Genomic DNA, 113568 nt, shown 5'->3' on the forward strand with positions numbered 1-113568 from the left:
CGGACGGGCTGGACAGACGCTGGAGCCGCCATGGTGGAGATCACAGACAGGGGGCGCTAGCTCCGGCTGTCAGCCCCCAGCCCCCCAGATCTCAGATCCCCTCCCACCCCCCCGCTCCACTCCAGCTGGAAATTAAACACAGACAACAAGGTTTTGAGTCCTGGCTCCCAGCCCCCCCAGCCACTAGACCCCACTCCCCTCACAGAGCCGGAGAGAGGAGCCAGGAGTCCTGGCTCCGAGCCACCCTGCTCTAACCACTAGACCCCACTCCAAGTGAGGAATCTATGTACAAACGACACAAGTATTTTATTTCCATGCTTACACTGGGGAAGCCATGGGGCCTGGCATGCCCAGGGGGGTGAGGGGTTGGGTCCTGCTGCGCCCGCCTTCCTCCCCAGCTGGGCTGGGGGTCCGGATCCCGCTGCCCCTTTCTCACTCCCTCACCTGGCTAGCACTCCAGCCACCTGCCCCGTCCGGCCCAGGCCCTGTCCTCCAGCTACCTGCGGTGTCGGTAGCATACACAGTACCTAGGGGAGAGTGGCTGTCAGGGTCTGCGTTCTGCCCGCGCCCCCCCGGACTCCTGGGTTCTATCCCTGGCTCTGGAAGGGGAGTGGGGTCTAGTGGTTAGAGCAGGGGGGACTGGGAACCAGGACTCCTGGGTTCCATCCCCAATTCAGATTCCCCCCAAGTGCTGGGTGGGGGTCACCCCACTTTCAGTATCTGTGGTGAGCCCTGAGGGGTAGAGGCCCCCTGAATCTGCCTCAGTTGGGGGGCAATCCCAGGTTTTGGGGTGCGTGCAGATGGGGGCAGGATGCCGAGGGGGCAGAGGGGCGGAATATGGGAGTCGGGCATCAGAGGCAGGGAATGTGGGTACCCAGGGCAATCCCCCCATCCTGAGCCCCCAAGTCTGCCTCTCCATCCCAGCTCCCCAAGTCCAGGCAGGGCACTCACAGCAGGGCGGCCGAGGCCAGCAGCACAGATTGGCAGACCAGGAAGAGATAGAGGGTGATTTCCTTCCTCTCCGCGTCCCGCGGGTCCTCCTCTGGGGACAGAGAGGGGGTGAGCCCTGAGCATGCCCCAAAGCCCCCCACACCTCCACCCCACTGACCAGCAGCCCCCTGATTCACCCCACAGCCCCCAACCCCCAGTACCCCACACCACCTGCTAAGCCCCCCATTCACCCCACTGCCCATCAGCCCCCCCTGTCCCCCACATCCCTTGCTGCCCACCCCCACTGCCCAGCCCCCCGCCCCGAACTCCCGGCAGCAGCTACCTCCGCAGAGCTCCCCGTCGAAGCACTGGGCGCTGATGCGAAGGCAGGTCCAGCAGTCAAGAACTGGCCCCTCCGTAACCGCTGGGATGGGGAAAGGAGGGAGACCAGGTCAGGGACCCATGGGGAGACCCCGCCCTGCCCTCCAGGGGATGCCAGCTCCCACCCAGCCCCAGGGCAGGGCCTGGCTGGCTCAGGGGGCAGGGAATGGAGCCCAGGGCCTTTCCCCTCTAGGGGGTGCCAGCTCCCATCCGGCCCCAGGGGGGGCAGGGAAAGGGGCAGGGGGTGGCCACACTCACTGCAGTCCTCGGAGCAGGCTGTGGGGGAAGCACAGACAGACACAGCGTTAGAGCCCCACTCCCATGGGGCACTCCCTGCCCCCCACGCCCCTCAGAATTCTCCACCCACCCAGAGGGCCCTACCCTGATCTCAGGGACCCTGAACTGAGATCTCCCCGCTCCCCCCCAGTGCTACTTGCATCCCATGGGGCTGGAGACAGGGGGCCCCTGGCTGTCCCACGGGGTGCGGGGGGGGGCAGCCCATCTCCAGGGGCACTTACCCAAGTCAGCGAAGCTCTCCAGGGTCTCTCGGAGGCGGGTTCGCAGGGAGTCGCGGTGCTGGGCCAGTGTCAGCTGCAGCAGGTGAACTCCTGGGGAATAGATGGACATTTCTGGGGGGCAGCCGGCCCTGCACACACCAACACCAGCTGAGATGGGAGGCACCTGTGACGTGGTGCACACCTCAGCTCTGGAGACCCCCAGCCCCACTCCTGCCCCCCACCTCCCCGCCACTGCCGGCTCCTGCCCAGCGTCCCTGCCCCCTGGAACCTCCAGCCCTGCCCCTCCCCACAGCCTGGGCCCCTCTCAGCCCCCCAGATCTACCCCCCACACACACACGCTCACCTTTCCAGGGCGTCTCCTTGAGAGCCCTCAGCCAGCTGGTCAGAGCAGCTTTCACAGCCAGCACCCCACGGACATCTGTACAGGGAATCAGGGGGTTGGGGGGGGTGCTCTCTGCCCCCCAGCAGCTCCGCCGGTGCCCCTCACTCCCAACCCACACTCCCTGCTAGCCCGGCCCTGGGCTCCCCACCCAGCCCTGCCGGTGCCCCTCACTCCTGACCCACAGCCCCTGCTAGCCCGGCCCTGGGCTCCCCGCCCAGCCCTGCCAGTGCCCCTCACTCCTGACCCGCAGCCCCCTGCTGTCCCAGCCCAGGTGCCCCAGCGGGAGGGGCCGCGCACCCAGCACCCGGTGGTGTTTCTCTGGCAGGTGGGTGCTGTAGAGGCGCTCAAAGGCCTGGACGTGGCGCTGAATTAGGGCATCCCGGTCGGGCACCTCAGAGGGTACCACCTCCCGCAGCAGCACCCCCAGCCCCCGCAGGAAGGGCCGGTCGCAGTGCAGGCAACCGCCCGCCCCCCCGGGGGCGCAGCAGGAGGAAGAGGAGCAGGAGGGAGCAGGACATGCCCACGGATCCCCGGTCCCGTTGTGACCTCATTACCCAGGCAACATCACAGAGCCACAGGGGCAGAGTATTCCCTGGGCGGGGAGGAAATGATGTCAGAGGCAGAAGAAGGGGTTAAAAGGAGTTGGTGGCAGCACAGGAAATGATGTCACAAACAGATGTGGGATCTAATGAGGAGTGGGTGTAGAACAGGAAGTGATGTCAGAGGCAGAGAATAAGGCTGAAGAAGACTTGACAGCAATCAGGAAGTGATGTCGGAGGCAGAACAGGAAGTGGTGTTTGCAGCGGAAGAGGGGCTGCGAAAGGATTAGAGACAGAACAGGAAGTGATGTCGGAAGCAGGAAGGGGGCCCAGAGGTGGACTGAGGCAGAACGGGGAGTGAGGCAGGATTGCTGACCCTTGACCTTGATCACCATCCTGGGATTTTGGTCCCCCCGTGCGAGGAGTTGCCCCGTTCCCGCGGGCGCCGGACCCCAGCCCTGCCCCGGGGCCGCAGGAGGAAGGGCCGGGTTGAGACACAAGCCAGTGCCAGGGGGCTGGCTGGAGAAGTCGTTCGAACTCTCCCACGCTCGTCAACCCACCAGCAGCGGCGACGGGCCGGTCTTGGGGGGCCCCAGGGCGAAGCCCGGAGAGCTCAGCGCCTCCGTGAAAGGCTTGGCCAGCGGCGGCCCAGGCGGCTGGCTGAGCGCGACGGGGCAAGTGCGCCACTGAGCGCGTCGGGGAAACTGAGGCACGCGTGGGCTTCATAAAACCACTACCGAAAATGCCCCCCCCTTGGCCACGAGAGACCCGAGGCGACCTGGGATGTGACGTCAGCGACAGAAGAGGAAGTGATGTCAGGCGCCGAAGAGGCGCGGCCGAGGCCGTGCGGCAGAGCCGGAAGTGACGTCAGAGGCAGCCGCGGCCCGAGGCAGGCGCGGCGGTTGCCGGGGCGATGCTGGCGCTGGCGCTGCTGGCGCTGCCCCTGCTGGCCCCGGGCGCCGCCCCCTGCCTGCGCTGCTGGCCCGACGCCGCCCGCCACGTCCGCTACGACGTGCGGCTGCTGCTGGGGGCGGCGCGGCCCGGGGCGGCCGCGGGGCTGGAGGGGGGGCTCAGCGCGCTCCTCTTGGGGGGGGACCCCGGCGTCTGGATCATGGGTGAGGGGCGGGGCGTGGGACCCCCCCCGGAGCCGCCCCCGCCCGCCCGTCCCAGCGCCGCCCGCCCTGCGCCCCACGGAGACCCGCTGAGCCCCCCGGCTCCCCCCTAACAGCTTGTGGCGAGCCCCCCCCGCCCGGCTCCCCTAGCTCCTCCCCTTCCCCGGCGCCCTCCGTGCCCCCCCCCCGCCCCCGCTCCCCGCCGCCCAGCGCCCTCCGTGCCCCCCCCGCCCCCGCTGCCCGCAGCCCAGCGCCCTCCGTGCCCCCCCCCGCCCCCGCTGCCCGCAGCCCAGCGCCCCTCCGTGCCCCCCCCCCGCCCCCGCTCCCCGCAGCCCAGCGCCCTCGTGACCCCCCCGCCCCCGCTCCCCGCAGCCCACAGCGCCCTCCGTGCCCCCCCCCGCTCCCCGCCGCCCAGCGCCCTCCGTGACCCCCCCCGCCCCCGCTCCCCGCAGCCCAGCGCCCTCCGTGCCCGCCCCCGCTCCCCGCAGCCCAGCGGCCCCCGCAGCCCAGCGCCCTCCGTGCCCCCCCCCCGCCCCCGCTCCCCCGCAGCCCAGCGCCCTCCGTGCCCCCCCCGCCCCCGCTCCCCGCAGCCCAGCGCCCTCCGTGACCCCCCGCAGCCCAGCGCCCTCCGTGCCCGCCCCCGCTCCCCGCAGCCCAGCGGCCCCCGCTCCCCGCAGCCCAGCGCCCTCCGTGCCGCCCCCGCTCCCCGCAGCCCAGCGCCTCCTGTGCGCCCCCCCCCGCCCCCGCTCCCCGCAGCCCAGCGCCCTCCGTGCCGCCCCCGCTCCCCGCAGCCCAGCGCCCTCCGTGCCCCCCCCGCCCCCGCTCCCCGCAGCCCAGCGCCCCCAGTGGGCCCCCCCGCACCTGCACCCCAGCGCCCCCTGTGGGCCCCCCTGCCCCGCGCCCGCAGACCGGCGCCTCCTGTGCGCCCCCCACCGCCCCGCTCCCCGCAGCCCAGCGCCCCCAGTGGGCCCCCCCGCAGCTGCCCCCCCCCAGCGCCCCCTGTGGGCCCCCCTGCCCCGCTCCCGCAGACCTGCGCCTCCTGTGCGCCCCCCACCGCCCCGCTCCCCGCAGCCCAGCGCCCCCAGTGGGCCCCCCCGCAGCTGCCCCCCCCCAGCGCCCCCTGTGGGCCCCCCTGCCCCGCTTCCCGCAGCCCGGCGCCCCCCTCGCCCTGCTCCCTGCAGCACAGCGCCCCCTTGAGTCAGGACGAGGGACATGGTGGGTGCTGCGGGGGCTGACGGGCAGCAAACCTCTCCTCTGTCCGGCTACAGAGCGGGAGCGCCTGGAGCGAGAAGCCGGGAAGCTCTTCTATCGCCTGGACCAGATCATCACCCGCAACCGGCAGGGTGAGCGCGGGGGCCGCCAGCCAGGGGCCCAGCCCCTCCTCCGCCTGCCCTGGTTTGCCCCGGCCGGAGGGCTTGCCTTCCGCTCCCAGAGCTGGGGAGAGAACCCAGGAGTCCTGGCTCCCAGCGCCCCCCCCCCCCCCCCCCCCCCCCCCGTAACTAAGGGATGACAGAAGTTGGGACTTTTGCCCCTTTTGATCTGAGCCATTAGTCAAAATTCAGGGTCTTGTGGCCCGCTGCCAATCAGAGAAGATACTGAGCCCTAGAGTCTAAGGCCAGCGGGGACGGTCAGATCATCTGGCCGGTTCGCCCCACCGGCTAGCACAGGCCAGTGCCCTGCCCCCAAGCACTGAGTGCAGCAGCCTGGATTAGACCAAACCGGGGCTGGAAGTGCAGTCAGGTAACTTTGGGCCGATCCCCTTTCATCAGTCACATCCTGTCCCCCTTGCAACTCGAGCACCAGCCAGGGAGGGAGAAGGTCCCGTGGCCCCTGAACACCACAGGAGATGGGCTCTTTGCTCACAATCCCATGCCTCCTCCCTCACAGCCCTGAGCCCAAAAGCTCTCCCCGGTGATTTGTTCCCTCACGCTCCTGGGTCTCTGTCGGGGGCTTCGTTGTCACCTTCGCCTGCTTCTCTTTCCCACTCCCCTAACATATGACCCAGCCCAACCCCAGCAATGGCCTTCCCGGGGCCACGGGGCAGACCCCACCGCCAGGACGGGGGGGAGGGCTCCCATTACTGGAGGGACTCCACCTCCCTGTGGGACGTCGCCGGAGGCCATCTCCTAGCTGCATGTACCCCAGGGGCTAGGTCAGCCCAGCCTCAGCACACACGGGGGGTGGGGGGAGCGACGTCGCCCTGAGTTTTAACCGTGGCCTGCGCTCGAGTGGCCTCATACGAGTGGGTCAGCTCCGGGCCGAGCGCGGTGCTTCCTTCCCAGCTGTGCACAGGGGCCGGGCTTGGCTCAAATAAGGCGTGTGACACCCGGCACCCCCCACCTCCAACTCCTCCCCTCCCTCCCCTGCTCCTGCCTGCAGATCCAGGGCGCCTGATGAAGGAGGCAGCGCTTGAAAAGCAGAACTTCACCCACCGCCTGAGAGCAGCGTCGGCAGCCGTCCGGCAGCAAGGTACCCATCGCACCTGCCTGCTGCCCAAGCCGGTGTCCCTCGCTCCCGGCCCCGGGCTCCCCCCAGCTCCGCCGGTGCCCCTCGCTCCCGACCCGCAGCCCCGGCTAGCCCGGCCCCGGGCTCCCCCCAGCTCCGCTGGTGCCCCTCGCTCCCGACCCCCAGCCCCGGCTAGCCCGGCCCCAGGCTCCCCCCAGCTCTGCCGGTGCCCCTCACTCCCGACCCGCAGCCCTGGCTAGCCCAGCCCCGGGCTCCCCCCAGCTCCGCCGGTGCCCCTCACTCCCGACCCGCAGCCCTGGCTAGCCCGGCCCCGGGCTCCCCCCAGCTCCGCCGGTGCCCCTCACTCCTGGGTTCTCTGCCCGCTCTAGGAGGAGGGTGGGATCTAGTGGTTAGAGCAGGGAAGCTGGGAGCCAGGACTCCTGGGTTCTCTCCGTGGCTCCGGATACCTGGGTTCCATCCTGTGGGGGGCGGGGCAGAGGGCACGAGGGAGCTGGATTAGGGGGCGGGGCCGTTCTGCCTGCTCTGATCCGTGTCTCTCTCTCCGCAGTGTGCAGCGCGTCCTGTGGTGAGTCCGGCCTGCGGCTGCCTCCCGGGGGGGTGGGCAGCTGCAGCCCCCGGAGCCCGAACCCACCACTCGTGCCCTGGGCCAGCCGCCAAGTGGGGCCGGATCAACCCCCCAATGCTGGCCCCTGGGGAGGGGCCCCCAGGAATGTGGGGGGCTGGGCTGGCTCCTCTGAGGGCATCTCTCTAATGGGGTCCCCCCCCCCAACAGGCAGGCCTGAGCCCTTCGATTTGTCTGAGTGCAACAGCTGTCAACGCTTCCAAGCTCAGTGCAGGGACCAGAGGGTCTGCGCAGGTAACCCCCAACACCCCCACATACCCCAGCCCCTGAACCCTGACATTCCCCCATGCCCTGCACTCCCCACGGCCCCCAAACCCCTCACAGCAGCTCCCCCAAACCCCAACACCCCCCAGGCCCCCATACCCCTCACAGTTCCCCTGAACTCTGGAACCCCCCCAAATCCTCCCACAGCTCCCCCAAAACCCCAGCCCCCCTGCCCCAACCCTTCCCCACACCCCCAGCCCCAAACCCCAACACCCCCAAAATTCCCCTGAACTCCCCCAACCCTTTTTCCAGTCTCCCCCCCACACACACCCCGTTCACCCTCTAGTACCCCCCACAGCCTCTTATAGTTCAATCTCCCCACAACCCCCCAAACCTCAGCACCCCCCACGGCCTCCCAAACCCTTCAATCCCCTGTGCCCCCCTTCAAGACCCCCCAACACCGTTTTTGCCTCCAATTCCCACCCCACACCTGGCCAGGCACCCCAACTCCTGCCCCCTCTTTCCCCCCAGGTGCTGCTGTGATCCTGGCCGTGGGGCTGAGCCTGGTGGGACTGGTGCTGGGAGCCGCAGTGGGGTGAGTGGGGAGTGAGAGGCGGGGGGGCGGAGAGGGAAGTGGGACCCAGGTCTCCTGGGGGAAGGGAATGGAGATGGGCCCTGATCCAACCCTAGGGCTGGGGGCTGGTGGAGAGGGGGGTGGGGAATGGGGCCACTCCCCTCTAGGGGGCGCTGGCTCCAGTCTGGGTGGGGGCTGGCTGGCTGTGGGAGGTGGGATGGGGCCACTCCCCTCCAAGGGAGGCTGGCTCCGGTCTGGAGGGGAAGGGGGCTGGCTGGGAGGCACCAGCCTGAGACCCCTGGCCCCGGGACAGGGCCTTCCTTTGTTACAGGAGGCGAGCAAGGCTGGCGGGCGGCACAGAGGCCGAGAAGGGGCTGGCGGCAGGCAGGACAGAGCCCCCCGCGGAGCAGGGGAATGGGGCCCCTGCAGACTTGGGGAATGGGGCCCGCATGGTGCAGGGGGACGGGACTCATTAAATGTTGGTGTCTTTTCCCATCCCGGCTTTTCTGGAGAATGCGACTGAGCTGCTCCCCCAACTGAAATCCCCAGCTGACGGGCCCCTCTACTCCGGTATCCTGCCTCCCTCACCCCCACAGGTCCCTCTACCCTGTATCCTGCTTCCGCCAACCCCCCGAGCCCCTCTCCCCCAGTATCCAGCCTCCCCCAGCCCCCTCTACCCCACCTCCCTCAGCCCCACGGGCCCATCTACCCCAGTATCTGGCCTCCTCTAGCCCCCTCTACCCCAGTATCCTGCCCTCCTCAGCCCCACAGGTCCCACTACCCTGCCCCTCCTCCCCAAGCCCAATGGGCCCATCTACCCCGGTATCCCACCCCTGCTGGCAAACACCCTGCCTGACCGCAGGGCTCGCCCTGAACCCAGCTGTGAGATGAGATTAATCGAGACCCTCTCCCCAGCCCCTACCTCCCCCCACATACTCAGATATCTCATATGACCCCCCGATACATACCCATGCCCCAGCCCCTCCTGCCTGGCAAATGCCCTGGAACACCCCCCCCCCCCCCCCGCAGCCCTCCACAGATGCCCCATCGGTGCCTTAGAAGAATCTCACTTTATTATTAATTCATTTGAGCACGTTCTGCGTACACTGGGGGAGAGGGACACAAATGGGGCGGGGGGGGAGGCAGAAATCAGATGGGGGACCCCTCCCCACAGCAGGGGGTCAGGCTTAAGGATTAGCCCCCCCTTCTGACCCCCCCCCCGCACAACCACAGAAAAAGATCTGACATTGCTGGGGGCTGGCAAACTGGGGGGGGGAACAGTCCCCACCCCCCTGCAGTTGATTGGTGAAGGGTGGGGGGCACAACTGGGAGAATTCATACACAGGTTGTGATTGAGAGGGGAGCACGGGGGGCATTGGGGGACTCCCTGCTCCAGTAGGGGTTGGGGGGGGGGGGAGAGCTAGGTTCACAACATCACAGCCACTCACGCAAGCGAAGCCCCCCGCCCCCCCCGCCCCCCCCCAGGGCAGCGGGAGGGGGGATCATGCTGCTTGGGGCGGGGGGGGGGGATCAGGGATTACAACCACATGGCCAGAAGGGGGCGCTGTCAATGCTGCACATCTTGTGTGGGGCGGGGAGAGGATGTGTAGCTCAGACCTGTGCCCCCCAGCAGGCCAGCAGCAGAGGCCTGGCTGGGTCCAGTCCTGGGTTTAAATCCCAGTGCTGGCCGGCCTGACCCTGCTCCATGACACTGAGGGGGGGGATTAAGGCAGCTCCCCTCCCCTACCCTGACAGCAAGTCCCAGGGTGGAGGAGAGGGGTCCAGTGGCCCTGCCCAGGTGACTGCAGAGGAGACACTGGCATGGGGGCGGTCATGGCAGCCATCGCTGCCCCACCCCGGCGGCAGGGCCCCTCATGTCCCGGGGGTCATCTCTGGAGTTGCCGTTGGAGGTCGCTGCTCTGGTTCCCTGGAGCCACATCAGGGTGGGGGGGGTCGGGAAGCAGAGCCTGGGGCAGGTGAGGATGGATCCCACCCCTGGGATCTGGAGCAGACACGGTCACAGGCCAGGGGGCGTGGGGGGAATGTCCCATTAGCCCCTGGGGCAGGCAGGTGGGCCCTGGAGGGGGTGAGATGTCCAGGGGGGCAGTAGTGTGATAGATGGGGAACTCGGGGGGGGGGGGGCAGCTATAACTTAAAGGGGCAGCAGCACCCCCACTTCCAGGAGAGGGGGGCAGGGCTTGGAGGCAGAGCTTAGGGTGAGGTGTGGCCTCAATGGGGGTGGAGCTATGCAGGGGGAGGGGTTTAACACTGCCCCCCTGCCCCCACTTATGAATTCTCAGGTAAGTGGGGGGGTACTGCCCATGAAGGGGAGAATCTGACACCACACCCAGTGGCCCCTCCCACCTGCCCCCCCCCCCAGCATGGGCTGCCCCAGGGCTCCCTCCCCCGACAGCCTCACGGGGGCTCCCCTCTCTCATACCCCCCACCCCCGGGCCAGCCCCCTTATAGCAGGAAGGGGTTTGTGTTGCCCATGGACTGGGCAGAGGCGCTGGTGGGTACGATGGGCTGGGGGGGCATCATGGGGGGCATGGCCATGGGGGACAGGCCGGGGGGCTGGACCCCGACCATGGGGGAGACAGAGGCCAGGGGCACGACCGGCCCCAGGGGGGTGACTGAGACCATGGGGGGAGCGAAGGGGGCAGCGGGGGGGCCCAACCCCATGACGGGGCTGACGCGGAGCTGGTTGAGGGTCAGTGAGGCGGGCTGCGCCGGCTGGAATGGGTTGGTGGCCGAGGCGCCGGCGGCTGCTCCCGGTGCCGACGCCACGGGCGCAGGCGCTGTCCCTAGAACGGAGGGAGGGAGAGTGAGAGACCAGCCACACAGCTGGGAGAGAACCCAGGAGTCCTGGCTCCCAACCCCCTCCCCACAACTGCTAGGCCCCACTCCCCTCCCAGAGCCGGCAGAGAACCCAGGGGTCCTGGATCCCAGCCCCCCTGCTCTAACCACTAGGTCCCACCCCACTCCCAGAGCCAAGGAGAGAACCCAGGCGTCCTGCCTCCCAGCCCCCCTCCCCTCCAAGAGGCAGGGATAGAACCCAGGCAACCTGGCTTTCACCCCCCAACCCCCCCGTCACTAGACCCCACTCCCTTCTCCTCCCAAAGCAGGAGAAGCCAGGCGTCCGGCTGGGCGCTCACCTGTGGCCAGGAAGGGGTTGGAGGTCTTGGTGCTGGGGGGCGCATGGGGTTTGCTGAGCAGTGAGTCCAGGTCCACCAGGGCGGCATTGGGACCCAGGAAGGACTCGGGGGTCTTACGGGTGGGTTTGGAGGCCTCGGCCAGCGAGCCCCCGACAGCCGCCATGTCGAAGGTGCTGGGGCTCCGGGCGCCGGCCGAGCGTGACACTGGCACCTCCCCGGCCAGCAGGTCCAGCTCTCCTGGGGGGCAGAGACGGGGGGGGCTGAGACACCCACCCAGGCCCCCTGGGCAGGCAGAGCGCCGTGGGCTGGGAGGGGCGTCCTCGCCGTAAGCCCAGTCGCTGGGGAAAATACTGACTGGTCCTGGCCCTAGGACAGACCCGGCGGGACCCACTGCAGACACCCTCCTGGTGTAGCAGCGACCCACTGATAACCCCATAACCCGTCCTCCGGACAACAAGGGGTTAAACCCACCCCACATCCCCCAAGCACCAGCTCCCATCTGGCCCCAGGGTGGGGACTGGCTGGCTCAGGGGGGCGGGGAATGGGGCCCGGGGGCCTCTCCCCTCTAGGGGGTGCCGGCTCCCATCAGGGAGGATGTATTCAGTGCCCACCCACCCCCCAATTTCCCAGCAGCCCCAACACACATGCAGGGAAGGGAAGGCAATGCGGGGGGGAGGGGGAGGCAGCCAGGGTCCCCCCAACCCACCTGTGCTGCTCCCTGACTTGGGCAGCGCCGGGCGTAGGCTGTCGAAATCCGAGAACTCGTCCGGCTCGAAGGCACCACCAGCTGGGGGTGGGGGGAGGGAAGGAGTGAGTTATGGAGAGCAAGGGAGAGTCCCTGCCCCAACCCAGCCCCACACCCATCCCAGAGCAGGGGAGAGAACCCAGGCGTCCTGGCTCCCAGCCCCCCCCGCTCTAACCACTAGGTCCCACTCCCCTCCGAGAGGCAGGGAGAGAGCCCAGGCGTCCTGGCTCCCCGCGATCCGTGGCCGACCCACCTGCGGTGCCGTTGATGCTGGCTTTCGAGGGCGACCCTCCCCAGTGGTCAGGGAAGGTCTGCGTGGGGGCCCAGGGGTCGGCCGCGGGTTTCCCCTGGGGGGCTGCAGCTGGGCCCGACGACCACGGGTCACTGGCAGGGGGCGCTCCAGTCACTGCAACGCCCCCAGCTGGAGGAGAGAAAAGCAGTTAGCAGCCAAGGCCAGTGGCTCGTGTACCCTCCCTGCTCCCCCCCATACACCCACAATGCACTGCAGGCTGTGGGGCAGGGTGTCAGCAGGGGGTACTCTCCCTAGCAGGCAGTGCTGTCCCCGATGCCCCATGGTGGCGCTAGGGGGCACTGTGCTGCAGGGAGCACCGGGGGCACTCGGCAGGGGCACTCTCCCCAGCAGGCAGGGTTGTTTCACCACCTCTGCTCCAGGACTGGCATTGACAATCCCCAGGGACGGGCCAAGAAGGTGTCTTGGCCTGAGGGTCACCATCTCCCTGCTGTGGGGCCCTTGGGGCTGATCCGAGCCAGAGGGTTGTTTCCCCAGCGCCATGGCCCTGTGGGGAGAGTCAGGATCCAGCCGACCCGGGTTCTGTTTCCTGCCCTGCCACAGCCTCCCTCTGTGCCTCAGTTTCCCCATCAGGGACACAGATACCACCCTGCTGTGGCAAGGGCTTTGATAGCTCCCTTCACCCCTCCTGCCCCATTGATTTCAGTGGGGGATACAGATTTGCCCCCCTTGCACAGGGATGGGGCCACCCAACTCCCCCACCCCCGCGTGCTGGGTCCCAGCAGGAGCTGGGGTCTCCAGTCCGACGTGGATGCTGGGGGGATCGAGCATTTTTAGTGACAAAGGCAGGAGGGGGCTGGAGGGGCTGACGCCCAGGGACTGGAATGACGGGCACGACGTGGAGACATACCAGGGAGCGGGGAGGGGCCCGTCCCCTCCGGGTTCCAGGGGTCAGAGCTGGCAACAGCCGGGGGACCCCCCCAGGGGTCTCCTGGGGCTGTGACGGAGGCAGATGCCCCCCATGGGTCGCCAGTGGAAGCCACGCCTCCAGGGGTCCCTCCCCAGGGGTCAGGGGCAGGCGGCCCCGTGGGAGCAGGCACAGAGGCACCCCAGGGGTCAGTGGGGGCAGGGGGACCCCAGGGGTCCCCGGCGACAGGGGGGGCTGGCGCGGTGAAGACATCAGCCAGGTCCATCAGCGACGACTGCGGGAGAGAAACGTGGTGAGACACGGGGCAGCCGGTCACCCCAGATATACCCCGAGTCTGCCCCTAAATCTGGGCCCCCGCTAGACCCTGCCCCCTGCCACAGATCCCGCCCCCAAGCCAGACCCCAACCAGCTAGACAAGGGGAGGGCAAACTTTTTGGCCCAAGGGCCACATCTGGGTAGGTAAATTGTATGGCAGGCCATGAATGATCACGAAATTGGGGGTTGGGGTGCGGGAGGGGGTGAGGGCTCCGGGGTGGGGCTGGGGATGAGACATTGGGGATGCAGGAGGGTACTCCAGGCTGGGACCGAGGGGTTCGGAAGGCAGGAGGGGGTTCAGGGCTGGGGCGTGGGAGGGGGTCAGGGGTGCAGGCTCTGGGCGGCGCTTACCTCAAGCAGCTCCCGGAAGCAGCAGCACGTCCCCTCTCTGGCTCCTATGCAGAGGCACGGCCAAGCGGCTCTGCGCCCTGCCCCATCCACAGGCGCTGCCCCTGCAGCTCCCATTGGCCATGGTTCCCGGCCAATGGGAGCTGCGGGGGCGGTGTTTGGGGCAGGGGCACCATGCAGAGCCCCTTGGATGCCCCTGCACGTAGGAGCTGGAGGGGGGACATGCGGCTGCTTCTGGGACCCAAGCAGAGCCATGGCACATGTGGAGTGGGCAAGCCCCCAATCCCGCTCCCCAGCAAGAGCCAGATTAAAACATCTGAAAGGCCGGATGCAGCCCCCGGGTCGTAGTTTGCTCACCCGTGAGCTAGACATCACCCCAGGCTCTGCCTCTGAATCTAGGCCCGCTGCTAGACTCCACCCCCAAGTCAGACCCCCCCAACCCTAGATAGGCTCCACCCCCAAATCAGAGCCCCCTGCTAAACCCCACCCCGTCTCCACGTCCAACTCAGACCCCCCAACCTGAGCTAGACCCCACCCCAGCCTGCTAAACCATGCCCCCCTGCCCCTGGCTCCACCCCCATGTCAGCCCCTCCCCCAGCTAGCCCCAGAGGGAGGGGTTACCTCCTCGCCCTTGGCTGGCACCGCCTCCTTCTTGCTCTCCTCGATGGCCATCTGGAGGCGCAGGTCGTCCCCGCGCCGGATCCGCTCCTCCTGGGGGGAGGCAAGGGAAATGGGGGGGACATCAGCAGGGAGGGGCGGCCCAGCCCCGATCGAGGGCAGGGGAGGGGAGCTGGAGTACTCACCTACAGCTGGCCCGGCAGTGTTCCCAGCCGGGGCTCCCTATAGCCAGGGAGGTCGCTGCCTGCCCCCAGCCTGACTCCTATCCCATAATTCCCTGGCAACGCAGAGCAGGCTGTGGCATCACTACTGACTGGCATCTACAGTGTTAACAGATCCAGCCCCGCCCAGAGCTGGGGACTGAACCCAGGAGTCCTGGCTCCCAGCCCCCTCAGACCCCACTCCCCTCCCAGAGGGGAGGACAGAACCCAGGCGTCCTGGCTCTGCATGGCTGTGCCAGCAGAGGCTGCTACCGGCGCAGTGGGTTTCGCTCGCGGTGGGCCGCTTACGCCGTATCCCCGCCGGGGCCGTCGCTGGTCCAGGACCCCGGTCCAAGGAACGGCATGAGAAGAGCCAGCAGCGGGACTGCGCAAAGCAAATTGGGGAACTTGACCCCAAGCTCCCACAATTCCCAGCCGGCGCCGGGATCCCACCACCCGCCGTGGAAATGGACCGGAGGGCAGCGCAGGGTCGTTTACCCGCGGAGCACCCCGGTGTGTGCCAGGGCAGGGGGAGCCGGCAGAGGCAGCCTGTGCTCTCACGCCTGGCACAAACGCAACCGGCCAAACCGCCCAGTGCAGACACCAGCTGGGGCAACGCCGCTTTGGGAGGCGATTTGCGGGGGGGAGGGATAGCTCAGTGGTTTGAGCATTAGCCTGCTAATCCCAAGCTTGTGAGTTCAATCCTTGAGGGGGCCATTTAGGGATCTGGGGCAAAAATTGGGGATTGGTCCTGCTTTGAGCAGGGGGTTGGACTAGACACCTCCCGAGGTCCCTTCCAACCCTGATATTCTATGATTCTATGATTTGCTAACTCAGCCGGGCCGGCAACTCCCCTAGCCTCCAGGGAGTAACCCCTGCTAGGCAGCTCTCAGACCAGGGGACCGTGTTTTGCTCTGCTGGCCAAAAGACTCTGCGGGTAGAAACTCCACCAGGAGGGTTTGCCAGCACCGCTGTGAGCCAAGGCTTGAGCTCTGCTGGGAAAAGGGCAGCTTGGCCAGGGGGACTGGTGTCCACAACCATCGGCAAAGCCCGATCCGCCCCCTAGGGGCCCCGGTGGGCAGGGAACAGCCACAGCGCAGGGCGCACTGGGCACGCCCCGATCTGCATGCTGTGCCACCCGCCCATGCCCCTGCCCCACCCACCACAGGCTCCCTGCCCTGCCATCCTCTGCGGTCTGGCCCACACAGTGCGGCTCTCTGGGGACTAGAGAGGGGATGGAGTTTAACGTGGATCCTTTGGGGGCGGGGGGGGGTCCTCGATTCTCTCCCCTCAGCTGCAGTCAGGGACATGGCTCCCACCCCCAGTCAGTGCCCTACAGAGACTATAAAAACAGCCCCCCATTGAGGTCTGGACTCCTGAGCCTGCAGCAGCCCCTCCCCCCAAAACAGACACCCTCCCAAATCTGGTGCAGCCCCCATCCCCCCAGGCATGGCCCCCCCAGCTCCCCTCAATTTTTCAGCTGTGCCCCCATGCCCCCAGAAACCAGGTACAAACCCCCTACCCTCTGTGCCAGCTGCAGCTCCCGCTCCCCTCCCCACCCCCAACTTCAGGCATACGAAATTAAACATGGAGCCCAGACAAGATCCCCCCATGTCCCGCCAGGCTCCCCCATATCGGGACTGGCCTCCGCCCCGCCCCAAATCAGGGATCCCGAGGTGGCAATTAACCAGAGCGAAAGCTGGGTGGTGGAGGAAGGACAGACAGAGATTAGCGCTGGGTGTGAATCAGAGTGAGGATTAATGGGGGGGGGGCTGTTAGAGCACAGCGGCCGCAGAGAGACCCAAACGACCCAGAGAGACCCAGCCAGAACCTTTCAGAACCTTCCGCTGCCTCCGTTCGGGGGGGGGGGGGGGGAGAGAGATGACAGGATCTGGGTGCGACCGGGGGGGTCCTGGCATCATGCCTCAGAATTAAAGAAGGTTCAGAGAAGTGATGAGGGGCCCTGGGGGAGCCAAAGCGGCCCCCCCAGAGAGGCCAGAGATCGGGGACTTTTCAATCTGGATGGGGGGGGGGTCGAATTTGGGAGAAGGAGCTGGGTGGGCCAATTCGGCAACACTGCCCGGCAGGCCAGCCAGCACCCAGGGATCATGAGATAGAGGGGGATCAGGGGCCCAGAGCCAGGGAGAGAACCCAGGAGTTCTGGCTCCCAGCCCCCTTCTCTGTCCACTAGACCCCACTCCCCTCCCAGAGCTGGGGACAGAACCAAAGCTTGAAGCTCAAATTGCTCCATCCACCACTAAAATTCAGCTAGCTGCAGGTTGAGGTGAGGCAGCTATTTAAGGGCTGTTTGGGACAGGAAGTGATGGGGGAACTGGTGGAGAGCGTGTGGATTTAGAGAGGCACAAGGGGATGATCCAAGCTGGGATTGGGCCCAGCCACCAGGGTTCATGCCCCTGACAGCGGAAAGCTGGGGAGCTCACCTGCTAAGCACTTCCAAGTGCATGCAAGGGGGCCACACAACCAGGAGACCACCCAACAGCACCCAGGAGGTGCTACAGAGCAAGAGTGAAACTGACCCTGGCACCCAGTGCGAGTAAAACTGACCAGGAGCAAAACTGACCGGCCAAGTAGAGGGACTGAAACTGACCAGGAGCAAAATGACCCTGGCACCCCAGGGACTGAAACTGACCATGAGCAAAATTGATCCAGGTACCCAGAGGAACTGAAACTGACCAGGACAGAAACTGACCCTGGCACCCAGCGGGACTGAAACTGACCAGGAGGAAAACTGACTAGAAAGTTCACCCCCTTTTTAAAAGCATCTTTTCCCTGGAGGAGAGAAAAGCCCTTCGAGGCGATGGCGAGCAGTGAGTGGAGTTAGCGCTGATCTAGTCGGGGGTGGGGGTTAGTGCAGTGGGGGAGGGGGAAGGCCGGCCCACGCTCCCATCAGGGGGAGGGCGTTAGATCCTCCGGGGTCGGCTCTAACCTTGTCGTGCTCCTCTTTGCTCAAGCTAAGAGCGAGCTGGAGCTGCAGGTCCTCTTCGGCGACGGCGACGGGGGGCTGGCGGGGGCGGAGAGAGCAGAGAATGAAGGCGCAGCAGGGCACACACCCACACCGGGGGGGGGGGGGGGGGGGGAGGGAGGAGGAGGCTTGGTCCATGGATAGGAAAGCAGACAGGACCGGGTGGGCCCGTGACTCCCCAAAGTCCCCCTGGGGAGCTAGATGCACAAACAAGGGGGCAAACGTAGGGGAGGTGAAAAAGAAAGGGCAGATGATGCCGGGGGGCAGTGGATGGGAGAGGGAGCGCAGGGGCAAAGGAGGGGGGCAGCAGACAGGGAAGGGGCGCGGGGGGGCCCATGGTGCCCGTCCCAGGCAGAGGACGGGGCGCAGGGGGCCCGTGGAGTCGGGCCCAGGCAGGCTGGGCAGTGGGTGGGGGACAGAGGACAGGGGCGCAGGCAGACACGGCAGTGGAAGTGCAGGAAGGGGATGGCTGGTTCTATTCTTGTCTAAGCAGACAAGTTGTGGCCTGTTCCAGGGGAGCAAATAGTCTGGTAAGGGAAGGGGGAGCAGGCTGAGCTGGGATGAATGAGGGGGGGCTGTACAGGACCCCGGCTGCTGCAGAGAGGATCAGGGGGCCGACCTTCTCCATCTACAGCCCCTGCTGTGGGGGTGAACGCAGATCTGAACAGGCCCTGGTTCTTTGCCCCACAGCATTGTGGAGGTTTATTGGAGGGCCTGGGGACTGTAACCCCACTGTGTGCGGACGTCCCCCTGCCCTCCCGAGACCTGTGTACCCTAAAACAGCCCAGGATCTGAGACAACCCAGGCCAAAAAGACACCCTCAAACTGAGATGCTATGAACCCCGGCCCCCCCCCCATCAGCCAGCTTTCCCTGGCCCCCACCCCACTGTACCTGCCCTCCCCTGCCCCAACACCTGCGCAGGGGAAGGACCAGAATTCAGCCCCACCGATACACTGAGCAAACAAGCTTGCTCCTCTGAGGGGGACTGCCTGGCTTGGGGGACAGAGAATGGGGCATGGGGCCTTTTCCCTCTAGGGGGTGCCAGCCACGATCTGGCCCCAGGGCAGGGACTGGCTGGCTCAGGGGGACAAGAAATGGGGCACAGGGGCTCTCCCTACTAGGAGGTGCCAGACCCGCTCCGGTAGCGCTGAACCAATCCCTGCCTTCGCTGAGACGAGCTGGGCCGGTCCCAGCCTGGCACCCAGTGTCAGAGGCAGCCTGGCCACAATCGGGGGCTAACGGGCACCCCCCCAGGATGGCAGCAGGGAGGCCAAGGGCATGACGCCACCCTGGGAGCAGACGCCCTCGGGGTGGGGGACGATCACAGCTGGCTCCGGCCCGACCAACTCCCCAAGAGCCACCACGGGGGCCCCATCTCAACCGGCATCTCAGGACCCATCTCTCAGCCCCAGCCGTGCCCACCCTCCTCCCTCCTCCCCCCTGCGCCCCGCAGCCGCCGCTCCAGATTTACCTTGCTCCTTACCTGCTCCGCTTCTTCCTTGCTCATAGCCAGCGCCAGCTGCAGCTGCAGCTCCTCCTCGCCGCTGCTCTGCGGCCAGGCCTGCTCTGCCTCTGCCGGGGCACTAGCCGCGGAGGCTGAGGAGGCTGTGGGGGAGAAAGGGTTAAACTGTCAGCCAAGGGCCCAAAGCAACAGGCAATGTGGCCCCTCTGGTGCGGGGGCTGGGTACAGGGGGACCCCTCGCCCGGCGTTGGGACATGGCCCCTCTGGTGCGGGGGCTGAGTACAGGGGGACCCCTCGCCCGGCGTTGGGACATGGCCCCTCTGGTGCGGGGGCTGGGTACAGGGGGACCCCTCGCCCGGCGCTGGGACATGGCCCCTCTGGTGCGGGGGCTGGGTATCCGGGGACCCCTCGCCCGGCGCTGGGACGTGGCCTCTCTGGGGTGGGGGCTGGGTATCCAGGGACCCCTCGCCCAGCGCTGGGACATGGCCCCTCTGGTGCGGGGGCTGGGTACAGGGGGACCCCTCGCCCGGCGTTGGGACATGGCCCCTCTGGTGCGGGGGCTGAGTACAGGGGGACCCCTCGCCCGGCGTTGGGACATGGCCCCTCTGGTGCGGGGGCTGGGTACAGGGGGACCCCTCGCCCGGCGCTGGGACATGGCCCCTCTGGTGCGGGGGCTGGGTATCCGGGGACCCCTCGCCCGGCGCTGGGACGTGGCCTCTCTGGGGTGGGGGCTGGGTATCCAGGGACCCCTCGCCCAGCGCTGGGACATGGCCCCTCTGGTGCGGGGGCTGGGTACAGGGGGACCCCTCGCCCGGCGCTGGGACGTGGACCCTCTGGTGCAGGGGCTGGGTACAGGGGGACCCCTCGCCCGGCGCTGGGACGTGGCCCCTCTGGTGCTGGGGCTGGGTACAGGGGGACCCCTCGCCCGGCGCTGGGACGTGGCCCCTCTGGTGCAGGGGCTGGGTACAGGGGGACCCCTCGCCCGGCGCTGGGACGTGGCCCCTCTGGTGCAGGGGCTGGGTACAGGGGGACCCCTCGCCCGGCGCTGGGACGTGGCCCCTCTGGGGTGGGGGCTGGGTATCCAGGGACCCCTCGCCCGGCGCTGGGACGTGGCCCCTCTGGGGTGGCGGCTGGGTACAGAGGGACCCCTCGCCCGGCGCTGGGACGTGGCCCCTCTGGGGTGAGGCGCAGGAGCTGGGTATATGGGGACCCGGCCCCGGGAGGGAGGAGGAGGCCGGAGGGCATTTTAAGGGGCACCATGAAAACCAGCCTTGGGATTTTATTTTTATTCTCAGAGAGGAGCACGGACGCCCCCAGCCCTGCCCCAGGGCATCAGGTCCAGCCCTGCCGGCCAGGGGAGAGCACCCCCTTTTGATCTCCCTGCAGCACGGAGGCCCTGGCGAGCCTCTCTGCTCAGGCTCCAAGGAGTTTGTGACACCGTGGGGCTGGGGTAGGGCCGTGGGGCCCAGGGAGCAGATGGCCTGGCCTGTCTGGTAAACAAACAGCCAAGAGACCAGCTGGTGTCAGCCAAACAACCCACTGACAAGCAACGGTCCAGTGGGCAGGGAGGGGACGCTGGGTCAGGTGTACAATCCCCCTTGCCCCCCCCCCCGACTCCCACCCCCCCAGAACCCCCTCCCTCCCGTCCCCCCACACGCAGACCCCCACCTCCTGTCCTCCCACCCACTCCAATCAATAGGCCCCCCAACCACCACTATTATTCCAATCCCCTCCTCCCCACACACACTTCACCAACTTCCCCCCAGACTGTAGGCTGGGCTTGAGGGGCATCAGGAAAGCAGGGGGAGCCCAGGGCTGGGCTGGCAGGGGGCAGAAAGTCGGGAATGAGGGGCTTGACTCCAAATAAATGTTATTGTTATTGGCACCATGGAGCATGTGGGAGCAGGGTGAAGGAGAGTGAGTTGCGTGTGGGGGGGGGGGGGGTGTACGTGTGGAGGGGCCTGGGTTGTGTGAGGGGGGATACGGGGTGTGTGAGCCCATATGGGGTGTGGAGGGTGCAGGGTGTTTGTGGGGGGTGGGGCGCGTGCGAAGGGGGGGCTGTGGAGCTAAGCACCCGCTCTCTCACCCACAAACCCAGCTCACACTTCAGCTTGGCCCTCAGCCCCTGCCGGGGCTGGCTCCAGACCCCAGTGCCACCCCTCAGCCCCAACCCCAACCGGTGCTGGGGGCAGGTCGTCACGGTGCCAAGGGACAGGCGGGCTCCCCTCCCCCGCAGACACCGTGGCACCAGCTGTCAGCCCTGGTTAGCCGCCCTGCTGAACGGGACGCTCTCCCTCGCGTGAAGCCTGCATCCCCCGGGGAGAGGTGCCCATGTCTGCCCCGGGATCTGCCCCAATGAGCTGACTGCCCCCCAGGCCAGTGAACTGACCGGGGAGGGAGGACTGAGAGACAGAGAGGGGGCAGCTCTGCTGAGGGGGGCACAGAGCCATGTACCCCACAGAGGGAGGATGAGCGCAGAGGAGCCAACCCGGGGAAGGGGATGGGGATCCCTGGCTGTAGGGCTGGGCGGGGGAAGGGGTATTGAGCACCAGGAGCCATCCGGGCAGGCAGAATGGTGTTACTGTCTCTTTAAGGGCTGGCTGTTCCCCGTCCCGCCCTTATCAGCGCTGGTTGGCAGGGGGCACGAAGGTCGATTGCTGGCAGTTCAGTCCCGATAAGAGCCCGTGGGGCAGGGCGGGATCATCAGGCAAGGGACTGGGGGAAGGGACACGTGTTTTCACCCCTTCGCTGCTACCCACTGCGGGCTGGGTGAGCCCAGGGCAGGGCTGGCAGGGGGCTGCGGGGTCGGGAGCGGCTTACTCAGCAGCTGTGTTGGCTGGGAGGGGTGCCATGTGGGAAGCAGGGGGCGGAGCCAGCAGGGGTGAAAGGTCACACATTGGCAGATGCCAGGTGGGCAGAGGACTGGCTCAGCCTCTGACTGGCTCCAGACCCTGCCCGTCTGCACCCTACATGTCCCACCCCCCGTCAGGGTGGGTCACAGCTCCATCTCCTCCGGTTGGGGCAGGATCAGCCCCCCGCCGCCCCGGACAACCTGAATCACAGGCTCCGAGCACCCCTGGGGTCAACCCTGTGGGCAGCGGACAGGGCAGAGCTGGGGGGTTCAGAATTCACTGTCGTCAACAGCCACCAAGCAGAGAACCCGGATCTGCCTGGGCCAGGGAAGGGCAGAGGGGGCCCTACATATGGCCCCCCCAAACCGTACAGCGGGCACCTGTGCCCCACAGCCATCACCCAGTGCCCACAAGCCCCACAACTGTCATCCACCCCCCCCGGGCCACCGCCCAAGCCCCACAGCCATCACCCAGCCCTCCTGAACCTGACCCGACCCCCCAAACCTCAGAGCCACCCCGAGTCCCACAGCCTTCACCCGCCCCCCAAGAGTCACCAGCCCCCCTGAACCTCAGAGCCCCCCCCAGCCCCACAGCTGTCATTCGCCCCCCCCCATGAGTCACCAGCCACCCCGAGCCTCAGAGATGTCCCCTGAGCCCCCGAACCTCAGAGCTGAAGGACGAGCGGGGCCCTGGGGCAAGCAGGGCCTTGTTTAGGACAGGAAGTGAGGGAGGACCCCAGCTCCACCCAGGCTGGGATCTGAGTGAGCTCCTGGGGGAAAAGGCAGGGGAGGGAGCAGGGACCGCCCACCAGCCCCGGCTCACCCGTGGAGGTCTGCGCCAGCTTCTCCTTGGTCTTGAGGGCGTGGGCCCGCTCCTCCTTGAGCCGCTCATCGTCCCGGAGCAGGGCCACCAGCTGCTTGGCCTTCTCCCGCACGTTGACACCCTGGTCCTTGCCGTCGCGGTCAACGTACTGGAAATCCTTCAGCGTCTGGATGGCGTAGATGTTCTCCTTGCACTGCTGGGCCACGCGCTCCGAGCCCGTCTTGATGAGGTACTCCATCAGCGTCATGGCCTGGGGGGCAGGGCCCAGACACACCAGCCTCAGCCATGCAGCCCACACACTGCCCCCCGGACCCTGCCACTCAGGGCCCCTCTGCCCGCTTCCACCCAGCCCTCCCTTTCAACCGCAGCCCCCCAAATACCCCCTCCCCTTTCCCATACAGCTCCTGCACAGCCCACCCAAACACCCCACAGCCCACCTGCCTACCCACCCACAGAGCCACTCCTCATACCCCACCCCTTCCCAGGCATAGGGCAGGCAGGAGGGGAGCAGGGTCCAGTCGTTGGGCAGGGGCTGGGAGCCAGGACTCCTGGGTTCTATCCCCGTCTCTGGGAGTGGGGTCTAGTGGTTAGAGCAGGGGGGCTCAGTTCTATCCCCAGCTCTGGGAGGGGAGTGGGAGCTAGTGGTTAGAGCGCGGGGGGGGGGGGGGGGGGGGGGGCAGAACTCCTGGGATCTCTCCCCAGCTCTGGGGGTGGGGGCCAAGGATTAGAGCAGGGGGCTGGGAGCGAGGGCCCTGGGGGCGGCACCTTGTAGACGTGGCGCCAGTTCTTGCCGTGGTCGTTGAGCCGTTTCCAGATCATGCTCATGATCTCAGAGAAGGCCACCACGTTGTAGGTGAGGTCGGCGATCTCTGACATGAGCGAGCTGGACGGGCCCCAGGGATCATTGGACGTGGCCTCCCGCACCTTGATCTCCGCCTCCGAGTAGTTGTGGACGATGTTTTTCATCTGGCGCCGCAGCGATGAGGTTGACATGGCGGGGGTGGGACGCGGGGGCAGCCCGGCAGCGGGGCGGCTCCTGATACCAGTCCTGGGGGGTGTGAAAGCTCCCTGTGTCTGTGCAATGGGGGGGGAGGGGGCCGATCCCAGTCCGGGGAAGGGGCAGGAAAACCCCCTGGGTCTGTGCAGTGGGGGGCCCCAGATCCCAGTCGGGGGGGGGGGGGGAGTGGAGAGCAGGAAAGCCCCCCGGGTCCGTGCAATAGGGTGGAGCTGGCACCAGTGGGTGACAGGAAGGTGGTCAGGCTGCTATCTGTGCCCTGGACGGCATGGGTGATCCAGGCATGAGCCGCATCTGCAACACAGAGAGAGCGAGATCAGTGATTCAGTACATCCAGAGGAGGGCCTGAGGCCGGCATGAGATGCAGCAAGGGGGGCTGGGAGCCAGGACTCCTGGGTTCTCTCCCCAGCTCTGAGAGGGGTATGGAGTCTAGTGGTTAGAGCAGAGGAGCTTGGCGCCAGGACTCCTGGGTTCTGTCCCTGGCTCTGGGAAAGGTGTGGTGGCTGGCGATTAGAGCAGGGGGGCTGGGAGCCAGAATCCTGACATTCCCTCTGTGGGGGCAGGCCCCCCAGGCTCCATCGGTTCCTCCTTGCAGGGAGCATGCATGGGGGGAGGGCTGGTGGGAGGGCAGCACTAACCGGGCTAAACAGCACGGCATGGGGGAAAGCGCTGGCCGGGGAGGGGAGGGAACAGACTTAGGAGAGAACATGCCCAGCCCCCCGACGGGAGATGAGCCCCCCCGCCCCCCCAGACAGCAGGAAGAGCCAACTGCCAACCTCCAGCGCTCGCAGTGGAGGGGTGCCAAGCGCAGTGGGAATTCAGCCCCTTTGGGGACGGGCAATGGACCCCCATTTAAAGGCCCTGAGAAAGGAAGGGACACAGTGGCACCAGACTGCAGGGCTCCACCCTCCAGTCATGCTGACCCCAACGTCAGCCGCATCACAGCCTGGGGCATAAGAACATAACATAAGAACAGTCGGACCAAAGGTCCATCCAGCCCAGTGTCCTGTCTTCTGACAGTGGCCAGTGCCAGGTGCCCCAGAGGGAATGAACAAAAAAGGGAATCGTCAAGTGATCCATCCCCTGTCACCCATTCCCAGCTTCTGGCAAAAGAGGTCACCAGGTAACCAGCGCCCCACCTCCCACCCCAGAGGGGCCGTGTCACAGCCTGGGGCAGGGGGTGCCCAGATAACCAGCCCCACCCCAGAGGGGCCATGTCCCAGCACCAGGCGAGGTGTCGCCTTATAACCAGCCCCAGCCCCACCCCAGAGGGGCCACGTCTTTATGCCAGGAAAGGGGTCCCCAGACACCCAGCCCCTGCGCCCCACCCCAGAGGCAGCCGCATCTCCATGCCCTGCGGAGCGCATGGGGACCGTGGCCGCAGCACCGAGCAGTGTGTGGCTCGGCGCAGAAGGAAGGAAATCTCCGGGCGTCCTGGCGCCATGACTCACGGCTCAGAAATGCAGAAGGCCTCACTTCCTTCCCCTCTGGCTGCTCCCAGCTGGGACAAGGGCACCCGAGGGGCTGTAGACCACCAGGGGAAGGAATTCAGGTGACCCCCCTTCTCACCATCAGAGCCAGCACAATGACCCAGCGGCGCTCCTGGGACTGAGCTGAGGGGCCAATGAACCAGGAGACCCCTCCCCATGTTCCTGTGCAGCACCCTTACCCCACTGCCCCACCGCAGCCTGAAGCAGGGCAGCTCTCTGGGCTGGGGCTGCAGCCACTGATGCACCTGTCTGCATTGAGAGGCCAGGGATAGATCCTGGGAATCCTGTCTCCCGGCCCCCGCACCCTTGCTCTAAACACTAGACCCCACTCTCCTCCCAGAGTCGGGGAGGGAACCCAGGTGTCCTGGCTCCCTGCTCTAACCACTAGACTGCACAGCAAGATGCGTAAGGCAAGTAAAAGGCTGAGTGCTGAAGGTTGAACAGACAGGCAAGCACATCCCTGTGGCAGCTGAAGGGACAGGGTAGGCGGGGGGCAGTTCAAAGGACAGGAGCTCCCCATTTTAAGGTGATCCCAAGTGACATGCCAGGCCCTCCCTTACCAAGCCCCACAGGGTTCAGTTCAGAAACCACCCGCGCATCCCATTTCTAGAGTTTGTTGTTTACATTCTGGTAGTGACTTGAGGCCCTAATGAAGATCGGGGCCCCATCATGACCGGCGCTGCCCAGACACAGAGTCACCGAGATTGGGTCCCCATCGTGCCAGGCACTGCCCAGACACAAAATCACCAAGATTGGGTCCCCGTTGTGCTGGGCACTGTCGAGACACAGAGTCAGCGAGACCACCCCAGGTCTCCTATCCACTGGACCTCCCCAGCCTGAAAGCCCCTGTAATCACACACTGGAGGTGGGGCTTGTCTTAGCTTTTCCCCGACCTGTGCGCCACCATGCCAATCCCAGGGGTCTCCGGTGCCCTGGTGGATCCAACCCCCACCCAGCCCTGGGGAGCGGGAACCCCGCCTATTGCCCATCCAGGGTGCGCACAGAGAGACCCAGGAGCAGAACAGGCTCTGGTCAGTTTCATGGCAGCTGTGAAATTGACTGGGGTGGCAGGCAGGAGGACCGCTGATACAGGCTGTGGGGAGGCAGGGGAGACCTTTGCACTAGCCAACCTGGCTGCTCACATCAGACCCTCGCTAGCCAGAGGACCACAGGCCAGATGGGCGCCCCAGAGCTGCACCCGAGGGAACTCCCAGCACCAACTGGCAGGGCAAGTGCTGCGGCGACCAGGTGCCTGCTCAGATTTAAGGCCCTGACATCGGGTGTGTGGCTAGTTTAGAAGCCACCCCCCTCCCGGTTCTGCCATGACCCCTACAGAGGCAGCGACTGCCCCCGCCTCTCTGGGACAGGGGCAAGTACCTTGTGCCCCAGACACGGCGGGGTTGGGAGCAACAGAGACAGATGGAAAGGAGACAGCAGCAGATGACGACACGCTCGCTGGGATATGTACAGCCCTGCCCCAATCCCCTCTGTACCCCGCCAGCTGTCCCCGGCCCCCAGGTGGCTGCGGCCAGGAGATTGCTCTCTGAATGGGGTGGGAGCAGATGGGTACGCGCCAGCACAAAGGCACTTCCAGGATGCACACAGGGCTGGGGGATGCAATAAATCATCCAGGCCTTATCACGGGGCCGCTGCCCCCCCGCAGTGCCAGCAGCACAGATCGGGGCCACACACACACACACACCCCTACCCTGGGCTGTCAGCCGAGAGCCAGGCGAGGAGGATCTGCACAGAGCACGGACAGGGAACCACCTGAGGCACAGCGCTGGGCGGGGGGATTAGAACCACTCCCTATGCCGGTCAACACCATTGGCCAGCGGGCCCTCCACCTGCCCAGGGCACCCCCAGGCCAGCCCCACTTCTCCTTCCCCAGGGTGCCCCCGGGGGCCAGCCCCACTGCCTCCCAGCACTGTGTCTCCAGGGCACCCTGCAAGCCAATCCCTCCCGACTTCTGAGCCCTCCCTCGCCGGGCCCCCCGGACCAGCTGCCCCCAGTCACGCTCCAGGCCTGGAGCTGGTCTGAGCGAGTGACTCCCTCAGCCCCCCAAGGGGGTTGCAATGTCCCAGCAAGATGCCCTCGCACCCCAATCTGGGCACAAGACCGGCCTTTTCTGGATTACCCTCATGGCCTCCTCCTTCCCACTTTGCAGCGCTCCCACACCCTGCAAAGCTGGTGGGGGCGCGAGAGCCTGCCACTCAGCAACTCCTGGGGCCCAGATCCCCCAACGTCAGGTAGCATCAGCCTCTTCCCTGCCCTCAGCAGGCTGCCCCCCTGCCCTAAGCCAAAGACACCGTCCTTACCTCCCCTCCTAGCCCAGCCCTCCTGTGAACTCTGGCCAGCACTGTGCTCGCGGTGCGATGGGCCCATCAAAGGGGCGACAGGCACCAGGCTCGCAGCGCTGGCTCAGAGGGACAGGCTCCCTCCTCCTGCTCTCCCCTGCCTGAAAAAAGCAATCAGAGCACAGGGGCACCCTGTCCGCATCCCTGATTGCTGGCAGGGGGCAGTGCCCAGATCCAGAGCCTTCCACGGGAGGATCCCAAAGCACCTGGCCAACATGCGGGGGGGCGGGTAAAAGCCCTCTTTCACAGGTGGGGAAACTGAGGCAAAAAAGAGTAGTGACTTTCCTTTAAATTCACACCAACAAAGCCAGGAGTCGAACCCAGGAGTCTGGACTCCCAGCCCCGTCCGCTCTAACCACTAGACCCCACTCCCCTTCCAGAGCCAGGGACAGAACCCAGGAGTCCTGGCTCCCAGCCCCCCTGCTCCAACCGTTAGACCCCGCTCCCAGGAGAGCTGCCAGCAATGCCGGAGACTAGACGCACCCTGCAGGCTTCACCCCGTCGAGAACTCACCTCACGTCTCCCGTCGGAGGGTGGGGTGGAAGCCTCTCAGGTCACCCGGACTCCTGGGTCCGCTCCAAGCCAGTCTGCCCTGGGGCGGGGAGGCTGGCGTCCCCTCCTGGCACCTCTCCCCGTTGCCGGGGCCTGGGGCCGGCCTGAGCGTCTGTGGGCACCGCCTGTCGGGATTCAGGCCCCAGCGGGCGTCCGAGCCGGGCGGGCGGCGGAGCCCCCTGGAGGTGTCGAGCCCCCGCACTGCCCTGGGTGGGGGTCTCAGGGGCAGGGAGGGGGTCTCTCACCCACCTACCCACCCCCCCCCTTACTACCTCCGATCCGCCCCCTACAGCTGGGCTGAGCGAGGGCCCGGGGGGGGCATGTCCGGGACCCCTACGCCGGGGGGGGGAGAGGAAGGTGCCCCCCTGCCCCTGTGTTGGGGGGGCCTCTGGGGGCTGCTTCGCTCTCACTGGTGGGATTCCCCTTCCCTGTGGGTCCCTAACCCCTGGGCAGGGGAGGGGGGGCTCTGAGGTCTGCAGGGGGGGGGCTGGGCCCCTGCCTCAGGGGTCCCTGGGGGGTGGGGAGTTCTGGGCCAGTGGGGGGGGGTCTCTGGCCCCGCCCCGCCGGGGGTCCCCGCTGGCTAGCGCGTGCACGTGCGGGGAGGGGGGGGGCGCTCTAGCCCGTCTCTATGGGCCCCGGAGGCTCCGCGTCCCCGCTCGGCGCTGGGCTGGGGCGGCCGCGGCGGCTGGACCCTGCGCACCGGAAGCGGAAGCCGCCGCCCGCCCGGCCCCGCTTCCGCCCTCCGCCGCGCCGGGCTTCCGCCCTCGCCGTGGCGTCACTTCCGGCCGGTCCCATGGAGACGGGCCCCGGCGGGAGGGGCGGGGAAGTCGGCCGAGCAGAGAGACGGGGGGAGGCGGGAGGGGCAACGACGGGCCGCGTCCCGCCCCCCAGGCAGCGCTGGGGGGGGATGGTCCCCCCGTGGCCCGTCCCAGTGACCCCTTGACCCGCCCCGATGACCCGCCCATGCCCAGCGTGGTGACCCCTTGACCCCGCCGGCTGACCCCTTGACCCCGCTCGCTGACCCCTTGACCCCGCCTGCTGACCCCCCAGGCCCAGTACCTTGACCCAGTGCAATGGCCCCTTGACCTGGTGCAATAACCTGCCACGATGACCCTTGGACCCCGCCTGGTGACCCCTTTCACCCCACATGACGACACTCTGGAGCGCACATCGTGACCCACTGAGACGTCCCCTTGAGCTGACGCGACGGCCGCCTTGCCCCAGGACAAGGAGGCCTTGCCATGGCAGAGACTCCCAAGGCCAGAGGGCCCATTGTGATCTTCTCGTCTGACCTCCGGTCTAGCACAGGCCAGAGACCTCCCTCCACATAATTCCTAGAGCAGGTCTTTTAGGAAAACATCCAATCTGGATTTAAAAATTCTCAGTGATGGAGAATCCACCATGACCCTTGGCAATTTGTGCCAATGGTTAATTACTGTTAAAAATGTATGCCTCATTTCCAATCTGAATTGGTCTAGCTTTAATTTCCAGACATTGGATGGATCGTGTTAGACCTTTCTCTGCTAGATTGAAGAGCCCACTATTCAAAAATATTTATTCTCCATGTAGGCACTAGTCACCCCTTAACCTTCTCTTTTTTAAGCTAAATAGATTGAGCTCCTTGAGTCTATCACTATTAGGCAGGTTTTCTAATCCTTTAATCATTCTCATGGCTCTTCTCTGACCCCTCTCCACTTTATCAACATCCTTCTTGAACAGTGGGCACCAGAACTGGACACAGGATTCCAGCAGCAGTCGCACCAGGGCCAAATATAGAGGAAAAATAACCTCTCAAGAGTCCCAGGATCACATTAGCTCTTTTGGCTACAAGGTCACACTGGGAGCTCATGTTCAGCTGATTGGCCACCACGACCCCCAAATCTGTTTCAGAGTCACTACTGCCCAGGATAGAGTCCCCCATCCTGTATGTCAACATTTTGTGTTCCTAGACGGATATATTTACATTTAGCTGGATTAAAATGCAATTGTTTGCTTGTGCCCAGCTTACCAAGCAGTCTGGATCGCTCTGTATCAGTGACATGTCCTCTTCGTTATTTTCCACTCCACAATCTTTGTGTCATCTGCAAACTTGATCAATGACGACTTTATATTTTCTTCCAAGTCATCGATAGAAACATTAAATATCTTCTGGCCAAGAACTGCTCCCTGTGGGATCCCACTGGAAGCACAGCAATTCCGCATTTATATTTACATTTTGAGATCTATCAGTTCGCCAGTTTTTAATCGATTGAATGTGGGCAATGTTCATATTATATCGTTCTAGTTCTGTCATCAAGATACAGTGCGGTGCCAAGTCAAACACCTTCTGAGAAGTCTAAATATATTGCATCAATGCTACCACCTTCATGAACCAAACTAGTAATAAAGATATCAAGTTAGTTTGACAGGATCAATTTTCCATAAACCCTTGTTGACTGGCATTAATTACATTACTCTCCTTTAATTCTTTATTAATCAAGACCTGTATCAGCCACTGGATCAACATCAGGATGACAGGTCTATAATTACCCAGGTCATCTCATTTACCCTTTTTAAATATTGGCCCAAAATTAGCTTTCTTTCAGTCTTCTGGAACTTATCCCATGTTCCACAACTTATTGAAAAACGTTAACAGTTCAGAGAGCTCCTTGGCCAGCTCTTTTAAAACTCCTGGATGCACATTATCGAGACCTGCTGATTTTAAAGTGTCTAATTTTAGTAGCTTCTGTTTAACATCCTCTAGAGGTGGAATGGCAAGAGTGTTCTCATCACCATACGATGAGACGATATCATCTGTTTTTTCTCCCAAAACAGAACAGACTGTAATTCTGCCTTTTCTGCATTTCAACAGAAGCTAGCAGCTGAAGCACAGCATCCATTTAAGAAGCAAAACCAAGAACTTATTAATTAATGTTTGTTAACGATATATAATGTGCATTATTTTGTAATTGCTTTTAAAAAGCCCTCTCGCTCCTTCCTAAATAGATGTATAACCGTTCATTTTAACAACCCAGTCGTGCCAATCATCCCGCCAGGTTTCAGTGATACCAACTAGATTGGATTTATGCTCACAAATGAGCAATTCCAGTTCCTCTTCTTTGCTCCCTAGGCTGCCAGCATTGGTGCACAGGCAACTCAAGAATTTCTTCACACACACCCCAGCTACTCTAGCCAGCTTGTCCATAAGGAGATTGGTGCCCCTTCTCCTGAGTTGGAGGCCACGCAACCTGTACAGCCCCCTCTCTGCACAGAAGGCAGCCCAATGTTCAACCAGCCCCCACTCACCTAGCCAGCAGTTCACTTCCAGAATCTCCAGCCTTCTGTCTCCCTTTGCTTGTGGTATGGGAACGATCTTGGAGAACGTGGACGAGAAGCTGGATATGAGTCAGCAGTGTGCCCTTGTTGCCAAGAAGGCCAATGGCATTTTGGGATGTATAAGTAGGGGCATAGCGAGCAGATCGAGGGACGTGATCGTTCCCCTCTATTCGACACTGGTGAGGCCTCATCTGGAGTACTGTGTCCAGTTTTGGGCCCCACACTACAAGAAGGATGTGGATAAATTGGAGAGAGTCCAGCGAAGGGCAACAAAAATGATTAGGGGTCTAGAGCACATGACTTATGAGGAGAGGCTGAGGGAGCTGGGATTGTTTAGTCTGCAGAAGAGAAGAATGAGGGGGGATTTGATAGCTGCTTTCAACTACCTGAAAGGGGGTTCCAAAGAGGATGGCTCTAGACTGTTCTCAATGGTAGCAGATGACAGAACGAGGAGTAATGGTCTCAAGTTGCAATGGGGGAGGTTTAGATTGGATATTAGGAAAAACTTTTTCACTAAGAGGGTGGTGAAACACTGGAATGCGTTACCTAGGGAGGTGGTAGAATCTCCTTCCTTAGAGGTTTTTAAGGTCAGGCTTGACAAAGCCCTGGCTGGGATGATTTAACTGGGACTTGGTCCTGCTTCGAGCAGGGGGTTGGACTAGATGACCTTCTGGGGTCCCTTCCAACCCTGATATTCTATGATTCTATGATTCTAAGATTGCTCAGGTATTCTTCTGCTTCAGCACGCTCCCGCTTTCCCTGAAGTCCTCCACCACCTACAAGGTATCCCTCTAAACCAGCATCCATTGTGCCGCTAGGAAAAATCACCCATGCATCCATGCCTGATGGCCTCTTGACCCTGTCAGATGACTCTTTGGCCCAGTCCGATCTCCCTCAACCCGATGTGATGATCACTTGACCCAGTGAGATGATCCATTTGACCCATCCGTGCATCAGATTAATGTGTAATGACCCCTCCCCCCGCCAGCCCAAAAAGAGGGGCAAAACAGGTGACACTGGAAATAACTGCAAAAGCCCCCCACACACACACCAGGGTTGCATCCACTGGTTTGTTATTATAGGGTCTCTCAGGAGCAATAGGGCTGTGTACTTGTTTGTTATTATAGGGTCTCTCATGAACAATGGGGATGTACGTGCTGCTTCATTATTGTAGGGTCTCTCATGAGTTGCGGGATTGTGTATTGATTTGTTAGTGTTGGGTCTCTCGGGAGCAATGGACCCTGAGTCCTAGTTTTTTATTGTAGGGTCTTTTGGAGGTAATGGGGCTGCCGCCATCACTTTGTTATTGTAGGGTGTGGTGCAGCAGGGACTGAGTGGGGCGGATTGACCTAGGACTGTTGCAGGGGAGTTTACTGGGACTGTCTGCATCGGTGATGGGACAGCAGGGGGTGGCTTCACTGGCTGGGACAATACCTGAGCCTGTAACCTGAGCCAGGAGCGGGGTTGGGTCCAGGGGACATCTTCTGCCCCAGAAACTGGACAAAGGCTGGAGGAGGAGCTGGGTGAGTCAGCTGTAGGTGGTTTCATTTTTTGGAGTGGGCTGGGGAAGACGAGAGAGCCCCAAGAGCTGGAGACTAATCTCCCTGCCCCACAGAAGGACCTGACTAAGGTGTCCTGTTTGTGCCTACAAGCTCTGGTCTGGACTGTGTTCCTGTCATCTCTAATAAACCTTCTGTTTTACTGGCTAGCTGAGAGTCACGGTGAATTGCAGGAAGTGGGGGTGCAGGGCCCTGACTCCCCCAATCTCTGTGACAACAGGTGGTAGCAGTGGGATATACTGCACCCCGTGGACGGCACTTCCTGCAGTAAGTGACTGGGGAGCAGTAAAATAAAGGGGGATTGACGGGGACCAGGCGTGCTGAAGATTCAGAGAGGCGCGGTTTCAGGGGGCGGAGGAGCTATGCTTGACCCCTGGGAGTGTGTGACCAGCGAGAAGGACTGTTGCAATAACGGAATCCCCTTGGGCACTGCAGTGAGCAGTCTCAGGGGCGGAGGAGTCTGCGGCTCGACCCTGGGAGAGAGGTGGTGACCTGGAGAAGGGCTGGTACTGTAGGGGTTCCTCCTGGAAACTTTGGGGAGCTGCGAGCACACAGGCCTACGAGTGGCCAGCAGGAAGATGTATGCTAAGCGCCTTAAGAGCGACCTGGTGGAGCTGTGCAGGCAGAGGGGGCTGCACATTGGGAGGCTCACCAAAGAACAGCTGATTGCCCAGCTGGAGGAAAAGGATCACTCGGATGCACCGATCCCTGCCTCTGAGGGAAGCAGCCCAGGAGAAGCAATGCAGGCCCCGGTGCCTGACCCAGCTGGAAGAGGTCAGACTGCTGCCATGGGCATCCTGAGACCCCTCCTACCTATGCCTAGGGGAGGGGCTGGGAGGAGCCCAGCAAATTCCGAGGCCACCCTGACCCCGGCAGCCAGCAGGGGATCCTCCCGGCAGAGCTCCCCATCCCTGGAGCTGAGGCAGCTGGAATGGGAGAGAGAAATAAAATTGAGAGAGTTGGAAGATCGCGAAAAAGAGCGAGAGGACTGCAAAAGACAGCGTCAGCATGAGCTGGAGGACCGCAAAAGGCAGAGTCAGCATGAGCTGGAGTTGGCCGGGCTGAGGAGCAGCGAGGCCCCAGCTGTGGTGAGTGAGGGGCGACCCAGGACTGCACAGAGCTTTAATAAGTGCATCCTGGCCCAGCATAAGGAAGGGGAGGACATAGATGACTTCCTGAATGCCTTTGAGAATGCCTGCGAGATGCACAGGGTTGACCTGCAGACAGGCTCCAGTTTCCTCACCTCCTTACTGGACCCCAAAGCCGTGGAGGTGTACAGCTGAATGAAAGGGGCAGAGGCAGGGGACTATGAACTATTCAAAAAGGCCCTGCTATGCGAGTTTGGGCTGACTCCCGAGATGTACCGGAGAAGGTTCCCGAGTCAGCGTGAAGTCCCCGCAAATGGGCAGATGGGGCCCAAACTAAGGAGGACCTGCTCAATCTAATCATACTGGAGCAACTGTATGAACAGTGCCCATCTGTCCTGAAGCTATGGTTGGTTGACAAAAAGCCAGAGAACCTGCAGCATGCAGGGCAGCTGGCTGACAAGTTTGTTAACAGTCGGTCAGGGGATAGCAGGGAGGAGTCCCAAAGGAACAGGCCGGCCATGATGCAGAGAGAGAATCACTACAGGACTTCCCAGCGGGGAAATACGGAGAACCCCCTCCCAAGGGGAACGTCCAGCGTCAGGACCAACGGGACATGAGCTGCTATCATTGTGACCAGAGAGGCCACATACGGACCCAGTGCCCCAAGCTCAGGGATAGTCTAAGCGGACCAAACCCACACAGGGTTAACTGGGTAGGGACCAACCCGGATGAGGGGCAGGCTTCCCAGGCAAGGGGGGCTGGCAGCTTATCAACTGCTCAGGAGGGAGGAGTGCCCCAGGCCAGCTCCTCTGGGGGGCTGGATGCTTCAAATTCAAGGTTTGCAGTTTACAGGGTCGGCGTGGGGCTGTCCCTGTGGAGCGAGTGCCTCGTTCCCCTGGAGGTGGATGGGAGGAAGGTCAATAGATACTGGGATACGGGCGCTGAGGTGACGCTGGCCTGGCCCAAGGTGGTGGCCCCAGATTGGTTGGTGCCCAACACCTACCTGACCCTGACGGTGGTGGGCAGGACCCCATTCAAGGTGCCCATGGCGAGGGTACATCTGAAATGGGAGGCCAAGGAGGGCCCCAAGGACGTGGGGGTGCATCACCATTTGCCCAATGAAGTGTTGATGGGGGGTGACCTAGAGGACTGGCCAAGCAACCCCTGGAATGCCCTGGTCATGACCCGTAGCCAGAGCCAGCGAAGGGCCCTACGCCCTGACCTCGGAGAGGGTACCTCACCAGAGGCGCAGGACCCTGCCCCAGTGGGCAGGGAGTGCCCAGGGACAAGGCTCAGAGAGTTTGCGGCCTCAGACCCAGCCAGCAACAGAGAGCAGGACCCCATCTCCCAGTTGTCATGAAGATAGGGGAGTCAGGGCCCTGCACCCCCACTTCCTGCAATTCACCGTGACTCTCAGCCAGCCCGTAGAACAGAAGGTTTATTAGAGACGACAGGAACACAGTCCAGACCAGAGCTTGTAGGCACAAACAGGACGCCTTAGTCAGGTCCTTCCGGGGGGCAGGGAGATTAGTCCCCACCTCTGGGGGCTCCCTCCTCTTCCCCAGCCCACTCCAAAAAACGAAACCCCCTCCAGCTGACTCCCCCAGCCTCCCCCCAGCTCCTCCTCCAGCCTTTGTCCAGTTTCCGGGGCAGAAGGTGTCACCTGGACCAACCCCCCTCCCGGCTCAGGTATCATCCCAGCCAGTGAAGCCACCCCCTGCTGTCCCATCACCGATGCAGACAGTCCCAGTAAACTCCCCTGCAACATTCCTAGGTCAATCCGCCCCACTCAGTCCCTGCTGCGTCACATCGGGTCTCTCTGGCCCATACTGACTGCAGGGCATGGTGAAGGAGCGCCCATCCTATGGAGCTGAGGGCATGCATCAACTCATTGCAGGTCCCCAGTGAACTGGAGCATGGTGCATTCCAGCAAGCCCCCCAGGGCAGGGCCCCAGGATATCCACCCTAAGAGGGGCTGGGCCCCAAGCCTCATGGTCAGCAGCGCCCAGAACCCAACGACAGTGTGAGCCCCTTTCCCCACAGCCACCTCCCACCCTGGGAGACCCACCCCTAGGGGGCAGAGCAGGGCTCAGGCTCCATGGCCCATCCCACTAGTAATTGGGCTGAGACCAGTAAACCTATTTCAGGCAGGGGCCACAAAACAGCTGGAAACCACAGCTAGCCACGGCAGCCACCGAGGGGAAAGGCTCTGTGTCCCATTCCCCACCCCCCTGAGCCAATCAGTCCCTGCCCTGGGGCTGGATGGGAGCCAGTGCCTCCTACAGGGGAACAGCCCCATGCCCCATTCCCTGCCCCCCTGAGCCAGCCAGTCCCCACCCTGGGGCCAGATGGGAGCTGGTGCCCCCTAGAGGGGAAACACCCCATGCCTCATTCCCTGCCCCCTGGCCACACAATGAGTTCTGGAACATCTGTGACCCGCCCTAAAGATGGAATCCCCCTCTCCCCAGTGCCTGTTCTGAGCTGGGCAGGCCCCCAGCCCTGACCCTGTGTGGGGGCGGAGGTGCCCAGCTCTGTCACTGCCAGCCTTGGGGAAGGGACCCTGGTGGGAGGGGGATGGGCAGCTGGAACCCACCCACTCCCAGAGAGCAGGGCTCATCCCCTCCAGCAGGGGCCAGGACCCACCCCCTCACCCCCAAGACAGGGCTGTCCGGGAGTGAAGGGCTGACACCATGACTTCAAGGACGCTGGGTTACTGGAGTAACTGGGTTTATTCCTCCTAGTGCAGGAGCAGAGAGGAAGCAAACAGCAGGGCCGGGGGAGAGGGTCAAGCCGCCTCCAGGGCCACCCCCCACAAGCCATTACAGCATCAACCTGACGGTAAATCTCCACCCACAGAGCCCCCACCCCCACCACTGGCGCTGTCACTGCTGGAGAAGCCGGGTTTCCAGGGCACAATCTGTGGAGGGGGGTTGCCCCTGCTGCTAGCAGTAGTAGGCTCTGGTCCCTCTGGTGCAGTCCCGGTAGCTCCCCCAGAGGGCAGTGGTCCCTACGGTGCAGTCCCCGGTGGCTCCCCCAGGGAGCGCTGTCACTGCTGGAGAAGCCAGGTCTCCATGGCACAGTCCCTGATAGGGGGTTGCCCTTGCTGTTAACAGTAGTAGGTGCTGGTCCCTATGGTGCAGTCCCTGGCGCCTCCCCCAGGGGGCGCTCTCACTGCCGGGCCACGTGCGCCTGCACCACATCCAGCAGGCCCTGCGCCAGCCGCAGCACCTCCTGCTCCTCTCCGGCCGGAAAGGCCTCGCTGGGGATGGTGGGCGGGGGGTGGTAGCTGGGATACTGCGTGGTCTTGTCGTCCACGCCATGACGGCGCAGTTCAGCCACTTGTGCCGGCAGCCCCTCCAGCCTGGGCTCGCAGGCTGCCACCTTCTGCGCCAGCGAGGCCAGCGTCTGCTCCCGCTCGAAGCGCTCCCCCCGGTCGTACGCAGCAGCTGCCAGGGCCTTCTCCACGGCCCGGTGCACCTTGTAGAAGACCCAGTTGGTGCAGCGCCGCCCCACATCGTGGCCAGCCGCCCGCAGGTCGCTCTGGGCCTGCCGGAGCCAGCGCCCGGCCTCCTCGGCCTGGGGACGCCGGCCTGCCTTGGCCCGGTGGTAGGACCAGAAATCGTAGTGGAAACCACGGTCCCTTTGGCCGGTGAACTCCCTGCGGCTCTGCCGGTGGCACCTGGCCTCCCTGTCCCATTCGTGCCATGAGGCTGAGAAGCCCCGGTGGCTACTGGGGTGGTGCCTGTTGCCCGAGGCCTGGGGGCTGCTGGGATTGCCCGCTGCCCGGGGCTTCCTGCCCTCCTTCAGCTCCTCGATCCTCTCCCGCAGGTACTTGCAGACCTCGTTGGCCATTTCCTTCTGCCCCACGTTCTTGTCGGGGTGATAGCGTAAGTAGAGCCGCCGGACCGCCTTCCGCCGCTCCCCCTCGGGCAGCTCCCAGATCTTGGCCAGGCAGGTGTCCACCTCCTCCTTCACCTGCCCCAGCGACTGGCAGTACCAGGCTTCCCGCCTCTCCTGCTGCCGCTGCTGGCCCGGCACCAGCGCCCGGCCGCGGCCATCCACCTGGGTCCTCTTGAACTGATACAGGTCATTGGCACTCACCTCCTCCTGGTGCCCGGCTCCCAGGTCAATGCGGTAGAGGGGCACTGCTCTGTCCGACAGGACTTCCATCACCACGGCATACTGGTAGTGCTCCTCGGGTGCTGCTGGGTCCAGGTAACCCACGTAGTCACCCGGGGCAAAGGTGTTGAGGATACTCATGTCCAGGCTGTCATACCACTCCTGGGGGATCTCTGTACCGGGGCTGGGCAGGGCGTAGGCGTTGGGGTAGGTGCTGGGTTGCAAAGGCACCCCGTTCTTCTCCAGCACGCTGAGCACTTCGCCGGGGTCCCTGCAGGCCAACATCTGCATGAGGATTGGCATGTATTTCCAAAGCAGCACCCCTCCCGTAATGCTGTTCACTTCCTGGGCCAGGCTGCCCAGGATCTGGACTGACTGACCTAAAGCCATCCTCTCCTGATGCAGCAGGTAGACTTGGCGCCTCCCGTTGGCATGCGGGACCACATAGACAACCCGGGAGTCATGGCTCCCCTCCAGCCGCTCCCCACGGTGCATCATCACCGTCTGGATCTTCTCACAGCACACCACCTCCAGCCGCTCGGCGGAGAAAGCCACCTCCCGCTCCCTCCTGGCCATCTCCGCCTCTTCTTCCTTGTCCCGTCTCTGCCACCTCAGCAGCACCGCCAAGCCCTCCCAGAATTCGGGAGACACCAGGATGCCTTGGAGCTGGTTCCGGCTCTCGCAGAACTCGCCGTAAGGGCACAGCTCTAGAGAGTCCTCCTCCAGCTGCAGCTCCGTGATCTCTGACAGGAGCTGGGGCCTCAGGGGCTGGGGGAGCTGCCGCACCAGCTTCCAGGGGTCGTATTCTGGAGACAGCAGGTGGCATCTGGAGAGGTCCACCAGGAAACGGAAGGTGCTCCCCAAGGCTTGGCTAACGTCAGCAGGGGCACAGTCGTTGAAGACCAGGGTGTTGGAGCGGTAGAGTTTCCCATCGGTGCAAGGCAGATGAAGCTCTTCCACACCAGAGAAGTCCGCTTTCCCTTGGCTGAGCAGCTGGAAGAGATGCTGGGTGGCCCGCAGGACGGTCTTGGTGAGGTTGGGCTGCAGGGTTTCCTTGTCTTGGGTCTCCTGGTGCATCCGGCGCAGCACCCGGGCATAGTGCCGGACGGAGGGCTCCTGATCCACCCCCAGCTTCTGCAGCAGCTCGCTGTAGACAGCTATCAGTGGGGGCACGGTGTAGAGATAGGGCCGAAACTCCTGCTCATTCCTCAAGGAGAAGACCACCTCGCTGGCCTCCGCCACCTGCTCCTCCTTCACCAGCACCACCGGCAGCCCCGCCAGGCAGTCGGCGTCGAAGCCCCTCAAGTCGCGCTCCAGGTAGCCGTATGTCTTCATGAAGATGCGGGTCCGGGTTTTCCGCCCTTCCTTGGTCTCACACTGTGCCTGGCACACGTTCTTCAAGTTGTCCAGGACCATCGGGGCTGGCACGGCCTGCAGCACTCCCAGACGCTCCAGCACGGACTGGGTGTTCTTCGTACAAGGGACCCATGATGGCAGGGCCAGGATCACGGCGGACGTCCAAACCAGGGCCACATCCTCATCCGGGGGCACCACCAGAGCACCCTTGAGGGCCACGGGCTGTGTGTGAAGGACACAGGGCGGATGGAAGTTCCCCAGATTCTCCGGCACCCTCCATGGGGTGAGGAAGCGGATGGACGAGACTCTCTCCAGGAAGCAGTCCGACAGGGAGTCACTGGGCTGGGACAGCAGATGTGACAGAAGCTCCTTCCGCTGGGCGGGGAGGTCGCCGGCCGCCGCGCCCTCCTGCCCCGCCTGACGCTCGATCCGCGTGACAAAGTCCACGAAGTCGTCCTCCGAGATCTTCTGCTTCATGCCCACATCCCGCAGGAAGGGGTTCACTTTCAACTTCTCCACCCTCACCTTCTGGAAGAACGCGTCGGGCACAAACCTGGCGTCCAGCCGCAGCGTCTGGAAGAGCAGCACCTCTCCATCATAGAAGTAGGAAGCTGGGCGTAGGACCCCCTGCTTGTCCTGAATGAAGCTGATGGGCCCGAAGGCCGAGACGATGGTCTTCTTCTCTGCTGGGTACTCTTCCACGTAGTGGCTTTGGATGGTGACGAGCAGCCTCAAGGCCTCAAGCAGCTGGGATTCTGGGAGACGGGGCAGATGGGGCAGGAGATGGCGGATGAATTGCTGCAGATCGTTCAAGATGCCAATGTCAAGACTTTCGGAGAGCTCCCTGTGGAGAGGGTCATCACGGAGCAAGACAGTCTGCTGGTCCAGCTGGTACAAGACCTGGAAGTCCTTCGAGAGTTTGGGGATCCTGGTGTCTAGGATGTAGACATTGTGGTAAAAGGCCAGCGCCACCCACGTCCCCTGATGCGTCTGGAACAAGGGCAGGGACCGGAGCTGAGCCAGCAGGTTGTGCGCCAGCTCCTTCACCTTTTCTGTGAGGAACCTCAACAGCCTTCCAGTCTCATAGGTCTTCAGCTCGCACCAACGGAGACCCGTCCTAGTGGCCAGCTGCTTCAGCACCGAAACGGGGTCGTGTGTCTGCAGCAGGAGCGGGCGGATGCAGTGATAGCTGATCTCATGGGGGATCATCCGGATATCCAGCTTGGCAAAGCCAAGCTTGCCCAGGGATTTTTCCACGTCGCTGGAGTAACTATGGATGATGGTGGGCAGGGAGACCAGAGGAACCAGGCGCTCGTCTCCGGGTTGGTCGCCGCAGATGGGGAGGATGGCCGAGTACTCTAAGAGGGAGACCAACTCTCTGAAGGCCTTGCTCATGGCTTCTTCCTTGCGTTCATTGGCCTTATAGATCATGTGGTTGAAGAGCTCCCACACCTCCTTCAGCCACTTCCGGGCCTCTGCCGACTGGGCCTCCCAGTCCGGCTGCCCCAGCACCTCTTGGATGAACCTGGCTGCCTCCTGCAGGGTGAATGCCTTCAGGAAGCCGGCCTGGAGCAGCAGCAGCTTGTGGCTGATGTGGTAGGCGAGGAATTGGTGATGCTGCCGTGGGAAGAGGCAGTGGGCTCCTCTCTCGAACACCGGCTCCCGGGTACTGAACGGCCGCAGCATGCCATCGTGGGTCACGGAGAGTGGCAGCCCCTCCAGGTCCCCGACGTCCCCTTTCTGTAGCTCCGCCAGGCAGAACTCCACCAGGAGGGAGCAGCTGGACTGGTCTTTCAGGGGAGTCTCCAAGACCCGGCAGGGCGGGTCCAGAGGCAGCGCTTTGAGGAAGCAGCGGAGAGATCCAGGATTCAGGGTCAGGACCTTCACGCCCGCCCTGGCGAACTCGTTGCAGATTTCCCGGAGGCCCTGGAAGGCAGGGACGAGTTTCATCTCAAGTCTTTGGAGGACACAGCTCATGGAGTCACAGGCCTCCGACTGCAGGAAGAAGGGCTCCTGGAGCAGGCGGCCCTCACCGGTCGCAGTCCATGTGATTCTCACCCTCTCCACGCTGTGCGTATGGAGGCGGATGGCCTCTGTCTGGTAAATGGGTATCAGGGGCTGCTGCATCTCCACAATGAGCTTGTAGACCTGGCTGACCAGCTGGTGCCAGGGCGGGGGCACGCACTCCCTCACGGCTGGGAAGTAGCAGAGATACTTTGGCTCCAGCGTCTCCCAGCAGGCCTTCAGCGTCATGAAGCACAGCGCCTCCCCCAGCTTCTTCCGCAGCCAATCCAGCAGCCGGCAGTAGAGCGGGGCCAGCAGCCGCTGCATCAGGAAGCCGTTCCAGGCCGTGTTCCGCCTCCCCCCATCCTCTTTGCGCAGATCGCGGCGAGCCGAGTCCACCGAGAAGTTGCCGTTGATGTGGACAGGCAGGCCGGTCAGCAGCGGCAACGGCAGGGTGCAGAAGGCCCTGCCAGGCCGGACTGCGTCCAGACAGGCAGCCACGGCGCCGTACGGTAGGCACTCCGGGTCCGGAGACTCCTTCTTGGCGGTGTCGTCCACCCCGACCTGCCACACCACTCCCCAGCTGGTGGGAGGCTGAGAGCGGCCGTGACTGACTTTCATCGTGTAGACCACCCTCACCGGCATGGCCTCCTCACTGCCCGACAGAGCCATGTGGCTCAGCCGCTCCTGGAACGCCCTTCGCAGGGCCAGGCTGCCTTCCTCCATCTCCGTCTCCACCCGCAGCAGCTCCCGCGGCTGCGCCATGCCGTCGGTGATCTCGGAGAAGACGACGGTCCTCAGATGGCGAAGGAACAGCACCAGGGTCTCAGCCTCCTGCGCCAGCGCCTCCTGCATCTCCTCCAGGACCTCTTCGTGGATAGCCCGTGGGCACACCCGGGAGCCAGCCGCACCCTCCGCCGTCCGCAGCGGCAGCCGGAAGAGCACGCCCTGGCTCAGGTCGAAGAGGTCGGGCAGGAACGTGGCGTAGACGTCGGGGAAGGTCTTCTTGAAGTCCCCGTTGACGCTGAACATGGCGCCTGGGTACTGCTCGCTGGCCGTGGGCACATAGCGGAGATGGGGATCGAAGACGCCCAGGGCGCTGTCGCCCGTCAAGAAGGCGGGGCAGTCCGTCAGGTGGAAGACGGCGTTAAAACCCAGTCCGTACTTGCCCGTCTTGTCCTGCCGCCCACCTTTGCCCCCCACACCCAGCCGCTGGATGCCCTCAATGTCCTCCTGCGTCAGGGGCTTGTCATTGTAGACGCAGAGGGCAGGGCCTTGCAGGCTGCCCCACTCCTCGGAGATGACGCGCTGGGCGGGGTGGTGGCGCCGGTCCCAGATGAAGTGGATCCGGCTGGCGCCGGCGTCATCAGCATTCTGCAGCAGCTCCTTCAGCACGTCGCGGGAGGACGAGGAGTATTCCCGCAGAATGTTCTGCAGCCGCACGGTCAGCTCCTCCCGGGCGCCAAACTCTGATGCCCACGGCGCCAGCGCCAGCCCCCGGATCTTCGCCTGGGCCAGCGCCCGGTGCCTGGTGGTGGGCACGCCGTACTGCAGTGCCAACTCCCGGGGGATCCGGCCATGGCACAAGGGTGTCCCCTCCTCCCGGGGCAGCCAGGGTGTGTCATCGAAGTGCAGCTTGGCCACCGGGCGCAGGACACCCTGCTGATCCGGGAAGTAGATGCCCTGAGCTTCGTAAGCGCCCACTGGCTGCCGGTCTGGCAAGGCCTCCATCAGCCCGATGGTCACTAGCCTCAGGACCAAGTGCAGCTCCTCTGGGGACAGGATCTGCCCAGACGTCTTCCTGGCCAGGTCCTGGAGCACCCGCATGTAGTTCTCCAAGGCAAAGGTCTCCTGCAGCCCCACGCACCCCCACAGCGAATTGAACACCACGTACTCCTCTGGCAGCTGGTGGAGATATGGCTTGGCCTCGAATGCCAGCTTCCGGGCCACTGCCTTCACCGGGACAAAGTGCTCCCCCACCAGGACAAAGGAGAATGCCGTAGCCTCCTCAGCAACCTCTTTCTTGCATGTGGGCTGCTTGCTCAGCAGCTTGTCCAGGTAGGCGTAACACTGCCGCGCGGTCTCCTGGAGGTCCAGCTTGGGCAGGGCGTTGGAGCCCTGGCACGCCTCCGCCAGCTGCCGCACCACCATGCCGGCTGGCGGCTTGCGGCTCAGCCCCAGGAAGTCCTGGAGCGCCTTGGAGAACCTGAAGTCCCCTCCCAGGTCCTTGTCGGCCAGGATGGGTTGGATCAGCCCCACCAGGCTCCTGTACTTGTGGTGGTAGAGATCGGTGGGCCGGCAGAGCTCATGGCGGGCACCAGGCAAGGCAGCTGGCAGGAAGGGTATGGCACGGAAGGCCACCTGGGCAGTGTTGTCCGAACCCTGTTCCAACAGCTGCTCCAGCAGCTCCAGGATGCAGCAGGTTCTCCGGCATCCCTGCTGCCCGTCACGCTGCCAGAGAGCCTGCACGGTGCGGGCCCGCTCCATCAGCTCCTTCATCGGCACCATGTACTTGGCCATGCCCAGCCTCTCCAGCCGCAGCAGCCTCTCCGGCGCCAGGAAGCCAGTCCCGGTGGGGAAGCGCCCGTCCTGGGGGTCGTACAGCGGGGCGACTCTGCCCTGGGGGTGCACCAGCTTCCCAATGGGCTGCAGCTCCCCTCGGGGGGTGGTAGGGATGCAGGACACAGAGGCCAGCAGCTGGTCTACTGTGGCATCACTCATGTCCAGGGCGTGGAGAATCAAGGCGTCACGGTCAGGTGCGTCCAGCGTGCCCATGTTGGCAAACACAATCTCCTGGTAGAACCTCACCCAGTCATAGGTCTTGGGCAGCAGGGTGTCCTCCTGGCCACTGGCCTGGAACCCAGCTCTCACCCAGTTCGGCAGCTGCACGGCCAGAAGGGGTTCCGGCAGCAAGTTGGCAAAGACCCTGGCGGCCGTCTGCCCCACCCGCATGTTATGGGTGATGGTGAAGTCCAGGAAGCAGGCGTTGTTCATGGTGCACCATTGCTGGCCATCGGAGAACAGCGCCAGGTCCCGCCCATCGGCCAGCGCATGGTAGAAGGCCTTCACGGCCTCGGTGAAGGGATGCCTGGCTTTGCCAGCATCTGGCCAGAAGGTGTGGTATTCATAGTCCTCCAGCTCACCCTCCTGGTGCATGTCTCGGAGCAGGCTCAGCGCTTGGAGCCAGGCAGCCGGCACCGCATCGCGCAGCAGTGCCCAGTTCCACTCGCCCTTGGCTGTGGCATCCCAGAGTCCTTTGCGATTGGAGAGGACGGCGAAGGCCCCGTGGAGGTGAACCGGGAGCCCGGAGGCAATGGGCAGGGGCAGGAAGCAGAAGACGTGCCCTTCAAAGCCGTCCAGGTGTGGAGCCCACTTCCCCGGCTCAGTGGGGGCGAGTGGCAGAGCCACTCCAGCGCTGGGGGGCGAGGGCTGGGTCCCGTCCCGCATCCCCTGCTGAAACAGAACCAAGGACTCTCCGGTGCCCTGGCAGGTGTGTACCAGGTAGCGGCTGATGGTGATGTCCAACTCCCACTGTACCGTCAGTTGTTCGATGCTGGACTGGCCCATCCTGGAGTCTCCAGCATCCTCAAGGCTCTTGAGCCGCTCCCGGAACAGCGTGGCCAGAGGCTGGGTGGCTTCCGGAGAGGGGGCCTCATTCAAAAGGCGCTTCAGCGACACCTCCCGCACCCCACGTAGGAAGAGCAGCAAGAGGTGGCAAAAGTCCCGGAAGCCGCTCTGGAGCCTCTCGACCCGGTCGACGCCGAAAGCCACCTGGCAGATCCGCGACTCCCGGGCCTCCTCCTCGGTGCGGAAAGGCAGGCGGAAGAGCGTCCCCGGGAAGTCGAACGGCTCCTGCGTTTGGAACCCAAACAAGCCCTGGTAAGGCCGGAACTGCTCGGCAAAGGTGCTCAGCGTGGCCGGGCGCTGGCGCAAGTCCAGCCGGATGCCGGGGCAGGCCGGGTTGGGGATGTGCTTGCGCAGGTGGGTGACGTTGGGGTCGAAGATCAAGAGGCTCCTGCCGCTCAGCACTGAGGGCACATCGGTCACGTGGTAGACGGTGTTGAAGCCCAGACCGAACCTGCCAATCTTGCCCTCCTGCCCTTCCTTGGTGGCGGCTCCCACCCGGATGATGTTGACTAAGTCTTCCTGGGTGAAGGCTGCATCGTTGTAGGACCAGAGGGCCGGGCCATGGCAGGTGGCCATGCCGGGATCCAGCAGCCCGGCCGTGCCACCACCGTGGTGCCGAAGATCCAGCAGGAAAGAGCATGTCCTGGCACCAGCATCCTCCGCGTTCTGGATCAGCTCTTTGAAGAGGTCGGCCTCTTCCGTATACTCCCGCAGGATGTTCCAGATCCGCGTGGTGATGGGCTCCGAGGGCCCCCACGCCTCAAACAGCTGCGGCTGCAGCACCCGCGTGCTCAGCAGCGCCACCCCCAGGAAGGTGGCCGTAGCCGGCGCCACCGCCTCATGCACCACGGCCAACTCAGCGTCGTCACCTTCCAGATCCGCCAGGCTGGCCCGGTCGATGTCGCAATACAGGGCCGACGAGGCTGGACGCAGAGTGAAGCCGGATCCCCCCGGAGCCTGCACCGGCACTGGCAGGTCTCCGTTGCCCCGGTGCCCTCTGCTTTTCAGCCAGTCTAGGATGGCCACTGTCAGCCGCAGCTCCGCCTCGGTACCACCTCCGGCACGGCCCTCAATCTCCTTCCCCAGCCGGCACAGGGCCTGGCTCAGCTCCTCCTCGCCCACCGTGGCCCGCGCTCCCCAGGCCAGGAAGAGCCGGCGGTAAGGCAGCAACTCCTGGGGGACCCTCGGCACCAGGCAGCTCAAGTCCAGGCTGTCAGGGTAGGCCAGCACCACCTTGGCTGGGGCGGAGAATCCACTGCCGGTCCAGATGACAGCGTGGGACAACGCCACCCGAAACTGCCCCAGATTCTGCTGCATGTGCTGGTAGATGACGTGAAGCTTCGGCACCAGCGTCCTGATGTCTTTGGGCTGGTCCCCCTGTGCCAGGAGCAGCAGGTTCACTAGCACCTTCTCCAGGGGGGGCGGCCGGCTCAGCCGCAGCTTCTCCTCGGCCGGCTCCCTGAAGACATCAGTCAGTGGCATCGCCAGCCCTGCCAGGTCGGCGTAACGGGCCGATCGCAGCCTCTCCGGGGGAAGGAAAGGTCCATTCGGCTGGCGCTCGGTTGGGTCGGTGGCGGGCACCCAGGCCAGGTCCTTAAGCCGCTGCAGCTTCTTCTGGCAGAACCGGCCCAGCGCCTTAGTCTGGTTGCACAGCTCGATCAATGCTCGGGATTTGGCCATGGCCCCGGGGGTGTCTCTGGCCTGCTGGAGCCGGCCCACCTCCTGGGCAGCCTCTAGCATGTGGTCCGGGGTGATGGCTGTCTCGCTGGTTTTCAGCCCCAGGGCACGGAGGGACCGGAGCACGGCCGCCTCCTGGAAAGCCATGGGTGGGAAGCACCGGGGGCCCAGTAAGGCCTGGAAAATCGTGTTTTGGGGGTCGAAGAGCTCATTGGCACGTGCCAGGGTCCCGCCACGGTCCATGAAGGCCAGCTCCTCGCACAGAGTCTGCAGTTTTTTGCTGTACCCGAAGAGGGCATCCCCGTGCCGCAGCACCCACAGCATGAGCCGCTCAGCATCTGGCGCCCGCTTGGCGTACACCCCCTTCTTCACCGCCCTCACTGCCACCAACGCCAGCTCTGCCGCACCAAGCAGGCTCTCCCGGGTCTGGAGCAAAAGCCGGCGGTCCGCCTCGTCCCGGCACCGCAGCACCGGCTCCGGCAGCACCAGGTCTTCAGGCACCGCCGGCACCGTGCTCCTCTCCAAAGCTTGGTAGGTGCCAGATGGCACCAGCCCAGCCGGGCAAGGTGGCAAGACGGAGGGTACCTTCAGGAAGATGGGCAAGCTGCCCAGCACCATGGCCTCCCGGTCAGAGAGGGAAGAAGCAGGCGCCTGGGAGAGAAATTGGCAGAGGATCCTGCCGCGATCCGGGGGCAGGGAGCCCAGCCGGGCAGCCACGCCCACCACACCCAGGTGGTCGAAGGCCTTCAGCGCATTGCCAGCTGTGGGCGCCAGGACGTAGTCTATCAGCTGGCGGTGCCAGAGCGCTGGGTCCCAACTGTGGATCACCGTGCAGCCCAGAGCCTCCAGAATGCCAGTTTCATCCTCAGTGAGGCTGCGGCCCTCCCAGGTCCGGAACAGCAGCGTTGGCATGGGAGAGGGCCGCGCCAGCTGGAGGCTATGGGCGCCTTTGCCCGGGGGGGTGAGGGGGATGAGCGGGTGGCCCTCAAACGGCGCCAGGGAGCAGGCATGGTGCTGTAGGAAGTCCCAGAAGGCAGCCAGCCACGGGCGGGGAGGCTGGTGGGGGTGGTTGCCCGGGCACCAAGTGACGTGGGCAGAGCCGCCTTTGAACCAGTCCGCGGGGAGGGCGCCCTTCAGGTTCTGCTTAATGACAGCCGGGTCCAGAGAGACGAGGTTCCTGAACAGCCCTGCAAGAACCAGAGAGACCCGGGATCACAGCCGGACCGGAACCGCGTCGGCACCACATCCCACAGGCAAACCCAGAGCAGCGGAATATAGTCCACAGGAAGTGCAGCCACCTCTGGGGTGGGGTGCGGGCGGCTGGTTATACGGGGACCCCTCACCCGGGACTTGGATACAGCCCCTCTGGTGTGGGGCACGGGGGCTGGGTATATGGGGACCCCTCGCCAGACGCTGAGATACGGCTACCTCTCGGCTGGGGTGCGGGGGCTGGGTAACAGCAGCCAGAAACATCCTTGTTGCCCCAGGCACTCCGGGCAGAGACAGGCACCTGAGGACGGACGGTTTCCACTTACCCTGCTCCGCGATCCGGTGCAGGTGACTCAGCAGGGCGGGCGTCAGATCCTCCGGCAGAAAACTGTCAGCCAGGCCAGGGAGCAGGATCCTGGAAACCAGGAATTCAGAGAGTTAAGACAGTAGGGCTTGGGGGGAGGCGGCAGGGAATGGGGCCTGGGGCCTGTCCCCTCTAGGGGGCACCAGCTCCCATCTGGCCCCACAGCAGGGGACTGGCTGGTCGGGGGGCTGGGGCAATGGGTTCCCCGTTCCAGGGGCTGGTTGATGGCCCTGGCGTGAACCGGATCCCTGCGTCTCAGCCTGGCTCCCAACAGAACCTGCATTTCCCAGGCCTGCCGTGGGCTGGGAGAGCCGTGCTCACTGGGTGTCCTCTGGCCTGGGAGGCGGGTGGAGGGGCCGGGGGCTCTCTTACCTGGGGAAAGCCTTGCTGTCGGCATAGACTGTGCTGCTGGCACCCCCAAAGCAGGCAAAGCCTCCATCAGCACGTGGGAGCAGCTCCAGGCCTGCCAGCTCCCCGTAGCGCTTGTCTCCGGCCACGTACTCCAGCAGCAGCCGCTTGTTGGCCGGGTATCGGGCAGGACCCACGCGGCCCAGGACCTTCCGCACGTAGGCCGGCGTGGCCACCTTCACCGCTGGGCCGCCCACAGCCAGCGCCCGCCGCACGTGGGCTGGCACCATGGCCAGCGGCTCGCCCGCCTGCACCAGGGCGTCCTCCAGCACCCGGAGCGTGGCCTCACCGGCCCCGTTCTGTGGCAGGAACACGGCGTCCGAGGCTCGGAGCCGGCGTGTGCCGGGCTGGCCGGCCGGCACCAGGGCTTCCATGCCCCACAGCTGCTGGCAGATCCGTTCCGCCAGGCTCCGGTAGCGATGCTGGTGCTGGCTCAACGCCGGGTCAGGCCAGGCGCCATAGGGGTCGCCGGGACAAGCCGCCGCCATCACGACGGCCTGGCGGTAGGCAAGCGGCAGCACCTCCTCGGTCAGCAGCTGGTTCCACCGGGCGGCGTGGTCCCGGCCTTCTTCAGCCCACTGGACATGCCGCCGGTCGTCCGTCAGGTGGAAGGGGGCGTTGATGTGGAGAGGCAGCCCTGTGGCATTCTCCTCCGTGGCCGGCAGCGGCAGGAAGCAGCAGAGGTGCCCGGCACAGCCGCCCCGCAGCGGGTATGCCAAAGCCACGCCGGGCAAGCTCCCCAGCACACCCGCCAGCTCCGCCAGCTCTGGGAAGGCACCTTCGGTCGGCACGGCCGAGACCACCAGCCACTCACGCTCTGCGTCCCCCTCGGCGGCTGTGCCGCACGTAGCCACGGCCTTGATGCAGGCTGCCGTGGCCAGCGCTGCCGCAGCCACCTTGTCCTGGACCAAGCCCGGCCCGTTGAGCGGGCGCGGGGTGGCCGTGGTCTCCAACAGCTCCGTGGTGGCCCCCTGGCCATCCACCATCCTCAGGGCCAGGCGCCGGACGTGGCGGAGGAAGAGGAGGCAGGTGGGGGCGTCGTGGATGAAGGCCAGGAAGAGCTGGCGCACGCGCTCGGAGCTGTACAGGTTGTCCGAGACGCCGGAGGGTTCGTGGCGCAGTGGGAAGCGGAAGAGGGTGCCGGGGAAGTGGCCGGCCGCCGGGGCCCCCTTGCCACATCCCATGGCCTCCAGCGCCCCCCAGAAGGGAGCAAACTGGTCGGCCAGCTCCGCCGCCTCCTCCAGGTGCCACTGCTGCCCGCCGTCCGCCAGTGCCACCCGCTGCGGGTCCAGCACGCCCAGCCAGGGGCCGCTCAGCACCGCCGGCAGGTCTGCAGGGAGAGGGGAGTGAGACGGGGAGCCCCAGCACCCCCCGAGCTCCCCCAGAACCCCCCCCAGTTGTGACCCAGAACCCGCCAAGCTCCCGCAGAGACCCCCCCTGGACTGTGACTCAGACCCCCCCAAAATTCCTCAGAGACCCCCCCCGAGCTCCTGAAGAGACCCCCCGGATGTGACCCAGACCCCGCCCCCCCGCGAGTTCCCCCAGCAACACAGAGCCCCCCCAGAGACCTCCTCAGCTGTGACCCAGAACCCCCCTGAGCTTCCCCAGAGACCCCCCCAGCTGTGACCCAGACCCCCTGAGCTCCCCCAGGGACCCAGAACCCCCCCAGGGACCCACCCCCGGCGCTGGGCGCAGTGAGGTCCCTGTCCCCCGGGGCTCTCACCGGTCAGGTGGTAGACGGAGTTGAAGCCCAGGCCGAAGCGGCCGACGGTGCCGGGGTCGCGCAGCTTGTGGCTGTCGCCCGTGCTCTGGATCCCGTCCCAGTCGGCCTCCGAGAACAGCCCATCGTTGTAGGCCACCAGCGCCGGGCCTGGAGCAAGGGACAGCGTGTGAGGGCCAGGGCCCCGATCCCCCCAGACAACACGAGGGGCGGGGCTGGGGCCTTGATGCCCCCCGACCCCCCGAGACAGCTCATGAGGGGCGGGGCCCTGACCCCCCCCATCTCCCCTGACACCACGTGAGGGGCAGGGCCCCAACCCCCGCAGACACCACGTGAGGGGCAGGGCCCCAATCACCCCAGCTCCCCCTGAGACACCACGTGAGATGTGGGACCCTGATCCCCTAACTTGTCTCCCCAACATAGTGTGAGGGGCAGGACCCGCAGCCCCACTAGACATTCTATGAGAGGCAGGACCCTTGATTCCCTAGCTCCCACCCCCCCAAGGCCCTCTAGCCCCCCCATCCACTCCCATTTCCTCACACACGCCCCTCCGGTCCTGCCAGGCCCCCCAGGGCCCCCCACCATCACCTATCAGAAATCCCTTCCCCAGATCTGTCGCCCTCAGCCCCCTCGGCTGCTGCCCCCTCATACCCTGCGCTCGCTGCAGCCCCCCCCGCAGCCAGGCTCTGGGTCCCATAGCGGCGCTCATCGCACAGGAAGATCACCTCCGTGGCCCCCGCATCATCCGCGTTCTGGATCAGCTCCTGGGGGGGGAAGGGGCGGCGGTGCAGATCAGCACAGATCCCACCCAACCCCAGCTCATTACCAGCCCCGCAGCCTGGGCACATAGCTCCACTGAGTAGGGGACCCAGGACTCCTGGGTTCCATCTCCGGCTCTAGGAGGGGAGTGGGGTCTAGTGGTTGGAGCGGGACGGGGGGGTCCTGCTATGAACTCCCCAAGCCCAGGACTCACCTTCAGAATCTGCCCCCCGTCTGGGTACTTGCGCAGGATACTCTGCAGGTATTTGAGGAAGGGGGGGGGCCTCTGTTGGAACCCTCTCCTGTGGAGGGGGGAGAAAGACGCACGTCACTCACCAGGAGAAATCTCCCATCCATCCCCCAACACAGGCCTATCTACCCCAGTATCCCGCTCCCTCCCTGCCCCCTGGATCACCCCCATGGGCCCACCTACCCTGGTATCCATCCCCTGGATCACACCCACGGGCCAATCTGCCCCTGTATCCCGCCCCCTGCTGATGGGAGGGGTCACCGAGCCATCCTCAGAGGCTCCTGCTTCATCATAAACACACCCCACCGCCCCCAATTGCTGTCTGTCCTCCCACCAATGGGTGTCCCTGGGTCCATCAGCCCCCACCCCCGCCCCCCCTCCATGAGGTGCCCAGGTTCGGCTGCAATCTCCTCTCCGACCACCAGAGGGCAGCACTGCCTAAAGAACCAACCACCCCCTTCCCTGCCTCCAGACCCCTAACAGCCCATGGGGGACAGGGGTGGGGGTGGCCGAGCCCTGGGAAAGGTGGAGGGAAAGGGGGTGCTTTACCCCGCCAGCCTTTCCTAGGGGCTGGAGGGCCAGGCTCCAGGCCGGAGGGGGATGAGGAGGGGAACTACCTGCAGGGGTGAATGACAGCCCTGCATGGCTTGCGAGATGGGGTGGGTAGGACAAAGGGAACTGGGGGGCTGGGGCATGTGCCAGCCCTGCGGAGAGGGATTGGACTCCCTGCCACGCACAGCGGGACAATGACACCCATGTCTTAGCATAAGAATGGCCAGACTGAGTCGGACCAAAGGTTCATCCAGCCCAGTGTCCTGTCTGCCAACAGTGGCCAGTGCCAGGTGCCCCAGAGGGAGTGAACAGACCAGGAAATCAGCGAGTGATCCATCCCCTGTTGTTCACTCCCACCTTCTGGCAAACAGAGGCTCGGGACACCATCCCTGCCCATCCTGGCTAATAGCCATTGATGGACCTATCCTCCATGAATGTATCGAGTTCTTTTTTGAACCCTGTTATAGACTTGGTTTTCACAACATCCTGTGGCAAGGAGTTCCACAGGTTGACTGTGCGTTGGGTGAAGAAATACTTCCTCTTGTTTGTTTTAAACGAGGAGCCGGGGCGCTGCCAGGTGAGTAAAAATTAAAAAGAGCACCACTTGTGCTCAGAGGGGGAGCAGCCAACTCTACCTCCATGTGACGGGGCCTCAATTAGCTGTTCCCACGCAAGGGAGAGACCTGGGAACCAGCGCGGAGAGTTGTCCCAGATCATCTGCTCTGTGCGCGGCGGCAGCCAAAGAAGCCAGCAGAAGGCTGGGAATCATTAAGAAAGGGACCGATGATAAGACAGAAAATATCATCTCGCCTCTCTATAAATCCATGGTCCGTCCACACCTTGAATACTGGGTGCAGATGTGGTCGCCCCATCTCCAGAAAGAATTGGACTGGAATTGGAAAAGGTTCAGAAAAGGGCAACAAAAATGATCAGGGGTATGAAACGGCTTCTGTATGTGGAGAGATTAACAAGACGGGGACTTTTCAGCTTGGAAAAGAGACAACTCAGGGGGCTATGACTGAGGTCTGTAAAACCATGACTGGTGTGGAGAAAGTAAATCAGGAAGTGTTGTTTACTCCTTTTCATAATACAAGAGCTAGGGGTCACCCAATGAAATTAATAGTCAGCAGGTTTAAAACAAACAAGAGGAAGTATTTCTTCACCCAACGCACAGTCAACCTGTGGAACTCCTTGCCACAGGATGTTGTGAAGGCCTATACTATACCAAGACTATAACAGGGTTCAAAAAAGAACTCGATACATTCATGGAGGATAGGTCCATCAATGGCTATTAGCCAGGATGGGCAGGGATGGTGTCCCGAGCCTCTGTTTGCCAGAAGCTGGGAGTGAACAACAGGGGATGGATCACTCGCTGATTCCCTGGTCTGTTCATTCCCTCTGGGGCACCTGGCACTGGCCCCTGTCGGCAGACAGGACACTGGGCTAGACGGACCTTTGGTCCGACCCAGTCTGGCCGTTCTTATGAGCCCCAGGGGTTCTCCCTCAGGCAGCTGTTACCCTAGTCTGGTGCTACCCGCACAGACCTGATGGAGGTGCTGTCATCCTGGGGGAAAGGCACCATCCGCCTGGCTAGTTATCCCCCCTCCCACGCACGGCCAAGCCCTGCAGGCCAGGCCAGCTGCCCCCCTGCCCCCTCCAGGGATCCCAGCTTTCCCTGGCCTGAGTGAGAGCAGCCCCATCTGCTCCCCCCAACAATGCCCAGCTCCCCCGTACCCAAATGCCCAGCACTCCCCTACCCAAAAGCACCCGCCCCCAGCCAAAGGCCCAGCACCCGCCTCCCCAACCCAAACGCCCAGCACCCGCCAACAACACCCAGCACCCGCCCCCCAACCCAAACACCCAGTGCTCCCCTCCCCCCGATCACCCAGCACCCACCTCTTTGGCCCTGTCGCTGCCATGGAGAAATCTGCAGAACAGAAAACAGAACCGAGCATTAAACACATGGACGTAAACCCAACACCCTCCCCCCGCCCACTGGCATAGCCGGGTGCATATGAGACCCCAGCTGAACGCTGGTCTGGTCGCAGCAGGTGCTCCTCACCCATAGGGCGAGAGCTGGTCCCTGCCCCCAAAGCCCTCCCGATCGAAATAGACACTGGGTAGGAAAGGGAAACTGAGGCACGGAGGGGGACAGGGGGTTGTGTCATCCAGGAGGTCAGGGGGAAAGCCGGGGGAGGGAACGCAGGAGTCCTAGCTCCCACCCACCACTGTAAGCACCAGACCCCACCCGCCTCGCAGAGCCAGGAGAGAACCCAGGAGTCCTGACCCCCAGGTCCCGGCTGGTTCCCACCTCACTCGCCCTTGGGCTGGGGCCGGCGGGGGTCGGTGCTGCCGAGGGAGTCCAGAGGAGGCGCTGGGACCCCGGCGAAGGAAACCGAGCCCGGCCGCTTCTCTGGTTTTATAGCGCCCGCCGCATCCCCGAGGTCGCCCCGCCCCGTTTCGATTCCTGAGACACAATTCGGTTTCGATTCGGGCCCCGCCGGATGCGCTGCGGGGGGAGGGCACGGGGCAGCGGGGGGTGATGGGGCAGGTAAAGTGGGGTAGGGGCCGGGGGGGGGTGGGAGTCAGTGGGGAAAAGGGAAGGGTCGTGGGGGTCTCTAGGATGGGGTTATGGGGCTCAGTGGGGCAGTGTATGGGGAAGAGTCAGTGGGGGCTGGTGGGGTGGGGTGGGGGGTGAGTAGGGCAGGGGATGGGGGTATCAGTGGGGAGGTTGGGGGCTGGTGGGGTGGAGTCAGTGGGCGGATGAATGGGGCAGGGGGTGGGGATATCAGTGGGGAGGTTGGGGGCTGGTGAGGTGTGCGGCGGAGTCAATGGGCGGATGAGTGGGGCAGGGGATGGCGGTAACAATGGGGCTGGTGGGGTGTGGGGCAGTCAGTGGGGGTGAGTGGGGTAGGGGATGGGGGTATCAGTGGGGAAGTTGGGGGCTGGTGGGGTGCAGTCAGTGGGGGTGAGTGGGGCAGGGGATGGCGATATCAGTGGGGGCCCATGGGTGTGGTGGGGGATGGGGGACCACAATGACAATCTGCCCCCCACCCCCCTGACAAAAACTAAACCCAAGTGCTGCGTCCAGCCGGCTCCATCAGGGCAGGAAGGGGGGGGGTCGGTGTCTTGGGCAGGAATTGGGGCACCTGGGCCCCTCCCCTCAGCTTGTGGGCCCGAAGGGGGTGCTGGGGTCACAGGGAGCTTGTTCCCCTTACACTCCCCAATGTGCAACCCCCTGTGACCCCCCCAAATCTCCCCAGCCCGGCGACACCTCTGGCGCTGACCCACCGCCCCACTGCAGCCAGGCAAAGGACCCAGCGACGCCCCCCAGCCACAGGGCCACAGGCCAGCGAGCCCCTCGGCTGCTCAGAGCAGCTCCTGGGAGCCTTGTCGGGGCGGGGGGGGGGAGGGGTGGATGGACCCAGGAGTCCTGACGCCCAGATGGCCCTTGGCTCTATCCCACTGACCCCCACCTGGAGCCAGATGGGAGCCAGCGCCCCCTAGAGGTGAAAGGGCCTGTGCCCCATTCCCTGCCCCCTGAGCCAACCAGTCCCGGCTCTGGGGCTGGATGGGAGGTGGCGCCCCCTAGAGGGGAAAGGCCCTGTGTCCACCCCGCCCCCGCAAGCTGGCCAGACCCCTGGAGAGTCACATCCCATCCTAGGGTGGGTTGTGTGGGGCAGCGGGACATGGCCTGGGGCACTGGGGAAAGAGCAGACGAGCCCCCGACCCCCAGTGGCTCCAAACCCAGGACCTGACAGACAGCTGCTGCTGTTGCCCGTTTCGCTCCTGCACGTCTCCACACAGCGGGATGTCCCAGATGGGGGGGCGGGGGGGGGCTGTCCCCAGCTCCATGGGAGGGGTGCAGAGCAGGGGCAGCGAGTCAACAGGGGATGGGGCATGGGCCTAGGACTCCCGGGTTCTCTCTGCCGCTCTGGGAGGGGAGTGGGGTCTAGGGGTTAGAGCGGGGGGGTGGAGTCAGGAAAACTGAGCTTTCTCACCAACGCTGCCACTGACCTGCTGCATGATTTTTAGGAAGACGCAGCCCCTCTCTGTGCCTCAGTTTCCCCTCCCCCATTTTGTCTATTTAGACTGAGAGCCTCTGAGTCTGTCCAGGTGGCGCCCAGCCAGACGGGGCCCCGATCTCGGTGACTGTGTCTGGGCAGTGCCTGGCCCGACGGGGCCCTGATCTCGGTGACTATGTCTGGGTAGCACCCGGGGCCCCGATCTCAGTGACTCTGTGTCTGGGCAGTGCCCGGCGTGACGGGGCCCCGATCTCAGTGACTGTGTCTGGGTAGCGCCCAGCGCGACGGGGCCCCAATCTCGGTGACTGTGTCTGGGAACCGCCCGGCGCGACGGGGCCCCGATCGCGGTGACTCTGTGTCTGGGCAGTGCCCGGCCCCACAGGGCCCCGATCGCGGTGACTGTGTGTCTGCCCCCATATCTACTGCAGCCCATTGTTAAGCATTGGGGTCCCTGCCCTTCCCTGCAGGTGTCGTGATCCCTTTACATTCACGTCCAGGAATTGTTCCGAGGAGGGGGCTAGGAAACAGGGCAAGTCCTTCCGCCTGCAGCCACAGCACCTCTGAGCACCTTACGCCAGGCAAAGGGGAGGGGAGCAGCGGCCAGAACAGGAGACTGGGCCCCCGGAGTGCAGTGCCCAGGACCGCTGGGCTTTCCTGAGCCGCTGGGGTCATCGCGCCCAGGGCCAGGGGGACCACAGCGAGCATCGAGCCTGACCCTCTGGCTCTCACCCGCCAGAGAGCTGCCCTGAAATCAGCCTAGAGCGGATCCGCTCGTTTCCCAGATGGGCTGGGCCACAAGCCTGGGGAAAGAATTACTGTTAAAAATTGACACTGTGTTTCCTGGCCGGTTGGGGCTAGCTTCCCCCTTGCAGCCCGCGGCTCGGGGTAGCCCGTTAGCGAATACTGGTCGGTCAGGACGGTGCTGACGGGCCGGGATCAAGTCACCCCTGAACCGTCTCTCGGTTCCGCTAAACCAGGGTTGGGAAAACTACGGCCGGGGGGCCGGATCCTGACCCTCGGGGCTTTGGATTTGGCTCGCGGGATGGCCACCCTAGAGCCACTCCAGGTAAGTGGTGCCGGGCCAGAGCCTGCACCCCAACTCCCTACCTGAGCCCCCTCCTGCACTCCACACCCTGCAACCTGAGCTCCCTCCTGCATGCCACACCCTCCTGTACCCCAACCCCCTGCCCTGAGCCCCCTCCTGCATGCCTCACCCTCCTGCACCCCAACCCCCTGCCCTGTGTTAGGATATAGATATTCAGGCCTGTCGGTAAAGGCCTGTACTCGAAGAATTGAGGTGTATTCTTATCATTGGCTCATTATCGAGGTATAAAAGAAAGAATCAGAATCACTGTCTGCGGTGTAAGGGTCTTCTCTTACTGTGACAGTCTGAGCCCTGTTCTCAGGCTAAGGCCTTTGGCTAAGCAGCAGAGGCAGCCATAAGCTGGGAAGCGACTGGTCACATCCTCACATACCAAACTAGTCCCATTGAAAGAAAGTGCTATGGGGCTGTTAGGATACAATCCTGTCCTGATAATGCCCATCGCCTCCAGAGAAAGGGAAGTGCCTAGAAGATGTAAAAAGGAAACTTAGTATGATAGCATCCTGTCTGGCAAGAACTCACTTATCCATAGCTGGGATGTGAAAACCTCACTCCTGTATTGTTTTGTCATTATAGTTCCCACTTTGCTATTGTTTATTGGCATGGTCTCTGTCTGGTTCTGTGATTGTTCCTGTCTGCTGTACGATTAATTTTGCTGGGTGTAAACTAATTAAGGTGGTGGGATATAATTGGTTACATAATCATGTTACAATATGTTAGGATTGGTTAGTTAAATGTCAGGAAAATGATTGGTTAAGGTATAGCTAAGCAGAACTCAAGTTTTACTATATAATCTGCAGTCAATCAGGAAGTGGGGGGGGGGTGTGGGGAGGGGGGAATAGGAAGAGGGAATGGGAGTGGGGAAATTGGAATCATGTTTGGCTAAGGGCAGGAATGGGAACAGGGACACAGGTAAGGCTCTGTGGTGTCAGAGCTGGGAAGGGGGACACTAAGGAAGGAAACTGGAATCATGCTTGCTGGAAGTTCACCCCAATAAACATCAAATTGTTTGCACCTTTGGACTTCGGGTATTGTTGCTCTCTGGTCATGCGAGAAGGACCAGGGAAGTAAGTGGGTGAAGGAATAAGCCCCTAACACCCTGAGCCCCATCATACACCCCACACCCCTCCTCTGCCCCTCTTCCTGCACACAGCACCCCCCTCCTATACCCTACAACCCAAGCCCCTGCCCTGGCCCTAAATTCATGGCCCTGCATACAATTTCCCCACCCAGATGTGGCCCTCAGGCCAAAAAGTCTGCCCACCCCTGCACTAAACACAGGCAGCTACAGCAGGTTCTCCAGGCCTTTCATGGGGTCTGGGGCTGGTCTCCAACCCCTCACTTCGCAGCCCCTCCACAGGACCCGGACGCCATCATCACGGGCATGCCCCTGGCTGGGATTTCTAGGGCAGGCAGCCCCTGGGGCCTTTTACCCAGCTGCTGCCTCTTTCCCTTCCCCTCAGTTTCGTGACTCAGTTTCACTTCCCAGGGGCCGAGCACCCACCCGCCCTTCAGCCTCAAGCAACCACCAACCCCTGCCCTGCCCGGCTCCCTGGGAGGTTTCGAAGAACAAAGTCCTGCTGTGTGGGGCAGGGGCGGCACTCAGCAATGGCCACCCTGGAGCCGGCTGCAGGGTGAGGGCAGCGGGTGTGACGCACTGAGAATTGGGCGTGGTTCCAGCCAGCGCCTGCCTCAGTTTCCCCATGTGCTGCAGGATGCACAAAAGGGTTAATGAGGCCTGTGGGGCGGTGGGACCGAACTGGACCCCCACCTCTCTGCCAGGAAGCCTGCCTTAGCACCCCCACTTTGCCGCTGACTGGGAGCTGCTCGGGGTAAGTCCATGCCCCAACCCCCTGCCCCAGCCCTGAGCCTGCATCCCCAGCCCAGAGCCCCCTCCCACACCCTGAACCCCTCATTCCCAGCCCCACCACACAGGGCTCACCCCTGCTCCCCAACCCTCTGCCCCAGCTCTTTTGGGTCACAGGCATCAATTTTCTTCAATGGGGTCACCAGAAAAAAAGTTTGAAAACCACTGATCTAAGGGGCCGTCCTCTATAGCACCGTGCCTCAGTTTGCCCCCAGCTGTAACCAAAGGTACCAACTCGCCCTGTGTCTCTCTCAGCCATGGAGGTTGGGAGCTGGAATCTCTGCCATTATATGATGCCAGCCGGTGGGCCAGACAGCACCGAGCGGGTGCTCCGGGTGCGAGCCGCTGGCTAACGGAGCAGGGCCGAGAGCAGACAGCAGTGGCTCATACTTTGGTGTGTGGCTCAGTGACACCCCCTTCTGGTAGCTTCAGCCCCATGGCGATGACAACCTACTATAGCTACGCACATCCAGAACTGGCTCCCAAGGGGCTGTGCGGGGTGGTTAGAAGAGCACTTGCTCTTGATGGGGACAGACAGCCTGTCCCAGCGGGCACCTGGGTCCTCCTCCCACCCCAACACCTTCGGGTAAGGCACAGCCCCCCTGTGCCTCAGTTTCCCCTCCCCCATAGCCTGCCTTGTCTCTTGATTGTAAGTTCTTTCAGGCAGGGATTTCTCCCACTCTCTTCCTGGGCGTGGCCCCGACTTCAGCGCCTCTCTGCCTGGACAGCAGCTGGCAGGACGGGGCACCCCCCCGATCCCAGCCCCCGAGGGGTCCCCAGTCTGTTTCAGCAACGCAAACACCCCCCATTCCTGGGCATTCACACCCTCCGTTCCAGCTGCCCCGGAGAGCCGAGCCCTGGCTTGGCAGCGCCACGTGGAGACAGACACAGGCGGGCGGACCCCGGGGGATTGGAAAAAGTGTTTAATTACGATGGGAAATAAAGGGGGGGGGGGGGAGACACTCCATATGCACACTGAGGGCCGGGGGGAGAGGGGGAATAACAGAACAGGCAGGGTGGGTGGAACAAGGAGATCCTTCTCAGCCAATACGCAACGGCACAGAGAGAAAGGCGCGAGGAGACGTCTCTACTACGGAATAACCATTACTGGCAGCCGTCGGCTGGGGGAGCCCTCAGGGGCCGGGAGGGAATCGGGCGGGGGTGGGGGTGGGTCTTTCTTTTTGGGGAGGGGGGGGAGAAAACAATTGAAAAAAAAAAAACAAAAAAAACAAAAAACCATTTTGGCCATAAAATAGAAACCCGCTGCATGGCCGAAGGGCCGGCCCGGCCTGGCGGCTACCAGAAGTCACGGCGGTGGTAGGAGTCGGGGTCGCAGTACTTGGTGACCACCACTCTGTTGGCGAACTTGCGGCCGGTGAGACCCTGCATGGCCTTCTGGCAGTCGAAGACCGAGGTGAACTCCACGAAGATCTGGGGGGGGGGGGGGGCGGAGAGGGGAGGTGTTACGGTGCCAGCCAGACGTGGAGGTGAGGGTGCGGGGGCCGAGGTTGGCGCTGTCCCGCTGTCCCACCCCGGGAGCCCCCCCCATCCTCTGCTGTACCCACCGGACCCCACTCCCATCCCAGAGCCGGGGAGAGAACCCAGGAGTCCTGGCTCCCAGCCTCCCTTGCTCTAACCACTAGACCCCACTCCCCCCGCCCCCCGCAACCTGGATATACATGAACCCAGGCATCCTGACTCCCAGCGGCCCCCACAACCAACCACTCCCCTCCCAGAGCCAGGGATAGACCCCATGCGTTCTGGCTCTGAGCCCCCCCCCCGCCACTAGACCCCACTCCCCCCCCCCCCCCGGATATACATGGGTGGGTGGGTGGGTGGTAGGAGGGGGAAGGAGCGAACCCAGGCATCCTGACTCCCAGCGGCCCCCACAACCAACCACTCCCCTCCCAGAGCCAGGGACAGACCCCATGCGTTCTGGCTCCGAGCCCCGCCCCCCCCCGCCACTAGTCCCCACTTCCACGCACCTTGCCGCAGCCGGGCACCTCGACGCCGTCGACGGGCCGGGGGATCTCGATGGATTTGACCACCCCGTACTTGCTGCACTCATCCCGCACGTCCTCCACGATCTCCTCGTACTCCTCGTCGTCCAGCAGCTCCTCGGGCAGCACCATGTTCATGAGGCACAGCACCTCGGTGGGGTGCCCGCCCATCTGCACCTGCGAGCTCATCAGCCCGGGCACCTGCAGCGTCACCGGGGTCTGGTTTATCGTGCTCTGCCGAGACCGGAGGGGGAGGGTTACGCACTGGCCCCGAGAGCCCCTTCCCAGCCAGACTGCCACGTGCTCCAGCCTGCGGGTCCTGGCCCTGACCTCGCCCCCAGTGCTGGGATCGGAGGGAGGCCGCCACCCCACCCCTGGGGGCTCGGAGAACCTCAGCCCTGGCGGTCGAGGGCGGGACGCTGCCTGCGTCTGCCGGGAGCCTGAGCCCGTCGCCCTTTGGGGAGGATGAGCAGGGCTCCCCCATCCGAATCAACTTGGAAGCCTCAGGAGGCACCTGAAATCACCCCACCCGCGGCCTCTCCAGCAAGATACCCAGTGGGACCTCCCAAAGATGGCCCTGGCACCCCAAAATAACGCGGGGGGAAAAGCATCACGTTTTCTGTTTGGGGAGGGAAGGGGGAGGGGAAAGGAAAACTGCCCCACCCGTTCTAGGAGCCTGGGAATTGCTAGACTAGATCAGACCAAAGGACCCAGCTAGCCTGGGATACCAACCCCGCTTGCTCGAACTCACTCCCCTCCCTGACCCGGGGAGAGAACCCAGGAGTCCTGGCTCCCAGCCCCCCATTCTACCCACTAGACCCCACTCTCCTTCCCGAGCCGGGGAGAGAACCCAGGAGTCCCGGCTCCCACCCCCCCACTCACCAGCGTGGCATTCTTGGCTCCGACACTGGCTCTCTGCACCAGCAGTTTCTTGTCACCCAGTTGCATGCCGTTCAGCCCGGCGATGGCCTTCGAAATCAGAGGGGAAATGAATCTGGCTGCTCCCAGCGCCGGAGCGGGCTGCTCCTCCCCCCGGCCCCCCGCTGCAATCAGCACAGACGCAAAGGGCAACGGACAGACGGACGCGCGCGCACACACACTCACGCAGCTCTCCTCTGCCCCCGGGGCGCCTGGCCTACGCAGCGAGCTGGTGCTGGGAGGGCAGGAGCGGCTGGCTCCGAAGGCTCTCCTGTTCTCCCCCAGGGGGCGCTGCGTTACCTGCGTCTCTGAAGGCCTCCCAGGCCACGGGCACATGGCCAGTCCGGCCAGCGGGGGGCGCTTGGGCCAGGTGCCAGCCACGGACGCCCCCTCGCCAGGCCGGCAGGGGAACTCTTGACCGACTGCACAACCTTGCTGCATTTCCCCACGCAGCAGGGGGTGCCCGGCCCCCAAAAAGCTGGGTGCGGGGCAGGAGTACAGACCGCCTGGGGACAGGGATGCTCAAGACCAAGTGGAGGATGGGGAGGAGGGGGCTGTTGGGACCCAGACAGGCTGGAGACAAGAAGTGCAAGGCGGGGGGCGGCCACAGCACAGTGACCCAGACAGGCTCAAGTCAGGTTTGGGACAGGAAGTGGAGAGAGGGCACAGCCCCAAAAGACAGGCTGGGCACAGGGAGGCATGTGCCCAAAAGATGGGGTGGCACAGTCAGGCTTGGGACAGGCCCAAGTCAGGCTCCTGACAGGGCGGGGAGCGCATGGAGGTCCAAAACACAGGCTGAGGACAGAAGTGGGCGGCGCCGCAGGGGGGGCAAAGGACAGGAAATGGTGGGGGGGGGGCACAGGCCTAAAGGACAGGCCAGGGACAGGGGGCGCAGGTCCGAAAGACAGGCTGGGGACAGGAAGGGCCGGGTGTGGTGGGGGGGGGGAGCCACAGAGACCCAGGCAGGCTGGAGACAGACCCAAGTCAGGTTTGGGACAGGAAGTGGAAAGAAGGGTGCAGGGACAGAAGGGGTTGTGGGGCACAGACAGGCTGGGGGCAGGACAACACACACACACGCGCACCCTCTCGCAACTCACCCAAGCGCCGAGGTCTCGCGCCCAGCATGCACCATTAGACCAGCTCTTTCTAAGCCCTCCGGGGGTGGGGGGAGGGGGGGAGAGAGTTGGGGGAGGGGTTATGAAGTTACGCGCATCTAAGGACCCTCTCTGTGGCAGGATGCCCCTCTCCCGCCAGCGCCGGGGCTGACTTTTTGTGGGGGGCGATTTGAAGGGGCGCACGGGGGCGGGGTGGTTTGGTTGGTTGCTTGGTTTTTTGCTTTTTTTTTTCTTTTTTTTTAAATCCAAAAAAAAATACATTAAAAAAAATTATACATATACTTGCATTTGAACAACTATCGCTGGGAATGCAGCGCACAGAGGGCCCCTGCTGTTACGGTTCTCTTCCTCCTCCTCCCGCTATAACAAAAAGCACAGCGGGAGAAGAGAAAACACCGTTATATAGAAAGTCCGAAGAGATTTCTATAAGGCTGCAACCGACGCGGGCAAGTCAGGATCGGCGCTGGAGGCAGCTGCGGCTAAGGGAGGAGATTTCCCGGCCACAGCGGGATTTGATGGGGGTTTTTATTTGGAGAGGGGGGGATCTTACCGGCTTGCATGGGCAGAGCAGAGCTGGGGTCTTCGGATTGGTTTGTGGCCGCTGTTCGGGCTAAGATTGGGGAGAAGGGGGGAAAAAGGGGGTGGGGGAGAGAAAACGAGGCGATCACAGCGACGAGGCGCGGCCTATGGGGGCCCCCGGAGCTGTAAAGGAGAGAAAGGCTGGCGCTCCCTAGGGGTGGAGGAAAAAAAATTTCACCTGCTCAAGGAGGGGAGGAGGAAAAACCAAACAAAAGAAAACCAAAAAAAAAAGGAGAACGCACACACCCCCACGGCTGGCTGGGCTGGCGGACGCAGGCCCCTCGGAGGGCGGCAGAGCTGCGAGGAGAGGCGGGCGGAGGAGGGGGGAGTTGGGAAGTACCTGGTCTGTGACGTTGATGTCCACGTACTCGCAGAAGGCGTAGCCCTTGGACAGCCCGGTGGCGCTGTCCTTCACCAGGTTGAAGGCCTTCAGTGGCCCGAAGGAAGTCAGCAGCTCCTTCACCTGGGGCGGACGGGGAGGGCAGTTGGGGCGGGCAGGCAGCAAGGACTCCTGGGCACGCCCCCCTGCCTCAGTTTACCCTCCCACTCTTTGTCTGTGTAGCCCAGGAGCTCTTTGGGGCAGGGTGGGCTCTCACTGTGTGCCCGGGCAGCACCCAAAACAACGGGCTCCCCTGGGCTTTGGCTGCCAGGGGGCACCTGGCACAATGCTCCCCCCTCATCTCGGTCGTTGGATGCCCAGGCAGTGACTGGCACGGGTCTGTCTCGTGGCTAGGCGTGACGAGCGTTGAATGCCACCGCTGCAGCCTGCCGTAATTCAAAGCCCTCCCCAGCAAAGATTTCACATCGCCCCCACTCTCGGAGGGCAGCCCTGGCTCAAACCAGAGCAGATGGGTGTTGAGAGCTGGGATATGCGGGCGGAGAAGCCAGCGGGCTGGAGCCACTTGCGGGGAAAAGCCCATTCCCGGTGCCCCGTGGGGCTGACCCGGGCGTTGTCGGAGGGAGACCACCCGCTGCCCCGTGCTCACCTGATCGTCGTTTAGATAGTTGGGCAAACCCCCTATGAAGAGCTTGTGAGCTGAGTCCGGGACCACGGTGGACACGACACCTGCCGGGGGGAAGAGGGAGGGGAACCGATGGGTGTCCCACACTGTCCTGCACGCTCTGGGGCAGCTGCAAGGCAGTCACGCCCCACGAGACAGCACCGCAGCCCCCGCTCATCCCGCAGGGCCACCTTTGTGGTGGTCCCTGGAGTCACAGGCCCCGCACCCCAGCCCAGAGGGGCCACATCCCAGCACCAGACGAGGGGTCCCCCTCTAACCAGCCCCTGCACCCCAGCCCCGAAGGGCCATGTCCCTGTGCAGGGAGAAGGGTCCTGCATAACCAGCCCCCGGTGGACTCTTGGACTCAGCCTTATCAGGGGCACCTGGTCCCTCCCACCAATTTCTCCAGCCTCCCGCCCCACACCCAGACGGGCGTACGTGACAATGCCATGCAGAACGTGTCTAGGGAAGGGCTGGGCAGCTGGCTGACCTGGGTAAGCTGATCTCCCTTGCCCCCGTGCCCTCTGGAAGAACGTGCAGGCCCGCTCACCCCTGTTGGCCCCACACCAGGGCCGGGGGGCTACTCACCTGGCACGTAGACAGATGGGTTCTCAGACATGCCGGGCAGCGGCTGATAATCATGGGGGCGGCGGATCTTCAGTGACTGCCCCTGGAAGATGATGCCGTCGAATGCCATGGCCTGGGTGGTCTCATCCACGGAGCGGAACTGCAGGAGAACCAGGGAGGGGAGCCGATGAGGGACACGGACGAACTTAATGCGGATGCATGCCACAGCCCAGAGCCCCTGCGCTCACGTGATCCGCCAGCGATTCGGCCCAGATCTGGGGGGGGGGGCCCCCCGAGCAGGACCGCTGCCCAACTGCCCACCTAACCCAGTCTCCGAAAACAAGCCAAGCTATGCAGGACCCCTGTTGTGTCAACTGCCTTCTGCACAACGCCCCCTACTGGCCACATCCGAATAACCTGGCCCTGGAAGGAGCGCTGTCCCAGCCCATCGCTGCGGGGTGTCTTAATCCAGGCTCTGAGCAAAGTTTTGACCCAACACCCCCTTCCAGGCACACACAAAACCCTCTGACCTGGTGCTTGAAGTCTAAGCTTCGTGACCTAGCTGGGAAGGATGGGGGGGGGGGGGGAGGGGAGCGGGGGCTAGAAGCCAGGTGTGTGCAGGGTGTGTGTGGTTAGAACCCGGGCAGGAACTTGCCCACTTTGCAGTGAGGACGCGGGCTAAGTCAAGCGAGCGCTGATAACCCTCCAATGCCTTCCCACAATTCCCCTACAGACCAGACGAGTTCCAAATCCTAGAACATCTCCACACAAAGACCCCTGGAACCCGGGCCCAGCCACGCAGGGCAGCGCAGCACCACGGGTCCAGCCAAGCGGCCCGGTTGCTCACGCCCAGGCTAGCTGTCCCATGCAGACATATCCCTAGTGGTTGGCTGATGCCCCGGGACAGGGTGGGGTGTCCGCCACACTAGAGCGGGGGAAATGACTTCAACCCAACTGATTTTCCACGGAAAACAGGGATTTTGGCAAAACAAAGTTTTGCACAAGAAGCGCCTGCTTCCTGGGAAAAAACACATTTCTGAGACACAAAACCCAAATGCCCCAAAACCAAAATATTCCTATTTAACGCTGGTGTAGACTCCAGGCAAGCAAACTCTGCTCACCTCTACAAGCTGGACTTCATCTCCCAGGATGCACTGCCTTCCCGATCCAAGAGGATAGGGCATGATGCACCATGGGAGCTGTAGTTCCCTTGCCTCAAACCCTTATTTGTATTTACAGGCTTGGGTCCCTGCTGGCCAGACTACGTCACCCATGGAGCAACACAGCCAGGGACCCCCCTAATGCATGACCTCCCCTCTCCAAGAAGGCACCCAGGGTGTATTATGGAAGATGGAGTCCAAACAGGTGGCCCAGTCTATAGAGGGACTGGGAGCATGAATCACCCCCTGAACTACAACTCCCATGAGGCAAAGCAGTGGCCTTTCAGCATTGAAATATTTCAGTTTTCTGCCAAAATATTCGGGTACCCAAATTTTTGCTGAAAAACAGAAACTTTCCAGGAAAGAGGAAACATTTTCCCCTACTGGCTCTGGATCACACTCCTTCCCTTACACACGGCAAATGTTCCGTTATCCCCGCCAATGTCTCATCCTCCCTCCAAATGTTGAACGGATCCTGGCCTCAGTCCCATCATGTGGAAAGGAGTTCCACCGGCTACTGGTGGGGCCCAGCTTCCCGCTCCAGGCTCCTTCAGCCAGTAATCCCACTGCCATGCTGCCCCAGAGCAGACCACTAAGTCCAGTATGCTCCCCACCCTGCTAGGACAGACTAGATCCAGTCCTGCATCCCGCGCCGCATGGGCAACACCCACCCAGAACGCACTATGGGCCATGGTGCAATCTTCCTCCTGTCCCTGCTGCAATCAAACACCACCCTGGAGCATGGACTCTACATCCCCTTTCACAGACTCCCAAGTCCGGAAGGGACCACTGGGATCACCTAGGTCTGGCCTAAGCCCAGACAAACTCACCCAGTGATCCCAGAACTGATTCTACAAGCTATTATGAAACCAAATTATTAAACAGGCAATTTGTGAGCACCTGGAAGGTAACAGGGCTACAAGAAATCGCCAGTATGGACTTGGCGAGAACAAATCCTGTCAAACCAACCTAACTGCCTTCTTTGACAGGATTATTGGCCTACCAGACAGGGAGACACGGCAGACCTTGTATCTTGATTTAGCAAAGCCTGACAGTCCCAAATGACATTCTCACAAGCAAACTAGGGAAAGGAGCTCCACATGAAATTCCCGTATGGTGGGTGCACACCTGGTTCAAAGACCAGCACTCAGACTAGTCAGCAATGGGTCGCTGTCAAACTGGGAGGCTGGTCCGGCAGGGGTCAGTCCTGGGTCCGGTACTAGGCAATATTTTTGTTAGTGACTTGGATAACGAAGTGGAGCGTGCACCTATAAAATCTGCAGATGAGACTGGGCAGGGAGGGGTCACCAGCGCTTTGGAGGTTAGAATTCCAAACAACCGTGAACTGGGTCTGAGATCAACCAGACGAACTCCAACAAAGACAAGCGCAAAGTGCTTCCCTTCGGAGACGGGGAGCCAAAGCACAGCTGCAAAATGGGGACTAACTGGCCAGGGGGTCGCATTGGCTTCCAAGGGAGGTTTTTAAGAACAGGTTGGACAAACTCCCATCAGGGACGGTCTAGGGACACTTCGTCCTGCCTCAGCGCAGGGGGCTGGACTCGATCTCTCGAGGTCCCTTCCAGCCTGGTATTTCTGATTCTGTAACTTCGGGGGGGGGCCTCGAGAGGTGCTTTCAGAAGAAGAATCCAGTCTGAATTTCGACCAGCCGAGAGATGGCAAACCTACCCCGACCCTAGGTCAATTGCACCAATGGCTCATCCTCCTCCCGGCGCCCCGGAATTTGTCTCTTCATCTTCCTGGGCCTGCCTCTTTCTGCTGGAGTGAAGGGTCGTCTGCCAACAGAAATCTCCTCCCCAGGGAGGTGCTTGCAAGCTGAGGGCCAATCCACCTTTGAACCGTCTCCGGAGAGACTAAATCGACTAAGTTTCTGCCATCTCATTACAAGGCAGGTTCACAGATTCTATAGCCAGACAGGGACCACTGTGATCATCTAGTGCATAACACAGCCAGAGAACGTCCTCCAAATAATTCCTGTTTGAACCATGGCAGATCGGTTTGAAAAACAGCCAGCATGGATTTCCGGTGCCGGAAATTCCACCCTGACCTTTGGTAGTTTGCTCCAGTGGTGAATTCCCCTCACGGTTAAAAATGTATGCTTATTTCCAGTCTGAATCTGTCTAGCTTCAACCGGCAGACGTTGAAGCAGGTTAGACCTTGCTCTGCTAGGCTAAATAGCCCACGATCACATCTTTGCTCCCCATCTAGGTACTTAGAGACTGGACCAAGTGACCCATTATCCTCCTAACTAAGCAGATTGACCTCCTGGAGTCTCTCACTATACGGAATGTTTTTCAGTCCTTGAATTGTTCTCGTGGCTTTTCTTTGAATGCTCTCAAATTTAGCAACATCCTTCTGGACTTGTGGACACCGGAATCGGACAACTGGGTATGTCACAGGAGCGCTGAGGAGCCCCAGGGCCTCATTGTGCCAGGCGCTGTACAGACAGAACGAAAAGCTGACTCACCTCCAGGAAAGCAAAATTCTTGTCCTGATTGATCTGCACAGCCAAGACGGGGTTGCCAGGGGCCTGGGTCAGGCCGCCGAGACGCATCTGAGCATTAAAGAAATCCATCATGGCCTCCTGCAGAGAGAGAGAGAGGGGAAAGAAGCGATGTAGGGCAGCATACCAGTAGGCCCGGAATTTCAAATAGATAGCAAAGAGCAGGTGGGAAAACTGGAACAGCCTACTTGCCTTGCGTGATGGTAGCAAACTTTTGTGCTACGAGGGATTTCAGCCCCACAATTTTCACTTTAAAGAGAAATGGAAACAACTTTTTGATCTTGGTTTTTTGCTTGAGCGAGAGTCAAATTCAAATAATAAGAAAGAGAGCACTTCCCCGACTGCTATCTGGAAGGGGTGCTGGCCCCGGTTGTCACCAGGCAGGACAAATTAAAAGAAAGGGCTCGCAAGTCACTGGAGCGGAGGATGTTAAAACCACGCCAGCGTTACTGTTACCATGTCCAGGAGCGAAGAGGGCAAATAACTGAGACCCAAATTGCACTGCTCACCGGGTAAGTAGAGAGACCCGTCTGTATGTGTCACAGGGACAGAGACCTGAGCCTACTCGGGACACGTGCAGCTACCAATTGCCAACAGCATTCACGGACACAGTCCCGGTTCCCCACCCAGGTACCCCCAGGCCTCCTTGGCTTTCAGGACTGACCCCCCACCCCCCCCCGGACGCTATCATGCAGCTGAGGGAGCGGTATACCCTTCAGCCACCTAGCTCAGGCAGTCAGCCCCAGTGAGATGCTTCGGTTAGTGTTTGTCCCAAAGCCGCTTATGTGTTTAGCCGCATGGCATCAACTTCGCTCCATGAATTCTGCTCTCCTTTGCTGCTAGCGCTGCCCTGTTTTGGGGAGAAAAGTTATATCTTCCACCGCTCCTCGACGGGTCCCAGACAGAGAGAGAAAGAGTGCGGGCGACACACGGACAAGAGAGAGCAGCAGCCGGGCTGCCGAAGCCACCAGTACCTCAGTGATGCCGAAGGGGATATTTCCCACGTAGAGGCGGCGGGCCTGTCGGGTCATCTGGCTGCCGACCACCGGGACCGGGGTGGGGGTCACGGCCAATCCGTCGGGGGTCATGGTTGGGAGGAGAGCTGTGGCTGGAATCTGACCCGCGGCTAGGAGAGAGAAACACCAATCCACGCATTCAAAAGCCAATTTCCCCGCCCCGCCCCCGCGCCGATGGGGAGTGGGGGGCAATGGGGCAGAGAGAGAGAGAGGCCTGGGGCGGTCAGCAGAGGTCTGCTCCCTGCTCGGACAGAAGGCACCTAGGCAGGATAGATACCTTGCATGGCTTTGTACTGCATGGGAGTGATGTGCTCGAACCCGGGCGGTGGCACGTCCCAGTACTTGCGGATCTTCTTCTTCTTCTCATGCCGAGGGGAGCGGCTGCCAAGAGAGGAGAGACGCGTCACCGGACAGGAGGGGCAAGGTTTGGCCTGGGCTAGGATGACGGTTTCTACCCCACGAAATGCTTTGATCCAGCCCCACCCAGGGTCACCACTCAGGATTGGGGAGAGTTCCCAGCCCACTAGCCCTGCCCTCTTTTTTGGCCAATCCCAGCAGCAGCTTGAGGCAAGAGCCGAGCGCCTAGACCAGTAGGGGGCAGCATGGAGCAGCCATGCTCTACCGTTGCTGACACAGAATCCCTCCTCCCTGGGGGTAAGCCAGTCCCTCCCGTGCCTCAGTTTCCCTACCTGGGAGAACGGCACTCACCTCAAGGGGCCAGCAAGATTTAGGGGTGACCTGCAGAGGGGAGGGGGAAAAAAAAAGGTCAGGTTGGTGCCCTTTCCTGCTTCTTTACGGCCGCTGAAAGGATCGTTCAGAGATTTCATTCCTGCATTCGCCATTCAGAGACTCTGGGGGCGACTGGAGAACTGGTTGGGTCAGGGCATTATAGGACCACCAGGAGAGAGACCCGATTCACCAAACAGGGGAAGGAATCTTCCGCTGACTTCCCCCAAAAGCCTGACGCTTGGCTCAGAGATCCCTGTCAAAATTCCCCTTCCAATTAAGGGCAGAGCAAGTGTCGAATGCACTCTCCACGCAGCTCAACCAGGGGAGCTCCAGATGTGATAACCCCCACACCCCAAACAGGCTTACATGGATGTCCTGTCCCACCCCGAACCCCCAAAAATTTCAGACCATGTTACAGAGCCATTGCCATGTTTTACAGGCTTTATGAACAGCTGGAATGGCACTGGGAGGCAGAGGACAGCGCCGGCTAGCGGTAACGTAGGCGGGGGAGGGATCTGGCACACAGCTCCTGGGGCGTTAATATCGGCTGCGGGTAACCCAATCGGCTCCTTTCAGGTCTCGCTGGACCTGTGTCCTGGCCCCGGCCTGTCAGCCCACCAAAGGGAAAGGGCTCTGTGGCAGCACACGTGGGACTGCAGAACCCTTGGTCTGCGCCGCCTGGACTCCTAGTGCGCTGGGCCCCCCCCCAAAGCTCCTGGCAGGGGGGAGTTATGTCTGAGAATGTCCCCCAGAGAATGGCCAGTGGGGGATAGAGAGAGGTATCCTAACGGCAGGAGGATAGAGAGAGGTAAAGAGATTTATTCTCCCCCCACACGTATACAGGTAACAGAACAAGTTACTGCAGAGCCCGGAACAGAACCCAGGAGTCCTGGCTCCCAGCCCCCCTGCTCTAACCACTAGACCCCACACCTGTCTCAGAACTGGGGACAGAACCTGTGTTCCCTCCAAGCTGCGTAGCCGCCCAGGAATCAATCAAGTGCCGCACACTGATTAGCAGAGCCGTGCACATTCAGCGGTGTGTGCTCGCTGCGCCCCTCAACCCCCGGCTGCTCTGCAGCCATGTTGCTCCTGCCCTCTGCCTTGGAGCCCCTGGCCAGCTGCTCGCGGGACCCTCCTGCTAGCTGAGCAGAGCGGGGAGGGGCACTGATATCAGGGCGTCCCTCTCCCCCCTGCCCATGTACCCCATCTCCGCAGGGCAGGGGAGGGGGGACAGGGCTCAGGAGCAGGAGAGCTGCTGTGGTCTAAATAACCAGCTTTCTGGTGAGTGAGTGCCTTAAAGAGAGAGCACACGGATCTCTCAGAGACTTCCCCAGCAACACACACACACACACACACCCAGTCTCTGGGTCTCTCTCTCTCTCTCACACACCCAGTCTCTGGGTCTCTCTCACACACACAGTCTCTGTCTCTGACACACTCACCTCCCAACACATACTTGTGTTGTTGCTGTTGTTGTTAATTCTTGGTTCTTCCTGCAATGCACATATAGTCTCTGTAATTTGACTCTTTCAAAGTGTGTTATTTTTGTTTGTTGACTGGTCTATGCATTTCATCATTTTATTTCTCTCTTAGCCTTGCATTTAATTCTTTGAGAACAGTGAGTTCTAAAATGCCTAACCTGTCCTGGCTGGAGTAATTATCCCTATGGGAACTTTTTAAAAATATATTCTCTCTAGGTTTTTGTGTTTCTACTGGTGGTGCACATCCGCACATTACCTGCACATGGATGGAAAAAAATTAGAGGGAACACGGGATAGAACCCAGGAGTCCTGGCTCCCAGCCCCCACGGCTCTAACCCACTAGACCCCCTTCCCCCCTCCCAGGGCTAGGATAGAACCCAGGAGTCCTGGCTCCCAGTCCCTCTCCCCCACTCTAACCACTAGACCCCACTCCCCTCCCAGAGCTGGGGGGTAGAATCCAGGAGTCCTGGCTCCCAGCCCCCCAGATCTCTTCCCAAGACCAGCGCTTGGGGCCAGCCATTCCTCCTCCAGCCACTCCTCGAACCGGCCACAGCACCAGTGAGGAACGTTGGGGGGACAAAGGATTTCTGGGGCCCAGCCTGCCCCTCCCTACCTGCGTCGCCTGCGGTCCCGCGAGACGCTGCGCTGGTCTCTGTTGCGCCTCTCCCGGCTGCGGCTGCGGCGCTTCCGTTCGCGGCTCCGCGAGCGGCTATGGCTGCGCTTCCGGTGACGGTTCTCCTTGTCGCGCTCTGCGGGGGGGGAGGGCGGGCAGGTTAGCAGGGGACGCATAAGCCCCCGCCCCAATTCTCAGTGTCCCATCCATCCTGCAGCTACCAGTCTCCCCACACGGGGCCCTGGGCCTTGCTTGGCTCCACTGCAGGTCCCGTTGCAATGACAGGCTCCAGTTTGCCTGATGCAGCATGTGAGGGACTCCAGCTCCCAGCATGCAACACTCCCTCCATCTCAGAGGCGCGGCCAGCAAAGACTCTAGCTCCAACCATGCCACACGGCATGGCATGCTGGGAATCGTAGTTCTGGGGGCTGCACCTCTACACTTTGCCTTGTGATGGAGGTGGCGCAAGCCCCCTAGGGAAGCCATTCAGGCAGACAGCCACAAGGAACCACAAGGCCTTCTATCCAAGGAGCGTCCCCCCACACCCACAGAGCAGGGACAGACTGCCCTAGATGCCAGGACGCAACCTTGATGCCAACTACCATGCAGCCTCCCTGATCCATTGCTCCCCTTTTTGCCTTCCCCCAACCGTCCCCACCCGATCCATTGCTCCCCCTTCTGCCTTCCCCCCCGACCGTCCCCACCCAATCCATCGCCCCGTAGGAGCACCAGACTAAATCCTCACGCACCTGATGCCTGCTGGGCTGGATAAGACCAGCCACTCCCCACTGATCGCTGCTTTATTGCCCCCCAACTGGGAGGGTCTCCCCCTCCAATCCCAGCGAGAAGAACAAAGGCCACATTTAGATGGCAAAAGGGAAGGCAGCAGAGTCTAAGTGAATTAGGCACCGAACTAACTTTGTAAACCTGACCCAACAGGAAACAGAACCCACCAGTGCAGATGCCCAGTTCTCCTCCCCCACTCTAACCACTAGACTCCACTCTCCTCCCAGAGCCAGGAGAGAACCCAGGAGTCCTGATTCATACGCCGGTGATCTAACCACTGGACTTCGCTGCCTCATACACCCCAGGCTCTGCTGTTTGCCTTTGCTATTTGCCCTGTCAATGTGACACTGAACAGCGCCTCTACCCCAGAACCACAGACATATTCTCCCCCACCGTATCTTGCTCTCTAAGCCCCAGATTCAGCGCCCCCCAGCTGCTTTGTGGGTCCCCCCCAGAGCAAACCTCCTGCCTGATTTCAGGAAGTGCCGAGGAGCATCTGCCAACCCCATCTCAGCAGATGGGGGGGAAAAGGTCAGGTGTCCGGGTTTTTAATAGGCTCTGCTACTAGAGAAACTACGCTTCGAGGGGGGACTTTAAAAAGGTTTGAAGGTAAAAAATAAGACACTATTCAAATATACCAGCATACGGCTCCTGGGGCATCATGGGTGCCCCCCACCTGCCCCATAGCTTCCCAGTCACCCCCACAGCTCTCCTCTGGCCCCCTGCCTGCTCCATAGCCCATATTCTCCCAGCCATCCTCTTCCCTCCACGTGCCCCATAACTTCAGTCCCCCATAACACCCCTTCCTCCAGCCCCCCACCTGCCCCATAGCTTCCCAAGTCCCCAAAGTGCCCCCTCCACTCCCCCATAATTCTCCTTCCACAAGCCCCCACATCTGCCCATAGTTTCCCAGCCCCTCACCCCATAGCCCCCATTCCGCTAGACCCCCACCTGCCCCATTGGCCCCCTTCCCCAACCCCCCACCTCCTCCATACCTTCCCAACCCCTCTTTATCCCCCCCTGCCCCTTAGCTCCCCTTTGCCACCACCACCCCCCCCGACAGTGCCTCAATTTCCATCACCAAACTGGGAGTGGGAAGGACTAGACTTAACCACCAGGGCTGTGTTTCTCAGGTGCCCCTGCAACACCCCCAGGGCCCCAATCCCAGCTCCAGTGGTCTTGAACTCCACCTTCCCTCACGTCCCATAGGCTCTGCAGGGTTCAATTTTACAATGGAAATGGTCTGAGCCAGGAGGGAGCGGAAGGCCCAAGCTCCAGAACAGAGCAGGTGCCGGCCAGGGACCAGACCAAGAGCCCACAGCTGTGCTGGGAGGGAAAACAAAGGCTGGTGTCATGGGCCGGGCTGTACAAAGCCTCGTTTGTGAGGACTGATCTGTTGATCCAGCCATGTGCGTGGGAGAGGAGGGGGTTAGATTTCTCGGTGGTGGCAGGGGGGACAGGCTTGGCGAGCTCTGGAACTGTGCAGGACAGACGGCAGAGTGTGAACCACCCCATTCCTAGTCCTGGGAGCAGCGGGAGGGAGTGGTTTTGGCACCTGCTTGGGAGCCAGAGCAGGGGAGGGGTTTCAGCTCAGGGATAATCCACACTCCCAGATGTGGGTTTCCAGCCCGAGAGGGGAAGGCTGGCCCGGCAGCTAGGGCGCCAGTCAAGATCCCGGTTCAATTCCCTGCTCTGCCACAGACTGCCTGCATGTCCTTGGTTCAGTCACTTAATCAGTCTGTGCCTCCATTTCCCCACAGCGTTGCCACACAGGGGCGTTGGGAGCGTAAATACACTAAAGCGTGTGAAGTGCACTGAGATCTACCAACGAAAAGCTCTAGGTAAGAGCTAGGGATGATAGTGACCAAGTCTGGGAAGCAACCAGAACTGCTGGGTTTCCATCTTGTCTAGAAGAACAGGGGAGAGCCCCTGGCCCATTGACGCCTGTTTACAAAGCAGGGAGAACACCCACCCTTTTATCCGCTGACCCTGGGCAAAGTCAACGCTCCCTGGCGTCAATGACTCATCAGGCCACAGTTCAGGCTGGACGGTTTCAGAGCCAACGGGACGCGAAGGAGAGACCACCCTTGACTGCCCCAGAGGCCATTTTGGTCAGGGGGCAGTCAAGCGAGCCTCGAGCCCACGACCTCCAGGATTATTACCGAGCTCCCGAACTCTTCAGCCACCCCACCCTGGGTTCTCAACTGCACGAGTTTATTGATCCCGCTTGTTACCGCTGCACCTAGCAAGCTGGGCCCTGTTTCAATCACAACCGGATGTCCCAGAGACTAGGTTGCTCAGCTCAGCCCAGGGGGCATGACAGAGAGAGTTACCAGCGTGGCTTGATCTCAGGGAGATCAGCTGGTCTTGCGGTGAGGCAGTGAGGGGACATCTGGACTCCAGAGTTCTACTAACCCCCATGTCTAGTTACGGTAATTACCTGGCCCCCAGGACCTGTGGTAACTTAGCACCTCACAGTCCTTGATACATTGGTCTTCTCAGCTGCCCTGCACTATTGTCTCAACTTTCCAGATCACCCCCCAACTACCACTTCTCAGCTGGAGATCTCAAAGCACTTTAAAAAGAGAAGTCACTTGCATTAGCCCCATTTTAAGGATGGGGAAACTGAGGCATAGAGGTGACTTTTGCCAACACAGGGAATCTGTAGCCAAGCAGGGAATTGAATACGGATCCCCTAAGCACTGGACCATCTTTACAGGACTCAGCCGCCTTCCCCCAACCATGCCATGGCCCTACAGATGCCGACTGTCACTCTGAAAACCGGGCTCTAGGATCATGGCAGGACTGTGTTAGCCGGGGTTGATTTTCCATCACAGGCAGCTCCTAGCACCTGCAGGACAGGTACATACAGATTTTTATGAGTAAATGTCAGTACACGTCTATTTCACACACCCAAACTGAGAAAAAATTCTCTTCAATCATTGACATTTACAAACAAGCAAAGTAGGAAGAACGCTGCTTGAGAACAAGGTCCCACCTCAACACGTACCAAACACACGGTGGCGTTAGACCGTTGTTGTCTGACCCACCCAGAACTTGCCACGGCCGTGAAAATTCAAATTGATAAAAATCTAAAAAATATGCTTAAAAACCCCCTAATTTCATGCAACTGTGAAAATTTAAATTGATAAACAGAAAAAACATTTAATGCCCATCATTTTGCACAACTGCAAAATTGTAAATCAGCACTTCCTCCAATTCCACGCAACTGTGAACATTCAAATAGATAAGAAAAAAATTAAAATCCATAATTTTGAGCTACTGACCATTTAAAGAGAGAAAAGTTTAAATCCCATAACTTTGTGCAACTGAAAATTTAAATGGATAAAAAGAGGAAAAAAAATGCTTAAAACCCCATAAATTTTCACAGTTCCTCAAAATTAAGTCAGGAAACAGAAAAAGTGGTAAAACCCCATAATTTTTGCCCAACTGTGAAAATGTACATAAACATAAGGAAAAAATGCTTTGAAATAATCCATATTATCCATCCAAATTACAAAAAAAAGACAGACTCAAATTCTGCCAAGCCAAGGAATATAATACCCCACACCTCTGAGGGGTTATTTATAAAGGCTTTGTGCTTTTAATAGGATGCTGGCTCTATCGGCTTCAGAGCTACCCTCCACTTTGACATAAGCAAGCCCCCAAAACACGATCTTTTTGTTGTTTTTATACAGGGATGGACTTGGAATTGATTCCAGCTTCACCCCAGAGCAGGACGCCCCATGTGCTTCCTTCCTAACACAAGGGAGACGATCGTACAGTCACGCAAGGGGTTTTAAACCCTTCCAGGTCCTGGGCCAGAGAAACCCACCGACCCATGGAGGGGTTTTCCCGAAGAGACCAAGCCACAGCCCCCCCGCTTCCTACCCAATGCTGTAACAGACATGAGATTCACATCTGGCCCCTAAATTGCCCATGGATGCCATCACCCCAGCATCCAAGTGCTGGGCGGGGACAGTAGGCCTGCCCTGCCTCCCAAAATGCCCCCAATGGTGACGTGTACCCCTTCCTACTCCAATTGGACTTATTTGCCACGAGGGGATGTCAGTTTCCTGCCCCAAGGAGGAAAAGGGGGTGATTTGGACTTCCCGCTCTCCCCAGTCTGAGGGGCCTGAGTCTGCTGGGATTGATGGTGTTCCTGCCCTTCTCTCCCCCAACCCCTCCCCCAGTCCCAGGGGGGAGAAGGGAGCACACCCACGTGTTTTACCCTCTCCCCAAAGCATGCTAAGGTTAATAATGGAGCTCAGCGTCTCTGCTCAAGGGGATGCTACAGGGTGGAGAGGGTCAGGCAGGGGGGAGCAGGGGCTGGCTGGGGGGATGCCAGTGGGGGAGGGACTGACAGAAGGGGTGCAGAGGCCTGTGGGGTGCAGGCCATGGAGTGAGAGGGGCACAGGGAGTTCAGGGTCAGGCTGGTGGGTTGTGGCAAAAGGGTGCTGGTGGGAGGCTATGGGGCAGGCACTCAAGGAGTGGGCAGGGAGCTCTGGGGGGCAGGTAGGGGTGCTGCTGGAGGGTATGTGGAGCAAGAGTTTGGGGCCGGGCAATGCTATAGGGCAGGAAGGCGGACACTGGCAGAGGAAAGGGGAAGTGGAAGGGGATGGAGAAGTTGGGGGCAGATAGGAGAGCTGGCTGGAGGCCATGCGGCAGTGGGGGGCCATAAGACAGGCACTCAGAGGTTGGGGGCACAGACTGGAAGGGGGCTATAGGGCAGGCTGTAGAAGGGTGAGCTTGGAGGGGGGAAGGGACGCTGAAGGCATGGCCCTCAGGAAGGTGCTCGAACTAGGGGAACAGGAGCTATGGGGTAAGATGAGGAGCAGGCGGGGAGTGGTCTATGTGATGGGAGATATGGGGCTGGCTAGAGATCTATAGGTTGGGGGGCTATGGGGCAGGGAATCCATGGGGTTTGCTGGGAGAGGCTAGGTAGAAGGTGTATAGGGCAGGAGATCTATGGGGCTGGATATAGGGCTATAGGGTAGGCAGGGAACTGGCATCGGGAGGGTCTATGAAGCTAGCTCAGACGATCCATGGGGGTAGCGAGAGACCTAGCTGGGAAGCCTATATGACTAGCTAAAGAGGCTCAGGGTCGGGGAGAGAGCCCTGGGGCCGGCCCGGGGAGGGCGCTATGGGGCGGGGGGGGGAGGGAGAGAGCCCTGGGGCCGGCCCGGGGAGGGCGCTATGGGGCGGGGGGGGGGAGGGAGAGAGCCCTGGGGCCGGCCCGGGGAGGGCGCTATGGGGCGGGGGGGGGGAGGGGAGGGAGAGAGCCCTGGGGCCGGCCCGGGGAGGGCGCTATGGGGCGGGGGGGGGGGGGGGGAGGGGAGGGAGAGAGCCCGGGGGCCGGCCCGGGGAGGGCGCTATGGGGCGGGGGGGGGGGGGGGGGGGGGGGGGAGAGAGCCCTGGGGCCGGCCCGGGGAGGGCGCTATGGGGGGGGGGGGGGGAAAGAGAGAGGGAGAGAGCCCTGGGGCCGGCCCGGGGAGGGCGCTATGGGGCGGGGGGGGGAGGGGAGGGAGAGAGCCCTGGGACCGGCCCGGAGGGGCGCTATGGGGCGGGGGGGGGAGGGAGAGAGCCCTGGGACCGGCCCGGAGGGGCGCTATGGGGCGGGGGGGGGGGGAGGGAGAGAGCCCTGGGACCGGCCCGAGGAGGGCGCTATGGAGGGGAGCCGTGGGGGGCGCTATGGGGCGAGGGGGGGAGCCGTAGGACCCGCCCGAGGGGGGCGCTATGGGGGGGAAGCCGTGGGGGGCGCTATGGGGCGAGGGGGGGAGCCGTGGGACCGGCCCAAGGGGGGCGCTATGGGGAGGGGGAGCCGTGGGGGGCGCTATGGGGCGAGGGGGGGAGCCGTGGTATCGGCCCGGGGGGGCGCTACGGGGCGGGGGGGGAGCCGTGGGACCGGCCCGGGGGGGCGCTATGGGGCGGGAGCCGTGGGGCTGGCGGGAAGGGCCCCCCCAGCGCACGCCGCGGGCCGGGCCCAGTAGGCGTTGGGGGACCCCGGTCCTGCCCGCTCCCCCCGGCCCGGTCCCGGCCCGGCCCCGCCCCCACCTTGCTTGTTCTCGTTGAGCTGCCGCTCGAACTCGTCGAAGTCGGACATCGCGGCCTCTGCCTCGCTCCCGCACAGGCCGCGGCGCCTCCCGCTCGGCCACTTCCGCCCCACGCTCGGGGATTTCCGCCACCCCTCGGCCCCTTCCGCCCGGCGCTCGGGGATTTCCGCCGTCGCTCGGCCCCTTCCGCCCTGCACTCGGGGATTTCCGCCGTCGCTCGGCCCCTTCCGCCCCGCGCTCGAGGATCTCCGGGCACCGCTGCTCGGAGACTCCGCCCACGCCCGGATCGCGGCTTCGGGGAGTTCCGTCAGCTCTTCGGCTCCGTCCTGTCCTCCCAGCCCTTCTCGACGCGGCTTCGGCTGTTTCCGGAGACGGAGGGCGCAGGCTTCGGCTCTTTCCGCCTCCGCGAAGAAGGAGAGAGCGCAGAATGTGGGGGAGGGGCCAGCAATCGAGCACTTCCAGGTGGAGCCGGAAATGGCGTAAGAGGGCAAAGGGCAATAACTCCCAGCCCCAAAAATCCCCCCTGCGCCCCCCAACTGCCCTAGAGTCCTCCAGACCCCCAGAGAGACCCTCCACCCCACCCCCACATTGCTCCCCAGCCCCCCACGTGACCACACTCAGCTCCCCATAGCCACCACTGAGCTCCCCAGTGACCCCCAGCCTCCCCCACTGACACCCCCAGCCCCCATTGCCACCCCTGCCCCACAACCCCCCATTGCCATTGTTTCCCCCCCCAGCTGGGCCCCCAACACCCACCCCCACTAAATCCAGGTCCGCTCCTCCAGCCAGGCCCCCATTTGCATTGAAAGAGCTGGCCTACAGGACAAAGCCGTCTGCCCTCCAGTAAGCGGGTGCCTGTGATTCCAGCAGCAGGGTGCGCCCCAAAGGGGCTGTGGGCCTGGTTTTCGTGTGTTCCCTTTCCCACCAGAGTCACCAGGCAACTGATGCCCAGGGCACGGCCAGAAATGTGGGGGTAGATAGGATGCAGCGTTCTGAAGCTCCCCCCTTCACACCAGGCGCTGTCTGAATGTCACGGTGGAGGCAAACCCTGCCCCAAGTGTAGGGAAGAACAGGAGGACAACTGGTCCCAGGTGCCTGTAATTAATAAGCCCTGGGGCCACAAAATCATGACAAGCCCACTACACCCCATTCCTCTCCCAGAGCTGGGGAGAGAACCCAGGAGTCCTGACTCCCCAGCCCCCTACTCGACCCCGCTCCCCTGGTGAGAGAACGCAGAAGTCCTGGTTACCAGCCTGCCCTGCTCTAACCACTAGACACCACTCCCCTCCCAGAGCTGGGGAGAGAACCCAGGAGTCCTGGCTCCCAGCCCCTTCTGCTCTAACCAATAGCCCTCACTCCCAGAGCTGGGGAGAGAACCCAGGATCTCTGTTCAGTATGACCCCGCCCTTCCTCCTTCCATATAGGATGGATTCAGCCACCCACTCCGAAATACCAGCGTCTCACCCTAGGGACACAATCCAAGGGGCTGGAGAACTCCCCTGGAATAGGTGGGGGGTTCCTGAGCTCCAGAGGGGATTCTGGGCCATGGCAGAGAAAGGGGAAGGTGGGTGTAGGGCATCCCTGGTCAGGGATGGTCTGGGCCCAGCCATGCCCTGCGTGTTCACAGCCTCGGTTAATCTTTGCTCCAGCCCCTTTCAGTGGGCCTCTCTCCCCCCTACTCCACTGGCCCCACAAGGGGAGGGTGGGCCGATAGTGCCCCTTAGGGACAGAGGATCAGACCGATGCGCCCATCTAGCCTGGTATTGCGTCAGCTTTGCACAAGATCACACCCATGGGCTCTCTCTGTGCCAGGCATGGGCTCCCTGTAAAAACAGCCCTGCACCTGACCCCAGAGGGGCCACATCTCAGTGCCAGGTGAGGGGTCCCCATCTTAACAGCTCCTGCCCCGGAGAGGCCATGTCTAGCACCAGGTGAGGGATCCCTGTATAAACAGCCCCCGTCCCCCACCTGAGAGGGGCCACATCTCAGCCCCATGTGAGGGGTTCCTGTATAGAGCCCCCTACCCCAGAGGTGGTTGCATTTCCGCACAGGGCAAGGGGTTCCTGTATAAACAGCCCCCGCACCCCATCCTACCCCAGAGGCAGCTATTCTTAGGCCCAAGGGAAACGAAAGGTTTTGATAATTAAATGAGACTCAGGCCTTGATTTATTCCAAATTTTCATCTTTTTTTAATTTAAATTCTATTAATAAATTGATTTTTTTTGTAGATTTTTTTTCTTTTCTCTTTTTTTTTTAAACATAGAGAGGGCATGAAAGAACAGGCACAGTGGAGAAGAGAGTTTGTTACACTGAATAAAAAGGGCCATCCCGGCCACACTGCCGCGTACAGCCCCTTGCACTCACGCACACATACAGGCCTGGCGGCTCAGGGCCACAGTGGGGGGAGGGGAAATTACCCCCGAAAACAGGGAGCGAAGTGAATCAATGACAACCCCCGTGAGTGGGGCGGGATGGAGGACCCAATCTGGTGCTTCCATTGGTGCCAGGCGGGGGCAGATGGAGAGGAACCCCAGGTTGCCCTTGGCATGGGAGGGGGGTGCTCCTGCCCTGCTGAGGAGAGGGCGGTGTCCGCAGGCGATGGAGCGGGGTGTGGGGAAGATGGGGAGCATGGGGGTCAGGTTTGGTTTCTAAGCAATATGGGATGGCAGGGGGGCATCTGTATGTGGAACGGATCAAAGGGCGCAGTTCAGGGCAAGGCAGGCAGTTGGGTCCAGAATCGGGACCCCAAGTTGGAGCCATAGCCAGGGCAGCTATTGACCAATCAGCAAACCCCCTGCAGCCTGTTCGGCCAATCAGCTCAGCGCTGCTGCCCCCGCTCCGCCCCATAACTTTAACAGGAATGTAGAACCTAGGGGTGAAATTGACAAGCTGGGTCACGATCAGAGCTGGTGTCCCCTCGAGGGGATAGGCCCCGTACCTCATTCCCTGCTCCCCTGAGTGAGCCAGTCAGTCCCTGCCCGGCCAGATGGGAGCTAGCGCCCCCTAGAGGGGACAGGCCCCGTTTCCAGTTCCCAACCCCCTTGAGCCAGCCAGTCCATGGGGTTCAGATCGGAGCAGGTGCCCCCAAGAAGGGAAAGCCCTCATGTCCCACCCCCCAGAGTCATAGAGGTCTGCTCAGGCCTAATTTTTAGGCCGGAAGTGGACCCGAGCCCAAGAGGGTTAAATAGTTTCCCAACCTGACCCCACCCCTTCCTCCAATACCAGCTCCCACCCATGGGGCCGGTCCCCCTCCCCCTCCCATGGCCCATTCCCACAACACAGCCAGACTGCCTCATGGGCAGGAGACCCAGGCGTTTTCCTACCTGACCCGACTCCCAGAGTCTGGTCCAGCCAGCCCCGCCCCACCCATGTCACCAGAACCCCTTGAGCCACAAGAAAGCACCCAGCTCGTGGCCCCTTGCACTAGCCCCCCGGCTAGCACCAGCCCAGCCCCTGCTATCACAGCCCTCCTACCCCAGGACAGGGGTGTGGGAATGGGCCTCGGAGAGCCACGCCCCAATGCCAACCTCTCCAGTGGCCCAGCAGTTCAGCTGCTCCCATGGGCCAGGAGTGGGGGGGCACAGCCCCCTCCCAGAACTGACACCCACGCCTTGCTCTGCCCCACCACTCACTCAGCCTCGGGAAAGGGGCAGGATCCCTGCTCTGCCAGTGTGGAGAAAAAATGGAATTTCCCCAAGGCCCCAGAGAGGGCACATAGAACCCAGGAGTCCTGGACCCCCAGCCCCCCTGCTCTAACCAATAGACTCCGCTCCTGCCCCAGAGCCGGGGAGAGAACCCAGGTGTCCTGGCTCAGCTGTGCTGAGACCAGCAGGTGGTGTGCACAGAAAGAGGGAGGAATGAAGCCATTCATCACACGGTGGGATGGAGAGATTTGGCAAGGGGTGGTTGCAGATCACAGGGAGAGGACACTGGCAGGGGGATGGAACAGGCGAAGGAGCAAGCTGAAGTGGCAGAAGTGCGGGGTTCGATGGTAGCAGGGGTTCGGGGGAGTCTGTTGGAGAAGGGCAGGGTCCCACCATTGTCTGAAGCAATAGCGGGTGGGCAGCAGTGCCAGGGGGTTGGTACCAGGGGCGACGGTGGGAGGGGTGGGATCACGTGCAGTGGGGGTGGGATGTCACATTACTCCCAGAAGTGATAGGTGATGGGCAGCAGTGTGGGATAGGGTCCTTGTCCCATCATTGCTTGAAGCAAGAGGTGATCTGGGGGGCAATATTTGTGGTAGCTGTGGGAGGGGGTGTCCCAGGGGGGCAGTAGTGTTTTTGTGGGGGGAGGGGAGGTGTCCTATCACTGCTTGAGGTGATGGGCAGCAGGGATTGGGTACGTATTTGTGTCAGCCATGGGATAGGGTGTTTCTAGGGGCCCCAGGGGGGCGGTGTGTGTGTCAGTGATGGCATAGGCTGGTTCGAGGGAGTCCCTGGGGGCACGGTTTGGTGTCATCAGTATGATAGGCAGGTTCGTGGGATGACAGATGCTGTGAGGTAGGGGCAGCATTGGTGAGATAAGCCAGTTCAAGGGAGTCCTAGGGGACAGCGTGGGAATAGGCCAATTCACGGAGTGACAGATCCCAGGGGATGGGGGCGGCGTTGGTGGGAGAAGTGGGATAGGACGGTTTGAGGGGTCCCAGGGCAGCACTGGTGTTGAGGTGGGATAGGGTGGTTGGAGGGAGTCCCGGGGGCAGTGTTAGTGTCAGCCGTGGGACAGGGCTGTCCAAGGGGATCCTGGGAGCAGAGCTGGCATCAGCAGTGGGATAGGCCAGTTGGAGGGAGTCCTGGAGGGTCAGTGTGGGTGGCAGAGTGGGATAGGGTGGTTTACAGGGATCCCAGGGGGCAGCGTTGGCGTCAGCTGTGGGATAGGCCAGCGGGCAGGGTGACGAACCCAGGGGGCAGGCAGCGTTGGAGCTAGTGGTGGGATAGGGTGGTCCAAGGGGGTCCTGCGGGCAGTGTGGGTATCAGCCGTGGGACAGGGTGGCTTGAGGACGTCCTGGGGGCAGCACTGGTGGCGGCAGTGGGATAGGGCGGTTTGCAGGGTGGGGGGGGGCAGCAGGGGGCCCCATCACCGCTTGAAGCGGTAGGTGATGGGCAGCAGCAGCTTGCTCTTCTTGAGGGCCTGCACCTTCTTGAGGGTCTCGTCGTCCAGCGCCAGGAAGCAGCGGCGCGAGTACTCCAGCAGCCGCTCCTTGGACGGGTCAAACTCGCCCACCTCAGCCAGCTTCTCCGGCGCCACAATGAGCAGCTCGGCGATGGGCGTGGTCAGCGCCACCGTGTTGCGATCCACCCGGTGGTGCTCGAAGGCCCGGCTCATGCTCTTCAGCTTCTGGAAGGTGTTGAGGATCTTCTTGTAGCGGCATAGCACCCCGTCGGCATCCTTGACTGTCGGGCGGGCCGCGGCAAGAGCAAGAAGGAAGGGACGGGACGGGGAGATGGCGGCGGGGAGGGATGGAGGGGGACAGTGGGCAGAGGAAAGGAGGGGGGCAGAAAGGCCAAGGAGAGAAGAGCCTGTTCATTCCTTTCCTTCGACACAGACTCCCCCACAGCCCCCTCAGGAGGACCTGCCCCCACCCCAAAGCCTCCCGCCCCCCACAGCCCCTCCCAGTGAGTCCTCCCCCGACATGGCGCTCCACCCCACCCACGCCAGACCCCTCTTCTTCCCCACACCGCACCCCACAGCCCCCTGCCTCCTCCCTCTTCCCCACCCCATGACACATGCCCCTCTCCACACCCCGCGCCCCCCACAACCCCTTCCTCCCCACACACCCCTGCCTCCTCCCAGCTCCGCACCCCATGGCACACGCTGAGCCCCCAGCTCCCTCCTCCCTACACCACACCCTACAGCCACATCCTGCCTCTTCCCTGCTCCCCACCCCACTCCACACGGCCCCCTACAGCTCCCTCCTCCCCACACCCCACCCCACAGCCCTCTTCCTCCCCCGAGGGCCGCCCGTGGTGGGACACTAGCCCTGCTGCCCAAGCGGGCCGGGGCAGCGCCCCCTGAAGGTCCCCGCTCACCTCGCTGGCGCTCACGGGCCTTGGGCTTGCCGAAGCGCCGCCGGCTCACCGCCCCCTTCTGCTTCTGCTTCTTCCGCTCGGCGGAGCCACCCTGCTCCGAGGCGGCACTGAGCGAGGATGCCAGGCTCTCGTTGTCCGTGGCCTCGCCGGGCCGGCTCTCAGCCGCCTCTGCCCGCCGCGGGGGCTGCTTGCTGCGGCAGTGATCCTCTGAGGGGGCAGAGACTGGGTCCCAGCATGCACCTCAACGAAGCCCCCACCCCCGGCCCCGCCGTGTCAGTGAACTGACCCCCGCTCAAGCTCTTCTGGCTGGTTGGGAGATACGGCATCCCCTAGGGGCTGCCCATGGGCGGGATAAAAGCCCTACCACACCTGCTGCCCAGGGAGCTGTCCCTCTAGAGCAGGGAGGTGGGACCTGGGATCGGGGGAAATGGGGACACGGGGGCTGTTCCCCCATCTAGTGCCCCAACGCCCCCTCGGGCTCCTAAAGTCACTGCAGGGGGACAAAGGGACCCAGAGCTGGGGAAGGGACCCAGGAGTCCTGGCTCCCAGCCCCCCCGTGTTCTAACCACTGGGAACCACTCCCCTCCCCCTGCCAGAGAAGGGACCCAGGCGTCCTGCCCCGCTCACCAGCGTCCACCTTGGCAGAGGAGATGAACTTGTCAAGCTGGCAGCGCAGAAAGTCCCGCTCCTCCTCCAGGTCCTCGATGCGCTTCTGCAGCCAGGAGTTGCGCTCCAGGGCCATGTGCAGCTGGGTCTTCATGCTGCTCATCAGCGCCAGGGCGGGCGGGGGCGGCTCCGGCAGCTCTGCGGGGCATGGGGGGGGCATGGGCAGGGAGCACCACCTGACCCCCCTGGAACTCCCCCCCCCGAAATGGGACCTTGGTCCCCCTGACAGGACCCTGACCCTCGCTGGCTTCACCCCACCTGCCACTCAACCCACTGACAGGGCCCCACTGCCCCTGGTGGCCTGCCCCCACCACTATGCCCCCTCCTTTATTCCCTGGGCCCCCAGCCCCCCCCCTTGTTCCCCAGCCCCCCTCCAAAAAACAGGCCCTCCAGGCCTGGATTCCACCCCACATCCCAACTGAACCCCCACCCAAACCTAACACCTCCCATCTCCCCGCCCCCTGGGAGTGAGGGTACAGGGGAGTTTCTGGGGGTGGGGGCATGGGGTAGAGGTGCGGGGGGGTCCGCGGTGCAGGGGGGGCTACCTTCGAAGTTGCTCTGGGGGGGGCTGAGGCTGTAGAAGATCTGGGGCTCTAGGTGGGGTGTCTCCTCGAAGGGGATGGAGATCTCGTAGGCCTCATCGTCCTTCTTCACTGCAGGAAGAGACGTGTCACGGGGGGACCCCAAAAGCAGCCCTCCACATGGGAAAGCCCCCGGAGGCCCTGCCCACCCCCCGCACAGGCTGGAACCCCCCCTTGACAGGCCCGGCCCAGCCCCTACTCCAACAGGGCAAGGACCCCTCCCCACAACAACCCCCCCTCTATACCCTGGGACTCCCCTACCCCCAGGGAAAGGTCACCCCAAAACCTGACTGCAAGCCACTGTTCCCCCCCCGATCATATCCCCAACCGGCTCCACTGCTCCTCCCCCACAGATACGCCCTCAGCTTTGACATGCCCCAGCTCCCTTTCACCCCCAGAAGTCCCTTCCCCCGAGCCCCAGCTCTGATGAGCCCCTCCCCAGTACCCCCCTCTCGTCCCTAATGCTCCCCAGCTCTATGGGGGCCTGGCTCCGGGGCGCCCCCTGCTGCACGCGCCCTACGTACTCGTCCGCCTCCGGTTATTCCTCTCGGTCATTTTCCTTCCGTCCTGGCGCCCCGGCCTGGCGGGCCCCTGGCTGCCCTCTGGGCACCGCACAGGGACGCTGGCGAGAGAGAGAAGGGAGGTTTTAACCCCGGGCAGCCACTACCCGCCCCAGAGAATCGCCACCCATAACCTCCCGGGCAGCCCGCTACCCAGGGCTGGCTCCAGCATTTTTGCTGCCGCAAGCGGCAAAAAAACCAAAAAACCTGACCGCCGAACACGGGGGCGGAGTGATGGGGCGATCGAAGAAGAGTCCCCGCCACCGAATTCCCACCGCCACCGAGGGCGGATTGCCGCCCCAGATCCCGACGTCCTGCCGCCCCTTTACATTTGCGACCCCAGGCACCTGCTTGGTTTGCTGGTGCCTGGAGCCGGCCCTGCTGCTACCCATAACCCCCTGGGGCAGCCGCCACCCATAACCCCCTGGGGCAACCACTACCTGCTCTAGAGAGCCCCTACTTACAACCCCACAGGGCAGCCCCCACCCATAACCCCCCGGGGCAGCTGCTACCCATAGCCCCCCGGGGCAACCCCCGCCCATAGCCTCCTGGGGTAGCCCCCGCCCATAGCCCCCCCTCCCAGTAACTGCCACCCATAACCACCTCCGCCCCCACCCTGGGACAGCTCCTACCCATAACCCCCTGGGGCAGCTGCTACCCATAGCCCCCTGGGGCAACCCCCGCCCATAGCCTCCTGGGGCAGCCCCCGCCCATAGCCCTCCTGCCCGGTAACCGCTACCCATAACCACCCCCGCCCCCACCCCGGGACAGCTCCTACCCATAACCCCCAGGGGCTGCAGCTACCTATAGCCCCGTGGGGCAACCACTACCTGCTCTAGAGAGCCCCTACCCACAATCCCCCGGGGCAGCCGTTACCCATAACCCCCCCGGGACAGCTGCCACCCATAACCCCAGAAAGCCCATACCTACAGCCCCCCAGGGCAGCTGCCACCAATAACCCCAGGAAGACCCTACCCACAGTCCCTCAGGGCCTCCCCCATCTGAACCCACCGTGCCCCAGAGCTAGCAGTAGCTGCCTCAGGCTGGCTATGCCCAGAACCAGAACCAGGTGCCAATCACCCACCGGACTTGGGGAGATCCAAGGGGGGGGCACAGCCTGGCTCCTCACAACAGGCACTGTGCTGGGAGAGGCTGAGGTTGCCTGAGAGTGACCCCTCATAGTCCCGGTGGGAACTGCCCTTGGACCCTCCCCACCGGCCAGCCAGGGACCTACCTGAGACGGACGGGCCGTGGGGCAGCCCAGCTCCGAACCCGTCCTGCGCCGCCCGCCCGCCAGCCAGCCCTGGAGGAGGAAGAAGAGATGCACGCGGTCAGGCCACTTCTCCGGGAGCAGGACTCGAACCTGCCACCTGCTGAGCCACGCAGACGCTGCTGCATGGGATCAGAGGGCAAGGCCAGGAGCAAAGCCAATTTGTGGGGGTTCGTGAAAGGAAGGGGAGGGCTGGGGGTCAGGACTCCTGGGTTCTATTCCTAGCTCTGAGAGGGAAGTAAGCTCTAGTGATTAGAGGAGGGGAGACTGGGAGCCAGGATGCCTGGGTTCTATCCCTGGCTCTGGAAGGGGAGTGGCGTCCAGTGGTTACAGCGGGGGGGCTGGGAGCCAGGACTCCTGGGTTCTACTCCTTAGTTCAACACCTAGTCAGCAGTAAACTTCCCAGGAGGAGAGGCAATAGCTCCAGGCACCCTAGTCCCCTAAACTGGAGGATAATCCCCCTCCACCACACACTATGGGTGCTATGAGACATGGATGAGCATGCGTAATCTCAGCTAGCAAAGTCACACATGCAACAACACACATTGCCAAGGACTCCTGGCCTTGACCGCCCACATTGTCCAGAACCCCCCAACTTACCTATCCCCCACCACCTGGACCCCCAGGGATCAGCAAGAATTTTAGGACATGGGGGATGGGCATTTCCACCTTGAAGCAGCCAACATCACAGCTCCTCCCGCTACAAACACCCCCAAGTGTTTCTTCAGTACCATGTCCCCCACCCAAAATTCAAGACCCCATAGCCCCCCAGTCCTATACATCAAATCCAGGGCCCCCCATAACCCTCCAGTCCTGTACATCAGATCCAGGACCCCCTAAATCCCCCCAGTCCTGTACATCATATCCACAGCCCCCCAGTCCTGTAAATCAGATCCAGCCCCCACTCCCAGCTCCCCAGTCCTGTACATCAGATCCAGGCCCCCCCACAATCCCCCAGTCCTGTACCACAGATCTAGGACCCCCCAAAACCCCCCAGTCCTGTACATAAAATCCAGGGCCCCCCACAACCCTCCAGTCCTGTACATCAGATCCAGGGCCCCCCACATCCTCCCAGTCCTATACATCAGATCCAGGGCCCCCCACAGCCCCCCAGTCCTGTACATCAGATCCAGCCCCCCCCCTCGCGTCCTGTACATCAGATCCAGCCCCCCCCCCATGCGTCCTGTACATCAGATCCAGGACCCCCACAACCCTCCAGTCCTGTACATCAGATCCTGGGTCCCCCATTGCCCCCCAAACTTTCAGATCGACTATAGCCCCCGCCCACCCACGTCTAAACTCCTGGTCCCAGCCCTCCTCCCCGCCCGATTCCGTCGAGCGCCCCAAAATGCGGGGAAATCGCCCTAAAAATGGCTTCTATTCCCCTCCCCCCGCTGCTGGGTGTTTTGCTGTGAAGCTGTAATAACTCGGCTGCTCCCAGTCCGGATTGCCGGGGCGGTTTGCAAAGGAGATGGGGCCGGACGGAACGCCGGGGGGGGGGGATACATAGTATCCCCCATCCACCCCCACCCCTACCCCCCTAAAATAGATACAAAATAGACCCACAGCAAAGAGACTTTCCCCCCTGGCCCCAGGGCTGGGGGGGATCGGGGGGGCTTCAAAGGGAGGGGGTGCACGGGGGTTCCCGGGGGGATCTGGGGGTCTGCAGAGAACAACCCCCCCATCCCCACTCACCCAGATCTGCACGCGAACCCCCAGCAACCAGGCTGCAAAGCCAGCCCCCCCCTTCCCCTGGCAGAGCCAGGGAGCGTCTGCAAAGCGCCGCCGGGGGGGGATCGCCCACGCACGCAGGGCAGACACGCGTGGGGTGGGCTGTGCCAGAGGGAGCGGCGGGGAGCGACACACACCCCACTAGGGCCCAGCCTCTCCCCCAGCAACTTCCCCGGGGGGACTGACGGGGGGGGTAAGAGGCTTGGAGAGAGAGACTCAGACACCCCATAGACACCCCTCTAACCTCACCAGGCACAGCCATCAGCCACCCCCAAACCCCCTCCATCAGCTACCCCCAAATCCCTCCATCTGCCATCCCCAACCCCATCCATCAGCCACCCCCAAATCCGTCCATCTGCCCTCCCCCAACGCCCTCCATCATCCATCTACCCCAACCCCTCCATCAGCTACCCCCAAATCCCCTCCATCATCCCCCCCAACCCCTCCATCAGCCACTCCCAAACCCCCTCCATCGTCCATCCCTCAACCCCCTCCATCAGCCACCCCCAAATCCCCTCCATAGTCCATCCCCAACCCCCTCCATCAGCCACCCTCACACTCTCTCCATCAGCCACCCCAACCCCCTCCATCATCCATCCATCCACCCCAACCCAACCCCCTCCATCATCCCTCCCCCAACCCCCTTCATCAGCCAACCCCAGACTCCCTCCATCATCCCTCCCCCAGCCCACTCCATCATCCATCCCACCCCCCAACCCCCTCCATCATCCACCCTCACACCCTCTCCATCAGCCACCCCCAAACCCCCTCCATCATCCATCCACCCCAACCCCTTCCATCAGCCACCCCCAGCTCTGTCCATCATCCTGAGGTCCCTTCCAGCCCTGATATTCTATGATTGGTCCATGCATCCCCCACCCACCTAACCGAGCGATCCTCTATCCGCCCACACGGGGGGGCTGTTTCTCGCTTCTTCCCCGCTTCCCATGTTACTTTCCGCCACTGGAAAAGCGCGACTCTTCAGCGACGGCCCCTTCAGGCTCCCGCCCCGCCCAGCCACACTGTCAGGGAGCGAGGCGCAGTTCCCCAGCCGGATGGGAGGCGAAGGGAGACGGATCAGTAAGGGTGGGGGGTGCTCATGGCTGGGGGGGCAGGGGCTGCTCTCACGCTCAGAGAGTTAATGTCCCCCAGCTTCTCCCTCGGGAGGGGGTCTCAGCTGCCTGCCCCCCCCTCAAAGGGAAAAGGGGGGAGGTGCCCCTAGCCTGGGAGTTAGGGAGCATCTGCAAAGTGTGAGATTATTTAGGGAGCAGCCCTGCAGGTGCCCCTCACTCCCGACCTGCAGCCCCTGCCAGCCCAGCCCTGGGCTCCCCACCCCCACAAGCTCTGCCAGGGCCCCTCACACCTAGCCCGCAGCCCCCTGCTAGCCCGGGCCTGGGCTGCCCCAAAGCACAATCCCTCAATATCTCTCTGGAACACACCAGCCACGCAAGGGCAAGACCCCCCCACACCCACACAGGCAGCCCCTCCCCACTGCCTTGGGGCACCCCAGTGAGGGACTCTCCGTTTTGCTGGCCGGTTGAGTCACTGGCCTGAACTGGCCAAACAGAGCCGCTCAGGATGGCTTTGTGGTGAGGGACCCCCTGAGCCAGCCAGTCCCTGCCCTGGGGCCGGATGGGAACCAGCGCCCCCTAGAGGAGAAAGGCCCTGAGCCCCATTCCCCGCCCCCCTGAGCCACCCTGGGGCCAGCCCCTAGAGGGGAAAGGCCCCATTCCCTGCCCAGGGGGTGGGGAAATAGATGCCTTTGTAAAGAGTTTTTGTCAGGACTACTTTATACCAAGAGGCAGCAGAAGACAGCGGTAGCGGGGCCAGGGGCAGCGATTCCAGACTTGCCAGTACAGGCCCCGCAGTGGCCCTGAGCGGGCAGATGTGCCATCCCAACCCGTCCTTAGCCACTAAATACAGAGGCGGGGAATCCGCCACCTGCCACTCATCCCCGCGGGTTAGACCGGTCATGTGACCCGCAAAGAACAGTGACCCCCCATTCCCCCTCCAGCCCCGCACCTGATACCCAGCCCCCGCCCTGCCACCCTGCATCAGCTCATGCTGGGGCTTGTTATCCGGGGACCCCCTCACCCGAAGCTGGGATGTGGCCCCTCTGGAGTGGGGCACAGGGCTGGGTACAAGGGTCAGAGTCACTTGCAAGTACAGATACAATTTGGGCCACAAACTCCCCACAAATTGTGCCACCCTTTTAAGCACCTTCTCTAGTTCCAAGGCCAAGCCTCTGTATTTAAATGCTGCCCCAAGGAGCCCAGTTAGCCCTCGTTCGTCAGGGAGCGGATAAAGGGGTGGGGCAAAGGGGTGGGGTGTCCCTAGTTCCCCTGTCTGACTGCCAGAGGCCCCCATCGCACCAGGAATAAATCAGTAGGGCTGAAAAGTGTATGTGTGGGTGGGTGGGTGGGTGTGTTCCCTGCCAACCCCTGCTGGAGGGGCTGGGTCCTGCTCTGTGTTTCAGAGAGAGCCGTGCTGCACCAATGGCTGCAATCAGAACCGCGCTCCCCCATCTGTGTCCTGCCCCCTATAGTGCTCCTGGCTGGAGGAGATTCCCCGGCAGCTCAGGGGGCTCTCAGGGCAGGTGGATCTCAGCCTGATGTTGGTAGAAGCTAAGCTGTTACGAAAGATTCAGAACTCCTGGGTTTTATCTCCAGCTCTGGGAGGGGAATGGGGTCTGGTGGTTAGAGCAGGGGGTGGGGAGCCAGGACTCCTGGGTTCTATCCCCAGCTCTGGGAGGGGAGTCGGGGCTAGTGTTAGGGTGGAGAGTCAGGACTTCTGGGTTGTATCCCCAGCTTTGGGAGGCGAGCAGCATCTGATGGTTAGAGGAGTGGACTGGGCATCAGCATTTCTGTTCCCTGGGGGGTGACTTTGGGCATGTCCCTTCCCCATCAGTTTCCCCATCTCTAGACCAGGGCTCACGATCTTCTGTAAAGTGCTGGGCGGTGTGTGGATGAGCTGGCCTAGGGCTTAGCAAGGTGACTGATTTACTAACTCTCCGGCGTCACTGCATGCGCAGCGCCATCCATCGACCCTGATGTGAGCGCGCAGAATTAAACCAGAGGCTGAGGTTTCCCCTGGGGTCGGGGCCTTCCTCCCACCACACATCGCCAAGTGAACCTTCCATTTCCGATGATGTGCGGAGCTGCAGCAAATCCCGCTGCTTGGGACAGCCAACCGTGGTGGGAAAATTGTTGGCGATTTTGGCAAAATCTACCGGTCATTTCTCAGGGGAGGGAACATGGGATTCTTTTGGTCATTTTTTTAATGTTCTTCATTGATGTATCGGGTTTTTTTCCTTCCTACTGTTGCCATCTTTAAATGGTCGGGGTTATCGGTGGGCTCAGCATGCCTGATTTCTCATTCCTTCCTCTGCTGGCGGCCAGCTGGGTCAGCCCCTCTGCTGTTCCCTGCCTCAGTTTCCCCATTTGCATACCAGAGCGTAACAATACTAGTCTGACTATCTAAAGCGCTTGGAGGTCTGTGGATGAAACGCGCCGTCGACTAATACAGGATGTGTTTCCATTATGACTCGATTCCATCCGCGCCAGGCCCGACAGGGCCCTGATCTCGGTGGCTAGGGGGTAGGGGATGGTTTTCAGCACCCAAGAGCCATCTTAAAGGTTGAAAGGGATAAAGTTCTTGCCAATGCACAATGTAAAATGAAGGGCATGGAAAAGTTCAAAAGGCACAAAATCAGCCTAGGGGTTTAAACCCAAGCAGCAGGAAGCCAGTGGCGTCCTTTGGGAGAGTCCAAAGTGTTTTCCGAAGCGTTCGATGTTTTTCCGGTAAAACCTTTGGGTTTTTCTCTGCCTTTCTCCAGGATTTTTTTTTTTTAAATTAAAACAAATTGGCTTCGTTTCTTTGCTTACGGATGGTTCATTTGTCCTGCCCCCGCCTCCTCCCTGACTCTGTTGGCTCCCAGGATGGCGTGTTGCTGAAAGACACATAACTGGTATCGAAATGGAAAAGCCACATTTTTGGCAAAAGACATTAAAAATCAAGGGTCGATTCAGATTCAATATTAGTGGGAGGGAATCTCTGAAATGCCCAGAAATGGCCCAACAGAAGGAAACCACCTGGGGGACGTTTTGCCAAAACTGGTTTAAATTTTGAGGGGAAAAAATGATTTTTCTCCTAATTTTTTTAGCAACAACTTTTTCTTCTTTTGAACAAACCTCTGTGTCTGTCTGCGCCCCCATCCCCCCCCCATCTATCCTCACCCCCCCATCCCCCCCATCCCCCCCCATCCCCCCCAGCTACCCCCATCCCCCCCATCCATCCCCAGCCACCCCTCTATCTATCTATCTATCCCCAGCCACCCTCTCTATCTATCTATCTATCTATCTATCCCCATCTACCCCATCTATCTCTCTCTCTCTCTCTCCCCCCATATGCCTCATCTCTCTGTCTCTGTGTCTCTTTCTCTGTCTCTCTGGGATATTTCCTCATCACCTATCATGGAGACTGGAGACCCTTCCACATAAAACCGTTTCAATCCTTTCAAAAACGATTTGCAAAAAATATTGATTTTTTCCTCTGCAAAACACTTCCTTGCCCCCCCTGTCATTTTTTGACCGACGTCCAATATTTTACTTCTCCTCCCTCCCTTGGTTTCCATTTAAATTTGCCTCCCCACACCTCTGTCGCTAGTTCTGATTGGCTGGATGGGTCACATGGTCAGCTTTTTTTAAAAAAATCAACATTCCCCACAAACACAATTTTTCCATTTTGGGGGGGAGAATTTTCCCCAAAAGTACATGCAACCAGTTGGATTCAAGGTCAAAGATTTGCAGAAACATTTTGCAACATGGCCATTTGTGCAAATCCGTCACCCAGCCCCAGGGAAATGGCTGGAAAGCTGGGCTCAAAGGATGTGCTAGGTTTCAACACTAACGTTATTTTCCAAAGTGGTTGTGGGGCGTTTGACTTACATCAGTGGGAGCAACTAACTCTGAGTCCATAGAGCTCTGACAGTTAACACCAGCTATGGGCTGACTCCCGAGGTTAAAACAGAGAGTGAAAACCACTTGTCTTTGTGGCTAAGGCCCAGGAACCCAGCTGGTTCTGTGTGTGACCCTGGGCGAGTCGCTGCAGCTCCTTACCTCAGTTTCCCCATCTCTAAAACAGGGAAAATGATCTTTCCTTTGTCTGTTTTGTGGATTGTGAAATCTATGGGGCATGGAATGTCTCTCACTGTGTCTGGGCAGCGCCCAGCATGACAGGGCCCCGATCTCGGCAACTCTGTGTCTGGGCAGTGCCTGGCCCGACAGGGTCCTGATCGCAGTGACTCTGTCTGGGCAGTGCCCAGCACGACAGAGCCCAGATCTCGGTGTCTCTGTGTCTCACCCCACCTGCTCTCTAGTCCTCCACAGAATCTCTCAGATTTCAAAAAGAAAAGGAGGACTTGTGGCACCTTAGAGACTAACAAATTTATTTGAGCATAAGCTTTCGTGAGCTACAGCTCACTTCATCAGATGCCTTCAGTGGAAAATACAGTGGGAAGATTTATATACATAGAGAACATGAAACAATGGGTGTTACCATACACACTGTAATGAGAGTGATCACTTAAGGTGAGCTACCACATATCTATTCAGGGGACACCATCATGGGGCCTAATCACATCAGCCACACTATCAGAGGCTCGTTCACCTGCACATCTACCAATGTGATATATGCCATCATGTGCCAGCAATGCCCCTCTGCCATGTACATTGGTCAGACTGGACAGTCTCTACGTAAAAGAATAAATGGACACAAATCAGACATCAAGAATTATAACATTCAAAAACCAGTCTGAGAACACTTCAGTCTCTCTGGTCACTCGATTACAGACCTAAAAGTGGCAATTCTTCAACAAAAAAACTTCAAAAACAGACTCCAAGGAGAGACTGCTGAATTGGAATTAATTTGCAAACTGGATACAATTAACTTAGGCTTGAATAGAGACTGGGAGTGGATGGGTCATTACACAAAGTAAAACTATTTCCCCTTGTTTATTCCCCCCACCCGCCCCCCACTGTTCCTCAGACGTTCTTGTCAGCTGCTGGAAATGGCCCACCTTGATTATCACTGCAAAAGGTGTCCCCCGCCCCTCCCCCACCCGCTCTCCTGACGGGAATAGCTCACGTTAAGTGATCACTCTCCTTACAGTGTGTATGGTAACACCCATTGTTTCATGTTCTCTGTGTAGATAAAATCTTCCTACTGTATTTTCCACTGCATGCAGCCAATGAAGTGAGCTGTAGCCCACCAAAGCTTGTGCTCAAATAAATTGGTTAGTCTCTTAGGTGCCACAAGTCCTCCTTTTCTTTTTGCGAATACAGACTAACACGGCTGCTACTCTGAAACCTGTCATTATGCAAGGCACTGAATTTAGCCGTATGAAGTGGAAATCTATCAACTTCATGAAAAAACTCATACAGATACAGACAGACATCATCTTCCTTTCCAAATGCAAACAGATGGACATTGTTCCAAAAGGACTGAAGGTAAAAAATCCATTACAATCTACATACCACACAGACTATGCTGACAGCTTGTGCCACACGCTCTCAAAGAAACTGCGGAACCACCTGATCAACATCCTCTGCAGCAAACAGGGAAAGATTAAGAATGAGCTCTCAAAACTGGATACTCTCATAAAAAACCAACCTTCCACACAGACTTCCTCGTGGCTGGACTTTACAAAAACTAGACAAGCCATTTACAACTCGCACTTTGCTTCTCTACAAAAGAAAAAGGACACTAAACTTTCTAAACTACTACATGCCACAAGGGGCCACAGCAATGGTTCCCTCAACCTACCCAGCAATATTGTCAATCTATCCAACTATACTCTTAGCCCAGCAGAAGCAGCTATCCTATCTCGGGGCCTCTCCTTCTGCCCCTCCACCCCCGCGAACAAGATACAGTTCTGTGGTGACCTGGAATCCTATTTTCGACGTCTCCAACTCAAGGAATATTTCCAACACACCTCTGAACAACATACTAATCCACAGAGACCTCCCTACCAACACTACAAAATGAAGGATTCTGGGTGGACTCCTCCTGAAGGTCGAAACAACAGACTGGACTTCTACATAGAGTGCTTCCGCCGACGTGCACGGGATGAAATTGGGGAAAAGCAGCATCACTTGCCCCACAACCTCAGCCGTGCAGAACACAACGCCATCCACAGCCTCAGAAACAACTCTGACATCATAATCAAAAAGGCTGACAAAGGAGGTGCTGTCGTCATCATGAATAGGTCGGAATATGAACAAGAGGCTGCTCGGCAGCTCTCCAACACCACTTTCTACAAGCCATTACCCTCTGATCCCACTGAGAGTTACCAAAAGAAACTACATCATTTGCTCAAAAAACTCCCTGAAAAAGCACAAGAACAAATCTGCACAGACACTCCCCTGGAACCCCGACCTGGGATATTCTATCTGCTACCCAAGATCCAAAAACCTGGAAATCCTGGATGCCCTATCATCTCAGGCATTGGCACCCTGATAGCAGGATTGTCTGGCTATGTAGACTCCCTCCTCAGGCCCTACGCTACCAGCACTCCCAGCTACCTTCGAGACACCACTGACTTCCTGAAGAAACTTCAAACCATCGCAAAAAGAAAAGGAGTACTTGTGGCACCTTAGAGACTAACCAATTTATTTGAGCATAAGCTTTCGTGAGCTACAGCTCACTTCATCGTATGCATCCAATGAAGTGAGCTGTAGCTCACGAAAGCTTATGCTCAAATAAATTGGTTAGTCTCTAAGGTGCCACAAGTCCTCCTTTTCTTTTTGTGAATACAGACTAACACGGCTGTTACTCTGAAACCTACAATCCATCGGTGATCTTCCTGAAAACACCATCCTGGCCACTATGGATGTAGAAGCCCTCTACACCAACATTCCACACAAAGATGGACTACAAGCCGTCAGGAACACTATCCCCGATAATGTCACGGCAAACCTGGTGGCTGAACTTTGTGACTTTGTCCTTACCCATAACTATTTCGCAATTGGGGACAATGTATACCTTCAAATCAGCGGCACCGCTATGGGTACCCGCATGGCCCCACAGTATGCCAACATTTTTATGGGTGACTTAGAACAATGCTTCCTCAGCTCTCGTCCCCTAATGCCCCTACTCTACTTGCGCTATATTGATGACATCTTCATCATCTGGACCCATGGAAAAGAAGCCCTTGAGGAATTCCACCATGATTTCAACAATTTCCATCCCACCATCAACCTCAGCCTGGACCAGTCCATACAAGAGATCCGCTTTCTGGACACTACGGTGCTAATAAGCGATGGTCACATAAACACCCCCCTATACCGGAAACCTACTGACCACTATTCCTACCTACGTGCCTCCAGCTTTCACCCTGACCACACCACACGATCCATCGTCTACAGCCAAGCTCTGCGATACAACCGCATTTGCTCCAACCCCTCAGATAGAGACAAACACCCACAAGATCTCTATCAAGCATTCTTACAACTACAATACCCACCTGCTGAAGTGAAGAAACAGATTGACAGAGCCAGAAGAGTACCCAGAAGTCACCTACTACAGGACAGGCCCAACAAAGAAAATAATAGAACGCCACTAGCCATCACCTTCAGACCCCAACTAAAACCTCTCCAGCGCATCATCAAGGATCTACAACCTATCCTGAAGACGACCCATCACTCTCACAGATCTTGGGAGACAGGCCAGTCCTTGCCTACAAACAGCCCCCCAGCTGAAGCAAATACTCACCAGCAATCACACACCACACAACAGAACCACTAACCCAGGAAACTATCCTTGCAAGAAAGCCCGTTGCCAACTGTGCCCACATATCTATTCAGGGGACACCATCACAGGGCCTAATAACATCAGCCACACTATCAGAGGCTCGTTCACCTGCAAATCTACCAATGTGATATATGCCATCATGTGCCAGCAATGCCCCTCTGCCATGTACATTGGTCAGACCGGACAGTCTCTACGTAAAAGAATAAATGGACACAAATCAGACATCAAGAATTATAACATTCAAAAACCAGTCGGAGAACACTTCAGTCTCTCTGGTCACTCGATTTCTGATCTAAAGTGACGATCCTTCAACAAAAAAACTTCAAAAACAGACTCCAAGGAGAGACTGCTGAATTGGAATTAATTTGCAAACTGGATACAATTAACTTGGGCTTGAATAAAGACTGGGAGTGGATGGGTCATTACACAAAGTAAAACTATTTCCCCTTGTTTATTCCCCCCATCCCCCCACTGTTCCTCAGACGTTCTTGTCAGCTGCTGGAAATGGCCCACCTTGATTATCACTACAAAAGGTCCCCGCCTCCCCCTTAGCTCACCTTACCGGATCACTCTCGTTACAGTGTGTATGGTAACACCCATTGTTTCATGTTCTCTGTGTATATAAATCTCCCCACTGTATTTTCTACTGAATGCATCCGATGAAGTGAGCTGTAGCTCAGGAAAGCTTATGCTCAAATAGATTTGTTAGTCTCTAAGGTGCCACAAGTCCTCCTTTTCTTTTTGCAAATACAGACTAACATGGCTGCTACTCTGAAACCACTCAGATTTCAGGAGACCAAAAGTGTAAAGTTAAAAAACAGTGAGAGTTAAACTCTTCGTTATCACGTTATCCAGCAAAGCAGGTGTTGGGGGCGGGCTGGGGGTGGGTTGATGGTGGGAGGGGGTGGGAGTGGTTCCATCCCTTAATATCCCCTGTTAATGGTTTCGCTCTGTGAGTTTATGCACCTACAGGTTCTGCTGCATGGAAAAATTGCCAGGAATGGAAGGGTTAAAATCCCACCTGAGCAACCCCGCTCCCCCTCAGCTATTCTATGGGTCAGTTCTGTCTGAGTATGGAATGGACCCCAATAGGTCAAGCTCCAGGAGGGGAGTGGGGTCTAGTGGTTAGAGTGGGGACAGGCTGGGAACCAGGACTCCTGAGTTCTCTCCCCAGTTCTGGGGAGGGCGGGGGTCAAGAGTCACTCCCTCCCTAAATCCTCCTATGCCAGGGGCACCGTGTCCCTCCTTTTCCGTGCCCCCTACCCAGCCCGGCTGCTGCTGCTGCCTATCTGGTCCTTCCCCCAGCCCCTCCCTCCGCCCCCCAGCTGGCAGCACAAAGGGAGCCACCAGGAAAAGCTTCCGATGAGAAACAGGCAGCCTCACTCCTGACCCGCAGGCCCCCCCGCTCGGCTGGTGCCCCTCCCTACTTGCAGCCCCCCACACACACACTGCTTGGCCGGTGCCCCTCCCTCCCGACCCCAGCTCCACACCAATGTCTATCTATCTATCCCCAGCCACCCCATCTATCTAACCTATCTATCTATATATCCCCATTCACCCCATCATCTATCTATCTATCTATCTACCCCCAGCCACCCCCTCTATCTATCTGTCTGCCGGGTGTTTCACCAAGGCTGGGGCCCAGCTTGACTCCCAGCTCTGACATATACAGACTTCCTGTGGGACCGCAGGGGAGTCACTGAATCTCTCCATCCAACCCTTCCCATCTGTAAAAGGGGGAGAAAGTCCAATCTCTGTCTATTTAGACCAGGGGTTCTCAAACTGGGGGTCAGGACCCCTCAGTGAGTCATGAGGTTATTACCGAGTGAAGTCAAGAGCTCCACCCCAGACCTCGCTTTGCTTCCAGCATTTATAATTAAATTATAATTTTATAATAATAAAAAAGTGTTTTTAATTGATGGGGGGGGTCACACTCAGAGGTTTACTGTGTGAAAGGGGTCACCAGTACAAAAGTTTGACAACCACTGGTTTAGACTGTGAGATTGGGGCAGGGAATGTCTCTCAGTTTGTGTCTGGGCAGCGCCTGGCGCGACGGGGCTCCAATCTCAGTGACTCTGTGTCTGGGCAGCGCCGAGCATGACGGGGCCCCGATCTCGGTGACTGTGCGTCTTAGGACCCTTAGGACACCCTGGGCGATGGCCAAACCGCACAGAATGGTGGGATCCAAAGCCCCGTGGGGCAGGGAGCGTCTCTTTGTTCTCTCTGTCCAGCACCTGGCACAATGCGGGTCCTGGGCCGCAGGTGGGGAGACTTGCGCTGCGACACTACAGAGAACTACTGTGAGAGGCTCATAACCACCCTTGCTCGGCTCTTCACTCAGGCGTGACTGTTTAATGGTGAGAGTAATGAACCACTGGCACCAGTTCCCTAGGGCTACAGTGGATTCTCCATCACTGGACATTTTAAAACCAAGACAGGATGGTTTTCTCCAAGATCGGCTCTAGGAATTATTTTGGGGCAGTTCTCTGGCCTGTGTTATACAGAGTGTCAGGCAAGATGATCACAATGGTTTCTCCTGGCCTGAGAATCTATGAATCCTTGAATCTATAGACAATTCCAGACATGGGGAAAGCTAATGGCCGTCCCAAGCTAAAGAGAAGGAGCAATTAAACACTCCTTTGTGTAGTGATAACTGTGGATAATTGGAAGGCCCTGCCCAAGGCACCAGGTTGCATGGCAAAGCTAAGCAGAACTAGAGTGTATGGGCTGAAGGGATGTCCTGGGACAGGTTGCAGGAGCTAGACGATTGGTTGCTTGCAGCAGAGGGTGTCTTCTGTGTGAGAGACACAGAGAGCCAGTTGACAGAGGGAGAAGGTAGCCCTTGGGGGAGGCACAGACACATTGCTGCTTGGGACACAGGACAGGCTTGAAGCAGGCGTGGATTGCTGAGTAAGGAAAGTGCCTGGTGCTGATTGGTCTGTTGCGTTCAGGGAAACAGGCCTGTGGGGCTCTCCTTGGTAAATGAATACATACCGTAATACAGCTAAAAAATAACGTACAGTGCCTAGCACAATTGGGTGCCAGGCCATCACTGGGGCTTCTGGGCGCTACCGTAATACACCTAATAGATAACAATTCAGAAATTTTTAAAAAACGTGGTTTCAATCCAGGTCTCTTTCCATCCTCCAAGCAAATAAAAGGAGGGAATCAGAGGTGTGAGACATTTCAACTGAAACTTTGTGCGTGTGTCTGTTTGTGTGTGAAAAATCCTGAGGTGGGGCACCCCAAACACTGAGCAAAGCCACGTCGGCTTTGATGAATGGGCCCAGTCAGAAAAACCTCAGAAAACTCCAAAAAAAAGTCAAAAAGTTTTGACGTAAAAATGTTACTTACAAATCTTTGATGGACACCCAGCCAGCCAGTAAGCTATAAAATCCCTGTTAGTAGCTGTTCTCTACTTGCTTTACCTGTAAAGGGTTAAAAAGTCTCACTGCGATGCGTAGGTAACAGGAAGGGAGTGGGAGCCAAAAGAGCCAATGGGAAGGCTAGAACTTTTTAAAATTGAAACAAGACTCCCCTTTTGTCTGTCTGTTGTTCTCCTGGGGAGAGGCGGACAGGGCAGCAGCGATGCTGTAAGAAGCTTGGGCCAGGTATGAAAAATCAACAGTATCATACCTAGAAACCACTCATTTGAAACCCCAGATATGTAAGTAGATCAGGAAATGTCTAGGAAGATGCCTTAGGTTTATTAGGTTTATCCCTTTGATTTCTTTATGGCTTGTGGATTCCTCTGAGCTAACCGCAGGTGCCTTTGTTTTGCTTGTAACCTTTAAGCTGGACCTCAAGAAAGCGATTCTTGGGGCTTAATCCTTGGAGTAGCTCTTTTAAAATCTAGCAAGAGCCTGAGTTTCCAGATGTATTTTCTTTCTTTTTTTTAAATAAAATTTACCTTTTTTAAGAACAAAATTGGTTTTTTGTGTCTTCAGAGGTTTGTGCACATGTTGTTTGATTAGCTGGTGGCAAAAGCTGGTTTCCTTTTTTCTTTCCTTTCTCAGCTCTTCCCCGGAGGGAGGGGGATGAAAGGGCTTGAGGGTACCCCACAGGAAGGAATTCCCAAGTGCGCCTTCCTGGGCTCTCCAAGGGGTTCTGCACTTGGCAGCATCTACCCATACAAGGTCTGAGAGAAGCTGTAACCTTGGGAGTTTAATACAAGCCTGGAGTGGTCCGCGTTAATTTTTAAAATCCTTGCGGGCCCCCACCTTCTGCACTCGAAGTGCCAGAGTGGGGACTCAGCCTTGACAGACTGCCTGGGATGTCACCTGGGGAGCCGGGACACCACTGAGGCGGACTATTCTGCCACTCTGGGTCCCCTTTACCTGGTCTTGCTGGGCGAGGTTCCCTAGACTTTTGCAGCCAAGCACACAGGCAGGGCCACAGCCAGCTGCACAGAGAGACAGAGATCCACGCTGGGAAGGCTCATCTTAAGGGGCTTGCCACAGCACCCAGATGTCCACCCCCCTGGGAGTACAAACCCAAAACTATATGAAATTCGTCTCTTCCCTCAATGTGAAAGCGGGTATACACAACTTCTCACACACACACCCCAGTTAGAAATCACATGAACTGGGTTATATTGTAAACCATAAATAAATGTATTAACTATACCAGGTGTATTTTGAGTAGTTAAGGAGGTAGCAGACAGAACAAGGCAGATTACTAAGAAAATAAAGCAGAGCACTCGAACTAAGCTTAAAACACTAAAGAAACGGGTTACATGCAAGTTCTCACCCTAAATGTGGTTCTAATAAATGTTCTTCACAGGCCAGACGCCCTTCCAGCCAGGGCCCAGTTCTTTCCCCCAGTTCAGTCTCAGCGGTGTCCAGCCGTCATCTTGGGTGGGGTAGCAGGGGAGAACTGACAACCAGGATTACCTCACTCCCCACCCTTAAATAGGATTTGCATAAGGCAGGAGTCCTTTGTTTCCTAGTTTGACCCCTCTTCCCTTACAGTGGAAAGTTACAAGAAGTCCGAGGTAATGTTTTAGTAGCAGGTGACAAGACCACCTGACTCTGTAGGGCCCCTGTATCCATCCTTCCCAGGCTGACCCACAGGAAGACTAAACTCTTTTACAGTCCATTGGATCTTGATGATGGACCGTCAGCCCTGTCTGGCTTTTCCATTGTTGCACCTGAAGTGGTAGCAGAGGGTGTCACCCAAAGTCACGTAGTTGAAATACAGATACATAGTCAATATTCCTAACTTCAGACACAGAAATGATCCATTTTTCAGAGTAGCAGCCGTGTTAGTCTGTATCCGCAAAAAGAAGAGGAGGACTTGTGGCACCTTAGAGACTAACAAATTTATTTGAGCATAAGCTTTCGTGAGTTACAGCCAATGAAGTGAGCTGCAGCTCACGAAAGCTCAAATAAATCTGTTAGTCTCTAAGGTGCCACAAGTTCTCCTTTTCTTTTTGTAGAAATGATCCAGGCATACAAATAGGATAATCACATTCAGTAAATCATCACCTTTCCAATCACGTGCGCCATCTGGCATAAAGTACATCTCAGTTATGGCATATTTATATCATAAGCATATTTTCAGAAAGCATATGGACTGACATGGCACAGGGTGATTCCCCCACCCTGCAAGTTTTCAGAACTGACAGCGAGCCCGAGCGCCGGGCCTTTGCCCGGTTCTAGGGGGACTACAGAGCCTAACTCAAACATCAAATCCAACCTCTTGCAGAGCCGAGAGTCACAGCTTCCCAGGGTAGAAGGGAGCAGTTTGATCATGTCTGACCTTGTGTAGAACCTGGGCCGGAGACCTGCCCCACAATAACACCTAGAGCAGATCTCTTCAACTTCCAACTGTTGGATTGTGTTCGGCCTTTGTCTGCTAGGCTGAAGAGACGATTGTTAAATGTTTGTTCCTTTTGTAGGTACTTATAGCCAGGGATCAAGGCACCCCTGAACGGTCTCTTTGTTAAGCTAAATAGACTGAGCTCCTGGAGTCTGTCACTCTTCAACCAGTTTTCTGATCCTTTAATCATTCCTGTGACTCTTCTCTGGCCCTTCTTGACTCAGCCGGCATTGCGGAGACGTGTGGGTGAGAGCAGCCAGCTGGAATAGCGAGATCGAGGGGTACAGCCGGTCGAGGAAGGCCAGGCATTGCAAGAAGGGGGGAAATGCTGTATTGCATCTCAAGAACCTGTACACTTGAACTGCGATCCAAAGATTGGAGAGAGGCAAAAATGCTGAAATTCTCTGGGTGAAGATAAAACGAGGAAGTGGAAACCAGGGCCAATGTGGTCGTAGGGTTGTGCTCTAGCTAGGCAGGGCCAAATTCGATGTTTATTTCGTTATAATCTCAGCGGATTGCATCAACATTTCTTCCCCCCCGCCGCCCCCGTTTTTATCTATTTGCGTTTTAACAGTTGCGGGAAATTAAGGGGGGGTGTCAGACAACGGGGAGGGTCAGACAATCATGATTTAACGACGGCAGACGCTGAGATTCAAAACGTGAAGCTTTACACCGCCACTGGTCACCAGCCCACGTCGAAATGTACCAGCGACTTATCAAACCCGACCAAGCCCTCCAGCAGCCGGGTGCTGACTGGGCCTAGCGGAAACTGCGATGAATATCCATGGAGGTAGCTCTTCCTGGGTCCAGCCATGTGTGGGGAGATTGATGTCTTCCGACATTTGCTGATACATAGATCTAGCTACAGGCCACCAAATAAGGAGGCAGGCGAGACATTTTTAGAGCCAATAACAGACGTATCCAAAGCACTGGACCTGTTAGGAATCAGGGACTTTGACCCCTCCAGAAGACAACACGGAGCGTCCGAGATCTTGGATGGCATTGGGGACAATTCCTTTGTTTCTCAGGGTGGAGGACGGAAGTGTGGGGGGGAGGGGGCGGTTTCAAGTCTGACATGCAGGGAGGACCCGGCTGAGAGCCGAACAGTGGACAGGAACGTGATCGCAAAATGATCGGGTGAAAGGCAAAGGGTGAGAGCAGCAGAACAAAGACGTGGGACGGGGACGAGCCCGGGGGCCTCGGGGACGCGATTCCACGGGGAAAGGGGGGCTAGTGGCTTCTACAAGAAATAATATTAAAGTTACAAGAGCAAACTAGCCCAACGTGGCGGGGAGGAGCCCTGGTGTGTGTGTGTGTGTGTGTGATCCCTTGCTACAGGGGCTGGGCCCTGCTCTGTGTGTGTGTGTGTGTCACCCCCTGCTACAGGGGCTGGACCCTGCTCTGTGTGTGTGTGTGTGTGTGTGTGTGTCACCCCCTGCTGCAGGGGCTGGGCCCTGCTCTGTGTGGGTGTGGGTGTGTGTGTGTCCCTGACACCCCCTGCTCAAGGGAATAGACGAATCTCTCGAGAAAATCCTTTCCAAGCAACCAACCACACAAATGAGAGTTTGTTTGGCCTGGACAAACCAGGGTAAGGACTGGCTGGCTGGGGGGGAGGGGGCAGGGATTGGGGCACAGGGCCTCTCCCCTCTAGGGGGCACTGGCCCCGATCCAGCTCACTGCTCTGCTCTGAAAGACACGCCAGCTAGTGAGATGAATTGGAAAGGACTCAGCACGGGTCCCACTGGGCAACTGCCGCCCCCCGCAGTGTGGCCAAGTGAGAAAATGCCCTAAAGAGAAAGTGGGGGAAATAGAGATACTTTTGGTTCATTCAACTAGTGGGAAAAGGGGCTGGGGTCCAGGACCCCTGGGTTCTGTCCCTGGCTCTGGGAGGGGAGTGGGGGCCAGTGGTTAGAGCGGCGGGGGTGGGGGGTGGGAGCCAGGACTCCTGGGTTCTGTCCCTGGCTCTGGGAGGGGAGTGGGGGCCAGTGGTTAGAGCAGGGGTGGGGCTGCAGGCCAGGACTCCTGGGTTCTCTCCCCAGCTCTGGGAGGGGAGTGTGGGCCAGTGGTTAGAGCGGGGGGGGGGGGCTGGGAGCCAGGACTCCTGGGTTCTCTCCCCAGCTCTGGGAGGGGAGTGGGGGCCAGTGGTTAGAGCGGGGGGTGGGCTGTGGGCCAGGACTCCTGGGTTCTGTCCCCGGCTCTGGGAGGGGAGTGGGGGCCAGTGGTTCGAGCGGGGGGGGGGGTTGGGAGCCAGGACGCCTGGGTTCTCTCAGGCGCTGGGCTGTGTGTGCAGAGGGATTGACACGGGGAGTTGCCTGGGGTCAGACATTCCCGCCCCCCCCCACGGTCAGTGTGTGGCTGGGTTTTCCCTCGGGGGTTGAGGCGGGGGTATCTGCCCCCCGCCCTCGCCTCGGAACCCAGGCGTCCGGGGCCGGATTGGAGCGCGGCGTTTCCACCCGGTCGCCTTTTGCAGCGACACCGGCTCCTGCTGCGGGTGGAGGGGCGGACGGACAGAGACAGACGGGACCCCCCCCTCGCCCCCCCCCCCACGGCGGGGACCCGGGGCCGTCACAGGGCGCCAGAGCCCGCAGGGGGCGGCACATGGCCCCGGGGCGCAGGGGGGCGCCGGGCGCGTAGAGCCTGGACCGGTGCCGCCCCCCCCAGCCTGGACCGGACCGGACCGGACCGGTGCCGCCCCCCAATCTGGACCGGACCGGTGCCGCGCCCCCAGTCTGGACCGGACCGGTGCCGCACTCCCAGCTGGGTCCGGATCGCTATCGCCTCCCCGCCCCAGCCTGGACCGGACCGGTACCACCACATCCAGCCGGGTTTGGACCGGTGCCGCCCCCCATTTGGAACCAGGACAGAGCTGCTGGATCCCTCCCCGGGCCTGGTTCGGAGCCGGCCCCAGCGCTGCCCCCTGTCCCCGCAGGATGAGCTGAGGGCACCGTGCTCGGCGCTGGCCAGGCCGGCCGTGTGGGCACCAGAGCCGCGATGAGCCCGGAGACGGGACGCTGGGCACAGGTGCCTGGAAAGGTAAATAAATCCCCGGGGGCGGGGTGCCGGTAGCAGGCATGGGGGTGTGTGCCGGGGGCAGTGGGGGTGAGCTGGGGCAATTGGGTGGTAGCGGGGGGGCAGGGGAGCACTGGGGCAGTGAGGGGGTGCCAGGGGCCAGCAGGTGTTGCTGTGGCCATGGGGTGATGTCGGAGGCCACTTCTCCCGCTGGGAACTGAGCTGGGATCCAGGGGCTGGATGGGAGCCGGCGCCCCCCAGAGGGAAAAGGCCCCATCCGAGCCCTCGGAGACTCCCGTACATGGTGCGGGGTCTATGACACACAGCTGACTGTTCCCCCCCCCCCCCCCCGTTTCTCCTTCCAGACGCTCTGAGCCGTTCCCGCCAGCCGGGGGGTGCTGCCCGCCCCATGGATCTCCACCCCTTCGGCTCGCGGCCCCCCAGGGACGGAGCCGCCGACCTCCGGCACCAGCCCCCAGCCCGGGAGGAGCCGTCCGGGCGGCGGCTCAAGCTGGAGGAGGACGAGGAGGCAGGCCGGCCCCGGGCCCCCCGGGCCCCGCCCTGGCCCCCCGGGGAGGCCGGGCCGGAGCCGGGCGAGGCTGCGCGCTACGGCCGCTACCTGCTGATTGACAGCCAGGGGCTGCCCTACACGGTGCTGGTGGAGGAGGCGGGCGCGGCGGGCGAGCGGGCGGGGCTGCGCAAGGTGTACTGCTGCCCGGTGTGCTCGCGGACCTTCGAGTACCTCTCCTACCTGCAGCGCCACAGCATCACCCACTCGGAGCACAAGCCCCACGTCTGCCGGGCCTGCGGCAAGGCCTTCAAGCGCACGTCCCACCTGGAGCGGCACAAGTACACCCATGCCGGGCGCAAGCCCCACCAGTGCCCCATCTGCCAGCGCAGCTTCCGCGACGCCGGCGAGCTGGCCCACCACCAGCGGGTGCACACGGGCGAGCGCCCCTTCCAGTGCGAGGACTGCCACATGCGCTTCGGCGAGCGCAACACGCTGCAGCGGCACATCCGCCGCAAGCACCGGCAGCCGCCGCCCACGCCCTGACGGGCGCGGGGAGCCCCGCGGCCGGGCCACCGCCGCCCTGACGGGCACGGGGAGCCCCGCGGCCGGGCCGCCGCCGCCGCCCTGACGGGCACAGAGAGCCCCGCGGCCGGGCCGCCGCCGCCCTGACGGGGCACGGGGAGCCCCGCGGCCGGGCCGCCGCCGCCCTGACGGGGCACGGGGAGCCCCGCGGCTGGGCCGGCGCCGCCGCCCTGACGGGGCACGGGGAGCCCCGCGGCCGGGCCGGCGCCGCCGCCCTGACGGGCGCGGGGAGCCCCGCGGCCGGGCCACCGCCGCCGCCCTGACGGGCGCGGGGAGCCCCGCGGCCGGGCCACCGCCGCCGCCCTGACGGGCACGGGGAGCCCCGCGGCCGGGCCACCGCCGCCCTGACGGGCACGGGGAGCCCCGCGGCCGGGCCGCCGCCGCCCTGACGGGCACGGGGAGCCCCGCGGCCGGGCCGCCGCCGCCCTGACGGGCACGGGGAGCCCCGCGGCCGGGCCGCCGCCGCCCTGACGGGCACGGGGAGCCCCGCGGCCGGGCCGCCGCCGCCCTGAGGGGCACGGGGAGCCTTACCACCGGGCGAGCCCCGCAGCCGGGTCGGCGCCGCCCTGACGGGCACGGGGAGCCCCGCGGCCGGGCCGGCGCCACCCTGACAGGCACGGGGAGCCCTGCGGCCGGACCGGCGCTGCCCTGACGGGCACGGGGAGCACTGGAGCCAGACTGGCAACTCCCCATGGCTTAGCCACACAGCAGCCGTTGTACCCACATGGCTCCCTGACTCTGGGGGCATGGTGGTCCCTACTGTACCCCCACACCCTGTCTAGGGGAGGGGGTGTGCCCTGTACCCCTATGGGCAGCCCCCCTGTACCCCAGCCCAAGGCATTGGCCTCCCCACAGATGCCCCCCATGGTGTTCCAAGACAGAGGGTGCCCCTCGCAGATAGGGCAGGGCAGGCTGGACTGGGCCAATCCGAGCCCATGTGGGTCCTGGAGCACTTGGGTAAATACTGGGCTTATGGGTGGTAATTCACTAGAGGGCAGGGAATGGGGCACGGGGCCTTTCCCCTCAAGGGGGCGCCAACTCCCATCCGGCCCCAGGACAGGGACTGGCTGACTCAGAGGAGCAGGGAATGGGGGCACGGGGCCTTTCGCCTCTAGGGCACAGATAGCTCAGTCCTACAGCCAGTGGTTGGGGGGGAGGAGGAGGGTTGTCCTGGCCACCCCCATAGAGGGTCGTGGTGATAGTACATTCCCTAGAAATAGGTTCATATTGCTCCTGATGGCCCATCTACCCTGGTATCCGGCCTGCTTCTGCTCCCTGGAGCAGCCCCACTGGCCTATCTAACCTGGTATCCTGCCCCCAGATCAGTCCCAGAGGCCCATCTGCCCCGGTATCCCACCTCAAACAGTGGCCAACAGCCGGGGGCCATCACGGAAGGCCCACCATGCACTGGGACCAGTCTTCACATAGTGTTTTTCGGTCTGGCGCCCCTAAATGGCTGCAGGTGGAGGCAGGGGAGCTGGACCCCCTCCCCAGGACTCCCACCCTCCTGATGGTCCCGGAGAAGGAAATCCAAGGACAGACCTGGACCCACGGGCCGCCCAGCCCAGATCACTCCAAGGTGACCGGCCTGGCCAGCTGCTCCCCCTCCACAGCTCCGATTTACGGTGGAATCTTCGTTCTCTTGGTTTTTTAATTATTATTATTAATTAAAACACTTTTTTGTTGTTGTTTTTGTGTGTGTGGAATGAAGCGTCAGGGCTGGGGTTCGAATTCCCACAGGGCAGGGGCTGCGGGCGTGACAGAGTCCAGCTCATTGCTGGAGGGGAGCCCGGCGGCTGGTTTGGTACCAGAAAGTACATCCGGCGAGATACGGCTTTGGGTCCCAAGTGGCTCTTTACCACCCATTTCTCACCCAAGTTATTTTCCGGCAAAATCCTTTTTTTTTAACCAAGAGTTTTGACCTAGAAAACTGACATTTCGGGGGTGAAAATATTCAGGTTTTCATTAGAAGTTTTGGGGTTTGGAGAATCCAACGTTTGTACCAAAAGCAAAAGTGGCCGGATAATGTGGTTTAAAAAACAATTTCTGTGACTGAAGCTGCATTTGGAAACCCCAGTTTGTGTCAACTGAAAATCATGGTTAAAATCCCCAAACTTTTGATCAGAAAATACATTTTCCAAACTGAAAATAGGTTTGGAAAAACCAGGTTTTGAAACGAAAAGATAGGTGCCCTTTATTTTACCAGAAACACACATTTTCCCCAATGTTTTATTCCATTTTTTTTACTGCCATTTTACTAAAAATCACAGAAGATCAGGGCTGGAAGGGGCCTCAGGAGGTGTTCGCCCAAGCCCCTGCTCAAAGCAGGACCAACCCCAACTAAATCATCCCAGCCAGGGCGTTGTCAAGCCGGGCCTTAAAGACTTCTGAGGAAGGAGATTCCAAGTGGTTTCCCGACAGCAAGAAAACTTTTGCTGAAAAACCAGCATGTTCTCACCAACCGTCTTCTTAAAAATAGTTTTCAACCCCAGGGACTTTCCCCGAGAAACAAAAATATTCGAAAGGAGAAACTTGGGGCCACAAATGAATTGTTTGCCCGGTCAGTTTTCAAGACCCAAACATTTTGACAACCAGAATTTTTGCACCAGAATTTTTTCTAACCCAGATCCGGTCATTTGCATGAAAGATGGTTTTCAAAGACTGGCCATTTTTTCAGGTGCGTGTTGGTTGTTTTGGTTTTTTTGTGGGGGCAGCCCCCTCAAACATTTTAGCAGGGGCTTTTGATAAAAAGAAGACAGGTTTTCAAAAATTCCTGCCAGAAATCGTGGGTTTCGTTAGTTGGTAGGATGTCTGGCCCCTCAAACGTCCATCGAGGGTGTGGGCCAATTAAGGTGCGTCTACACGGCTCTGTGAACCCAGGTCTTTGGGACTTGGTGTGGCCAAGCCTGTGCCTGCATGTCCACACTGAATTGGAAACCTGGGTTTACGGCTGCTGGGTCTGGCTCTCAGCCAGGCTAACGTGTCCACACTGCAGAAGAGAGGGTTTGGACCAGCGGCTCATCAGAACGCGGGCTCTGCCCCGGTCCCCTAGCAGGGCCCTAGGAGCCAGGGCCTGAGTGCGGGCTGACCCGAGTCGGGCTGATTTGTCTGGGGGCTGCAGCTCAAATGTGAGTCGGAGCCAGGCTGAGTGTGCAGTGTAGACGTGCCCTGTGTGTGCACCAGCCACTAGAGGGGGCCAGAGAACCAGCCTGGCTCATGGGCTGGCCTTAGAGGTGCAGAGCTGAGCTGGGTTTGGATGTCGATCCTCCCATAGACCCCCCCTAAGATCTGTGGGGGTTAGAACAGGGGGGCTCGGAGCCAGGACTCCTGGGTTCTCTCCCCAACTGTGGGAGGGGAGTGGGGTCCAGTGGTTAGAGCAAGGGGCTTGGAGCCAGGACTCCTGGGTTCTGGCTCTGGGAGGGGAGTGGGGGCTAGTGGTTAGAGCCGACAAGGGGGGTAGGGTGGGAAGTCAGGACTCCTGGGTTCTCTCAGCCTCTGGGAGGGGAGTGGGGGCTAGTGGTTAGAGCAGGATGGTGCTTGGAGCCAGGACACCTGGGCTCTCTCTCGGGCTCTGGGAGGGGAGTGGGGGCTAGTGGTTAGAGCCGACAAGGGGTGGGGTGGGAAGTCAGGACTCCTGGGTTCTCTCAGCCTCTGGGAGGGGAGTGGGGGCTAGTGGTTAGAGCAGGATGGTGCTTGGAGCCAGGACACCTGGGTTCTCTCTCGGGCTCTGGGAGGGGAGTGGGGGCTAGTGGTTAGAGCGGAGGGGGCTGGGAGGGGGTCACGACTCCTGGGTTCGCCCTTCACAGCCCTACGGGAGGGGGGGAGGGTGTATCTGTTCCTTCCCGGTCAGGGAAAGCCGGGGGGGGCGGGTGCTGGGGGGACCCCCGCCCCGTCGCTTTAAAGAAAAACAACGCAGGTTTGTTTTTTTGACCGCAGACAGGAAAGGCCAGACACGAAAATCTCCGCTGCCCTCCCCTTTAAATCCCGGGATTTGGGCCCTTAAGGGGGCGGGACGGCCCGGGGCTAGGGGGAGTGCGGGGGGCGGTGCTGAGCCCGGCCAGGTGAGGGGACAAAGTGGGGGGGACGTGCATGGGGCTGGGGACCCCCCCGGCCACTCGGGGGTTAAATGGGCCGGGGATACCCCAGTTGGGGGGGCCCCTTCCCCACCAGGAGCCCCCTGCTCCGTGCGGGACCCAGCGCCGAGACCGGGCTGCGGGGGGGGGTCTGCCCCGCTGCGACGCCCGGCTGCTCCCTGGGGACCCCCGGGGGTGGGGGCCCAGCCCTCCCCCATGCCAGTCACCCCAAACATCCCACAGGTTCACTTGAAGGGCTGGGAGCCAGGACTCCTGGGTTCTCTCCCTGGCTCTGGGAGGGGAGTGGGGCCAATGGTTAGAGCAGGGGGGGGCTGGGAGCCCGGACTCCTGGGTTCTATTCCCATCCCTGTTTGTCTCTCCCTTGTATTTACACCCTTCCTTTCCCTCTTTCCGGCAGGGGTTGGGGGGCGGCCCAGAGACCCCAGCCACCATGAGGGGGCAGCGCAGGCTGGCGGGGGAGCCCCTGGAGATCCAGGTGGTGAGGGTGAAGGAGGAAGAGGAGGAGAAAGGAGCCGGGTGCCCGCTGGGCATGGACAAGCCGTACGTCTC

General features: G+C 61.2%; 7 protein-coding genes across 29 annotated transcripts; 2 read left to right on the top strand and 5 right to left on the bottom strand.

The window, feature by feature from the left end:
- Positions 1-289: 289 nt before the first annotated feature.
- Positions 290-3145, bottom strand: IZUMO3 (IZUMO family member 3). The gene is made up of 8 exons (XM_043534888.1): positions 3127-3145; positions 2509-2757; positions 2173-2247; positions 1830-1919; positions 1570-1587; positions 1274-1354; positions 952-1042; positions 290-527 (listed from the first exon to the last, which is right to left on the bottom strand). Exons 1-8 carry the CDS (start codon positions 3143-3145, stop codon positions 497-499), a joined length of 654 nt encoding a protein of 217 aa, XP_043390823.1. The 3' UTR covers positions 290-496.
- Positions 2738-8223, top strand: LOC114021179. Of its 7 annotated transcripts, none has more exons than XM_037888642.2 (7): positions 2738-3865; positions 5131-5205; positions 6242-6331; positions 6876-6893; positions 7101-7184; positions 7686-7749; positions 8042-8223. In XM_037888642.2, exons 1-7 carry the CDS (start codon positions 3664-3666, stop codon positions 8202-8204), a joined length of 696 nt encoding a protein of 231 aa, XP_037744570.1. In that variant the 5' UTR covers positions 2738-3663; the 3' UTR covers positions 8205-8223. The 7 variants fall into 7 exon arrangements, with proteins under 7 accessions (XP_037744570.1, XP_037744572.1, XP_037744573.1 ...); XM_037888644.2 differs by having other exon boundaries at positions 8060-8223; XM_037888645.2 differs by lacking the exon at positions 7101-7184.
- A 556-nt stretch (positions 8224-8779) lies between these two features.
- On the bottom strand, positions 8780-28542 carry EPN1 (epsin 1). 9 transcript variants are annotated; one of them, XM_037888455.2, is made up of 11 exons: positions 27783-28540; positions 23173-23716; positions 22408-22657; positions 18755-18876; positions 17235-17309; positions 14091-14180; positions 12789-13080; positions 11882-12049; positions 11590-11670; positions 10884-11120; positions 8780-10532 (listed from the first exon to the last, which is right to left on the bottom strand). In XM_037888455.2, exons 2-11 carry the CDS (start codon positions 23398-23400, stop codon positions 10192-10194), a joined length of 1884 nt encoding a protein of 627 aa, XP_037744383.1. In that variant the 5' UTR covers positions 23401-23716; positions 27783-28540; the 3' UTR covers positions 8780-10191. The 9 variants fall into 9 exon arrangements, with proteins under 9 accessions (XP_037744383.1, XP_037744382.1, XP_043390579.1 ...); XM_037888454.2 differs by having other exon boundaries at positions 18743-18876; XM_043534644.1 differs by having other exon boundaries at positions 18743-18876; positions 27753-28540.
- A 7951-nt stretch (positions 28543-36493) lies between these two features.
- LOC102930594 (sacsin) lies at positions 36494-54095 on the bottom strand. Its single transcript, XM_043534607.1, is given in 9 exon segments — positions 36494-47753; positions 48102-48190; positions 48512-49877; positions 50271-50417; positions 50919-50940; positions 50942-51031; positions 51241-51328; positions 53725-53755; positions 54077-54095. Coding segments are annotated over 8 exon segments (12627 nt in total). The 5' UTR covers positions 53748-53755; positions 54077-54095; the 3' UTR covers positions 36494-36951.
- A 5635-nt stretch (positions 54096-59730) lies between these two features.
- On the bottom strand, positions 59731-79533 carry U2AF2 (U2 small nuclear RNA auxiliary factor 2). 4 transcript variants are annotated; one of them, XM_037888430.2, is made up of 13 exons: positions 79363-79533; positions 72523-72658; positions 71871-71921; positions 70408-70437; positions 69977-70080; positions 69658-69809; positions 68648-68764; positions 65024-65162; positions 64421-64500; positions 63775-63897; positions 61705-61791; positions 60808-61056; positions 59731-60253 (listed from the first exon to the last, which is right to left on the bottom strand). In XM_037888430.2, exons 1-13 carry the CDS (start codon positions 79409-79411, stop codon positions 60119-60121), a joined length of 1452 nt encoding a protein of 483 aa, XP_037744358.1. In that variant the 5' UTR covers positions 79412-79533; the 3' UTR covers positions 59731-60118. The 4 variants fall into 4 exon arrangements, with proteins under 4 accessions (XP_037744358.1, XP_037744357.1, XP_043390599.1 ...); XM_037888429.2 differs by having other exon boundaries at positions 61705-61800; positions 79363-79520; XM_043534664.1 differs by lacking the exon at positions 71871-71921 and having other exon boundaries at positions 79363-79520.
- A 1993-nt stretch (positions 79534-81526) lies between these two features.
- On the bottom strand, positions 81527-91167 carry CCDC106 (coiled-coil domain containing 106). Of its 4 annotated transcripts, none has more exons than XM_037888587.2 (7): positions 91079-91167; positions 88429-88497; positions 87159-87256; positions 86599-86706; positions 86015-86191; positions 85388-85594; positions 81527-84751 (listed from the first exon to the last, which is right to left on the bottom strand). In XM_037888587.2, the coding sequence occupies exons 3-7, from the start codon at positions 87187-87189 to the stop codon at positions 84435-84437; spliced, it is 840 nt and encodes a 279-aa protein (XP_037744515.1). In that variant the 5' UTR covers positions 87190-87256; positions 88429-88497; positions 91079-91167; the 3' UTR covers positions 81527-84434. The 4 variants fall into 4 exon arrangements, with proteins under 4 accessions (XP_037744515.1, XP_037744514.1, XP_043390615.1 ...); XM_037888586.2 differs by lacking the exon at positions 91079-91167 and adding an exon at positions 90160-90451; XM_043534680.1 differs by lacking the exon at positions 91079-91167 and adding an exon at positions 90160-90287 and having other exon boundaries at positions 88429-88493.
- Positions 91168-107095: 15928 nt separating this feature from the next.
- LOC119564936 (zinc finger protein 581) lies at positions 107096-110614 on the top strand. Of its 3 annotated transcripts, none has more exons than XM_043534687.1 (3): positions 107096-107856; positions 108198-108878; positions 109225-110614. In XM_043534687.1, the coding sequence occupies exons 2-3, from the start codon at positions 108242-108244 to the stop codon at positions 109230-109232; spliced, it is 645 nt and encodes a 214-aa protein (XP_043390622.1). In that variant the 5' UTR covers positions 107096-107856; positions 108198-108241; the 3' UTR covers positions 109233-110614. The 3 variants fall into 3 exon arrangements, with proteins under 3 accessions (XP_043390622.1, XP_043390621.1, XP_037744540.1); XM_043534686.1 differs by having other exon boundaries at positions 107097-107856; positions 109266-110614; XM_037888612.2 differs by lacking the exon at positions 109225-110614 and having other exon boundaries at positions 107101-107856; positions 108198-109153.
- Positions 110615-113568: the final 2954 nt, after the last annotated feature.

This window comes from Chelonia mydas, chromosome 23, assembly GCF_015237465.2.
Source record: "Chelonia mydas isolate rCheMyd1 chromosome 23, rCheMyd1.pri.v2, whole genome shotgun sequence".
NCBI classification, from domain to species: Eukaryota; Metazoa; Chordata; order Testudines; family Cheloniidae; genus Chelonia; species Chelonia mydas.

Excerpts from the sequence above, each read along its gene's own strand:
- U2AF2 (XM_037888429.2), bottom strand. The coding sequence starts at position 79,411 with ATGTCCGACTTCGACGAGTTCGAGCGGCAGCTCAACGAGAACAAGCAA. Across the intron at positions 72,659-79,362 it reads GCTCAACGAGAACAAGCAAG|AGCGCGACAAGGAGAACCGT; the intron begins GTGGGGGCGGGG and ends CCCCCCCCGCAG. Across the intron at positions 71,922-72,522 it reads CGGGACCGCAGGCGACGCAG|GAAGAACCAAGAATTAACAA; the intron begins GTAGGGAGGGGC and ends TGTGCATTGCAG.
- CCDC106 (XM_037888587.2), bottom strand. The coding sequence starts at position 87,189 with ATGACCGAGAGGAATAACCGGAGGCGGACGA. Across the intron at positions 86,192-86,598 it reads CCCCCAGAGCAACTTCGAAG|AGCTGCCGGAGCCGCCCCCG; the intron begins GTAGCCCCCCCT and ends CATGCCCCGCAG. Across the intron at positions 85,595-86,014 it reads CTCTGCCAAGGTGGACGCTG|AGGATCACTGCCGCAGCAAG; the intron begins GTGAGCGGGGCA and ends CTGCCCCCTCAG.
- EPN1 (XM_037888454.2), bottom strand. The coding sequence starts at position 23,400 with ATGTCAACCTCATCGCTGCGGCGCCAGATGAAAAACATCGTCCACAAC. Across the intron at positions 22,658-23,172 it reads ACTGGCGCCACGTCTACAAG|GCCATGACGCTGATGGAGTA; the intron begins GTGCCGCCCCCA and ends CCTGCCCCCCAG. Across the intron at positions 13,081-14,090 it reads TGCCAGCCAAGGGCGAGGAG|TCGTCGCTGATGGACCTGGC; the intron begins GTAACCCCTCCC and ends TCTCTCCCGCAG.
- IZUMO3 (XM_043534888.1), bottom strand. Across the intron at positions 1,920-2,172 it reads CAAGGAGACGCCCTGGAAAG|GAGTTCACCTGCTGCAGCTG; the intron begins GTGAGCGTGTGT and ends TCTATTCCCCAG. Across the intron at positions 528-951 it reads CTGGCCTCGGCCGCCCTGCT|GTACTGTGTATGCTACCGAC; the intron begins GTGAGTGCCCTG and ends ACTCTCCCCTAG.
- LOC119564936 (XM_043534687.1), top strand. The coding sequence starts at position 108,242 with ATGGATCTCCACCCCTTCGGCTCGCGGCCCCCCAGGGACGGAGCCGCC.
- LOC114021179 (XM_037888642.2), top strand. The coding sequence starts at position 3,664 with ATGCTGGCGCTGGCGCTGCTGGCGCTGCCCCTGCTGGCCCCGGGCGCC. Across the intron at positions 5,206-6,241 it reads CATCACCCGCAACCGGCAGG|ATCCAGGGCGCCTGATGAAG; the intron begins GTGAGCGCGGGG and ends TCCTGCCTGCAG. Across the intron at positions 7,750-8,041 it reads GTGCTGGGAGCCGCAGTGGG|GGCCTTCCTTTGTTACAGGA; the intron begins GTGAGTGGGGAG and ends GCCCCGGGACAG.